The sequence below is a fragment of the Mauremys reevesii genome, unplaced genomic scaffold (assembly GCF_016161935.1).
Source record: "Mauremys reevesii isolate NIE-2019 unplaced genomic scaffold, ASM1616193v1 Contig3, whole genome shotgun sequence".
Taxonomy (NCBI): Eukaryota; Metazoa; Chordata; order Testudines; family Geoemydidae; genus Mauremys; species Mauremys reevesii.
This window is the reverse complement of record NW_024100840.1, coordinates 98,451-214,687: the sequence shown is the minus strand read 5'-3', so window position 1 is coordinate 214,687 and position 116,237 is coordinate 98,451. Positions and strand designations below refer to the sequence as shown.

Sequence of the window (116,237 nt, the reverse complement as noted above, 5' to 3'; positions counted from 1 at the left end):
TGGATCAAGGTATTGAGCTAACTGGAGCTAGGACCTTCAGCCTGAATGCCCCGCTGTTCAGTGTGCAAAAAGGAAGGGTGCCTGTGCCCTCCTTTGAAGGGAGTGGGGGCGTGTTGGGAGATGTTAGGGTTAAGTAAAGGCCTGGGAGGCTGCTGGTATGCTGACATAGCATTAGGGAAGAAAGGCACGGACAGGCAGTATTTCTTTGTTTGATAAATAAGTTGCCGTATTTTTCCCTTCCCTGTTGCTGGTCGAGGAATTGATAAGCCTTGCAGCTGCATGAAAAATGTAGTTGTGTAAAAGAAGTGTTATTTTCCCCTCCCTTCCTTTCCCAACTACACAAGGAAGCCCTGAGTCATGGCCCCTCCCTCCCTCCCCCAAGAACTGCTCACAGCCCTTTCCTCCCATCTCCCTCCCCTGAGAACTGCTGATTAAGGAAACTTGTAACAATAAATTATTGCAAAGAAATGTATTTTCAAGATTAAAATGCCTGTATAACATGCGTAATGTTGTGAACAATAGAGAGGAGTGGGTATACTAATTGTACGGTTGTTTTTATTACTTAATAAGGGTTTTGAGGTGTTGTAATGGACGTAGGCATTCCCTAGGGAAGTGGTGGAATCTCCTTCCTTAGAGATTTTTAAGGTCAGGCTTGACAAAGCCCTGGCTGGGATGATTTAGTTGGGGCTTAGGTCCTGCTTTGAGCAGGGGGTTAGACTAGATGACCTCCTGAGGTCCCTTCCATCCCTGATAATTCTATGATTCTATGAAGATTGAAAGAACTGTGTTTGTTTTGTCTGGAAAGGAGAAGACTGAGAAAGGGAAAACATAATAGTTTTCAAGTATGTAAAAGGTTTTAGAAGGAGGAGGAATACAAATTGTTCTTCTGAACCTCTGATGATAGGAGAAGCAGCAATGGGCTTAAATTGCAGCAAGGGAGGTTTAGGTTGGACATTAGGAAAAACTTCCTAACTGTCAGGGTGGTTAAGCAGTGGAATAAATTCGCTAGGGAGGTTGTGGAATCTCCATCATTGGAGATTTTTAAGAGCAGGTTGGACAAACACCTCTCAGAGATGGTCTAGATAATATTTAGTCCTGCCATGAGGGCAGAGGACTGGACTAGATGACCTCTCGAGGTCCCTTCCAGTTCTATGATTCTATCTCTGCCCTTTAGCATCCCGATTTTCACTTGTTAACACGCAAATCAGTGAATTGTTTTCTGTCCACACTTGAAACCTAGCACCATACAAGTAGTCACAAAACTTCTCATTGATGGCCTACTTCAAGGCCAAGAACTCCAGCTTGTGGGTAGAGTAGCGAGTTTCACTGTCAGGCAGCCCTCAGCTGGCAAAAGCCACAGGTTTACATTTACCTTCAACTTCCTGGTATAGGACTGTTCCTAAATCCTACAAACCGGCATCTATATGTAGGATAAATGGCTTGTTTGGGTCAGCAAAGACTAGGACCGGAGCATGAGATAAGCAGCTAATGATTTCTCAAAAAGCCCTTTCACTTCTCTTGTCTCATCGTGGTCCAAAGGGCTCTAATAGGCCACAGTTTTTCTGCTCAGGAGGCCTTGGAGGACCTCCCCCTACTCTTAGTCTTAGACTTGTTCTTGCTGGATGGGTATCCCCTGGTATGATCATTCAGAGGCTTTACGATGGGAGCGTAATTCTTCACAAACCTGCGATAGTAGCCACTAAATCCGAGAAAGGTCTTAAGCTCTCTGTAATTGTTTGGGCATGGCCATGTAGTGAGTGCTTCTATCTTATCTTGATCAGTACTCGCACCTTCTTGGGACACAATGTGGCCCACATACTTCACTGAGGTTCTGCAGAACATCAATGGAAAGTTTCAGTCCATAGGCCTCCAACCTGTCAGGCATTTTAAGAAGTCTTTCTTCATCCTCCTCTAAGGTTCTTCCAAATACAGTCAGGTCATCCAAATAAACCAAGACCTGCAGTAAGTTCATGTCTCCCACAATTTTCTCCATAATACATTGAAATGTGGCAGGTGTTCCCGAAATCCATTGGGGCATGCGTTCAAACTGATAAAACCCTAATGGGCAGATGAAGGCTGTCTTCTCCTTATCTTCTTCTCCCAGAGGGATCCGGTAGTAGCCACTCCGAAGATCCAACACAGAGAGCCAGTGGCTTCCCAGCAAACAGTCTAAGGCATCTTGTACTCCAGGCATAGTGTACTGGTCAACTACAGCGTGGCTGTTTAGGATGTGGTAATCGATAGACATCCAGTTTTTCCCATTATTTTTACGGACCCCCCACAATGAGTGAGGCATACAGGCTGCAGGACTCTGTAATGATGCCATTCACAATCAGCTCCTGAAGATGATGTCACACGTCTTCCATCTCTGAGAGCGCAATTTTCCTAGATCGCTCCCTGAAGGGTTGAGATTCATGTAGTCTGATGTTGTGCTCTACTCCATACTGCCTTTCAGCCAGGTACTCATGACAAGCACTTCTTGCTCCGTCCTTGCAGGCACTACAAAGGGGGTCATACCCATGTGCCTCAGTGCTCCCATTGGTAGCTCAGACATGTCCTTTATAGTCCTCTCAATTTTTCTATAGGCTGCAGCACAAAGTGTATGGATCATCTGGGTGTTTGGGTATTGATCCCCTGCTGTCTGTCTGCAGTAATCAGCGAATACCTTGAAGAGACTGGAGGTGGTCCCAGACACATCAGAGATTCTTTAGCGTCGGGGCATATTAAGGCAGCTGTGTTTACCTCTTCTCTTACCCTGACAACCTCCTCTGGGAATTCCAGGTGCACTATGACATGCCCTTGGTAGGGGGGTTCATCCATGCTGAGGCCACACAGACCAATGCCAGTCAGTGGCTGTATAGGCAGGTGCCTAAGCATCTGTTGGTAGAATGACTGAAATATAATAGTCACTTGAGATCCAGTGTCAAGCACGGCTTTACACTCCGCTCCTTCAATCCTCACCATGACCTCTGCTCGCGGCCCTATCAGTCCTGCAGGGATCCCAGCTGGACGATCTCTTCTGGGGGAATCTTCAAATCCTGTGAGCCTGTGTGGCCCTCTTCCCAAGCCCCTTTAGCCACCTTTGACCCCTCCCAACTGGTCCTCAGCTTTCCATATACAAAGGAGGGATTTTCTTCACTACAACCCTTGGCAGCACTGTGTCCATCTTGACCACACCGGTAGAAGAATTGTCCTTTCCCCCTTCACCTGGGTGGGACGGTGGCTCTAAATGCTGATTTCTCCATCACTGCAGCCAGGGGCTCCTTATACCCAGAAGTCTTAGCTCGGTCAATGGTACAGCTATCTGTTCTATGAGGACCGGCACTTGTTGGGCAAGTTCCTCTTGGGTGCTCACCATCAGTGCACTGGCTGTTCACAGGAGTGCTGTGCTGGCTCAGACAGTTGGGTTTCCCAGCACTCGCTGGCAGTCTGCCTTTCTTCCTCCTCACTGACCTCTTTTATCAGCTGGGAGTAACTTGGGGGGATGTTCCTGTCATTCTCTTAGCTGGAGATGAAGTAGAATCGGGTCCTGATACTGAGTCCCTCTTACAAATTGAGCCAGTCTGGTCTGATCCATCTGCTCAGCAGTCACTGCTCCCCTCATAACAGCTCGTTGAAGCAGTCTCTCCAGCCTCTGTATATAGGCTGAAATCTTCTCGCCCCTTTGCTGTTAGGAATTAAGGAACTTACAATAACTGTCCTCAGAGCCCTCTACGCTCGAGAGCCTCTAGGCAGTCCTTCACACTGACCCTAGGATTAGTGAGCTTCAGGGTGCGAATCACGTCTAATGCTGAGCCCCTGAGGCTCTCTACTAGACATCTTCACTTCCCTGTATCTAGTACAGCCCACTCCTGCAGCATTTTAGTGGTATGTTCCAACCAGGGTTCAAACTCCTCTTCCTCAGGTATTGGGATGGGACCCCCAGCAAATAACCTTAATGTATGATAGGAGCTTGATGTAGCATGGGACAACACAACCTTTTCCAGTGTTTCCCCAGTGCCTTTGCCAACTCATCGGCCAAGGCTGCAGCCCCCAGGCTTCGGGTTGCTGAGTCAGGGTCCAACAAATCTGACATATTCGCCTTTATAGAGTTATTTACCCAAAATATAAACAAAATTGTTTTCCCAACTTAGTGGATCACTCAAGATGTGCTTGCGAGGGGTACTGACTCAGAATACCAGACGAGCCCCCCAAAATGTAAACTTTCTGCCAGGTGGAGTTGGCAGCAACCAGGGCAAGGTTCAATATCTAGGGGTTCCTTTCCATCGATACAACACAGAACTGGCTTGAGCCCCCATGCAGTAACTTGGGAAAATTACACACCACCCCGGGCGCCTCTGAAATGCAATACGTCCCCACTCACACACAAAGAGTCTGAGTGTAGAAAAACTTTCAATGAATGGAGGGAAATCACCCTACATTATTTAGGGGAAATTCCACAAGCAGGATTCATAATCATAAAACTGTGATCAGGATGCCCACCCAGCCCAGAATGCACGGGGCAGAGTCTTCTGCCTTGTGTTCTACAACCAAAAGTTCCTTTTCTGTACCCCCCACCATCATATCCCACTGGAAGAGCTTGTCCTTGGTCAGTGAGGACCAAGGGTTAAGAGGTGTATCTGTGTGAGTTCACCTCCCACCTGGGGAAGAAGGCACCTTGCTTGCTCTGCCATCTGAACACTTGCTTTGGCTGGTTGCCCTGCCAGTCACTAGTTACTCTCCCACCGGCTTTCCGCTCTGGCTGCCTGCTTGCCACTTCTGCCAGCCACCTGCCTCTCTGCTGTGACCACTTCAGGTCAGTCTCTTAGTGATTTATAGCTTTTTGCAGGCTGGGCAGAAACACTGTCCCACCAGAAGTGACCGTTAGCTCTCATTTGAGTACTTTAGAATAACAAAAGGATCCTAACAAAACCTATTTAGCTCTATCTTTCAACAGTGGAGAAGAACAGGTTAAACCAGACCAGTATTCTGACATTCAAGCCCCTAGCTTAACAAGATTCTTTCAGCTGAGGGTGACCCCTCAGTTGTTATGCTTATAAGAAGCACATGGGATCTTTTTCAGGGGATAAGGCAATATGCCGCATTTATTAAGAATACAATAGCAAAGCAGCTAGCATATGCTCACATAAATACACACACAGTCCCACCAATCGATGTTATAGTTACCAGTTCAGGGTCCGGATCAATCTAGTGGCCAGCTCGGTTGATCACAGGTAGGGAGGAGCCGGGTTCTGCCGGCTGTGACACGATACTCCAGGGGAAGTCTTGGCAGGACAAACCCAAAGCCCCTTGGCTCTCGCCTATCTTTTATAGCAACAAATCCTCATGTAAGCCTATGAACTCTGCTGTGCCATGCTTGAATCATTAATTACAAGCTAATTGTTTTCCCAGTTTCTCTTTTATCATCAGCATGTTGTTTTCACAGCTATTCTCCATTTCCTTAGCTCATATCTTGCTCTTGTTTAGGGAGGATGTTTTTGCACTTTAGGGTCATCACTCTGCACTCTCATCCAGCCATCGGGGTCTCAGGGTGATGACGCTGGCATCTTGTTTTTTTACTTCTCCCTTTTGTAATTTACTGGCATTTTTTCTCTTATTTATATTTCACACATACTCATTTACACATAGAACAGTACAATCATTTCAAAAGCAAACTTCTAACAGGACAGAACAATTCTATCAAGGCAGAACAGAACAGAGCAATCTCCAATATTACTAAATCAGTATGGAACATTAATTGTATAAACTTACATTAAAACAATTTTATCAAGTAACCTTACAATAAAGGACAAAACAATTTCATCCCCAAATCAATGTTACCATACATTGTCCCCCTTTTGATCCTTCAAGAACAATTCTTGAATGGATCACATTCAATATAGCTGTTTTAAAGGTATGTTCTGTGTAACAATATGGGCTTGAGGCTTCAATTTCAAATACATTCTTTTTATTTAACAGCACATACAACACATAATAATAATAATAATATTATTACACATTATAATAAACTATATTAATACAAAAAATGATTATGGGATAAATTATAGTATTCAGGACTGATGTTCACGGGGGGACCAACCTTTAAAAATATTGTTTGTTTGCCATTATTTTTGTGTTAGTAGGATCTAGTACTCCCAGCTTCTAATTTAATTTTAATTAAAGGCTACCCACCCCTCCTGGCTGCCAAGCATATCCAATAACTTTTAATAGTTTTCACGGAAATAATGTTGGGGAAACTATACTTTCATTGGGCCTTTACTGTACATTAACACACTGACCATAATTTAACTTACTCTTTACCTTCATTTCTACATGCTTATTCACATCAGTTTGAAACACAAATGCTTCAATCAAATCAATTACAGGTGGTTCCAAAATTCACACTTCTATACCTTTTGACCATTTTACCAAAACACCATATAACCCTCCTGTTATTAAATCGTCCTTTTATTCCTGTTACAAATTTCTTGAGGACCCAGGGGGTCCCAAGTGCAAGGCAAAAGGGCCTCCCATGCCCCTCCTGGTATCCTTATTTGTAGTCTTGCCTTCCCTAGGCTTTTTTGCCCAATGTTTGGGAGTGTTTCAGCCTAAAATGAATTGTCTCTTTAATATATGGAGATATCCTATCTCCTAGAATGGGAAGGGACCCTGAAGGGTCATCAAGTCCAGTCCCTGCCTTCACTAGCAGGACCAAATACTGAATTTTTTCCCCAGACCGCTAAGTGGCCCCCTCAAAGATTGAACTCACAACCCTGGGTTTAGCAGACAATGTGCAAACCACTGAGCTATCTTGCAAATCTTGGTGCAGTCTTCTGTTTTTATTTTTGCATTTAGCCAATTTGAGGGCCACCTCATTACAGGTTTTCCATAAGAGCCAAACTGCGGCTGTCTTTCTTTTCATTGGTATCGATGGCTTATATATCAATAAATATTGGGCTAATATATCTTCCAGATCTAAAATTGTGTGGCTATCAGCCAGGGTGGTATCAGACCAAGGGCTGTGCCTAAACTTTTGCAAAATATGCTCAAAAGGAGTAACTTCTTTCACAAATACTAATTTCTCAGTCTCTTCTCTGGGAGCCTTCTTAAGAGCTTACTTACACTTGAACATTTTCTAGGGTACCCAATTTTCTGTTGAGACTCAATAGCAATCCTTCCTCTTATCTGTCTTGTACCCCTAGGAGCCTATGTGAGGGTAGAATGGAGGTGCTAAGCTTTGTTCTTTTGGGCTTGACCCTACTACGACCGACGGTATACCACCTTTAGATTATTCCCCAGTGACTGGGTCAGAAAGTGGAATACGAAACCCCTCTCCTTATTCAACCTTGCTACGACCGATGGTGTGTATACCTTTAAGACAATTCCTCTTTCCCCTGCCAAGTGAGGGTGGGAGGAGTCTAATTCTCCTTCTCTCTTTACCCAGGTTTCTACAACCAGGGATGTGCACACCTTAATAATTGATCACTTCAATATCCAATAACACTTCTGCAGTATAAAGCACTTATCACTGCAGTATATTCTTCTTTTACCACTTTTCCATTGGTTCTTAAAAACAACAGTGCATGCTATCCCCTTCGCAATTCTCCACTAAAAATGTTATGTTTATAAGAAGCACACAGGATCTTTTTCAGGAGATAAGGCAATATACCATGTTTATTAAGAATACAATAGCAAAGCAGCTAGCATATGCTCAAATAATCAATCAAATCAAATCAATCAGCTAGATTGATCATGGGTAGGGAGGAGCTGGGTTTCGTCACGACACGATACTCCAGGGGAAGTCTTGGCAGGATGAAACCAAAGCCCCTTGGCACTAGTCTAACTTTTATAGCAACAAATCCTCATGTAAGCCTATGGACTCTGCTGTGTCATGCTTGTATCATTAATTACAAACTAATTGTTTTCACAGTTTCTCTTTCATCATCAGCATGTTGTTTTCACAGCTGTTCACCATTTCCTTATCTCGTATCTTGTTCTCGATTTAGGGTGGATGCCTTTGCACTTTAGAGTCGTCACAGTGCTCTCTCGTCCAACCATCAGGATCTCAGGGTCTCAGGATGACGACGCTGCCATCTTGTTTTTTTACTTCCCCTTTTTGTAATTTACTGGTTTTTTTTCTTTTATTTATTTATATTCCACATATACTCATTTACACACAGAACACTACAATAATTTTTAAAAGCAAACTTCTAACAGGACAGAACAATTCGATCAAGGCACAATAAAACAGAGCAATCTCCAATCTTACTAAATCAGTATCTCATCCTGCCTGTATAATCCTGAGCACATTCTCCAGCTTCAGAAGACTTAAACATTATCTCCAGTCATCAATGGGACAGACCCAACTGAATAGTGTAGCTGTCCTTAATGTACATTAAAACAATCCCAGGGAACTAGATGCAAATAAGATTTCTAACAGTTTCATCCGGAAGCTACAGTGAGACATAGGCCTTGTCTACACTACAGGACTATTTCGAATCTACTTAATTTGAATTTGTGGATTCGACCTTATGAAGTCGAATTTGTGTATCCATACTAAATACACTAATTCGAACTTCTGAGTCCACATTAACGGGGCCGGCGTCGACTTTCGAAGCGGTGCACTGTGGGAAGCTATCCCACAGTTCCCGCAGTCCCCGCTGCCCATTGGAATGCTGGGTAGAGCCCCCAATGCCTGCTGGGGGAAAAAATGTGTCGAGGGTGGTTTTGGGTAACTGTCGTCATTGAACCGTCAATCACGCCCTCACTCCCTCCCTCCCTGAAAGCGCCTGCGGGCAATCTGTTCGTGCACTTTTCTGGTCAGTGACAGCGTGGACGCCACAGCACTGCAAGCATGGAGCCTGCTGCGATCCTCGCCGTTTTCTCCTCCTCACACTTTATCGTCCACCTCTTCCACATTCAGCTGCTGAGAAATTGGGCTACTTTTCAATGGTTCTGCAAGCACTGGGGGACCATAGGGGCCTTTTTACCAACATGAATGTCGTATGGCCGGGCAAGGATCCTGATGCGTGTGTTCTCAGGAACTGTGGGCTGCTCAGACGCCTGCTGGAAGGTAGTTTCTTCCCGTACCATGAAATAACTGTTGTGGATGTGCATTTGCCTATAGTGATCCTCGGTGACCCAACCTGCCCGCTAATGCACTTGCTCATGAAGCCCTATACAGGCGCCTGGGACAGCGACAAGGAACTCTTTAAATACCAGCGAGCAGCGAGCAGCGTGACCTGTGACTGTTCAGTTTCTTTACAGAGAAGCTGAACCTGCCCCTGTTTCTTTACCCAGTTACTGTTGACTCTCCTCTTCGGTTAAATACCCCGTTCTCCCCGTTTCCTCCACTTCCAAGACACGTGTAAAAATAAAATACATGTCACACTGTTACTGAGGAGAGGTTTCTTTATTCATGACTTTTCGTTAAAGGGTCGAAACTGGAACGCAGACTGCGGTGGGTAGGGTGTGCGCTGATGTAAAGACCGCCTCTAAACTCAAGGAATGACAGGCTCCTGCTCCTACAGCGGTCCGCATTGCCGGACTGCTTGTTTCAACGGAGCCTGCCATCCCTCCTTTTTGGGATTCTGTGTGCGGGGGGCTATGTGGCCTTGTGGCGGAGGAGGACGGATACAGATTCCTCTGCTGCGTGACTCAGCGGTCCACGACAAGGACCGCTGTATAAGATCTGTACCCGCCCTCCCCCGCTAAAAAGTCACATCCCCACCGCCCACACAGAACCTGGAAACCACCTCCCATACCGACCACGGTGCCTGCTGACTGCACTGTGTGTGTTACCCGCTGCTGATCCGGCCCCCGTGTCTGTACCCTGCGAAAGGTGCCTGTCCTATGCAATTAGCAACGCACTTCCCCACGCACCCCATTCAAACACAGTCTTCAGTGAGGAAACATGACGGAAACAGTACTTAACAGCAAAGTATTTTTATTACTTAAGTACACAGTTATGGGATGGGACTGGGATTGGGACTTGTTTGAGTCCGGAAGGGAAGGACTTATGCAAACGTAGGGTATGAGAGCTTTTGGTTACTTGAGCACTCTGCTGGGGTGCAGTGACAGTATTCACGGCCCAGGGCGGGCATCCTCCTGGTTATTTAGGGTGAGGGGGGTATGTGACTTTGTGGCGGGGGAGGGCGGTTGCAGAGATACTGCCGGGGGCTCTGTCCTGCAGCGGTCCTGCAGAACATACACAAGTCGCCGGAGCGTGTCCGTTTGCTCCCTCAGTAGTACAAGCATTGCTTGACTCGCCTGCTTGTGTTCCTCACGCCACCTCTCCTCCCATTCGCTGTGTGAGCGCTGGTACAGAGAGACTTTCTCCCTCCACTGCCTCTGCTGGTCCGCCTCGGCTAGGTAGCAGCCCACACATTCATCGAAAATCGTGTCCCTTGTCTTTTTCTTTCACCGCCTAATCTTCGCCAGCCTCTGCGAGGTGGATGCTGTGGAAGGTCTGGAGACAGTGGAAGCTGTGAGATGGGAAACAGTTAATTCCTTGCAATGATACTTTTTTGCGAACAATTAACTGAGTCTAGGCTGTCTCTGTGAATTTTTTGTTGAGACCCCTGTGCCTGCTGTTGCACAAATCATTTGCGCGGTGGATTCTGGGTAAATGTCGCCAGTCATTCCTTCCTCCGGGAAAGCAACGGCAGACAATCATTTCGAGCACGTTTTCCATGAAATGCCCTGGCACACGCCATAGCGTGGCAACAATGGACCCTATTTTGCCTTTTGTGTATGTCATCGTATGTGTACTGGATGCCGCTGACAGAGGCGGACCAGCAGCGCTACACAGCAGCATGCTTATGCTTTTGCATGACAGCAGCGATGGTTACCAGGCATACTGCACCGTCTACCATACCATGAACTGGTAAGAAGACGGTAATAAGATGGTCATGGTTACCTGTCCTTTTGCACTGTGCCATTTGGTGCTGTCATAAGTGCCCCTGGTCGATCAGCCAGGGGCGCAAAAGCAAAATTTGGGAATGACTCCCCGAGTCAATCCCTCCTTTTTGGGTATCTAAAAATAGAATCAGTCCTGCCTAGATTATGGGCAAGTGTACTAGAGAACCACTGTATCATACAACCAGAGACCACAGCTGCTCTCTGTCCAATCCTGCATAAATTTTGAGCTGAACGCTATTCACAGGGTGTGCTCCTGAAACAACCCCAGCTGTTCATTCCGTTCTTCCCCCAGCCTTCCTGGGTTCCAATACCATTGTCCCCCCACTTGTGTGATGAAGTAATATAGAATGCATGAATAAGACACAGGTAGTCGTTTGTGAGAAATGAGTGGAAGGAAGCCTCCAGCTGCAATGACAGTCCAGAGATGACATTAAGGGGTGTGGAGGAGGGAGCCACTCATCCCTCTGCTAGTCCAGGGGCAATTGAATCTTTTCTTTACAATGAAGGGTGGGGGCTGATGGAGCTCAGCCCCCTGTTGCAATGATGAGGACGGTTACCAGCCATACTGCACCATCTACCATGAAAAATTAGCAACAGGCGGCCTTGACCGACCTGTCCCAAGCAAGTTGGTATGGTCGTTATGGTTACCAGTCCTTTTGCACTGCCCCATGTGCCAATAGGCTGATGATGAGGATGGATTTCCATCTTATTGTACCATCAGCCATCCATAGCGTGGGGGGGAGCAAGGATGTTGGTGTTGAGTGCTGCACCATCGCGTCTATCTGCAGCATTCAGTACAGATACGGTGACATGTAAAAGAGTCAACAGAGGATTGTTTTCCCTTTAACTTCTGGGGTCGGGGTGCGTAAATTGCCGAGCTATGCCCCGACCCACCGCGGACACTGTGTTTGACCCTAGAAGCATTTGGAGATCAGCCAAGAATGCAAATGCTTTTCGGAGACAGCAGGAACTGTAGGATACCTTGCGTCCTCGTTCCCCCCTCCCTCCATGAGCGTCCATTTGATTCTTTGGCTTTCCGTTACGCTCGTCACGCAGCTGCGTGCTGAGTCTGTGCTATGCCGTCTGTCCGTTTATTTATTAAAAATACTTTGGACCAGGCGTAACGTAACATTTCTTCCCCTACTTAGATGCAGGAGTCTCCGAGCGAGATCACCGTGAGGACGGGCACTGAAGAAGATAGAGAGCGCATGCTGCGTGAAATCTAGCACGAACCACGGACCTATGCAGCCGTGCTCTGGGAGGCAGTGCTCCCTGAATACCGCATGAAAGCCTCGCGTGGAAAAGTGTGCTATCACGGAGCACCCAATAAGGCAGCTCTCCCCAGGAACCTCCTGCTGATGCTTATCGATTAACGGCAGGAGAGCTTCGTGGTGTTCTCCCAGGAGGATTTCTGTTCTATCACCATATATACAGAGACCTCCTTTTCACACACTTCAGATTCCTGTTATATTAAGAATAAAAGTTAACATGGTTAAAGCGCTTACCGACTGCTCGTACCCCTGATTCAGGATCCGGGTTCCTGGCCGGGGAGGGTTGGTAGGGGATCTCCGTGACGGTGATGAATAGATCCTGGCTGTCGGGGAAACCAGCGTTGTAAGCGCTATCGCCTGCCTCGTCCTCCACAAACCCTTCCTCATCTTCCCCGTCCGTGAACATCGTCGAGGAACTGTCCGTCGACACTGTCCCATCATCAGAGTCCATGGTCACTGGTGGGGCAGTGGTGGCAGGCTCCGTAGCGTCCGTTGGCCGCTTTGATTTTTTGGTAGGCTTGTCTGGGGTCCTTGATTTTCACGCTGCACTGCGTTGCATGACGGCTGTATCCTCTGTCTGGATCATGGCTTTGGAGACCTTCTCGTAGGTCTTTGCATTCCGTTTGTTGGAGCGCAGCTCCGAAAGCACAGACTCCTCGCCCCACACACCGATCAGATCGAAGAGTTCCCGGTCAGTCTATGCCGGGTCCCTCTTTCTATTCAGAGATTACATGAACTCCTCTGCTGGAGAGCTCTGCATTGCTGCCGGTGCTGCTGAGCTCGCCCCGATGTCCAACCACAAAATGAGATTCTAACTGTCCAGAAAGGAAAAGGAATTCAAATTTTCCCGGGTCGTTTCCTGTGTGGCTGGTCAGAGCATCGAAGCTCGGACTGCTGTCCAGAGCGTCAACAGAGTGGTGCACTGTGGGATAGCTCCCGGAGCTACTAAGTTCGATTTGCATCCACACCTAGCCTAATTCGAGCTAGCCATGTCGAATTTAGCGTTACTCCACCTGCCGGGGCGGAGTACCAAATTCGAACTAAAGAGCCCTCTAGTTCGAATTAAATGGCTTCCTGGTGTGGACGGTTGAGCGGTTAGTTCGAATTAACGCTGCTAAATTCGAATTAAAGTCCTAGTGTAGACCAGGCCATAATGTCTTTCAACTGGGATGTTAGTGAAAACAGTTTGTAGGCGATTGCAATGATTTCAATATGCTGTAATTTATTATATGGTAATTATATAGTTCATAACAATTTAATCATTATTAAAATAGTGAAGGGACCAACGATCGACACATTCAATAACTAGCGTATGGACGAAGTGCAGAAATATGCTGAAAATAGCTTCCCTATTGGCAGAGCGCCCCCCCCACCACCACTTTCACAAGCACCCACTGGTAAAAACAAAACTCAGCGCCTTTGGATCTGATCATTGTTCTATTTCCACTGCTTCAGACCCTCGCCTCTTGTTCCTGGGTTTGTTGAAATTCAGCAGGGAAGCTGGCTGTCTGGGAAGCAGGGGGCCCCCACTGAGGGATCTGTACATGCTAGCACTTATGTCAACGTAACTGATGTCGCTCAGTGGTGTGAAAAATCCCTCCCATCGAGTGACGTGAGTTACACCAACCTGAGCGCCGGTGTGGAGAGCACTATGTTGGCAGGAGAGCGTCTCTTGTCGGCACAGAGTGTCTGCAATAGCCCAGCCACAACTGCACAGCTGCAGCGGCACAGCCGTGCCATGAGAGTGATTCTGGGGTGACTAGCCCTGCGTGTATTCAGTGCAGCCATTGGGCCTGGGGCCTAGGTTTAAAAGTTCTGATTTTTTTTCTTAGAAGGCACACTAAATACCCCCACTTATCACCCCTACTAAATACCCCCACTAATCACCGCCACTAAATACCCCCACTAAACACCCCCACAATGTGGAGCCCGCAGCAATTTTACATTTTTGAAAATCTAGTTCAAGCTGGAGGAGTCACAAACTCATGTTTCCATGAGTGTAACTGTTAATTCACTGAAAAATGGGGGCAGAGGGATTTCATTCCACAGTACAGCTGGAAATCCAGTCAGACCCCATTGTAGTCGTGAATGAGAACAACATGAGCAAACAAGGGGAAGTTGACTGGTCTGGTTTCACTGCTGAATCAGAGAGAAATATAAAAAGTAAAACAATAAAATGATGAAAATTAAATTTGATTTAAAATTCTTCCAGGTTTTATTATCCAAGGTGCAATTAGTGATACATTTGAGGGAAATGTTGTAAATACATGATTTTAATCTCCGTTCTAAGATTTTTATACCAATAAAAGCCTTAACATTAAACAAGTGTTCCAAAATACATTTTAAAATGGTAAAAACTACATCTCAGATTATTGTAATCAGTTAGAGTATAGAACAGTATTTTTCGAAAAATGACAGGTCCTTGTGAAACATTTTTTCTGTATAACAGGGCTTTTCATAATTTCCATGCACCATGGCATCAATCATTTTAAGCAATTCAGAAACCTGAGCAGATTTTTCTGTTCCTTCGGCTCTGTTGTTGAAAGCGAGGCGTCGGTTTTTACAAGTCTGAATCAGACTCCAAAGATCTTCATCGCCCTTTGATAAGAACTCATCCAGTGTTTTCTTCCCTAAATCTTCTTTTCGGGTGAACAGGATGATCATGTAGTCCTTTGCTTCAAACTTGAAAACCTTTTGTATCTCCTTGACCACGTCCTTTTCTTCTTGAGTGAAACGACCCAGCTGCACGACTTGAATAATGGCATGGATGCCTGGAGATAGGCGGTTAACAGACTCACCTATTTTTTGGCAAGTTTCTTCATTACTTTTCTTAGTGTCAAAAAGGCCAGGAGTATCGACCACTGTAATTTTCCTCCCATTAACAAACGCTTCCTGTTTTTCACAGTCCTTTGTAACTGAAGAGGGTGAGATATCCGAAAGAAATTTTTCAGCACCAAGAATCGTATTTCCTGTTGCACTTTTCCCACATCCAGTTTTACCAACAAGGACGATTCTCAGATCAGATTGTGCTGGGAATGAGAGAGAGAGAGAGAATGCCAGCCAGTCAGTACAGCTTACTTCAATCATGGAAAAAATTGTTCATGAATAGTTTGTTGAACAAGAAATCTTGGCTCAGTTTCCCTTGTTTGTGATGGTTTATTTCAAAAGTTTACTAACCATAAAGAAACTTCACTCCACACCTGCTCCTCTTACGCTCGTCTCCTCTGCCCCCTTCCCTTCAGATTGATTTTCAGTTACCTTTTTGTCATGGGATCTCACCCCCACTTTGAGCTTTTGGGTTCAAAGATGGGGACCCGCATGTATTCTTCCCCCACCCTAACCCTTAGGGTAGGTCTCCTTTGCGCTGCCACCAGTCAGGTTAAAGTGTCTGACACACTGCCTGTCCCCCAAGCTTCCCCTGGGGAACCCAGATTCAAACCACAGAGGAGGAACCTTCCCCCTCCCCTCTCTTCCCTCTCTGGGATCTCACCCCCACTTTGAGCTTTTGGGTTCAAAGATGGGGACCCGCATGTATTCTTCCCCCACCCTAACCCTTAGGGTAGGTCTCCTCTCTTCCCTCTCTCCAGCCTGCTCTGAAGAGAGATACCTGGATTCAAACGCCTTGAATCTCTACACACAGGGAAGCAGCCCACTTCCCCCCTCCCTCTCCTCCTTCCAGAGATTTTCCCGGGGAAGCACAGATCAAATCACAGAGGGGGAAAGATTTCTTTCCTTCCCTCTCCCTTCCCTGCTTTCTCTGTTTGGAGACAACCCTTGTCTCCACAGAATGGCGCCTAGCTTCCTTCCCCTGAATCCACAGGTAAGGAACTTAACCAAGTCCTGAACTTAAAAGAGTTTATTAAAAGAATAAAAAAAAAAGAAGAGAAAAAAAATACACAATCTCTATGAATCCAAGATAGACATTCATAGGGTCTAATCTTATTAATCCCTGGAGAAATTTCTCCCTTTTCCTCAGTACAAACAATACAGGCAAAATTACGAATAATCAATACAAACACACAGAATTGCAGACACAGGATTCTTATATGCAATTACCCAGTTCTTCTAATACTCACTAGCTTGAATAGAAGAAATTAGTTCAGGGAAATGAGCAGACTTGATTAAGCGTCTGGTCTGGTGTAGGTCCAGACGGCTAAGAACTCAGAACAAAGAACACAGAGACCCAAGTTCCCGCTCTCTGGGATTTTCAAATTCTCTTCCCTGATTGGTCCTTTGGTCAGGTGTTTCACCAGGTTTGTGTTAACCCTTTACAGGTAGACCTTAACCCTTAACTAACTACTTATGACACTTTTATTTTCAAATAACACCCCACCCAAAAAATGGCACTAACATGCTGTTTGCTGCCATCACATTGTTCACCCTGCTGGTGTGTTCTACCCCGTCCCCCACACACTGTCTGTCCTGTCTGTCTGCAGTGTCAGCTCCTCGGGACAAGGGCCACCTGCTACTCAGCATTGCCAGCGCTCGTGATTCTCCATGAGTGACGGGATCGCAGAGGGGCTGCAGCCTGTCTGACGATGCTGTGAAAGCGCCAGCCCCTTGGGAAGTGCAGCCCTGCCAGAAGCTGGCGAGTCTCCCCTCCGCTGGTCACTCTCACATGGGGGAACAAAGATCTCAGCGCTCAGGGCAGTGCCCCTCCCTCCTGCCTCTCCCCTGCTGGGAGCAACAGTGATAGAGCGGGGATAGAGTGACTTATGAGGAGAGGCTGAGGGAACTGAGATTGTTTAGTCTGCAGAAGAGAAGAATGAGGGGGGATTTGAAGCTGCTTTCAACTACCTGGAAGGGGGTTCCAAAGAGGATGGATCTAGACCAGTGGTTCCCAAACTTTAACAACCCGTGAACCCCTTTCACTAAAATGTCAAGTCTCACGAACTCCCTTGTAAAAATGAATATTTCCAGGGATTTTTTCCTTTACCTGAGTATAAATGATAAAAGCAATGATCTTGGGAATATAAAATTTGTTTTATGACACACTATTTATTACACGCTATTTATTATTAATTATTATTTATCATTACAATATTTTTATTACATTATGAAAACAGCAACACTCTTCCAATATCTCACTTTTGTAGCTTGAATCACTTTGAACAAGCCTGTTACAAGACAAGGCTCCTAGGTTTCATCAAGGACTATCAGATGTGAAACAGCAGGAAGGTATTTAAGAAGCCAACTCAAAGAGTTCCTCCTACACAAGCATTCAGGGCTTGAGCAGTCCAGGCAAACAGCGCACGTTACAACAAAGTTTAAACTTGTTCTTCATAATAATTTTAAAAACAAGACTAGCTGCCTATTTCATTTGAAAACCAGCAAAAACTATCCACCTCCCTTTCCATTGCTTATAAGGAGTCTTGAAGTTTAAATCTCCTCAGCGTGATAGATCTGCTTGCTTTGATCTGTTCAGCTCTTGGAAGTCCAGGGGCTCTGGGCTGCTGGCCCTGTGCTGCCAGGGTCCTTAGGGACAGCTCTGTCCACCATTAGGGATTTTTTTCCTGAGACCCCCCTGTAACATTTCACGAACCCTCAGGGGTTCACAAACACCAGTTTGGGAACCACTGATCTAGACTGTTCTCAGTGGTAGCAGATGACAGAACAAGGACTAATGGTCTCAAGTTGCAGTGGGGGAGGTTTAGGTTGGACATTAGGAAAAACGTTTTCACTAGTAGGGTGGTGAAGCACTGGAATGGGTTCCCTAGGGAGGGGGTGGAATCTCCTTCCTTAGAGGTGTTTAAGGCCCGGCTTGACAAAGCCCTGGCTGGGATGATTTAGTTGGGTTTGGTCCTGCTTTGAGCAGGGGGTTGGACTAGACACCTCCTGAGGTCCCTTCCAACCCTGAGATTCTATGATTCATGATTCTGCTCCTCTGCCCTCCCTGGGCAGCATCCAGCCTGGACAGGGGCAAAGGAGGTGACAAGCCCCTGGAGCTGCCCTCCCTGCCTGGAACGGAAAAGGGAACCTGCTGCGGCCACCCCAGGCCAGGGAGAGGGTGAAGAAGCCCAGGAGGAGCAGAGGTGAGGCTGGCGGTGGCTGAACAGACGGGTACTGGAGCTGAAATAATTGCTGGGCAGGGGCTGGGCAGCTGTGGGGTGAGAGCTCCCGCAGCAGGGGCCGCACTCACCTCACCCGATACGTGGGTGGGGGGGGCAGCACTCAGTGTCACCCCCCATGTGCCTGGGCTGGGCAAGGGGAGTTCACCAGTGAAACACCCCAATGCCTGACAACAGGCTGCTGACACAAGCGTTTCTGTGGTGCCCCAGGGTGAGAGACAGAGAGGCCGACCCCCACTGCATAGCACAGTAATGGCTGACATGGAATTACTACAGCTGAGTGTGAGACCTGGGGAAATGGGCCCAGCACAGGGAAATCTGGCACCGTTTGACTTCTGCTTTATACATCTGAAGTTGCTGGGCCTGATCTGCACCAAATGGAGCTTGTCTAAGTGGATTTTACTTCAGTTACTGTTTGACCCCCTGTTTAAAGTCATGGAAACAGTCCTGTGTGGTGTCTGACAGGGATTGAATTGGAGCATCCCTCAAAGGGAGCCGAGCAAGGGCTCTGTGGGGTCAGAGCCGTCCCATCCACAGGACAGGTTGGGGCAGTCGCCCTGGGCCCTGTGCTTTGGGGGGCCCCACGCCAGGCCTGCTGCCAGCCCAGCTTGGCCCCACTCCTCAGCCCCACCCCTGCTTCAGGGGGATATGTTGGGGCCAGCACGGGACTGGGGGCCAGCAGCAGTGCTACCGACCTGTCCCTGCACTGACCTGCTGGCTCCCAGTGTCGCTCGGGGGAGGATGGACTGGGGACTTAGGGGGAGGGGTGGAATGGGGGGGTGGAATGGGGGCAGAGCAGAAGCAGGAAGTGGCAGTGGCTTGGGGGACAGGGTGGAATGGGGGCAGGGCTTGAGGTGGAGTGGGAGGGTTGTCCCAGGCCCCGCACCCCACTAGGGATGGCCCTGTGTGGGGTGCAATGTGGGGGACATGCCCTTAGCATTGTGTTAACACGTTTGTTGGCAATGAATTGCCCTTGTATTGTGATAAGTGGTGGTGCTGGGGGCCATGACTGAGGGGTTCCTGTGGGGAGCACGAGACAGCTCCCTGGGCACACTTCACTGCCATTCCGCACCCAGCCCTGCCCTCCTCCTGGTCCCCCAGTGCCCTCAGTATGGCTGGAGGGGCCACCAGAAGAAGGGAAGGTGGGAGCTGATGGGACAAAGGGTGCATGTCTAGCATCCAGAAGGGTGCTCCAGAGCCCCATTGCATTTTGGGGGTTAGCACAGCAGTGGAAGGGACCTGCTCATCCATCTGCAGCAGGAGAGAATCACAGAGGTGTGAACTGGCCCATCCATCTCAGCAGCTGTTCTCCTCCTTCCTCTCCCAATCCAGGTACTGTGTGGGAGGGGTGAGCCCCAAGCGTATCCCACTGTCTTCAGTGTCCCACATCGGTCTCAGAACAACGTGTGTGAGACAAGCACTGAGTGTACCTGTTCCCAGGCCAGACCCGACCCAGTGCACCTGGTGCTGCCTGTCAGGAGGTCAGCCTGCCTCTCCAGGCACATGAGGGATTTATCCAGGATGGGACTCTCACACTGGCCTCATTTTATACCCCAGCCCTGTTGGGCCAGACCAGTTTTCAGCACAATCTGCCTGTGCATGTGGATTTTAGAGCACTTTGAAACATCAGCTGGTGATGCTGGCATAGCTGGTGCCAGCCCAGCTGGTGCCAGCCCATGCCAAGGTTCCCGTGTCTCAACTGAATGCTGCCAACACAGAGCTGGAATCAGTCTGGCTCCCCTGTGTGTGAGTATTGCTCAAACAGGCATTAGAATGATAAGAATGGGTCTAGTGTTCAGACTTCATTGAACGCTCATGAGTTGCTGCCAGCACTAATCTCTCTCAGAACATCTGTATCCCATTGAAAGTTTGTGCTGTGAGCCTCTCTGACTGTGTAAATACCAGACAGAAGAGAGACATTAACTAGTGTGAAACGTGGGTCTCCAACAGAAGGTGTCAAACACTGCACCAGAGGGAAGGTCCATCGACACCTGAGAACATAATATAAGAACGGCCGTACCAGGTCAGACCAAAGGTCCATCTAGCCCAGTATCTGTCTACCGACAGTGGCCAATGCCAGGTGCCCCAGAGGGAGTGAACCTAACAGGTAATGATCAAGTGATCTCTCTCCTGCCATCCATCTCCATCCTCTGACAAACAGAGGCTAGGGACACCATTTCTTACTCATCTTGGCTAATAGCCATTTATGGACTTAACCACCATGAATTTATCCAGTTCTCTTTTAAACCCTGTTATAGTCCTAGCCTTCACAACCTCCTCAAGGAGTTCCACAAGTTGACTGTGCGCTGCATGAAGAAGAACTTCCTTTTATTTGTTTTAAACCTGCTGCCTATTAATTTCATTTAGTGACCCCTAGTTCTTGTATTATGGGAATAAGTAACTTTTCCTTATCCACTTTCTCTACATCACTCATGATTTTATAGACCTCTATCATATCCCCCCTTAGTCTCCTCTTTTCCAAGCTGAAGAGTCCTAGCCTCTTTAATCTTTCCTCATATGGGACCCTCTCCAAACCCCTAATCATTTTAGTTGCCCTTTTCTGAACCTTTTCTAGTGCCACTATATCTTTTTTGCCAGATGGACATTGGCGGAATATTAAAGAGGACAAAAGACTTGGTTGTTTCTCTACCCCCACCCATGAAGATGGATCGTGCAATTTTGTTCTTTATGATAGTTTCAACCAATTTGCCTGGTACTGAAGTAAGGCTTACTGGCCTGTAATTGCCAAGGTCAGCTCTGGAGCCCTTTTTAAAAATTGTTGTCACATTAGCCAACCTCTAGTAATCTGGTTCAGAAACTGATTTAAATGATAGTTTACAGACTACAGTTAGTTCTGCAATTTCACATTTGAGTTCCTTCAGAACTCTTGGGTGAATACCATCGGGTCCTGGTGACTTATTGCTGTTTAATTTATCAATTTGTTTCAAAACTTCTTCTAATGATACCTCAATCTGGGACAGTTCCTCAGAACTGTCACCTAAAAAGAATGGCTCAGGTTTGGGAATCTCTCTCACATCCTCAACAGTGAAGACCATTTAGTTTCTCCTCAATGACTTTATCATCTTTGAGTGCTTCCTTTAGCACCTCGATCGTCTAGTGGCCCCACTGGTTGTTTACCAGGCTTTCTGCTTCTGGTGTATTTAAAAAAACACTTTTGCTATTACTTTTGGAGTCTTTGGTTACCTGTTCTTCACATTCTTTTTTGGTCTTTCTAATTATATGTTTACACTTCATTTGTCAGAGTTTATGCTCTTTTCTATTTTCCTCACTAGGCTTTATCTTCCACTTTTTAAAGGATGCCTTTTTGCCTCTCACTGTTCTTTTACTTTGTTGTTTAACCATGGTGGCTCTTTTTTGGTTCTCTTATTATGTTTTTTAAATTGAGGTATATATTTAAGGTGAGCCTCTACTATGGTATATCTTTAAAAAGTTTCAACACAGCTTGCAGGCATTTTATTTTAGTGCTGTACCTTTTAATTTCTGTTTCACTAACCTCCTCATTTTTGTGTAGTTCCCCTTTCTGAAATTAAATGCCACAGTGCTGGGCCACTGTGGAGTTTTCCTCACCACAGGGATGTTAAATTTAATTATATTATGGTCACTATTACCAACACGGGTGGCTCTAGACACCAGCAAAGCAAGCACCTGCTTGGGGCAACCCATTTGCAGGGGCGGCAGGGATCTAGCATGGGAGCTGAGAACCAACAGGGGGCCCTGGGAGCTGTAGTTCCTTGGTTAGTTCCCTGCCTATAGAGCTGGCCTTGGAGCAGGGAAAGAACTACATTTCCCAGCATTCCTTTGGCCACTACCAACTGGAAAGGAATGCGGGGGAACCTCATGCGGCAGCGGTGAGTGGAGAGTTTCACTGTGGATGGTAGGGAGACCAGATTTTAACACTCAAAAAAACAGGACACTCCATAGGGAGGGAGGGTAGCCCCAACCCGCCACAATCCACTCCCGCTGACTGCCCCCCACAGAAACCCCAACCCATCCACCCCTCTCCCTGTCCCCTGATTGCCCGGGACCCCTGCCCCTAACTGCCCCATAGAAAGAAAGAGTGGAACAAAAGAATAATAAAGGCACCTCAACTTTTCCTCATTTATGGAGGACAGTCTTATAATATGCATCCAGATCTCCTCCAATCACACCAGCTGAAAATTGTTCCACTTTACAGTAGCTCTGTAACCATATGGGAACCAATCCTGTCTGTGCTCTGTGCACATCTAAAATCCCTGCTGAATGACCCGCCCTGGGAGCAAGTCACCAGTGACCCAGGGCTAAGGCAGAAGGAGGGTGCAGGTGTGTGTGGGGGAGAGCCCAGGGCTGGGGCAGCAGGAGGTGTTTGTGGGGGGCACTGGTGGAGGGTAGGGGGGAGCCCAGGGCTGGGGTGGCAGGGTGTGTGTGTGTGGGGGGAGAGCCCAGGGCTGGGGCAGCAGGGGGGTGCGGCGAGGAGCCCTGGGCAGGGACGGGGGCAGCCAAAAATTTTTTTGCTTGGGATGGCAAAAAACCTAGAGCCGGCCATGATTACCAAGCAGTCCAGCTATATTCACCTCTTGGACCTGATCCTGTGCTCCACTTAAGACTGAATCAAGAATTGCCTCTCCTCTTGTGGGTTCCAGGACCAACTGCTCCAAGAAGCTGTCATTCAGCATCACAAATGATCAGGCCTTATGATTCTATGGACTAGCCAGTTTTCCAAGTCTCCTTACACACGGTTAGCATGTCTCCTTATACAAACCTCATGGGTTTCTGTCTTGGTTCTTCAAAGACGTTCATGGAATAGGTCCTAGCTACCCATGAGAGAGTCTCTTTGACCCAGGCCCACAAAGGGACTTAGACATCTAGGGAAAAAAAATCACCAGAATCCACAAAGCCTCAGTTAGCCCCCTAGGCTCCCTATGCAATGAATGGGGAAAGAGCTAGGCAGGGAGCTGCCTAAGCCAGCCCAGGGGCTATACCAATCACAGGGGTATGTCCTAAGTCCTGCTGTTGTCTGGGATTCAGGCTCCTACCTCTGCTTGGGGCCCCCAGCTGTGAAACCTGGAGTCCATTTATTCTTTTGTGTAGAGACTGTCCGGTTTGGCCAATGTACATGGCAGAGGGGCATGCCGGACAGTCTCTACGCAAAAGAATAAATGGACACAAATCGGACATCAGGAATCATAACATTCAAAAACCAGTGGGAGAACACTTCAACCTCTCTAACCACTCAGTGACAGACTTGAAGGTGGCAATTTTGCAACAAAAAAACTTCAAAAACAGACTCCAAAGAGAAACTGCTGAACTCGAATTAATATGCAAACTAGGTACAATTAACTGTGGCCTAAACAGAGACTGGGAATGGTTGGGTCATTACACTAATTGAATCTATTTCCCTATGTTAAGTTCTCCTCACACCTTCTATGGGCCATCTTAATTATCACTTCAAAAAGTTTTTTTTCCTCCTGCTGATGATAGCTCATCTCAATTGATTAGACTCTTCCTGTTGGTATGCATACTTCCACCTTTTCATGTTCTCTGTATGTATAAATACCTCCTATCTGTGTGTTCCATTCTATGCATCCGAAGAAGTGAGCTGTAGCTCACGAAAGCTCATGCTAAAATAAATTTGTTAGTCTTTAAGGTGCCACAAGTACTCCTGTTCTTTTTGCGGACACAGACTAACACAGCTGCTACTCTGAAATCTGCTATTGAAGCTGTTGCACTTTGGATAAATAATGGACTAGTCACTGGAGCAAGGGGGAGGGCTAGCTCAGTGGTTTGAGCATTGGCCTGCTAAACCCAGGGTTGTGAGGTCAGCCCTTAAGGGGGCCGTTTAGGGATCTGGGGCAAAAATCTGTGAGGATTAGCCCTGCTTTGAGCAGGGGGTTGGACTAGATACTGCCTGAGGTCTCTTCCAACCCTGATATTCTATGACTGAACACAGGGTCTCCTACCTCCCAGATAAGCATCCTGACCATTAGACTACAAGTTGCAAGGGAGGCAGCAGCACCACCTCTGGGATTTTGTATGGGGCCAGTCCAGTAGGCTGCTCAGAGGATCCCAAGGGGGGTTAGGTGTGAGCTAGGCCTTCTGCACATGCCCAGAGGCAGAAACCTAGGCACCTAGGGAACTTTTATGGCAAAAATTTAAATGCCTACAGGCTTAGACAGCAGCTGAACTGGGATTTTAAGGATCTCAGTAGTGCCTACATTTTGGCCTCAGGTACCTAAAGTGGGAATTAGGTGCCTCAGTCCTTTGGTGGCTCGGGGTCCCTCTTTATCTCTCTCTCTCTGACTGCAGCCTCCCCAGATGGCTACATTAGGCCAGAACAATGAATCTGTTCACCAGCAGGGGAGACTCATAACTACAGACCTGGGCCGTGGAACTACTCCCAGCTCGGACGAAATAACCATGACTGTGGGAGGACATGCAAAGAGGGGAGATAAAGGGGGACACCATGTGGGGGACAAATGGGAAGACAAAATAATGTCAGGAAAGGCAGGTTGAGAAAAGAGGGGAAATGCTGTGTGAAGAGGTTCAGTTGAAACACTGACCCCATACTGAGACATGAAAGGGCTTCTGCCAGGGATGGTCAGCTGTTCTCATGTCAGAGGGAAAAGGGGGACAGGCAAGCAGCTCCAGTGGGGGAAAAGGGTGGTCTGAAGTGACTGACTTTGGGAGGGCAGCAGTTGCTGCCTGGTGGTGATGAGGGCCTGGCTGATGTTTGTGCATTTAATTAATGAACAGCACAAGGTAGAGATGCTGCTTACAGTGGACAAGCATAACCCTTGTGCTTTACACTGCAGCATCTTATTAATTTTTCGCCAAAGAAAACAAGTGGCAGTGAGGAGGAGGAATAGATTTTGTTTGGCTCGTCAGAGAGCAGAGCAGGGAAACTCAGCTAGACAGGGCCAAAATCATACAGAAGAGTGCTGTTATGCGGTGGGCGCACTCAGTAGTTTTGAAGCTGGACAGAAATCATAGAATCTCAGGGTTGGAAAAGACCTCAGGAGGTCATCTAGTCCAACCCCTTGCTCAAAGCAGGACCAAACTCAACTAAATCATCCCAGCCAGGGCTTTGTCAAGCTGGGCCTTAAAAATCTCTAAGGAAGGAGATTCCACCACCTCCCTAGGTAACCCATTCCAGTGCTTCACCACCCTCTTAGTGAAAAAGTTTTTCCTAATGTCCAACCTAACCCTCCCCCTGTGCAACTTGAGACCATTACTCCTTGTTCTGTCATCTGGTACCACTGAGAACAGTCTAGATCCAGCTTCTTTGGAACCCCCTTCAGGTAGTTAAGAACATAAGAGAGGCCGTACCGGGTCAGACCAAAAGGTCCATCTAGCCCAGTATCTGTCTACCGACAGTGGCCAATGCCAGGTGCCCCAGAGGAAGTGAACCTAACAGGCAATGATCAAGTGATCTCTCTCCTGCCATCCATCTCCATCCTGTGACGAACAGAGGCCAGGGACACCATTCTTACCCATCCTGGCTAATAGCCATTTATGGACTTAGCCACCATGAATTTATCCAGTCCCCTTTTAAACATTGTTATAGTCCTAGCCTTCACAACCTCCTCAGGTAAGGAGTTCCACAAGTTGACTGTGCGCTGCGTGAAGAAGAACTTCCTTTTATTTGTTTTAAACCTGCTGCCTATTGATTTCATTTGGTGACCCCTAGTTCTTGTATTATGGGAATAAGTAAATAACTTTTCCTTATCCACTTTCTCAACATCACTCATGATTTTATATACCTCTATCATGTCCCCCCTTAGTCTCCTCTTTTCCAAACTGAAGAGTCCTAGCCTCTTTAATCTTTCCTCGTATGGGACCCTCTCTAAACCCCCTAATCATTTTAGTTGCCCTTTTCTGAACCTTTTCTAGTGCTAGAATATCTTTTTTGAGGTGAGACCACCACATCTGTACACAGTATTCGAGATGTGGGCGTACCATGGATTTATATAAGGGCAATAATATATTCTCAGTCTTATTCTCAATCCCCTTTTTAATGATTCCTAACATCCTGTTTGCTTTTTTGACTGCCTCTGCACACTGCCTGGACAGTTGAAAGGAGCTATCAAATCCCCCCTCATTCTTCTCTTCTGCAGACTAAACAATCCCAATTCCCTCAGCCTCTCCTCGTAAGCCATGTGCTCCAGCCCCCTAATCATTTTTGTTGCCCTCCGCTGGACTCTTTCCAATTTATCCACATCCTTCTTGTAGTGTGGGGCCCAAAACTGGACACAGTTCTCCAAATGAGGCCTCACCAGTGCTGAATAGAGGGGAAGGATCACATCCCTCGATCTGCTGGAAATGCCCCTACTTATACAACCCAAAATGCCATTAGCTTTCTTGGCAACAAGGGCACACTGTTGACTCATATTCAGCTTTTCATCCACCGTAACCCCTAGGTGCTTTTCTGCAGAACTGCTGCCCAGCCATTCGGTGCCTAGTCTGTAGCAGTGCATGGGATTCTTCTGTCCTAAGTGCAGGACTCTGCACTTGTCCTTGTTGAACCTCATCATATTTCTTTTGGCCCAATCCTCTAATTTGTCTAGGTCCCTCTGTATCCTATCCCTACCCTCCAGCGTATCAACCACTCCTCCCAGTTTAGTGTCATCTGCAAACTTGCTGAGGGTGCAGTCCACACCATCCTCCAGATCGTTAATGAAGATATTGAACAAAACCGGCCCCAGCACCGACCCTTGGGGCACTTTGCTTGATACCGGCTGCCAACTAGACATGGAACCATTGATCACTACCCGTTGAGCCCGACCATCTAGCCAGTTTTCTATCCACCTTACAGTCCATTCATCCAGCCCATACTTCTTTAACTTGCTGGCAAGAATACTGTCGGAGACTATATCAAAGTCCAGAAATAGCACATCCACTGCTTTCCCCTCATCCACAGAGCCGGTTATCTCATCATAGAAGGCAATTAGGTTAGTCAGGCATAACTTGCCCTTGGTGAATCCATGCTGACTGTTCCTGATCACTTTCCCCTCCTTTAAGTGGTTCAGAATTGATTCTTTGAGGACCTGTTCCATGATTTTTCCAGGGACTGAGGTGAGACTGACTGGCCTGTAGTTCCCTGGATCTTCCTTCTTCCCTTTTTTAAAGATGGGCAATACATTAGCCTTTTTCCAGTCATCCGGGACCTCCCCCGATCGCCATGATTTTTCAAAGATAATGGCCAATGGCTCTGCAATCTCATCGGCCAACTCCTTTAGCACCCTCCGATGCAGCGCATCCGGCCCCATGGACTTGTGCTCATCCAGTTTTCCTAAATAGTCCCGAACTACTACTTTCTCCACAGAGAGCTGGTCACCTCCTCCCCATACCGTGCTGCAGAGTGCAGCTGTCTGGGAGCTGACCTTGTCTGTGAAGACAGAGGCAAAAAAAGCATTGAGTACACTAGCTTTCTCCACATCCTCTGTCACTAGGTTCCCTCCCTCATTCGGCAAGGGGCCCACACTTTCCTTGACTTTCTTCTTGTTGCTAACATACCTGAAGAACCCTTCTTGTTACTCCTAACATCTCCGGCTAGCTGCAACTCCAAGTGTGATTTGGCCTTCCTAATTTCACTCCTGCATGCCTGAGCAATACTTTTATACTCCTCCCTGGTTATTTGTCCAATCTTCCACTTCTTGTAAGCTGTTTTTTTGTGTTTAAGACGAGCAAGGATTTCACTGTTAAGCCAAGCTGGTCACCTACCATATTTACTTTTCTTCCTACACATCGGGATGGTTTGTTCCTGCAACCTCAATAAGGTTTCTTTAAAATACAGCCAGCTTTCCTCTATTATGGGCAAGTCTGACACCCTCAGCCAGGGAGCTGAGCACATCTGAGCTGCAGGGGAAAAGACTGAAATATAGTTGTTAAAGAGACTGCACTGTGGACTCTGCAGATTAATGATGGATCAAGGGATCTAGGGGTCATAGTGGACCACAAGCTAAATATGAGTCAACAGTGTAACACTGATGCAAAAAAAGCAAACATCCTTCTGGGATGTATTAGCAAGAGTGTTGTAAGCAAGACACAAGAAGTGATTCTTCCGCTCTACTCTGCGCTGATTAGGCCACAACTGAAGTATTGTGTCCAGTTCTGGGAGCCACATTTCAGGAAAGATGTGGACAAATTGTAGAAAGTCCAAGAAGAGCAACAAAAAATGATTAAAGGTCTAGAAAATTTGATCTATGACGAAAGATTGAAAAAATTGGGTGTGTTTAGTCTGGAAAAGAGAAGACTGAGAAAGGGACATGATAATAGTTTTCAAGTATGTAAAAGGTTTTACGAGGAGGAGGAAGAAAAATTGTTCTTCTGAACCGCTGAGGATAGGAGAAGAAGCAATGGGCTTAAATTGCAGCAAGGGAGGTTTAGGTTGGACATTAGAAAAAACCTCCTAACTATCAGGATGGTTAAGCACTGGAATAAATTTGCTAGGGAGGTTGTGGAATCTTCATCATCATCGGAGATTTTTAAGTGTAGTTTAGACAAACACCTGTCAGGGATGTGATAGATGGTGCTTGGTCCTGCTATGAGAGCAGGGGACTGGACTTGATGGCCTCTCGAGGTCCCTTCCAGTTCTGTGATTCTATGATTGACCAAGAAACATGTCTGTTCTGGGGGCTGGGTCAGAATTTGGATTGTGTGCAGTTCTGATCTCCCATGTTTAAGAAGGATGAATTCAAACTGGAACAGGTACAGAGAAGGGCTACTAGGATGATCCGAGGAATGGAAAATCTGTCTTATGAAAGGAGACTCAAAGAGCTTGGCTTGTTTAGCCTAACCAAAAGAAGGTTGAGGGGGGAATATGATTGCTCACTATAAACACATCAGAAGGATAAACACCAAGGAGGGAGAGGAGCTATTTAAGTTATGACCCAAGAACAAATGGATATAAATTGGTCATCAACAAGTTTAGGGTTGAAATTAGGTGACTGTTTCTAATCGTTGGAGGAGTGAAGTTCTGGAACAGCTTTCCAAGGGGAGCAGTGGTGGCAAAAAAACAAACTGGCTTCAAGACTGAGCTTGGTAAGTTTATGAAGGGGATGATGGAACTGCCAACAATGGCATGTAGCTGATCTGTGACTGCTAGTAGCAAATATCTCCAACAAACGGTGATCAGACACTAAATGGGGAAGGTTCTGAGTTACTACAGAGAATTCTTTGCCAGGTCCCTGGCTGCTGGGTCTTGTCAAAATGCTCAGGGTCCAACTGACTGCTCTATTTGGGATCAGGAAGGAATTTTCTCCTGGTCAAATTGGCGGGGGTGGGAGGTTGCTTCCTTTGCAGCAGTGGGCACAAGTCACTGGCAGGTTTAAAGTCGTGGAAATGGTGGCTTCTCTATAACTTCAAGTCTCATGATTTGAGGACTTCAGTAGCTCAGCCAGAGGTTATGGGTCTATTACAGGAGTGGGTAGGGAAGGTTCTGGGGCCTGCACTGTGCAGGAGGTCAGACTAGATGATCACAATGGTCCTTCTGGCTTTAAAGTCTGTGTGTCTATAGTGGGGAACACAGGGTTAGCTTAGTGTTCTACACGTCTTTTCATGGCAAGGAAGCCACTGGGGAATTCTATTCCCCCTTCCCCTCATCAGTCTGCCTGGGATGGAATTACTGAGTCAAAACTCTTCTCCTCTCTCCTCAGAAATGATGGGCTGGGAAGGTTTATCATGCAGAGATTTAACTGCCACTGGCTCTCCAGGGAGAGTGGGAATTCTGAGCATGCTCCATCTGCCCCCTGCTCTAAGGCCCACCCAGAGGATTCAGAGGGCCTGGGGCAAAGCAATTTTGGGGGCCTCTTCCATAAAAAAAGTTGCAATACTATATTCTTTTGGGGCAAATTGCCCCACTTGCCCCCCCCAGGGCAACCCTGCCATCTGGTAGTAATTGTAATAGATCTGATTATTATGTTCTGCATTTATAAAGGGCCCTTTCATAGAAGATTAGGGTTAGAAGGGACCTCAGGAGGTATCTAGCCCAACCCCCTGCTCAAAGCAGGACCAATCCCCAGACAGATTTTTACCCCAGTTCCCCAAATTGCCCTCTCAATGATTGAACTCACAACAATGGGTTTAGGAGGCCAATGCTCAAACCACTGAGCTATCCCTCCACTTCGCCACAGCAGTTAAAAGGAGGCCCACCTGGGTAGACACAGCAGTCAAGTTACTGCAATGTTTGCCAGGAAGAAAGCAAATGAAAAACTAAACAAAATCTCAAACTCTAATCAGTCTATCTTGCCCCACAGCTCTTGAAACCAGCCAGCTAGTTCATGTTATTCATGCTCTTCATGTGTATTAGAGCTGGTTGTGAACTTGAAAATCACTGTGGGGACGTGAGGGACTGTCTTTTTGTTCTGTGTTTGCACAGCACCTAAGGCAATGGGCCTTTGTCCATGACCGGGGCTCCTAATTTGAACTCAGAACTTGCAGGGTGAAGCTAAGTGGACTGTCACTGCCTGATGTGAACTATTGATCCTGTGTCAATTGGGGGAACATGGTATTTACCACTGTAAATCAGCTGAGTACATATAACCTGAGTGCAGAGACACGCCAAAGGGTGTATTATTGACTGGAGTTAAGGTTTACAGCAGAAAATGATTGCCCTGCAAGTTAACAGCACAACTGGGTTTTCACCGTACAGCTACATACACAGACACAGCCCTAGGTTACCACACAATGTGCTGCGTGACCATTAGCATGGTGCGGAGGCCAGTGAAGTCTCCTGTCTGTCAGGCTGCAGACTGTCCTTGATTCCATTAAAATCAGCCCGGTTTGCCAGTCATTACATCGCTGGTATACACAAGCTGAAGGTTGTCGTAGGGAAGCTCTCACCCCCACAGCACATTTTTAAGGGCTATTTGAAGAAACAAATGGACTGAGTTTTGGACTGTAGAAATGCAAAGGGATTGTTTCCTCTTGAGGGGGAGAATTTCTGCTTCCAAAAGTCAACGCTGTGCTTACAAGCCAAGTTTTCCAGACAAGTATTGATCAGGACACAGCATTGTCCAGACACAGCGGGAACTATTTCCAAATGACTGGCTTGCCCTTCCTTGCTGAGGCCTGACAAACTCATTGCAGAGAATACTCCTAAATGCTCCCCCCACACTGATCCAACTTCCACTCCCAGCTCTGTGCACTCCCTGCAGCCAGTCACTCACCCATAACCACTGGATGCGCTCTGCGCGCTCTCTCCAGCCACCCCAGCTCCATGCACCCCCTGCAGCCCGAGTCACCCATACCCACCAGTCGCGCTCTGTGCGCTCTCTGCAGCCACCCCCACCTCTGTGCACCCCCTGCAGCCAGAGTCACCCACAGCCACCAGATGTGCTCTCCAGCCACCCCCAGCTCTGCGCACCCCCTGCAGCCAGTCATCCACAGTCACCAGACGCGCTCTGTGCGCTCTCTCCAGCCACCTGCAGCGCTCCTTCCAGCCGGATCTGCTGCTGCCTGGGAGACGCGCTGCGAGCACAGCCAGAGCGCCTTCCCCCTTCTACTCCATCCCCAGCAGCTGCCAGTTAGCGGTGCTGCAAGAGTGCGGGGAGCCCCCTAGCTTCCCTGTGGGCACAGAGCTGCCCCGTCCCAGCCCCTGTGCCATGCCCGGCGTGCCCAGCAGGAGCACTCGCGTGGGGCGCAGCCAGGTGGTGCCACTTGCCGGCGGGGAGTCCATGGCAGGGCTGGCATAGAGCCCAGGCGTCCCTGCGCCCATCCTCACCTCCCTGTAGGGCCTGGGGCATGGCTGAGCACCGTGTGGGACAGAACCTGCCAGCACCTCCCTCCCGCTTACCTCTGCCCTGGGTCCTGCTCTGTGGGCAGCTCAGCCAATCGAGCCCCTGGAAAAGGGCTGTGCAGCAGGCGGCAGTATATTCCGCAGCTCCGTGTGGCAGCCACCAGCGTTTCCAAGAAGCCTCTAGCCCCGCCTGTGCCAGGGAAGGGATTCTCGGCCAGGGCTCGCGAGGCCTCTCCGGGGCCCGGGTCTTGGGGCAAATTGCCCCACTTTCTCCCCCCTCTGGGTGGCCCTGCCTGTTCTATTCAACACTAGACCAGGTGGAGTGGGCTGGACTCTGAACATCTGGTCATTGATGGTTCTCTGGTGGGAGAGCTGCAGTGGCCATGTGGCCCGTTCCAGATATGAATATAACGCCTGACCCAAAGTCCATTGAAATCACTGGAAAGACTCCTTGATTGATGTCAGTGGGTATTGGGTCAGGCCTAAATTGAGCCAATGAACAACTGCCTGGCAGCACAACTTGGGCCCATGATGCAATGACTTGATCACACGATTGTCACAACTTTCTCCAAATACAACTGGTAAAAATCTTACCTTGATGTGATCCAGATGCAGCAGGGGGAGTTGCCTGGTCAGACATTTTCTCTGTTAAGGTGTCTATCCCACGTCAGTGCTCAGTAGCTCACGGAATTTCTGAAAGAGAGTGGAAAGTGGTCGTCACTTGGGCCTGGCTCCACAAAGGGACTGAGGTGCTGTGATGCTGAGCACTGCAGCACCTAACTCACAGGCACCTAGAAAATCACTGGGATCCACAGGGCCCGAGTTGGCTGCCCAGGCTCCCTACACACTGAATGGGGAGAGACGGGCACCTCAGAATGGGATCCACAAAAGCCAACATGCTAGATGGGGAGCCCCCTAAGGCAGCCAATGGGAAATGCAAAATGGGCGGGTGGGGGTGTCCTAAGCCATACGCCACTCTGGGATTTAGGCACCTAAGTCTGGGCTGCAGGGAGGTGGCTGTCTCTGTTTGGGATGCAGAGCCGGGAACTCTGTCCTGGAGTCAGGTGCCTCAGCTCCTTCCCACCCAATACAGCTGGAGGGGCGTGGAGGCAGTGAGTGCCCTAACCCTGGACTGTTGGGTCTGCTGATGTGGGTCTCTCTTAGTCTTGCTTGTTGAAGCTTTTGTATCAATAATTAAATATGAATTGGGCCAGGCAGCAACTGAGAATGACTCATTAGTCCAGTGGTTTGGAGACTTGTGGGAGACCCCAGTTCAAATCTCTTTTCATCCAGCAAAGGGGGTGACTTGAGCCTGGATCTCCCACATCCTAGGTGAGCTCCCTAACCACTAGGTTAAATATTATAACAGAGTCCTTCTCTTTCCTGTCCTCCCATCCCTCCACCCATTCTGTCTGGAGGAAGGTGTTCTCTAAGTAGATGATTTATGATGTCACATAGACTCGATAACCTTTTCAAACAGAAGCATGAATTAATGAGTTATGGATCATAAATTAACACATACTTATTAACACAGGGTGAAGGCAACATATGAGTTTATTGTGAATGAAGAAGAGAGTCACAGAATACTTGTGTTATACCCACTGGTCAATTTCCAGATAAATTGGAAGTAGCATTGAATCACTACGTATGTGCTCAGGTCAACGTGAGATATCCAGGTGTGTGTTTTGAGAAAGGAAAGGTTGGCTACTGTGCAGGGCTGGCTCCAGACCCCAGCGTGCCAAGCGCACGCTTGAGGCGGCGTCCCGTGGGAGGGCAGCAGATGGCTCCGGTGAACCTCCTGCAGGCATGCCTGCGGAGGGTCCGTCCCCGTGGCTTCGGTGGAGCATCCACAGGCATGCCTGCGGGAGGTCCACCGGAGCTGCAGGACCGGCAACTGCCAGAGCGCCCCCCGCGGTGTGCCGCCCTGCTTGGGGCAGCGGAAATCCTAGAGCCACCCCTGCTACTGTGACAGAATATACCCCTGTGTTCACACCCTACACATTACTGTAATTATTTTTGTCTAGAGTATGTCTTGTAAGATATTTCAAAACTCATAATTTGCTGGTCAGTATCATCCTAATAAAATAAGTGTGGTGTCATTTTATGTAAAGTTATAAGATTTCCCTGTATGATGTCCACAGCTCTCCCAAACAGAGGTGGGCAAACAGGTCTGTCCTAGGGCAGCATAGCATGGGGAGGAGGTGAGCATCCCGGAGCGGTGAAAGAACAGGTTAAGGACTATTTAGAAAAGTTGGACATGCACAAGTCCATGGGTCCAGATCTAAAGCATCCAAGAGTGCTGAGGGAGTAGGCTGATGTGATTGCAGAGCCATTGGCCATTATCTTTGAAAATTCATGGCGATTGGGGTATAGTGCCCATCTGTAAAAAAGGGAAGGAGAACCCAGAGAACTACAGACCAGTCAGTCTCACTTCAGTCCATGGAAAAATCATGGAGCAGGTCCTCAAGGAATCCATTTTGAAGCACTTGGAGGAGAGGAATGTGATCAGGAACAGTCAACATGGATTCACCAAGGGCAAGTCATGCCTGACCAAACTGATTGCCTTCTATTATGAGATAACTGGCTCTTTGGATATGGAGAAAGCAGTGGATGTGATATATCTTGACTTTAGCAAAGTTTTTGTTATGGTCACAGTATTCTTGCCAGCAAGTTAAAGAAGTATGGATTGGATGAATGCAAACTTGGATGTATGGATGTAGGCATCAACCTCTGGGGCTTAGCTGCCTAAGTACCTTTGTGGATCCCACCCTAAGGGTGTGTCTGTGCTGGAATAACAGATCCGCAGCACAGCCTCGGAGGGCCCAGGTCAGGTGGCTTGGGCTCAGGCTTGGGCTGTGGGGTAAAAATTGCACTGTAGATATTCGGACTCTGGGACCATCCCCACTTGTAGGGTCCCAGAGCTCAGGCTCCAGCTCCAGCCTGAATTTCTACGCAGCAGGTTTGCAACCCGAGAGCCCAAGCCTGAGCCCAAACCAGCTGACCAACTGTACATGTTTAATTGCTGTGTAGACGTACCCTCAGTGACAGGCCCAAGTGCAAACAGCAATCTCCAGCAGTGCTAGAACCAGACCCTGAGTCTTCCACAGCTCAGCTCAATTGTAGTTGCTTTCAGCTCTTGATTCTCCAGCTACGGTCTGGGGAAAGAAAAAGTAGAAGTTTAACTGTGCTGACAACTATGGATGGGATTCATAAAGAGCTGCCATTGATCTCAATGGGGGTAAGGGGCCTACATAGTCAGGGAGTCACAAAGCTGTTTATTCAGCTTTTTAAATGTAACAGCTGATTTCACTAGCTCCAGTACAGACTAATTTCTCATTCTGAGGTCTCTCTCCAAGGAAGCGGGCTAGCGACTTGCTTTTATAGAAGAGAACCATTATATTTCCACAAAAACAACGAGGAGTCCGGTGGCACCTTAAAGACTAACATTTATTTGGGCATAAGCTTTTGTGGGTAAAAAACCACTTCAGATGCATGGAGTAGAGATTACAGATACAGGCATAAATATGCTGACTCATGAAGAGAAGGGAGATAGCTTACAAGTGAAGAACCAGTGTAGGCAAGGCCAATTCAGTCAAGGTGGATGTGGCCCACTCCCAATAGCTGATGGAGGACGTGCCAATACCAAGAGAGGGAAAATTGCTTTTGTAGTGAGCCAGACAACAACTCTCCAACACCACATTCTACAGGCCACTATCCTCCAATCCCATTGAGGGTTACCAAAAGAAACTACACCATCTTCTCAAGAAACTCCCTGCTATAGCACAGGAACAAATCTACACAGACACACTCCTAGAGCCCTGACCAGGGATATTCTATCTGGTACCCAAGATCCATAAACCTGGAAATCCTGGACACCCCATCATCTCAGGCATTGGCACTCTTACAGCAGGATTGTCTGGCTATGTGGACTCTCTCCTCAGGCCCTACACTACCAGCACTCCCAGCTATCTTCGCGACACCACTGACTTCCTGAGGAAACTACAATGCATTGGTGATCTTCCAGAAAACACCATCCTGGCCACCAGGGATGTAGAAGCTCTTTACACCAACATACACAAAGATGGGCTACAAGCTGTCAAGAACAGTATCCCTGATGAGGCCATGGCACATGTGATGGCTGAGCTTTGCGACTTTGTCCTCACCCACAAATGTTTCAGATTTGCAGACAGACAATTTATAGCTTCAAGTCAATGGCACTGCTATGGTAGCCATATGGCCCCCACAGTATGCCAAAATTGTTATGGCTGACTTAGAACAAAGCTTCCTCAGCTCTCATCCCCTAGCACCCTTCCTCTACTTGCACTACATCGATGACATCTTCATCATATGGACTGATGGGAAGGAGGCCTTTAGAATCAAAGAATATCAGGGTTGCAAAGGACCTTAAGAGGTATCTAGTCCAACCCCCTGCTCAAAGCAGGACCAATTCCCAACTAAATCATCCCAGCCAGGGCTTTGTCAAGCCTGACCTTAAAAACCTCTAAGGAAGGAGATTCCACCACCTCCCTAGGTAACCCATTCCAGTGCTTCACCATCCTCCTAGTGAAATAGTGTTTCCTAATATCCAACCTAAACCTCCCCCACTGCAACTTGAGACCATTACTCCTTGTTCTTTGAGTCCTTGCTCATATCGATTCCAATTAGGTGTGCACGCACCGCGTGCACGTTCATTGGAAGATTTTTACCCTAGCAACACTCGGTGGGCCGGCTGGGTCGCCCCCTGGAGTGGCACTGCTATGGCACTGGATATATACCCCAGCCGACCCTCAGTTCCTTCTTACCGCCCGTGTTGGTCGTTGGAACAGTGGAGCGCGGCTTAGCTGACCTCCACTTCCCTAGCTACTCGTCGTTCTCTCATTAATTCTTGTGTATATAGTTCAAATTTCTATAGTTGTAGTTAACTTTATTCATTTACAGTATAGTTAGTGTATATAGTTCAGAGGGGTTTGGGGATTATCCCTTCCCCGCACCCGGTGCTGGGGCCCATGCCCGATTCACCGGGTTTCAAACCGTGCTCGGCCTGCCACAAGCCGATGCTAACAGGAGATCCCCACAACTCCTGTCTTAAGTGCCTCGGGGAATCTCACCTAACAGATAAGTGCCGCATTTGTAAGGCTTTTAAGCCAAGAACAAAAAAGGAGCGGGACTTCCGTCTCAAGCAGCTCCTGATGGAGGCAGCTCTTACTCCTCCACCCTTGGCACCGAGCACTGGACAGTCTTCAAGAAGCGCTTGGCACTGGATCGCGCCGGTACCGCCAAGGCCTCTAGGCACCGACCATCACCAGCACTAACGTCCGCTTGGCACCGATCCCTTTCCCTGAGGGCGAAGAGGCACAAGACTCCTGCTGCGTCCGAGCCACCTGCTCCGCAGCCAGAGTGCTCGAGTAAGTTGGACCGCCCGGCACCGACACCTGCCGTGGCACCGACAACATTGGCACCATCGATTCCAGCCCCGCAAGAGCCGTCGAGTCCGGTGCCTGAAAGCTCCCCATGGTTGAGCTCACTATTCCCTCCACGCCAGAGACATTTTCCACAGCAAGGGAGTGGATTGCTCTGACGGAGTCTGCGCTGCCTCAACCCCTGGCACCACCGGTGCGGGTTATACAATCAATCGGCAAGCCTGCCTTGATCAGACCACCCTCCGTCGGCACCACAGAGCAGCACCGTTCACGATCGCGGTCCCGCAGACGTTCTCGGTCTCGTCGCCGATCCAGGTCCCGATGCTGCTCCCAGTCCCGGCACTGTTCTCCATCTCGGTACCAGTCACACTCGCGGTACCGGTCAGCATCCCATTCACCGGCCCGGTACACTTGGCACCGCTCCAGCTCCCGGCACCGCTCCAGGCACCATGACTCTCGTAGCCACTCCCGACGTCGAGCCTCGAGATCTCGGTCGACCTCCCGGCATCGCTCCGGTCGCAGGTCCCGATCTTGCTCCTGGTACCGGTATGCCTCCCGGTACCGATCCCCTGTGCTGCGTCAAGCGACGTCAGTTAGAGAGGGAGACTCTGCCCCGGGCTTTTCAGCTCCTCCATGGCCATCCAGACATGCATCAGTGTAGTCCCATGCGGGCAGTTCATACGCGCAGGACCGTGATTCAGATGTGCCCACCAGAGTCTTCCAGGAGACCCAGGCCCAGGATCAAGGCCCTCAGTGGTCATTCTGGACACCTTGGGCGTACCACCAGGCCCCAGGCGTACCTGTGATCCCATCTTGCTCTGTCCCATCAGAGCACCAGGTGCCAGAGGTGACAGTTAGTCGTCCCCCTCCGACCGGTACGGAGGAAGCCCCCGTTCAGCCACCGGACTCCCAGATCCCACTGGAACAGGAGGTCGTCCAGGAGCACGAGCCCACGCAGGACCCGCTTGTCCCCGGTCTTTCTTCTTCCTCCTCCCCAGATGAGGCGGTGGTGGGAACATCCTCCTCGGGCCCTCCTCCAATCGACTTGGGGGCCCATCAGGACCTCCTGAGACGGGTGGCACTCAATATGAACCTCCAAGTGGAGGAAGTCTCGGAGATAGAGGATCCGGTCGTAGACATTCTGCCAGCTGACGCCCCCACTAGAGTGGCCCTACCGTTATTTCAGACGATCCAAGCCAATGCTGATACCATCTGGCAGTCTCCAGCCTCTATCCCGCCCGCTGCCAGGGGAGTCGAACGCAAGTACATGGTGTCCTCTAGGGGGTACGAGTACCTATATGTATATCCTCCCCCTTGCTCCCTTGTCATCCAGTCCGTCAATGAGAGGGAATGCCACGGCCAGCAGGCGACAGCTCCTAAATCGAAGGAGGCTCAGCGAATGGACTTACTGGGCCGTAAGGTGTACTCGGCAGGGGCCCTGCAACTCCGCGTAGCAAACCAACAAGCCCTGCTTAGCCGCTACAATTACAACACCTGGGCGGCTGTGGGCAAATTTACGGAGTTGGTCCCTCAGGACTCCCGTCAAGAGTTTACTGCCCTCCTGGAAGAAGGGAAGAAAGTGGCGAGAACTTCTCTCCAGGCTTCGTTGGATGCAGCTGACTCCACTGCCAGGACTCTGGCCTCGGGTGTTGCCATGAGGCGCATTTCATGGCTTCAGGTGTTGGGCCTTCCGCTGGAGCTGCAGCATACTATACAGGACTTGCCCTTCGATGGCAAGGGCCTGTTCTCTGGAAAAAAAAAAAAAAAAAAACTGACCCTAGGCTGCAAAGCCTAAAGGACAACAGGGTCATTATGCGCTCGCTCGGCATGCACACGCCGGTGACTCATCGCCAGCCTTTCCATCCCCAGCCTCACCGCCCTTACCCTGCGCCTAGACAAAGACAGGACCTTGGCAGAATGCGTGGCGGAGGCGGTCATAGGTGACAGTCAGGGCCCCAAGGGGGCCAAAATCAGGGTCCCTCTAAACCACCAGCAGGGCCAAAGTCAAACTTTTGAAGGCACGCCTGAGGACGGCGCACCAGTTATTACCCAGGGTCTGTTCCCTCCCTTTTACAACCGCGTCTCCTTTTTCCTCCCTGCGTGGTCCTATCTAACCTTGGATCATTGGGTCCTACGCACGGTGGAACTTGGGTACCGCCTCCAGTTTACTTCGCCCCCCCCATCCCACCCTCCATCCTCGTCCCTCTTCAGGGACCCCTCTCACGAGCAATTCCTCTTGCAAGAGATGCAGACGCTCCTCGCCATCGGAGCTATAGAGGAGGTACTAAAGGACGAAAGGGGCAAGGGGGTTCTACTCCCGCTATTTCCTAATCCCCAAGGCGAAGGGAGGTCTCAGACCTATCCTAGACCTGCGGAAACTCAACAAGTTCATGATAAAGCTGAAGTTCCGCATGGTATCCCTGGGGACCATCATCCCATCCTTGGATCCTGGAATCCCGCCCTCGATATGAAGGATGCGTATTTTCACGTCGCCATTTATCCTCCACACAGACAGTATCTCCGGTTTGTGGCCAACCGTCAGCATTGGCAGTTTACAGTCCTTCTGTTCGGCCTATCTACAACCCCAAGAGGATTTACAAAGTGCATGGCTGTAGTCGCCGCTTCCCTCCGCCGCCGTTGGGTACACGTTTTTCCATATCTAGACAATTGGCTCATTCGGGGGACCTCTGAGACACAAGTCACCCGTCATGTGAGCATCGTCAAGGACCTATTCCTGCGTCTAGGCCTGATGATCAATATAGAGAAATCCACTCTGATTCCCACACAGAGAATAGAATTCATTGGGGCCACCCTGGACTCCAATCTCGCCAGAGCCTGCTTACCTCAGCCTCGGTTTCAGGCGATGGTAACAATTATACAAGGTCTACGGAACTTCAACAACTTCGGCTCGCACTTGCCTAGGTCTCCTGGGTCACGTGGCTGCCTGCACATTTGTCACCAAACATGCCAGGCTATGCCTTTGTCCCTTCCAATCGTGGCTCACCTCGGTATACCACCTGGGCAGAGACAGCATAGACATGATCGTCACGATCCCCCTGAGCATCCTAGGCTCACTCGACTCAGGGGCGGCTCTAGGCACCAGCAAAACAAGCTGGTGCCTAGGGCGGCCAAATCTAGGGGGCGGCAGGCTGCGCCGGCGGACCTGCCGCAGTCATGCCTGCGGGAGGTCCACTGGAGCCCCGGGACGACCAGACCTGCCGCAGGCACGACTGCGGAGGGAGCGCTCGTCCCGCGGCTCGGCTGGACCTCCTGCAGGCATGACTGCGGCAGCTCAAGCGGAGCGGTGGGATCCGCGAACCGTCCACAGCCGCGGGGGGTCCAGCCGGGCCATGCGGGACCAGCGGACCCTCTGCAGTCATGCCCGCGGGAGGTCCGCTGCTCCCGCGGCTCCGGGGCGCCTCCCGCGCATGACTGCTTGGGGCGGCCAAAACTGTAGAGCCGCCCCTGACTCGACTGGTGGTCTACGCCCTCCCTGGTGTGTATAGGGATGCCATTCCATCTGCCTCAGCCCTCGGTGTCTCTGACAACGGACGTGTCATCTCTCGGCTGGGGTGCTCACCTCGGTCAGCTTCGCACCCAAGGCCTTTGGTCAGCTCAAGAGCTGGCCTTGCACATCAATGTCCGAGAGCTGAGAGCAGTCCGCCTTGCGTGCCAGGCGTTTCAGCAGCATCTACAAGGCTGTAGTGTCTCAGTGTTCACAGAGAACACAACGGCCATGTTTTACATAAACAAGCAGGGAGGAGCACGGTCATCTCCTCTTTGTCAGGAAGCCATCCACCTCTGGGACTTCTGCATAGCCCAATCGATAGACCTGGTAGCGTCCTTTCTCCCAGGGGTTCAGAACACCCTGGCAGATCGCCTCAGCAGATCCTTCCTGTCTCAGGAGTAGTGGTTTCGTCCAGACGTTATCCATTCCGTTTTCCGGAAGTGGGGATTTCCTCGCATAGACCTCTTCGCTTCTCGCAAGAACAGGAAATACCAGATGTTCTGCTCATTCCAAGGCCTCTCCCCGGGCTCGATCTCGGACGCATTTCTGATGCTGTGGATGAGCCATCTGCTGTATGTTTTTCCACCATTCCCGCTGGTTCACAGGGTCCTGCTAAAACTCCGCAGGGACAGAGCACACCTGATCATGATCGCTCCAGCGTGGCCCAGGCAGCACTGGTACACCATGTTGCTTGACCTGTTGATAGCCAACCCGATTCCCCTACCTTTTTGCCCAGACCTCATAACGCAGGATCACGGCAGACTTCACCACCCAGACCTGCAATCCCTGCACCTCACAGCATGGCTGCTGTGTGGTTAAACCCATCAGAGTTACGTTGCTCTGCCTCGGTACAACAGGTACTCCTGGGTAGTAGGAAACCTTCCACTTGATTAACATATCTGGCCAAGTGGAAGTGTTTTGCCTGCTGGTGCGAGATGCACAATGTTACCCCCACCGAGGTCCCGATCCATTCCATCTTGGACTACCTCTGGTCTCTCAAACAGCAGGGCCTGGTGGTGTCATCATTGAGGGTGCACTTGGCAGCCATCTCTACCTTCCACCAAGGGGAGAGTGGCCGCTTCGTATTCTCGCACCCTATGGTCTCTATGTTCCTCAAGGGCTTAGACCGCTTATACCCCCAAGTTTGCCGGCCCACCCCAACCTGGGACCTCAACCTGGTTCTAACCAGGCTTATGACTGCCCCATTCGAGCCACTGGCTACCTGCTCACTGCTATACCTGTCCTGCAAGACAGCTTTCCTCGTAGCCATTACATCGGCCAGACGAGTCTCCGAGCTTCGGGCTCTCACGGTGGACCCACCGTATACTGTGTTTCACAAGGACAAGGTGCAGTTGTGACCACATCCAGCCTTCCTCCCTAAGATGGTATCGGCCTTTCACATCAACCAGGATATCTTCCTTCCAAAGCCACACTCATTGCGACGGGAGCAACAATTGCACCCCCTAGACGTCCGTAGGGCGCTCGCATTTTATATCGAGCGGACAAAGCCCTTTCATAAAACGCCCCAACTCTTCGTCGCAGTGGCAGACCGAATGAAGGGCCTACCTGTTTCCTCCCAGAGGATTTCATCTTGGGTGTCATCGTGCATCCGTACCTGCTGTGACTTGGCCCATATTCCATCGAGCCACCTCACTGCACATTCCACCAGGGCTCAGGCTTCTTCTGCTGCCTTCCTGACTCACGTACCCATCCAGGAGATATGTCGCGCAGCTACCTGGTCCTCGGTCCACACCTTTGCCTCACATTATGCACTGGTCCAACAGTCCAGAGATGATGCAGCCTTTGGCTCAGCAGTTTTGCATTCTGCAACATCTCACTCTGACCCCACCGCCTAGGTAAGGCTTGGGAGTCACCTAACCGGAATGGATATGAGCAAGCACTCGAAGAAGAAAAGACGGTTACTCACCTTTGTAACTGTTGTTCTTCGAGATGTGTTGCTCGTATCCATTCCAAACCCGCCCTCCTTCCCCACTGTCAGAGTAGCCGCCAAGAAGGAACTGAAGGGCCGTTGGGTTGGCAAGGGTATATATTCGGTGCTCTAGTGGCGCCACTCCAGGGGGCGACCCAGCCAGCCTGCCAAGTGTTGCTAGGGTAAAAATCTTCCGACGAATATGCACGCGGCGCGCACACACCTAATTGGAATGGATATGAGCAACACATTTTGAAGAACAACAGTTACAAAGGTGAGTAACCATCTTTTCTGTCATCTGGTACCACAGAGAACAGTCTAGATCCATCCTCTTTGGAACCCCCTTTCAGGTAGTTGAAAGCAGCCATCAAATCCCCCCTCATCTCTTCTGCAGACTAAATAATCCCAGTTCTCTCAGCCTCTCCTCATAAGTCATGTGCTCCAGCTCCCTAATCATTTTTGTTGCCCTCCGCTGGACTCTTTCCAATTTGTCCACATCCCTTCTGTAGTGGGGGAACCAAAACTTGATGCAATACTCCAGATGAGGCCTCACCAATGCAGAATAGAGGGCAATGATCACATCCCTTGATCTCCTGGCAATGCCCCTACTTATGCAGCCCAAAATGCCGTTAGCCTTCTTGGCAACAAGGGCACACTGCTGACTCATATCCAGCTTCTTGTCCACTGTAACCCCTAGGTCCTTTTTTGCAGAACTGCTTCCTAGACATTCGGTCCCTAGTCTGTAGCAGTGCAAAGGATTTTTCTGTTCTAAGTGCAGGACTCTGCACTTGTCCTTGTTGAACCTCATCACATTTCTTCTGGCCCAATCCTTCAATTTGTCTAGGTAACGCTGGACCCCTACCCTCCAGCGTATCTACCACTCCTCCCAGTTTAGTGGCATCTGCAAACTTGCTGACAGTGCAGTCCACGCCAGCCTCCAGATCATTAATGAAGATATTGAACAAAACCGGCGCCATGACTGACCCTTGGGGCCCTTTGCTTGATGCCAACTAGACATAGAGTCATTGATCACTTCCTGTTGAGCCCGACGATCTAGCCAGCTTTCTATCCACCTTACAGTCCATTCATCCAGCCCATACTTCTTTAACTTGCCAGCCAGAATACTGTGGGAGACTGTATCAAAAGCTTTGCTAAAATCAAGGAATAGCACATCCACTGCTTTCCCCTCATCCACAGAGCCAGTTATCTCCTCATAGAAGGCAATTAGGTTGGTCAGGCATGACTTGCCCTTGGTGAATCCATACTGACTGGTCCTGATCACTTTCCTCTCCTCTAAGTGCTTCAAAATTGATTCCTTGAGGACCTGCTCCATGATTTTTCCAGGGACTGAGGTGAGGCTGACTGGCCTGTAGTTCCCCGGATCCTCCTCCTTCCCTTTTTTAAAGATGGGCACTGCATTAGCCTTTTTCCAGTCATACAGGACCTCCCCCGATCGCCATGAGTTTTCAAAGAATGGCCAATGGCTCCGCAATCACATCCGCCAGCTCCTTTAGCACCCTTGGATGCAGCACATCCGGCCCCATGGACTTGTGCTTGTCCAGCTTTTCTAAATAGTCCCGAACCACTTCTTTCTCCACAGAGGGCTGGTCACCTCCTCCCCATGCTGTGCTGCCCAGTGCAGCTGTCTGGGAGCTGACCTTGTTCATGAAGTCAGAGGCAAAAAAAAGCATTGAGTACAGGGCCGCCCAGAGTGGGGGGCAAGTGGGGCAATTTGCCCCAGGCCCGCCCAAGAGAATGGCTGAGGCTCCCGCCCCGCCTCCGCCCCTCTCCCGGAGCCTCAGCGCACACAGGACTGTCCCTGAACAGCGGTGCAGCGTGGCTCCAGCGGGGCCCCTGAGCTCCGCCCCGCTCAGAGCCCCGGGGTAAGGGGGCGGGGCTGGGAGCTCAGGCTGAGCTCAGCTCCCTCCGCTCAGCCCGGAGCTCGCAGCCCCGCCCCCTCACCACGCGGCTCTGAGCGGGGCGGAGCTCAGCGGCCCTGCCGGAGCCACGCTGCAACGCTGTTCAGGGATGGTCTTGGGTACGATGCACTGAGGCTCCAGGCGAGGGGGGAGCTGGGGGTAAGAGGCTGGGGCCAGGGGGGTGGGCTATGGGGCAGGGAGTCCCGGGGACAGGGAGGGGGCAGAGAATGGGGGGCTTGGATTGTGGGCGTTCTGAGGGTCTGTCAAGACTCAGCAGGGGGGTGGATAGGGGTTGGAGCAGTCAGGGGACAGGGAGCAGGGGTGGGGTACCGGGGTGGTAGTGGAGGGTCTCTGGGGGACGGTGAGCAGGATGGGTCAGGGCTTCCGAAGTGGGTGGGGGTCAGATAAGGGGCAGGGCCAGGCCGTTTGGGAGGCACAGCCTTCCCTACCCTCAGGGGTGGCTCCAGGCACCAGAACGCCAAGCGTGTGCCTGGGGTGGCAAGCCATGGGAGGCGCTCTGCCGGTCACCGCGAGGGCGTCAGGCAGGTTGCCTTCAGCGGACCTCCCGCAGGCTGCCGCTGAATCCACGGGACCGGGGACCTCCTGCAGGTAGGCCGCCAAAGGCAGCCTGACTGCCGTGCTTGGGGCGGCAAGATATCTAGAGCTGCCCCTGCCTACCCTAAAGCTCATTCAGCAGTTTCAAGCTTGAAGAGCCAAGCCGTTAGCTTTTCCATTAGGGCTGCCATCCCTTTCACTACCTCGGGACCTCCCATCAGTTCCCTGAGGGAGTCAAAGTCTGTTTTCTGAAGTCCAGGGTCTCTGTTCTACTGCTCTCCTTTCTTCCTTGTGTCAGGATCCTGAACTTGACCATCTCATGGTCACTGCCTCCCAGGTTCCCATCCACTTTTGCTTCCCCTACTAAATTCTTCCCGGTTTGTGAGCAGCAGGTCAAGAAGAGCTCTGCCCCAGTTGGTTCCTCCAGCACTTGGACCAGGAAATTGTCCCCTACACTTTCCAAAAACATCCTGGATTATCTGTGTACTGCTGTATTGCTCTCATAGCAGATATCTGGGTGATTGAAGTTCCCCATGAGAACCAGGGCCTTGAAGAATTCCACCAGGATTTCAACAATTTCCACCCCACCATCAACCTCAGCCTGGACCAGTCCACACAAGAGATCCACTTCCTGGACACTACAGTGCAAATAAGCAATGGTCGCATAAATACCAATGTATACTGGAAAGCTACTGACCGCTATACTTATCTACATGCCTCCAGCTTCCATCCAAGACACATTACATGATCCATTGTCTACAACCAAGCCCTAAGATACAACCACATTTGCTCCAATCCCTCAGACAGAGACAAACACCTACACAATCTCTATCAAGCTTTCTGAAAACTACAATACCTACCTGGGGAAGTGAGGAAACAGATTGACAGAGCCAGATGGGTACCCAGAAGTCACCTACTACAGGACAGGCCCAACAAGGAAAGGCCCAACACTAGCCATCATCTACATCCCCCAACTAAAACCTCTCCAGCGCATCATCAAGGATCTACAACCTATCCTCAAAAATGATCCCTCACTCTCACAGACCTTGGGAGACAAGCCAGTCCTTGCTTACAGACAGCTCCCCAACCTGAAGCAAATACACACCAGCAACCACACACCACACAACAAAAAACACTAACCCAGGAAGCAATCCCTGCAACAAACCCCCTTGCCAACTTGGTCCCCATATCTATTCAAGTGACACCATCATAGGACCCAACCACATCAGCCACACCATCAGAGGCTCATTCACCTGCACATCAACCAATGTGATATATGCCAGCAATGCCCTTCTGCCATGTACATTGGCCAAACTGGACAGTCTCCACGTAAAAGAATAAATGGACACAAATCAGGAGTGGTAACATACAAAAGCCAGTAGGAGAACACTTGAATCTCCCTGGACATTCTATAACAGATTTAAAAGTAGCCATCCTTCAACAACAACAAAAAAAACTTCCAAAACAGACTTTGAAGAGAAACTGCAGAGCTGCAATTCATTTGCAAACTTAACACATTAATTTGGGCTTGAATAAGGACTGGGAGTGGCTGGCTCACTACAAAAGCAATTTCCTCTCTCCTGGTATTGACATCTCCTCATGAATTATTGGGAGTGGACCACATCCACCCTGACTGAACTGGCCTTGTCAACAGTGGTTCTCCACTTGTAAGGTAACTCTCTTCTTTTCATTTGACAATTATATTTATGCCTGTATCTGTAATCTCCACTCTATGCATCTGAAGAAGTGGGGGGTTTATCCATGAAAGCTTATGCCCAAATAAATCTGTTAGTCTTTAAGGTGCCACCAGACTCCTGGTTGTTTTTGTAGATACAGACTAACACAGCTACATAGGCGGCAGGTTATAAGGGTTCCAGGTGCCCCAGGACCAGGAATATTCAGGGCTGGGGGCTGTGCTCCGCCAATATCTGGAGCTGGATTTCTCCTCTGGCCCTGCCTGGAGAGGGCACCGGCCCCTGCCACCAACACTACTCCTCGCCCCGGAGCATCCCTCCTCCCACCCAGTAGCGTAGTGAGGGGGAGGAGGGGAAGCAGCCGCTCCCCTCTGAGCACATTTCCAAAATCGACGTCTTTCCAGGGAGCCAGCATTGGGCTCCGGACTCAGAGTCTGGAGCCGGGTTTTGCATGTGGCCGCCAGCTGGCTCTCCGCTCCGCACCACCTTCCTGCATCCCCAGCCCTGCTCGCTGGCTCCGGGGCCAGCGTCAGCTGGTTGCCGGGCTCCCCGGGGATGAGGATGAGGAGGCGCCCGCCCGCAGCTGCCTGGCCCCCAGAGCCGGGGTGGGCTCTGCCGGGAGGGGGAGGGGGGCAGCGCAGCCCCGTCAGTGCGGCGGGGGACTGAGGAGCAGCAGCCCCATTGGTCCCAGGCAGCCCCGTGCAGAGCAAGGCGGCCGCGCGGCAGGGAAGGGGGCTCTGAAGCCCAGCTGGTGCTGGTGGAGAGGGAAGGGAGGGGGGATATTTTTTTCTCGTGGTCTCTCTTCAGCGGAGGGGGCTGAGGGAGCAGCAGGACCAGAAGGCAAAGGAGCGACTTTGGGTAATTGCCCCCCCCCGGTACTTACCCCCCTCAGTGCTGCGCCCGCGGCTGTGAAACGGTGCTTAGTGCAGCTTGTGAAGGAAGGGGGAGGTAAAGGTGCTTTAAGGTGCCAGTTATGTCTCCTAATTTCACTGCTGACTAGCTGCAGCCCTAGCGCTCAGAACTCAGCAATGGTCTCAGGGGCTGCACAGTGCTCTATAGGAGTTCTCAATTACCTGCTAAATCAGGGGTCTCAAACATGCGGCCCGCGGAGCTCTTCCCTGCGGCCCGCGGAGCTCCCCAGGGCCGCCCAGAGGGGGGGCAAAGGGGGCAATTTGCCCCGGGCTCCGCAGGGGCCCCCCCAAGAGAAAAGCGGAGGCTCCCGCTTCCGCCCCTCTCCTGGAGCCTCGGCGCATAGAGCGCCGAGTCTCCGTCCGAGCGCCTGAGCCCCGCCCCGATCCGAGCCGCGTGGGGAGGGGGCGGGGCTGGGAGCTCTGGGCTGAGCGCTGCGCTCGGTGTGGAGCTCACCGCCCTGCCCCCTCCACACGCGGCTCTGAGCGGGACGAAGCTCAGGCCTCGCCGGAGACGCGCTCGGGTAAGGGGGGGGGGGAAGCGGGAGCCGCCGGGGCCGGGCCGGGCCGGGGAAGAGCGAGACCCGCCAGGGCCGGGCCGGGGGTGGGGAGGAAGTGAGGAGGGGGAGGAGCGGGAGCCACGCGCTTAGGGGAGGAGGTGGAGAAGAGACAGGGCAGGGCGGGGCCTCATGGAAGGGGTGGATTGGGGTGGGGCCAGGGGCAGCAAGGGGGCGTGTCAGTGATGCGGCCCTCGGGCCAATGCACTAGTCCTCATGCAGCCCTCGGGGTCATTTCAGTTTGAGACCCCTGTGCTAAATGCTTCAGCAACGCCACCTTTTCACTCAGCTACATCCTGAACAGTGGTGACTGGGGGCAGGGGTGGGGGGAGTGCAGCAGATGCCAATTAGAGGTGAATAGTCTCTTGGCTATTGTGTTTATGGTGCTTTGTGCATATGTAATATATTCTCAGTCTTATTCTCAATCCCCTTTTTAATGATTCCTAACATCCTGTTTGCTTTTTTGACTGCCTCTGCACACTGCGTGGACAGTTGAAAGCAGCTATCAAATCCCCCCTCATTCTTCTCTTCTGCAGACTAAACAATCCCAGTTCCCTCAGCCTCTCCTCATAAGTCATGTGCTCCAGCCCCCTAATCATTTTTGTTGCCTTCCACTGGACTCTTTCCAATTTTTCCACATCCTTCTTGTAATGTGGGGCCCAAAACTGGACACAGTACTCCAGATGAGGCCTCACCAGTGTTGAATAGAGGAGAATGATCATGTCCCTCGATCTGCTGGCAATGCCCCTACTTATACAGCCTAAAATGCCGTTAGCCTTCTTGGCAACAAGGGCACACTGTTGACTCATATCCAGCTTCTCGTCCACTGTAACCCCTAGGTCCTTTTCTGCAGAACTGCTGCCCAGCCATTCGGTCCCTAGTCTGCAACAGTGCATAGGACAGAAGAATCCCAAGTGCAGGACTCTGCACTTGTCCTTGTTGAACCTCATCATATTTCTTTTGGCCCAATAATCTAATTTGTCTAGGTCCCTCTGTATCCTAACACTACCCTCCAGTGTATCTACCACTCCTCCCAGTTTAGTGTCATCTGCAAACTTGCTGAGGGTGCAGTCCACGCTATCCTCCAGATTGTTAATGAAGATATTGAACAAAACCGGCCCCAGGACCAACCCTTGGGGCACTCCGCTTGAAACCGGCTGCCAACTAGACATGGAGCCGTTGATCACTGCCCGTTGAGCCTGACGATCTAGCCAGCTTTCTATCCACCTTACAGTCCATTCATCCAGCCCATACTTCTTTAACTTGCCATCAAGAATACTGTGGGAGACCGTATCAAAAGCTTTGCTAAAGTCAAGGAATAACACATCCACTGCTTTCCCCTCATCCACAGAGCCAGTTATCTCCTCATAGAAGGCAATTAGGTTAGTCAGGCATGATTTGCCCTTGGTGAATCCATGCTGACTGTTTCTGATCACTTTCCTCTCCTCTAAGTGCTTCAGAATTGATTCCTTGGGGACCTGTTCCATGATTTTTCCAGGGACTGAGGTGAGACTGACTGTCCTGTAGTTCCCTGGATCCTCCTCCTTCCCTTTTTTAAAGATGGGCACTACATTAGCCTTTCTCCAATCATCTGGGACCGCCCCCCTTCGCCATGAGTTTTCAAAGGTAATGGCCAATGGCTCTGCAGTCACATCCGCCAACTCCTTTAGCACCCTCGGATGCAGCGCATCCAGCCCCATGGACTTGTGCTCGTCCAGTTTTTCTAAATAGTCCTGAACCACCTCTTTCTCCACAGAGGGCTGGTCACCTCCTCCCCATACTGTGCTGCCCAGTGCAGCAGTCTGGGAGCTGTCCTTGTTTGTGAAGACAAAGGCAAAAAAATCATTAGCTTTTTCCACATCCTCTGTCACTAGGTTGCCTCCCTCATTCAGTAAGGGGCCCACACTTTCCTTGACTTTCTTCTTGTTGCTAACATACCTGAAGAAACCCCTCATGTTACTCTTAACATCCCTTGCTAGCTGCAACTCCAAGTGTTATTTGGCCTTCCTGATTTCACTCCTGCATGCCTGAGCAATATTTTTATACTCCTCCCTGGTCATTTGTCCAATCTTCCACTTTTTGTAAGCTTCTTTTTTGCATTTAAGATCAGCAAGGATTTCACTGTTAAGCCAAGCTGGTCGCCTGCCATATTTACTGTTCTTTCTACACATCGGAATGTTTTTTTCCTGCAACCTCAATAGGGATTCTTTAAAATACAGCCAGCTCTCCTGGACTCCTTTCCCCCTCATGTTATTCTCCCAGGGGATCCTGCCCATCAGTTCCCTGAGAGAGTCAAAGCCTGCTTTTCTGAAGTCCAGGATCTGTGTTCTGCTGCTCTCCTTTCTTCCTTGTGTCAGGATCCTGAACTCGACCATCTCATGGTCACTGCCTCCCAGGTTCCCATCCACTTTTGCTTCCCCTACTAACTAGTATCATTGTGTTTAGCACAATACTTGATTATTTTACACCCTTTAAAGTATATAACTAGTCATATACAGGTGTTACAAAGTGGGACTGTTCTTAATGTTTTCTCTGAATACTGTGTTGGTGCCTCAGTTTCCCCTCTGCATTTCTTAACAATCTAGATGGTGGGATAAGTGGGTGTGATTGTTGTAGAGCCCTAAAAGGCCAATGTGATTCTGTCTGCACAGAGAATGGCCGAAACCCTGTCTCTGAGCAACTGATGGCCTGGGCCACTCTCCTGCAAGCTGCCAACTGAAGATGTTGGAGAACAAAGATCATGTGGCCTCCTAATTCCTGGAAAAGAGATAAAGGCCAGAGGAGGGAGTATTAGTGCCTGTGCAGACTTCCTGGAAGCACATGGTATGGAAGGGGATGCTGGGATGCTCTGGAACCACTCCTTCAAAGCCAGTCAGGACTCTGGGGGAGCCTCCTCTCTCTGAGCGTACTGTCTCCAGGGCAAGAAGCTTACACCTTCCTGGGTCTGACCTCAGAGCATTCAGCATGCCCTTCCACACCATGAGCTTTCCACAGTGAGTCCACCCAGGCGGGATCCTGGGGCAACCAGAGGTCCCTGCACCCCAACTCTGCAGTCAGACGTCACTCTCAGCCAGCCGGTAAAACAGAAGGTTTATTAGACGACAGAAACACAGTCTAAAATAGAGCTTGTAGGTACAGAAAACAGGATCCCTCAGTCAGGTCCATCTTGGGGGGTGGGGAGCCTAGACCCAAGTTCTGGGCCTCTCCCCATTTCTCCAGCCAGCTCCAAACTGACACTCTCTCCTCTGGCCTTTGTCTCTCTTCCGGACAAGGAGGCCACCTGATCTCTTTGCCCCCAGCACCTTCAGTTGGCACCTTGCAGGGGAAACTGAGGCACCCACACAGTATTCAGAGAAAACATTAAGAACATTCCCACAAAATATAATACTGTATATTGAAGCAGGCAACTGCTGCTTCTGACTTTCTACTTTTAATTGACGCTTGTAATCTTGTGGCGCCGACGTGTTGTAGATTCATTTTATCCCAGCAACAAATTCTTGATTTGTAGGACCACTAATAATCAACAATGGATTTTTCTGATAGTGACATTGTGCAATAAAGAGAAACTTAAATGCTTACAGCTTCCAGACCACGTTTCCACTATTTAATAAAATATATATATCGGCTTACAGGGCGGGAGTGGAGGGGAGGCATCACCATTTTGGGCACCACCAAAAATTATACAAACCTGCCGCCTATGCGACAGCTACCCTTCTGATTAGAGCTCCAGGAGTTATTAGACATCTATTTGGCATAGAGCACAGTTTCCAATGAAATTAGTAATAGCTAGGGTGACCAGATGTCCCTTTTTTAAAGGGACAGTCCCGTTTTTGGGGACTTTTTCTTATATAGGCGCCTATTACCTCCCACCCCCATCCCATTTTTTCCCACAGTTGCTAAAAGGTAACCCTAGTAATAGCTTCCTATGTTTTTACTGTAATCACCTAACAACTGATTTCATGCACTTGTGACTGAGTAAACAGAGTTTAAGGTCTTCTGTTTTTTTTCTGCTACAAAATTAGAAAAAAAAGTTACACTTAGAACATTTCTATTCTTAGCATGCTGTAATTCAGGAACCCATTCTCAGGTTAGGACTCCCACTATCTCTGGGGATCTGGGCCCTAGGCTGCCTGTCCAATGGTGGGAAGTGATCAGCCCTTCAGAATGGGATCCCCAATAACCAGCACAATATGTGGTGAGCTGCCTAAACTAGTCAATGAGACATACCAAGCCCCACCCCCTCAGATTCAGCACCCAAGTCCAGGCAGCAGGGAGGTGCCAGCTCAGCTTGGGATCCACAGCCAGGAGCCCGTCTCTGGGGTCAGCTTAGCTTAGATGCCTATGTCCTTTCTTGCAAGAACGAGTTAGGGGTCTGCCTGACTCCTCACCAAACTGGGGGTGGGGGGAAGAGGAGGAGGAAGGTCCCATGTTACAGCCTTTAGCTTAGTGATTAGAGAACTGATCTGGGATGTGGGAGACCCAGGTTCCGTTCCCTGCTCAGACAGATGGGGAAAGAGACCCCTGTTCAAATCCTACCTCTCACAAGGGTGCTCTAGCCTCTGGGCATTCAGATGTGGAGCTGTTCTAATAACAAGAGACTCATTGAAGCAGAAGGACTAAACCAGGAGTCTCTCGCCTCCTGGGGATGCCCGGACCACTGGGCTACAGAGTCATTGTCAGGCCAATGACTCTTTAAGTGAAAATTCAGGCACTGGGTGAGTTTAGGTGCCTACGGGGATGGGAGGCAGCTGAGTGGGGATTTTGTGTAGGGATCACGGTGGCACCTAAGTACCTTTGTGGATCTAGGCCTGAGTGCCTCACAATGTTCTTTTGTTTGTTTTTACCCTTACTACTCCCATGCACTAGGGCAGTTCCATTATCCCCATTTAACAGCTGGAGAACTGAGGCCACAGGACACTAGCCCCTCCCCACCCTAAAAAAACAAAACAAAAAATAAAAAACCTCTAGGAGCACTTCTATTCTTAGCATGTTGTAATTCAGGAACCTATTGACGACTCACTTCAAAATCAATAGAGACGTTTTGCCCTGGTCCCAGACATAGCTGACTCATTGTGGATTCTGGGGCTGACCCAAGAGATTACAATGCAATTGGGTTTACAATCAAAACTCCATTGCAATCGTCTCTATGAAATGATCCTGCTCCCCGCATTGTCTTCTTAGCCACCAATCAGCCTTCCCAGCAGATTGTACCTGATCACTAGCCACAGCAGTTAAGATGCTGGTATCTGGGATCACCGGATCCCTGGTAATTCTGGGCTTTGAATAAAAACACCGAGTCCGACCTGCTACTGCTCATGGGGGCCTAGTTCACAAGGACACAAGCGACTGAGCTATTCAGTAAACACCGTGTGAATCTCAAAAGCTAAATGAGTTTTTACACCCTGAAAACCTGTGACATGACTGACAAATATTCAAAAGACAAAGAGAGTTTGTGACTAGACAAAACGTAGAAACTATTCAGAGCCTCCTTGCAAATAACAGCTGCATTTGCAGCAGGCAGAATTGGTTTGCCAGGGATCCATTAACCAGAAAAGGAGCTGGGTTCCCAACTCATTTGATCATTCATGAGGAGTTTCACCAGCTGCAGGTTAAACCAGGGAGAGAACTGTAACCCCGAACACCCTGATCAGATTTCTAGGACATCCCCCACTGGGATGCCAAAGACACTAAATTAATGGACTAGCCTGAAAATTAGCAGACGCTACTGAAATCTCCCTAACGACTAAAGCTCTCAATAATCAGCTCCTCTTGCTTTCATCTCTCAGAAACTGGTATCCCTGGCTCCTATATGTAGGTGGGCACGCACACACACCAGCCTGTTGCTTCCACCTACAAACCGGAGCGTTGTCAGTGACTAAAAATTTCCACGGACAAAATTCTCTGTCTAAACACTGGGGTAAAGTTTCAATCACATTAGCCAGCAATACCTCTGTGCTGCCGCCTCGGTTTGCAGAAGAAGCGGGTGATTTTCCCGTAGCCTCCGAGCTCCCTCCAGCCTCTGCAGCGTCCTCCCAGACTACTGCGGTTTGAGCAGGACGAGTACACACATATATAGTGCCGTCTCGGTTACGTAATGCGCTTCAGTTGTACTCCGATTCAGACGCAGCGCTCGCAGGTAGACGGCAGATGCTGCTGGTCCGGGCACATCACTCACTTTTCAGAGAGAACTGGCTGGCTCGCCAGACCCCCCTGCTGGCCCCTCACCCGGACCAGCAGCAGAACCATAGAATGAACTGAACTCGCGCTGTCTTCCTGCGAGCGCTGCGTCTGATTCGGAGTAAAACTGAAGCGCATTACGTAACCGAGACGGCGCTATATATGGGTGTACTCGTCCTGGTCAAACCCCAGTGGTCTGGGAGGACGCTGCAGAGGCTGGAGGGAGCTCGGGAAAATCACCCGCTTCTTCTGCAAACCGAGGCGGCAGCACAGAGGTATTGCTGGCTAATGTGATTGAAACTTTGCTCCAGGGTTCAGACAGAGAGTTTTGTCCGTGGAAATTTTTAGTCACTGACAACGCTCCGGTTTGTAGGTGGAAGAAACAGGCTGGTGTGTGCGCGCGCCTACCTACATATAGGAGCCAGGGATACCAGTTTGTGAGAGATGAAAGCAAGAGGAGCTGATTATTGAGCGCTTTAGTCGTTAGGGAGATTTCAGTAGCGTCTGCTAATTTCCAGGTTAGTCCATTAATTTAGTGTCTTCGGCATCCCAGTGGGGGATGTCCTAGAAATCTGACCAGGGTGTTCGGGCTTACAGTTCTCTCCCTGGTTTAACCTGCAGCTGGTGAAACTCCTCAAGGATCAAACGAGTTGGGAACCCAGCTCCTTTTCTGGTTAATGGATCCCTGGCAAACCAATTCTGCCTGCTGCAAATGCAGCTGTTATTTGCAAGGAGGCTCTGAATAGTTTCTACGTTTTGTCTAGTCACAAACTCTCTTTGTCTTTTGAATATTTGTCAGCAGGGCCGGCTCCAGACCCCAGCGCGCCAAGCGTGCGCTTGGGGCGGCATTTTGCCAGCAGGGCGGCAGGAGGCTCGGCGGACCTTCCGCAGGCACGTCTGCGGGAGGTCCCCGGAGCAGCGGGACTGGCGACCGGCAGCACGCCCCCTGCGGCGTGCGGCTGTGTTTGGGGCGGCTGGATTCCTAGAGCCGCCTTTCAGGGTGTAAAAACTCATTTAGCTTTAGGGACATGGGTGGCAGGTTTGTAGAAATTTTGGTGGTGCTCAGAACTTGCCCCTGCCCAAACTCTGCCCCCCAAAAACTCCACCCCCAACCTGCCCAAGGCTCTGGGAAGGAGTTTGGATGTGGGAGGAGGTCTGGGGTGGAGGAGGGGTGCTGGGAGGGAGGTTGGGGGAGGGAAGGGGTGCAGGGGTGGGACTGGGGATGAGTGGTTCATGATGCAGGAGGTGGCTCAGGGCTATGGCAGAGGGTGGGGATGTGGGGTGTGGAGGCCAAGAATTAATTAATAAAGGTTTGAAGGGATCTTAATGTATGTTAGCTAATTAGCAGAGGTTAAGATGTTACCCTGTATCTGGTGCAGAGTGAATTGTGTGAAAAGTCGTTACGACCTTGTGAATTGCAGTCTTGTTTTCTGTTCTAGTATTGCAGACAAATAAGATAGCGAATAGGCTTATGTATAAACAAATGCAAATGTTTATCTTCAACGTCTCCAAGTATGCTAATCATTGTCTGCTAGAAAGGTATAAAGATTGTTATGAATTGTTTACTAATTGAGAGAGATCCATCCAGGACAAGGGGCAACCCAGTTCCTGACACACTCTCCCTCTTGTGTTCACTAGAGTATTATAATAAAGTATTTGTTTTTGCTGCACCTAAACATAAAAGTGAGAACTGAGTTTTTCTTCGACAGGGGTGAGGGCTGTGGGGTGGGACTGGGGATGAGGGGTTCATGATGCAGAAGGGGGCTCAGGGTTGGGGCAGATGGTTAGGGTGCAGGGAGTTGCGGGCTGGGGATGAGGGGTTTCGGGTGTGGGAGGGGCTCAGGACTAGGGTAGAGGGTTGAGGGTGCGGTGGGGGGGCTCTGGGGGGCAGGGGATGAGTTTGGGGTGCAGGCAGGCTGCTCTGGGACAGAGGCCAAAGAGGAGGACTCCCCCCAGCCCTTTCCCTGCCAGCAGCAGTGAGCTCTGGGGGAGGGCCCCCCTTCCTTGCCCCCCCATCAGCACATTCACCCCCACCACTGTCACTGAATGTGCTCTTAGGGGCCCCTCTCAGGTCCAGGAAGCTCCCTCCCCTTCCCCGTGGTGGGTGCCGGAGGGGCTGCAAGCGCCTCCTCCCCGGCTGTTGCCCCTGACTGTAGCCTCACTGGGGGTGGGGGATGGGGCTGCCTCCTTGCCCAGCATGGGGCAGGAGCAGTGACTGTGGGCAGGGGGACCCCCTGTGCTGCTGGAAGGTCCCTGCCGGAAAAGGGAAGGGTCTGAGGGGGAAGGGCAGGCTCAGAGTCAGTCTGCCCTGGCAGTGAGATGGGGTCACTAGGACAGGCTTGACAATGCCCTGGCTGGGATGATTTAGTTGGGGTTGGTCCTGCTTTGAGCAGGGGGTTGGACTAGATGCCTCCTGAGGTCCCTTCCAACCCTGAGATTCTAGGATTCTATGACTCATGCGGCAGCAGTTGCTGTACGGAGTCAAGCTGCATGGAAGAGGGAGAGACACCCTGCTCCCTCTGGGGCCCAGGGACATGCATGGGACCAGCAAGGGGGAGCCGGGGGACACTTGGGGGAGGCACGGGGGGCAGAAGGAGGGGCCACCCGGCCCCAAACATTGGTGGAGCTGGGCCCCTGAGCTCTGAATATTGCTGGTGCCTGGGCACCATGTGGGTCTATAACTTGCCGCTCATGTTTAAACTAGGAGATGGGGGAAAGCCGACTGCTGCAGAGGAGCGTGTGGATCGGACACAGACTTCTCTTAGGGGAGAGTCTGATGATAGAGAATCTCCAGGTTATAGTCAGGAGCAGAGGAATGAGAAGGATAATGTAAGGGCCGGATCAGATGATAAACAGTCACATAAAAAAGAATCTGGCACATCAGAAAAAGGCAGGCTAATAAACAGGGACAAGTTTTTAAAGTGCTTGTACACAAATGCCAGAAGTCTAAATAATAAGATGGGTGAACTAGAGTGCCTTGTGATAAAGGAGGATATAGATATAATAGGCATCACAGAAACCTGGTGGACTGAGACCAATCAATGGGACACAATCATTCCGGGGTACAAAATATATCGGAAGGACAGAACAGGCCGTGCAGGGGGAGGAGTGGCACTATATGTGAAAGAAACTGTAGATTCAAATGAAGTAAAAATCTTAAGCGAATCCACAGGTTCCATAGAGTCTCTCTGGATAGAAATTTCATGCTCTAGTAAAAATATAACAGTAGGGATCTATTATCGACCACCTGACCAGGACAGTAATAGTGATGATGAAATGCTAAGGGAAATTAGAGAGGCTATCAAAATTAAGAACCCAATAAGAGTGGGGGATTTCAATTATCCCCATATTGACTGGGAACATTTCACTTCAGGATGAAATGCAGAGATAAAATTTCTCGATACTTTAAATGACTGCTTCATGGAGCAGCTGGTACGGGAACCCACAAGGGGAGAGGCGACTCTAGATTTAATCCTGAGTGGAGCGCAGGAGCTGGTCCAAGAGGTAACTATAGCAGGACCGCTTGGAAATAGTGACCATAATACAATAGCATTCAACATCCCTGTGGTGGGAAGAACATCTCAACTGCCCAACACTGTGGCCTTTAATTTCAAAAGGGGGAACTATACAAAAATGAGGGGGTTAGTTAGACAAAAGTTAAAAGGTACAGTGACTAAAGTGAAATCCCTGCAAGTTGCGTGGGCCCTTTTTAAAGACACCATAATAGAGACCCAACTTCAATGTATACCCCAAATTAAGAAAAACAGTAAAAGAACTAAAAAAGAGCCACCGTGGCTTAACACCATGTAAAAGAAGCAGTGAGAGATAAAAAGACTTCCTTTAAAAATGGAAGTCAGATCCCAGTGAGGCAAATAGAAAGGAGCACAAACACTGTCAACTTAAGTGCAAGAGTGTAATAAGAAAAGCCAAAGAGCAGTTTGAAGAACGGCTAGCCATAAACTCCAAAGGTAATAACAAAATGTTTTTTAAGTACATCAGAAGCAGGAAGCCTGCTAAACAACCAGTGGGGCCCCTTGACGATGAAAATACAAAAGGAGCGCTTAAAGATGATAAAGTCATTGCAGAGAAACTAAATGGATTCTTTGCTTCAGTCTTCACGGCTGAGGATGTTAGGGAGATTCCCAGACCTGAGCTGGCTTTTGTAGGTGACAAATCTGAGGAACTGTCACAGATTGAAGTGTCACTAAAGGAGGTTTTGGAATTAATTGATAAACTCAACATTAACAAGTCACCGGGACCAGATGGCATTCACCCAAGAGTTCTGAAAGAACTCAAATGTGAAGTTGCGGAACTATTAACCAAGGTTTGTAACCTGTCCTTTAAATCGGCTTCGGTACCCAATGACTGGAAGTTAGCTAATGTAACGCCAATATTTAAAAAGGGCTCTAGGGGTGATCCTGGCAATTGCAGACCGGTAAGTCTAACGTCGGTACCGGGCAAATTAGTTGAAACAATAGTAAAGAATAAAATTGTCAGACACATAGAAAAACATAAACTCTTGAGCAATAGTCAACATGGTTTCTGTAAAGGGAAATCGTGTCTTACTAATCTATTAGAGTTCTTTGAAGGGGTCAACAAACATGTGGACAAGGGGGATCCGGTGGACATAGTGTACTTAGATTTCCAGAAAGCCTTTGACAAGTTCCCTCACCAAAGGCTCTTACGTAAATTAAGCTGTCATGGGATAAAAGGAAAGGTCCTTTCATGGATTGAGAACTGGTTAAAGGACAGGGAACAAAGGGTAGGAATTAATGGTAAATTCTCAGATTGGAGAGGGGTAACTAGTGGTGTTCCCCAAGGGTCAGTCCTAGGACCAATCCTATTCAATTTATTCATAAATGATCTGGAGAAAGGGGTAAACAGTGAGGTGGCAAATTTTGCAGATGACACCAAACTACTCAAGATAGTTAAGACCAAAGCAGATTGTGAAGAACTTCAAAAAGATCTCACAAAACTAAGTGATTGGGCAACAAAATGGCAAATGAAATTTAATGTGGATAAATGTAAAGTAATGCACATTGGAAAAAATAACCCCAACTATACATACAACATGATGGGGGCTAATTTAGCTACAACGAGTCAGGAAAAAGATCTTGGCGTTATCGTGGATAGTTCTCTGAAGATGTCCACGCAGTGTGCAGAGGCGGTCAAAAAAGCAAACAGGATGTTGGGAATCATTAAAAAGGGGATAGAGAATAAGACTGAGAATATATTATTGCCCTTATATAAATCCATGGTACGCCCACATCTCGAATACTGTGTACAGATGTGGTCTCTCACCTCAAAAAGATATTCTAGCACTAGAAAAGGTTCAGAAAAGAGCAACTAAAATGATTAGGGGTTTAGAGAGGGTCCCATATGAGGAAAGATTAAAGAGGCTAGGACTCTTCAGTTTGGAAAAGAGGAGACTAAGGGGGGACATGATAGAGGTATATAAAATCATGAGTGATTGTTGAGAAAGTGGATAAGGAGAAGTTATTTACTTATTCCCATAATACAAGAACTAGGGGTCACCAAATGAAATTAATAGGCAGCAGGTTTAAAACAAATAAAAGGAAGTTCTTCTTCACGCAGCGCACAGTCAACTTGTGGAACTCCTTACCTGAGGAGGTTGTAAAGGCTAGGACTATAACAATGTTTAAAAGGGGACTGGATAAATTCATGGTGGCTAAGTCCGTAAATGGCTATTAGCCAGGATGGGTAAGAATGGTGTCCCCATCCTCTGTTCGTCAGAGGATGGAGATGGATGGCAGGAGAGAGATCACTTGATCATTGCCTGTTAGGTTCACTCCCTCAGGGGCACCTGGCATTGGCCACTGTCGGTAGACAGATACTGGGCTAGATGGACCTTTGGTCTGACCCGGTACGGTCTTTCTTATGTTCTTATGTTTAGGGATTCACACGGTGTTTACTGAATAGCTCAGTCCCTTGTGTCCTTGTGAACTAGGCCCCCATGAACACTAGCAGGTCGGACTCGGTGTTTTTATTCAAAGCCCAGAATTACCAGGGATCTGGTCATCCCAGATACCAGCATCTTAATTGCTGTGCCTAGCAGTTGGGTACAGTCTGCTGGGAAGCCTGACTGGTGGCTAAGAAGACAATGCGGGGAGCAGGATCATTTCATAGAGACGATTGCAATGGAGTTTTGTTTGTAAACCCGATTGCATTGTAATCTCTTGGGTCAGCCCCAGAATCCACAATGAGACAGCTATGTCTGGGACCAGGGCAAAATGTCTCTATTGATTTTGAAGTGAGTCGTCAATAGGTTCCTGAATTACAACATGCTAAGAATAGAAGTGCTCCTAGAGGTTTTTTATTTTTTTGTTTTGTTTTTTTAGGGTGGGGAGGGGCTAGTGTCCTGTGGCCTCAGTTCTCCAGCTGTTAAATGGGGATAATGGAACTGCCCTAGTGCATGGGAGTAGTAAGGGTAAAAACAAACAAAAGAACATTGTGAGGCACTCAGGCCTAGATCCACAAAGGTACTTAGGTGCCATCGGGATCCCCACCCAAAACCCCCACTCAGCTGCCACCCATCCCTGTAGGCACCTAAACTCACCTGGTGCCTGAATTTTCACTTAGAGTCATTGGCCAGACAGTGACTCTGTAGCCCAGTGGTCCGGGCATCCCCAGGAGGCGAGAGACTCCTGGTTTAGTCCCTCTGCTTCAATGAGTCTCTTGTTATTAGAACAGCTCCACATCTGAATGCCCAGAGCACCCTCCTGAGAGGTAGGGTTTGAACAGGGGTCTCTTTCCCCCTGTCTGTCTGAGCAGGGAACGGAACCTGGGTCTCCCACATCCCAGATCAGTTCTCTAATCACTGAGCTAAAGGCTGTAATATGGAATCCTCCTCCTCTTCTCTCCCCACCCCCAAGTTGGTGAGGAGTCAGGCAGACCCCCTAACTCGTTCTTGCAAGAAAGGACATAGGCATCTAAGCTAAGCTGACCCCAGAGACAGGCTCCTGGCTGTGGATCCCAAGCAGGGCCGGCTCCAGACGCCAGCGCACCAAGCAGGCGCGTGGGGCGGCATTTTGCCGGCAGGGCGGCAGGCGGCTCCGGCGGAGCTTCCGCAGTCATGCCTGCGGGAGGTCCACCGGAGCCCCGAGATGAGCGGACCTGCCGCAGGCATGACTGTGGAGGGTCCCCTCTTCCCGCGGCTCCGCTTGAGCTCCCGCAGGCATGACTGCGTCGGGTGCGCTGGTTCCGCGGCTCGGACGGAGCTCCCGCAGGCATGCTCCACCGGAGCCGCGGGACCAGCGCACCCGCGGCAGACACTTCTGCCCCGGCCGCGGGACCGGGGAAGGGCAGCGAGCGCGCCGCCCTGCTTGGGGCGGCGTAATTTCTAGAGCCGCCCCTGATCCCAAGCAGAGCTGGCACCTCCCTGCTGCCCGGACTTGGGTGCTGAATCTGTGCGGGGGTGGGGCTTGGCATGTCTCATTGACTAATTTAGGCAGCTCACCACCTACTATGCTGGTTTTTGGGGATCCCATTCTAAAGGGCTGATCTCTCCCCACCATTGGACAGGCAGCCTAGGCCCCAGATCCCCAGAGATAGTGAGGGTCCTAGTGTCCATTTGAATAATAGAAGTTAGGAGCCTAAAATAACTTTGGGATCTGAGCCAAGGGGCATAGCTCAGGCTGTGCGGTTCCCATGGTTGTTCCAGTGACTGTCTAGCTGCCTGAAAGTTCAGAGTTGTGATGTTCAGTATCTTGATTCATAAATCCCTTTGTGGATCCAGGCCTCAAATACTACAGTAATAGGTGCCCGAAAAATGTCACATCTGTCTGGGGTATTTAATGCAATTTATTTAATACACTAATGTGGTGATTTAATGAACTAAACTTTATCTTACAACAAAGTCAGACAGTTTAAGTGCTGGCTCACTGGCCCTGGCGAGTGAGGCCCTCTGTTTATCTACACAGACCGGGCCCTGGCGGCTGCCTCAGCCCTGAGCCGGGCCGGGCCATCCTGTGAGAGCAGTGGTCACCAGGGCCGGCTTCAGGCCCAGTGAAGGAAGCAGGTGCTTGGAGCAGCCAATGGAACGGGGCGGCACGTCTGGGTCTTCGGCAGCGGGTTCCTCTCCTCCTCTTTGAGGTGCCGCCAAAGTGCCGCCAATCAGCTTTATTTATTTATTTATTTATTTATGTATTCAGCTTAACTGCTTGGGGCGGCAAAAAAGCTGGAGCCAGCCCTGGTGGTCACTCTCCATGGCAATTCTTGGCCTAGCTGAGTTTGCCAACCAGTGCAAAGCCTGCTGGTGAGTTGTGGTGTGGGAACTGGGACTGAGACTCGCCAGACACCCGTTATCTGGGAACAGCTGCTAGTCATCTCTGAGCTGGGCTGGATTCAATAATGGTTCATTTCAATGGGGGAAGGGGGTGGACACTGATCACTCTGGCAGCGCTGGGGCAGTTCCAGGTGACTGGCAGAAAGCTCATGTTGTGCCAGGGCTTTTGAAAAGGTAAATGGGACAACGTGGGTAATTCTAGGCCTGTCAGTCTGACATCGATCCTGGGAAAGATCATGGAGCAGTTGATTTCCATAAATTATATTGTCCTCCTCCTTTAATTCTTTATTAATCCATCAGCACTTGATTAATAAAGAATCAATATAGTTTTATGGAAAACAGATCTTGTAATCTCATCCTAAAATATATTCAGTTAGTGTGACAAGTTTGGATGATGGAGACAATAGTGTTGGTATAATAGATTTCTGTACGGTGTTGGTACCAGGAGGCGGGAGGGGAGCTTGCAGGGACTGTAGCCACCACAAAATGCACTTTAGGCCCCCTGTCACCCCTCCCCAATGCACAGTTCAGAGCTGGGCACCTGGAGGGTGGAGAGTGCAACCCAGAGCTCCTGCCTCAGCTCCCTGTCTGTGCCCCCCCCTCCCAGCTCTACTTAGCACAAGCTCTGGGTGCTGCTGCTCTGCTTGCTGGGGTGCAGGAGGCCATCCTGGGACTTGCAACTAGGAGTGCCGGTGGTGGTGGTGGCACGCCGATGCTTTTGCCTTGTGAGGGCACCTTAGTGCTAGCAGCTCTGGCCCCACAAGGTGCCGCTGATGTGGCAGGAGGCTGCGTGGGAGTTGGGGGGATGGGACTGAGGGGAGGAAGCACCCAGCTCTCTTCTCCCCACCATTCTGAGAGCAGGTGCCCTCTGGGTAACGCATCTCCCGGTGCTGCAAGCATGGCCTCTCTGGCTTGGAGTGGTGCTGCTGGGGAGGGGGCACTGAGGTCAGCAGAAGCCTCTCAGTGGGGGCAGGGTGGTATGGGGGGGTGGAGCAGCCTTGGAGCAATCCCTGGAACAGAAAGTCCAAAGGCCTGAACAGACTAGGCCCATCTAAATAAAAGGAAGGGGGCACCACCATTCTGAAGTCCCCGGCCATGTGCCACTCAGGTGGGAAATCCCCACCCCTGCTGCTTCCCCTGTTTTCTCAAGTCCCTTCTTGTACCATTAGCTGTTCCCCCTCCCTTTACTCAATACTTTGTCTAGAAGTTTTAACCCCCCCCACCCCGATTTCTGCCAGTTCTCTCTGGAAGCCAGGCTTTGCCAGGAGCAACCAGCTTCTGTTTTGTTCAGCAGGCTCAGGGGTGGCAAGTTCTTGCTCCTGTTCTTTGTTGGAGAGGAGGTGTTACGTCCCCAATGCTGGGGTATGAACAGCTCTGCTAGAGCCAAGTGAGCTTGTGTCTAATGGGAGAGGACGCGTCACCTTCTCCACTGCAGTGGCTTCAGATATTGGGGTCAGACCTGGGCTTTGGTGACATTGACGTGGTATGTTTAGCGTGATGTAGCTTTGTCTTCACCTTCATGTGATTCAATCCAGCCAGAAGCACCAAAGTTAGTTCACCCAAATTATTTTAATTCTGTGCATTGTCCTAAACAGACTATTTATAGCCAAGTGTTCCTTTTACTTAAAGGGTATTGTTAAATTAGCCTTCTTTCATCATGGCTTCATAACTGGCTGTTACAATAAAGCTGACAAGACTAGTGGGGAAAATACTGTTACCTCAAGTATATTTTTCAGGTGACCATAGTGCCTAACTCGCCCATTAGCCATAGTCTGGTCAAGCACTGATGTACATGAAGGGCCTGATCCAAAGCCAGTTGTCGTCACTATGAAGCCTCCAATTAATTTCAGTGGGCTTTGAATCAGACCCTTGGTAAAAACACAGTTTTACCAGTCTCCAGCGGGAGCCATGCGCTCCAAATCAGAGTCCAGTCAGCAAAGTCCCCCCCCTTCTCCTTTGTTTCCATTTAAATTTATATTTGCTTTCAAGTCTGATAATTACTGTATATAACGTTACTGGAAGAGGGTATTTCAATGAAATAGAGAGATGTTTTAGTCTTTTTCAATATTACATTGTGAATTTCCTTTCTAGATGTTGAGGGTAATAGCAATTTAAAATCAACATTCACCATTCTTAACATCTCCCTACTCTCTTCTTAAATTTGTCCTATTATCGTTAACTACATGTGGCATGTATTGTCATACCCTGGCCTGAGACCTCTGCAAAAACAAGAGTTAAGCATTGTTGTGAGTGTCACAATGTCTAGAGGGAAATCAACATAAAGAGTTGATAGAATAGTATGTTATCTGCTGAACCATTACATTGTATTATGTAAACACCTGTTGACACATTTTAAAAAGCGTCTTTTAGAACCATAGAATCATAGAACTGGAAGGGACCTTGAAAAATCTTCTAGTCCAGTCCTCTGCACTTAAGGCAGGACTAAGTATTATCTAGACCATCTCTGACAGGTGTTTGTCCAACCTGCTCTTAAAACTCCAATGATGGAGATTCCACAACCTCCTTAGGAAATTTATTCCAGTGCTTAACCACCTTGACAGTTAGGGAGTTTTTCCTAATGTCCAACCTAAACCTCCTTTGCTGCAATTTAAGCTCATTGCTTCTTCTCCCATCCTCAGAGGTTCAGAAGAACAATTTTTCTTCCTCCTTCTTGTAAAACCTTTTACATACTTGAAAACTATTATGATGTCCTTTTCTCAGTTTTCTCTTTTCCAGACTAAACACACCCAAATTTTTGACTCTTTTGTCATAGATCAAATTTTCTAGACCTTTAATCATTTTTGTTGCTCTTCTTTGGACTTTCTACAATTTGTCCACTTCTTTCCTGAAATGTGGCACCCAGAAATGGACACAATACTCCAATCGAGGCCTAATCAGCGTGGAGTAGAGCGGAAGAATCTCTTCTCGTGTCGTGCTTACAATACTCTTGCTAATACATCCCAGAATGATGTTTTGCCCCTTTTTTTTGCAATAGCGTTACACTGACTCATGTTTAGCTTGTGATCCACTATGACCCTCAGATCCCTTTCCGCAGTGCTCCTTCTTAGGCAGTCATTTCCTATTTTGTATATGTGCAACTGATTGTTTCTTCCTAAGTGGAGCACTTTGCATTTGTCTTTATTGAATTTCATCTTCTTTACTTCAGACCTTTTCTCCAGTTTGTCCAGATCATTTTTGAATTTTTATCCTAACCTCCAAAGCACTTGCAACCCCTCCCAGCTTGATATCATCCACAGACCTTATAAGTATACTCTCTGTGCCATGAATGAAATCATTTGATGAAGATATTGAACAGAACCAGATCCAGAACTGATCCCAGCGGGATTCCACTTGATATGCCCTTGTGGTTTGACTGTGAACCACTGATAACTCCACTCTGGGAATGGTTATCCAACCAGTTATGGACCCAACTTATAGTAGCTCCATCTATGTTGTATTTCCCTAGTTTATGAGGAGGTCATGTCAGACAGTATCAAGTTTTACTAAAGTCAAGCTATACCACATCTACTGCTTCCCCCCCACCCCCATCCACAAGGCTTGTTACCCTGTCAAAGAAAACTATCAGGTTGGTTTGACACGATTTGTTCTTGACAAATCCATGCTGACTATTACTGTTCACCTTATTATCCTCTAGGTGTTTGCCAATTGATTGCTTGATTATTTGTTCCATTATCTTTCCCGGTGCTGAAGTTAAGATGACTGGTCTGTAATTCCCCAGGTTGTCCTTATTTTCCCTTTTTATAGATGGGCATTAGATTTGCTCTTTTCCAGTCTTCTGGAATGTCTCCCGTCTGCCATGACTTTTTGAAGATAATCACTAGTGGCTCAGATATCTCCTCAGTCATCTCCTTGAGTATTCTAGGATGTATTTCATCAGACCTTGGTGACTTGAACTTTAAATGTAAATGTTTAAGAACTTTAAATTCTCAGGTTGTTACCTTGATGGGTTGCAAGAATTTGAACATCTGTAACAATTTAATTCATAATTAAAACAAGCGCAATAACTAGTTTAGTTTTATATATCTCACTTTTCTTATTTTGAAAGAGTAAGTTTAAGGAACTAGGTATTTCAGCTCCATTGCATAACAGTGGTGCTACGATTAAAGGCTCTGTAACTGTTCTATTTTGTATATCTTAGCCATTAGGAGCTTCTCTTTTAGGTATAGATATTTGCTCAGGCTGCATTTTTGGATTACAGAATCTTAGCCCAAATGATATTTTTAGTACAACTTTCAAAAAGAAAGTTTTGATCTGTTTTCAGGGTTTTGTAAATGCAAAACGAAAAGATAAATTAATTCATTTCTGTATTCTTATATATAAAAAGCAAGTTTTTTAAAAAAAATATGCAGCCTGATTCTCATTTACATGAAATCCTTTTTACACAACTCAATCAGCATAAAGGGGCCTTGATTTAGGAGTGAATGATGTTTATTCCGTCTGTAAAGGCCCACTTCACACAGCCAGAGCATAGTAAAAGGGCCCTTAATGTGAGACTCAATCCTTTAAGGTTTTTTTGTCATTTGACCATTATGCAGAGGCTCCAGCCTGTTCCCCCCCCAACTCCCCAACCTAGGACCCCAGAGCTGCACCATCTTGACCTGGTCAAAAGCCTGACCAGTGTATGTTTAATACCCAGTGTGCCCCTCCCTCAATGGGGAGAGGACAATGTACTAGTCCCTGTTCCTGAGCAGATTTCCCTTTGCACTTCAAACACCACACAGTTTTAGGTTTAAAAAAAAATAAAGCAAGAATTTAAGTGATTGTAAGTAATAGCATACAGATCAAAGTTGTTAACCTAAGAAATAAAATAAAATTGAAATCTAAGTTCTAGTCACTAGACAGGATTTGAATCAAGCAGTGTCACACCCTGATGGTACCAACAGTCCTCCAAGCTTCCATACACCAGCTAGAAATCCCTTCAGCCTGAAACCACATCCCCAGTTCAGTCTTAGTTCCTAAGGTGTTTCCAGGTGTTGAGCTGTGGTAGGAGTGAGGCCAAGTGATGATTTCACTTCCCCCTTTTATAGCTTCTTCCATGTGGGGGGAACTTCACTGTTTCAGGCAAAGTTCCCAGCAGAGTTTGTGGAAAAGTACAGACACAAGATGGAGTCCAGTATCACATGATCTAGTCACATGCCCTTCCATGCTTCAATGAGTTATAGCTGCCATTATTCATATACTGAAGCATCTACAGGAAAATCCATCATGTGAGGATAAAATTCTTCCATGGATGGATCATTACCTTGAATAGTCCAGTCACAATGTGCTGGCTAGGCTGGATGTAAACTACTGTGTGGGTGTTACCCAGGAGCAAACACATTTGAAATATTAGTACATAGTCAGTATTCCTAACTTCAGATACAAAAATGAAACATACATACAAATAGGATAATCACATTCAGCAAACCATAACTTTTCCATTGACACCTTACATGACATAGTTTGGACAAGATTTGTTGCAATTATAGAACACTGGTGAACATGGGAGTGCCAGGGTGTTACTCTGGGGTACAAAATGCCACACGTTGGATGAACAATTTTTAGCTTTGAGTTCCCTGCAAATTGTTCTGTTTGCTATTAACTATTATTGCTGGTGTGGGATTTGTCACCTGTCACATTATAGTGTTTCTGTTCCTTGACAGGATGACTTCTTTTTCTGAAAGAAGAATATACAGCAAATGAGGAATGCTCTTGTTCATCCACAAATACCTTGGTTTACATGTGAATTTGTCTGTTTGTATGAACAACAGCCATTCGCCAAACACTTAGGCAACCAAAATCTGTTCACATTTATGTTCACAAATATCAAAATGGCTTGAACATGTTTTGAATCAAGCAGCATTTCAGAATTTGAAGAGTGTTTTCCAAAGTGTCCTGCAGTATTCAATTAACTCTAGTTTACAGATTTTCATATATTTGGATCTCTCTCTCTCAGTGCTTGAACTAGTGTTAGGATTTTACTTCCTCATCAGTAGAACTGGCTGACAAAGGATTACTACTAGTCTTCTAAAGTTGGGTCTGAATTAAGCATTTTAGATCTGTCTGCTTCCCCAGCAACTGTGTAGACAGCTGGCACGGCAGACCTTGAGCAAACCACCCAATGACCACAAGATCCATTAAGGGACAAAGGCACCAGACCAGGTTTATTGTTGAAGAAGCATGACAATAGCACCTGGCAGACTTTACGAGGATACTGTCTGACCTTGACAATGGATGCAGCTCAGGCAGTGGTGGGACTTTCCACTGCCTCCTAGGCTGGCCAAAGACACTGCCTCTGAGACACATCTTTATATCCTGATACAAACAAGTTAGTATTGCTCCCTGATGTCATCTTGTATATGTTGGTTTGATCAAAACATTTGTATTGCATCCTGTCATCCTGACCTTATCTTTTAGGAGGGGTCAGTGTGTTCCTGTTATCCTTGGGGAATGTTTTTGTACCATCCTTGATATCAGAATGTTTTGTACCACTTAATATCAGGATGTGTTTACATGAGTTCTCTGTGACTGGCACTTCTTAGTCAGAGTCTGTGAACAGGTTCTGCCTCATACCAGGCTTCTGATACAAGGGCTTCTGTCTTTGGCTCTCTTCTTACTACATCTTCACCCTGAGCCATAGGCTAGGTCTACACTAGTTGGGGGGGAGGGGGAGGCGTAGATATGCCAGCTTCAGCTACGTGAATAGCGAATAGTGTAGCTGAAGTCGGCATATCTTAGGTTGATTTATCTGGCTGTGAAGACGGCAGCAAGTTGACCACTGCCACTCCCCCATTGACTCCACATTCACCTCTCGCTGCAGTGGAAGTTCCGGAGTCGACGGCAGAGTGATCGGGGATCAATTTTGTCACGTCTACGCTAGACGCAATAAATCAATCCCTGATAGATCGATCACTACCCGCCAATCTGGCAGGTAGTGTAGGCATGCCCATAGGTGCCAACTGTGATGTTGCACTCTATATGATTTTATGAAAGTATGCTGATGAGTGTGAATATAATGTAACTGGAATATGCTTCATGCAAAAGCTCTCTTGTAAGGTATCATTACAAAGCTTATAATCTACTGAGTGTGTTCATCCTATTTGTATGCATGTACCACTCTTGTATCTGAAACTAGAAATATGAAATATAACTGAGGTCCTATTGTAATTATGCAAAATGTGGGCCATTAATGGTGGCTTGGAATTTTGATGGCTCCCATTAACCAGGACAATTGTCTGTAGATGGCTCTGTTTACTTGTATGTCTCCTTGTATACGTGTGTGCTGGCAAGTGGGCAATGAAGTCTTACAGTGACATGTGATCATGTCGCCAGAACTGGAATCCATCTTTAACCTGGTGCTTTTCCATTGAGAAGGAGAGGGTGGGAACCCAGAGAGATAAAGGATTCCCGCCTTATGCAAAAGATGATATATAAGGGGGTGGAACAGAACAAAGGGAGCAGCCATCATGAGAAATTCCCTAGCTACCACTTGAGTTGGAACAAGGGCTGTACCAGGGAAAGGGATTGTGCCCAGACTAGGAAGGCATCCAATCTGTGAAAGAAACTTATTGAAACATCTCTGAGGGTGAGATTTTATCTGTATTCAGTTTTATTACTGTATTAGACTTAGACTTGCGTATTCTATTTTATTTTGTTTGGTAATTCACTTTGTTCTGTCTGTTACTACTTGGAACCACTTAAATCCTACTTTCTATATTTAATAAAATCACTTTTTACTTATTAATTAACTCAGAGTTTGTGTCAATACCTGGGGGGTGGGGGGTAAACAGCCGTGCATCTCTCTCTATCAGTGTTATAGAGGGTGAACAATTTATGAGTTTACCCTGTATAAGCTTCATACAGGGTAAACCAGATTTATCTGGGTTTTAGACCCCATTGGGAGTTGGGCATCTGAGTGTTAAAAACAGGAACATTTCTGTGAGCTGCTTTCAGGTGAACCTGCAACTTTGGGGCACGTGGTTCAGGCCCTTGGTCTGTGTTGGAGCAGACGGGCATGTCTGGCTCAGCAAGACAGGGTGCTGGAGTCCCAAGCTGGCAGGGAAAGCAGGGGCAGAAGTTGTCTTGGCAAATCAGTTGGCAGTTCCCAAGGGGGTTTCTGTGATCCAGCCCATCACACCTACTCTGTGGGTGCTCCAAGACTGGAGCACCCATGGGGAAAAACTTAGCCAGTGCTCCGCACCCACCGGCAGCCAAGCTTCCCCCGTCCTCTCCTCCGCCCCCCGAGGGTGCTGCATCTCCACCTCCCTCTCAGACCTTCCCAGTCCCTGCCGCCTAACAGCTGTTTGGCAGCACTTAGGTCTTTCCAGGAGGGAGAGGGAAGAGTGGGGATACGGTGTGCTCAGGAAAGGAGGCAGGGACTTGGGGGAAGGGATGGAATGGGAGCAGGATGAGGGCAGTGCAGGGGTGGGAAGAAGCGGAACAGGGGCAGGGCCAGGGGCAGGTGAGGGTCAAGCACCCACCAGGCAGAGGGGAAGTCGGCGATTATGACTCTGAGGGCTCCTCACTGTGTTCCACTGCCCAGGTCCCCTGCCTGGGCCTCCTACCCCTGCTCAGCTCACATCCCTGCTGCGTCCATCCTCTCTTGCTCTCAGGCTCGGCTTCCCCTGATCAAACTGGATTTTCCCCTTTTCACAAAGGGCCACTGCCTGAGCTTCCCACTTGCCCAGGGTTCCTGGCTCTGCTCAGTTCACAACAGCAGCTTTGTTCCAGCTCTCCTCAGAATCTGTCTCTCTCTACTGGCTCTCCTGCAGCTTTCTCCAGCTGCTTCTTGTCTGACTCTCCTGGTCTCCGCAGCTGTCACCTGCCAATCTCCTACCACTACAGCCCAGGTGCCTCCTTAAGTCCCATTGGAGATCAACTGAGGAATCACAGGTGCATGGGCCTCTTTCCTCTTAAAGGACCAGCATCATCCTGTGACACATCATCTAACTGTGTATTAGCAAAGTAGGAGTGTGGAAAATAGAGAAATGCTTTTATTGCATGAAAGATGCATTCTGCAGACATATGTATTTTTGGGTGGTGCTAAACTCAAACTGTTATGACTAAACCATTTAACATGGGCTACTAAATAATAATGTTCTCCTCATTCTTTCCAGTGAGATACTGAGTACTACACTGGGATTGAACATCTTGCCTGTTAAAATGTCTTTCAAGCAATCTTCTCCCACCACACCTGGGCAGTCTGGAGGTAAGGTTTTAACTGTTGTATTCAGAGAAAGTTATTACAATAAGAACGGCTGTACCAGGTCAGACCAAATGTCCATCAAGCCCAGTATCTGTCTACCAACAGTGGCCAATGCCAGGTGCCCCAGAGGGATTGAACCTAAGAGGCAATGATCAAGTGATCTCTCTCCTGCCATCCATCTCCATCCTCTGATGAACAGAGGCTAGGGACACCATTCTTACCCATCCTAGCTAATAGCCATTTATGGACTTAGCCACCATGAATTTATCCAGTCCCCTTTTAAACATTGTTATAGTCCTAGCCTTCACAACCTTCTCAGGTAAGGAGATCCACAAGTTGACGGTGCGCTGCGTGAAGAAGAACTTACTTTTATTTATTTTAAACCTGCTGCCTATAAATTTCATTTGGTGACCCCTAGTTCTTGTATTATGGGAATAAGTAAATAACTTTTCCTTATCCACTTTCTCAATATCACTCATGATTTTACATACCTCTATCATGTCCCCCCTTAGTCTTCTCTTTTCCAAGCTGAAGAGTCCTAGCCTCTTTAATCTTTCCTCATATGGGAGCCTCTCCAAACCCCTAATCATTTTAGTTGTCCTTTTTTGAACCTTTTCTAGTGCTAGAATATCTTTTTTGAGGTGAGGAGACCACATCTGTACACAGTATTCGAGATGTGGGCGTACCATGGATTTATATAAGGGCAATAATATATTCTCAGTCTTATTCTCTATCCCCTTTTTAATGATTCCTAACATCCTGTTTGCTTTTTTGACCACCTCTGCACACTGCGTGGACATCTTCAGAGAACTATCCACGATGACTCCAAGATCTTTTTCCTGACTCGTTGTAGCTAAATTAGCCCCCATCATATTGTATGTATAGTTGGGGTTATTTTTTCCAATGTGCATTACTTTACATTTATCCACATTAAATTTCATTTGCCATTTTGTTGCCCAATCACTTAGTTTTGTGAGATCTTTTTGAAGTTCTTCACAATCTGCTTTGGTCTTAACTATCTTGAGCAGTTTAGTATCATCTGCAAACTTTGCCACCTCACTGTTTACCCCTTTTTACTTTTACTTTTTCCTATGAATAAATTGAATAGGATTGTTCCTAGGACTGACCCTTGGGGAACACCACTAGTTACCCCTCTCCATTCTGAGAATTTACCATTAATTCCTACCCTTTGTTCCCTGTCCTTTAACCAGTTCTCAATCCATGAAAGGACCTTCCTTTTATCCCATGACAGCTTAATTTACGTAAGAGCCTTTGGTGAGTGACCTTGTCAAAGGCTTTCTGGAAATCTAAGTACACTATGTCCACCGGATCCCCCTTGTCCACATGTTTGTTGACCCCTTCAAAGAACGCTAATAGATTAGTAAGACACGATTTCCCTTTACAGAAACCATGTTGACTATTGCTCAAGAGTTTATGTTTTTCTATGTGTCTGACAATTTTATTCTTAAACATTGTTTTGATTAATTTGCCTGGTACCGATGTTAGACTTACCAGTCTGTAATTGCCGGGATCACCTCTAGAGCCCTTTTAAAATATTGGCATTACATTAGCTAACTTCTAGTCATTGGTTACCGAAGCCGATTTAAAGGACAGGTTACAAACCTTAGTTAATAGTCCTGCAACTTCACATTTGAGTTCTTTCAGAACTCTGGGTGAATGCCATCTGGTCCCGGTGACTTGTTAATGTTGAGTTTATCAATTAATTCCAAAACCTCCTCTAGTGACACTTCAGTCTGTGACAGTTCCTCAGATTTGTCACCTACAAAAGCCAGCTCAGGTTTGGGACTCTCCCTAACATCCTCAGCCGTGAAGACTGAAGCAAAGAATCCATTTAGTTTCTCCGCAATGACTTTATCATCTTTAAGCGCTCCTTTTGTATTTCGATCGTCAAGGGGCCCCACTGGTTGTTTAGCAGGCTTGCTGCTTCTGATATACTTAAAAAAACATTTTGTTATTACCTTTGGAGTTTTGGGCTAGCCGTTCTTCAAACTCCTCTTTGGCTTTTCTTATTACACTCTTGCACTTAAGTTGGCAGTGTTTGTGCTCCTTTCTATTTGCCTCACTAGGATTTGACTTCCACTTTTTAAAGGAAGTCTTTTGATCTCTCACTGCTTCTTTTACATGGTTGTTAAGCCACGGTGGCTCTTTTTTAGTTTTTACTGTTTTTCTTAATTTGGGGTATACATTGAAGTTGGGCCTCTATTATGGTGACTTTAAAAAGGACCCATGCAGCTTGCACGGATTTCACTTTAGTCACTGTACCTTTTAACTTTTGTTTAACTAACCCCCTCATTTTTGTATAGTTCCCCCTTTTGAAATTAAATGCCACAGCGTTGGGCTGTTGAGATGTTCTTCCCTCTGATGGCCCCCTCAAGGATTAAACTCACAACCCTAGGTTTAGCAGGCCAATGCTCAAACCACTGAGCTATCCCTCCCCCCAACCTTTTAACTTTTGTTTAACTAACCCCTTCATTTTTGCATAGGTCCCCCTTTGGAAATTAAATGCCACAGTGTTGAGGTGTTCTTCCCACCACAGGGATGTTGAATGCTATTGTATTATGGTCACTATTTCCAAGTGGTCCTGCTATAGTTACCTCTTGGACCAGCTCCCGCGCTCCACTCAGGATTAAATCTAGAGTTGCCTCTCCCCTTGTGGGTTCCCGTACCAGCTGATCCATGAAGCAGTCATTTAAAGTATCAGAAATTTTCTCTGCATTTTGTCCTGAAGTGAAATGTTCCCAGTCAATATGGGGATAATTGAAATCCCCCCACTATTATTGGGTTCTTAATTTTGATAGCCTCTCTAATTTCCCTTAGCATTTCATCATCACTATTACTGTCCTGGTCAGGTGGTCGATAATAGATCCCTAATGTTATATTTTTACTAGAGCATGAAAATTCTATCCATAGAGATTCTATGGAACATGTGGATTCACTTAAGATTTTTATTTCGTTTGAATCTACACTTTCTTTCACATATAGTGCCACTCCCCCACCTGCACGACCTGTTCTGTCCTTCCGATATATTTTGTACCCGGAATGATTGTGTCCCATTGATTGCTCTCAGTCCACCAGGTTTCTGTGATGCCTATTATATCTATATTCTCCTTTATCACATGGCACTGTAGTTCACCCATCTTATTAGTTAGACTTCTAGCATTTGTGTTCAAGCACTTTAAAAACTTGTCCCTGTTTATTAGTCTGCCTTTTTTTTATGTGACTGTTTATCATCTGATCCGGCCCTTACATTATCCTCTTCCGTCCTCTGCTCCTGACTATAACCTGGAGATTCTCTATCATCAGACTCTCCCCTAAGAGAAGTCTGTGTCCGATCCACATGCTCCTCTGCAGCAGTCGGCTTTCCCCCACCTCCTAGTTTAAAAACTGCTCTACAACCTTTTTAATGTTTAGTGCCAGCAGTCTGGTTCCACTTTGGTTTAGGTGGAGCCCATCTCTCCTGTATAGGCTCCTCCCATCCCAGAAGTTTGCCCCGTTCCTAATGAACGTGACCCCCTCCTCTCTACACCATCGTCTCATATTCAGTTGCCAGACAACTGGGCACTTGCTCAATATGCACCTGATCCATTGGCCATTGAAATCAATCAAGGGGAGTCTTTCCATTTGGCCCAGGTATTGTGTTTATATATAAAATGGAAGACATGGCCACTGCCGCTCTCACAGCAGAGATTCAGTGATGATTAGAACTTCAGAGACCGGCTCACTCTTCCTGGACTAGACTTAGCTTGAGCAGAGAGAGATGAAAACTGATCAGGATTATCACTCAACCTGGAGAACCAGCACATAACAACTCTCCCCACCCCCCATTCCTCCAGTCTGTTCTCTCTGGACAGAGGAGGAGGATCACTCTTTGTCATCAATTCCTTCTCAGGCAGACTCAGGAGGGGAAGGGGGAAAAGAATTCCCAGTGGCCTCCCCCCATAAAAAGAAATAAAGAAAACTGAGCTAGCCATGTGCCTCTCCTAGTAGCTAACAGCCCGAGGAGGAGGGCTGGTGGTCTGGTGCCCACTCTGATGGCTGCAAAGGTAATCTCGTCACTCTGTCTCCTCTCCCAGGATTTCTCCCCTTTCTGTCCTCTTCCACTGTTCTTTTTTCTGCAAGTCACCTCTGAGTCCTTTTGGGAAAATCTGCAGATGCTGCGTTAATACCTTCTGTGAAGCCTCCAGCTCCTGTTTCAGGTCAGGGTTTAAAACCCACTGGCAATTTCTGATTACTGCAATCACCTCCATCTTGTTCCATCTTGATTCAATGGGAATATCACTCACAATCCTTCTCCTTGGAAACTGGGTCCCACTGCTAACTCCAGTGTTGCCCCTTTTTGACCCCGGTAGCTCATCAAATTTCAGGGCCCTGGGGATGTTCCAGCTGGAAGTAGAAATTGGTGGAGTGGAGTGTTCTCTTTCATACAGTCTTGTTTATTTAGAAGGAGTGTACAAAGTCCTGCTTCCTGGTGTGCTTGGTTCCTCCTGCATTCAGGGAACAGTTTCTTAGCTTAAAAACATGAGCCTCTTTAGCAACATACCCAAAACGTATCTCTCTATCTGTTCCCAGAGTCACACTGTGCTCACACATTACTGCTTGGCTTTCATACCTCACTCTCTCACACGTGTGCACACACACACCCCCATCTGGTCACAAAACCCAGTGGAACCCCCTCCACATTCAAAAAGACTGTGAATGGCTTGCCAACTACAGAACCAGTTTCTCCTCCCTTGGTTTTCACACCTCAACTGCTAGAACAGGGCCTCATCCTCCCTGATTGATCTAACCTCGTTATTTCTAGCTTGCTTCTTGCTTGCTTATATATACCTGCCCCTGGAAATTTCCACTACTTGCATCCGACAAAGCGGGTATTCACCCACGAAAGCTCATGCTCCAAAACGTCTGTTAGTCTATAAGGTGCCACAGGATTCTTTGCTGCTTTTACAGAACCAGACTAACACGGCTACCCCTCTGATAACCTCCACATGGTGCTAGTTATAGGTGTGGACCCTTAAATATTTCTTACAACAATCTGAAGAGCAAGGTTTTAACTCAAACCGCAGCAAAGTTTAATCCAGCTCACAACAATAAACTCTGTTATGTGTTAACTGTTGTTGATGCATAAATTGTATGTGCAGCTGTGCATGACAGAGGAAGATAACAAATCTGAGGAACTATCCTAGATTGAGGTGTCATCAGAGGAGGTTTTGGAACAAAGCGATAAATTAAACAGTAATAAGTCACCAGAGCTAGATGGGATTCACCCAAGAGTTCTGAAGGAACTCAAATGTGAAATTGCAGGACTACTAACTGTAGTCCATAACCTAACATTTAAATCAGCTTCTGTACCAGAAGATTGGAGGACAGCTAATGTGATGCCAATTTTTTTAAAGGCTCCAGAGGCGATCCTGGCAATTACAGGCTGGTAAGCCTTACTTCAGTACCAGGCAAATTGGTAGAAACTATAGTAAAGAACAGAATTATTAGACACATAGATGAACACGATTTGTTGGGGAAGAGTCAACATGGCTTTTGTAAAAGGAAATCATGCCTCACCAATCTACTAAAATTTTTTGAGGGGGTGTAACTATGCTGGTTCTGGTGGAACCCAACTGAGAGTGCCCATTCAGTGCTTAAAACAGGGCAGTTACAGCCCAAGGCTGGGGGTTTTCCACCTCTAAAGCAAACCAAACCAGCCATACAGAGAGGATTTTGGTTTTACCCCACTGGCTAACCACAAGTCACACAAGCAATTTCCTTAGACGCTCCAGTTCCCCAGTATCACCACCAGTGCCACTCGTTATGGGGATGAATGATTATGAAAACCAATACCCCAGTAAAAGAAAAAAAGATTCTCTCAATCCCAAAGGACCAAGCCCCAGACCCAGGTCAATATACAAATCAGATTTTACCCACAAATCACACTGTTGCCAATCCTTTAGAATTTAACATCTAAAGGTTTATTCATAAAAGGAAAAAAGGTAGAGATGAGAGTTAGAATTGGTTAAATGGAATCAATTACATGCAGTAATGGCAGAGTTCTTAGTTCAGGCTTGTAGCAGTGATAGAATAAACTGCAGATTCAAATCAAGTCTCTGGAACATCCCCAGCTGGGATGGGTCATTCAGTCCTTTGTGTAGAGCTTCCATTTGTAGCAAAGTCCCTCCAGAGGTAAGAAGCAGGATTGAAGACAAGATGGAGATGAGTCATTAGCCTTTTATAGTTTTTTCCAGGTGTAAGAACCTCTTTGTTCTTAAGGTGGAAAATTACAGCAAAATGGAGTTTGGAGTCACATGGGCAAGTCCCTGCATACTTTGCTGAGTCACAAGGTGTATCTGCCTTCTCTGAATGGGTTAATTGTGTAGCTGATGGTCCTTAATGGGCCATCAAGCAGGCTAAGCAGAGCTGACACCAACTTGTCTGGGGTGTCACCCAGAAGCACAGCATAAGTGTGAAATACAGACAGTATAGAGCCAATATTCATAACTTCAACTACAAAAATGATACACACATACAGACAGCATAACTATAACCAGCCAACCATAACCTTGTCTTAGACACCTTATTTGACCCCCTTTATACAAGATTTGGTGCCACGACAGGACTTTGGTTGCAACCATGTTCTATATGGTCCCAGTTCAACTCAACAAAGTGACAGGGGGTCAACAACCATGTGGACAAAGAGGATCCAGTGGATATAGTATACTTAGATTTTCAGAAAGCCTTGGACAAAGTCCCTCACCAAAGGCTCTTAAGCAAAGCAAGCAGTCATTGGATAAGAGGAAAGGTCCTCTCCTGGATCAGTAACTGGTTAAAAGGTAGGAAACAAAGGGTAGGAATAAAAGATCAGTGTTCAGAATGGAGAGAGGTAAATAGTGGTGTCCCCCAGGGGTCTCTACTGGGACCAGTGCTGTTCAATATATTCATAAATGTTCTGGAAAAAGGGGTAAACAATGATGTGGCAAAATTTGCAGATGATACCACAGTGTCTTCACTGCAATAAGTCATCAGCTGATGCTCTCCTGTCTACTCCACTTGCACTCCTCATTCTGGTGGAGTACCGGAGTTGACAGGAGAGTGCTTGGCAGTTGATTATCACGATCCAGCGGGTAGTGTAGACAAGCCCACTCTTCCAGGTGCTCAGCACTGTCCCAGTGATGATCAGGATTGAGTTACATCCATTTTGTAGTTCTCCTATGTGGTTTTTACCAGATTTCATAGCGTCAGTGAAATTAGAGGTGGATGGAAGAGACCTACTAATTCACGTTGAATGTATATATTGGGAAGTGTTGGAGGATTGTTCCCTACTCTGCATTCTCCACTTTTTTAAAAATTAGTTTTAATCAAGTTTTTGATGGGGATTTTATCACTTAAGAGATGGCTCCATCTGTTAGGAAGGTTTCCTGTTACCTTACATTTAATTTTGGCTCAGTATTATGCCATTATTTTTAGTGTTAAATCCTTGAGCCACCCAACAAGTCCATCCTTCCAAAATGCCAATCAGTTTTATTGCTGTTCTCTAGAACCCCTATAACTTACCCTGCCTGGTGGTGAAATGTTGAGATCTGAATGCAATATTCCAAATGTGATCATGCTCCAAGCCCTCCTGGCTTGTCCACTCCTTCCCCCATTTCACCTTCTAGCCTAATTATAAAAAGAAAAAACTAGGGCTGTCAAGCGATTAAAAAAATTAATCACAATTAAGCACATTGTAAATATTTTTGGATGTTTTCCACATTTTTCAAATATATCAATTTCAATTACAACACAGAATGAAGTGTACAGTGCTCACTTTATACTTATTTTTATTACAAATATTTGCACTGTAAAAAAGAAACAAAAGAAACAATATTTCAATTCAACTCATACAAGCACTGTAGTGCAATCTCTTTATCATGAAAGTTGAACTTACACATGTGGAATTATGCACTCAGCTAAAACAATGTAAAACTTTAAAGTTTACAAGTCCACTTAGTTCTTTTTCTTGTTCAGCCAATCGCTCAGACAAATAAGTTTTTTTTTACATTTGCAGAAGATAATACTGCCTGCTTCTTGTTTACAGTGTCATCTGAAAGTGAGAACAGGTGTTTGCATGGCACTGTTGTAACCGGCATCACAAGATATTTATGTGCTAAAGATTAATATGTCCCTTCATGCTTCAACCACCATTATAGAGGACATGCATCCATGCTGATGATGGGTTCTGCTCGATAACAATCCAAAGCACTTTGGTCTTGCACACATTCATTTTCATCATCTGAGTCAGATGCCACCAGCAGAAGGTTGATTTTCTTTTTTGGCGCTTTGGGTTCTGTAGTTTCCGCATCAGAGTGTTGCGCTTTTAAGACTTCTGAAAGCCTGCTCCACACCTCGACCCTCTTGGATTTCGGAAGGCACTTCAGATTCTTAAACCTTGGGTCAAGTGCTGTAGTTATGTATAGAAATCTCACATTGGTACCAAGGTTGTTGACACCGTCCATAGACTTTGTTAGTGAGAACTGGCTGGATTAGGTGAGCTGCAGGGTGAGCACTGGGGTTACCTCCTCTTGGGAATGCTGCCAATCTCTCCGAAAGGGCTCGGCCTGCTCCTGGGGATCTTTCACTCCCCACATTGGGCACAGAATCAAGTGACATGCACACGTATCCCAAAGATCTGCCCATGAACCTCAATCTGATTTCACAGCACCTCTCCTCTTCCAATCTTGGGGCTGCCGCCTTCCCTCCCTATCCACCTCTATAGCCCCAGTTTACCCTGTTCCAGCCTCATTACAAACCAGCCACAACTTGCTGCATCCTTCACTTCTCCAGCCTTGGCCCCACAGCTGTGCCAATAAACTCCAGTCGTCATCTGCTGCTTCTGTCTGGGACTGAACACAGCTCCATTAACAGGCCTCAGTCCTGAATGCAGCACTCCCCAGTCCTCCAGTCCTCGGTCTGTCCTAACCAGATGGTGCAAAGTGCTGGGCTGTGCGAGGTTTTCCCAGTGTATAAAGGTTCACTAGGATGAGACATGAGCTCACTTCACTTTCAGCAGGAGCCATTTGGATCCAAGACCTCTAGGATTTACTGACTTGATCAGTGGCCCCCTGGCTGCCCATTTATCCTTCCATAGAGAGTTAAAGCGTTAAGCCAAGTGTGAGCACAGGGCCACAAATCTTAGTTCTCTGCCATCTCTCTGGTACCTGCACAGTGATGTTCTGAATCTGTCACACTTGTTCCCGACAGGGCCAGGGAGCGGCAGCCAATTCACTGGGGAATCAGACCTGAGGATCATCCTCGTCGGTAAGAGTGGAGGTGGGAAAAGTGCCACAGGAAACACCATCCTTGGGCGGGAGGAGTTTCAGTCCATACTGGCGGCAACACCCGTTACTCAGACATGTATTGAAGGTAGCATGACCTGGAATGGAAGGAAGGTTGTGGTTATCGACACGCCTGCTATTTTTGACACCAAGCACGCTAATAAACAAACCACCCATGAGATCAGTCGCTGTATGGAGCTCTCCTCCCCAGGCCCCCACGCTCTGGTGCTGGTGACCCAGCTGGGCCGTTTCACTGAGGAAGACCAGCGCGCCGTGCGGAGAGTACAAGAGATTTTTGGCCATGAGGCCTTGAAGTACACAATCGTCTTATTCACCCGCAGAGAAGACTTACGGAGCGGAACCCTGGAGCAGTATATCTCCCACTCGGATAACAAACAGCTTCAGGAGCTGATCGAAAAGTGTGGCAGCCGCTACTGCGCTTTCAACAATAAAGCTATAGGGAAGGTGAGAGGTGCCCAGGCTGAAGACCTCATGACTAAGATTGCTGATATGGTGGAGAAGGAGAACAAAGACCAACCGTTCTACACTAATAAGGTGTATGAAAAGACTAAGAGTCTTCCAAAGATAAAAGATGAAGGACCACATAAGTATACAAAAGAGGAGGCTGAATTGACAGAAACAAAGAAATCCTATGAGAAAAATGAAAAAGGCAGGGTTGAGCAAAATAATTCCTTAGGGTGCCAAATCTCGTAAAAGCCTGCAGAAGATGCATGCCCTTTCAAGTGAGAGAACCTAATGAGCGTTCTCTCTGTATTAGTGCAGAATGTTTGTACAGAGATCAGTAAGTCAAACCATTAATTAGTATTTGTTCTTTACTAATATTACGTACTGAGAAATCTGTACTAAAGACATCGTATTGTGATGGTTTTGTTCAAACAATATTGTTTAGAGATTGTTGTGTATTTTGTTGTCATGATTTTTGTTGCTATGGCAACTGAGTTAGATTATTATGGGTTAGCTCAGCCAGCTTCAGCCGGCTGAGTGAGCTCTCTGTCTCTGTAAATAAAATGGTGGTTTTGTTAGCTGTCAGCTCTCTGGCCTCAAGTGATTTCTTCCTAACCCGGCTCCCCCCCAAGGATATAACAGAGATAAATTGGAATTATTTTATATTTATGTTTTGATTATGTTGAAAATGAAATTGAGCAGGTAATCTGTTATGATGTACGAAGTATTAGACAGTTGTAGTGAAAAATATATGAAATAACCAGATTAATGGTAGAGTGAGACTTTTTAAAAAAAAAAAAATAAATTATTGATACATTGGTTGCCAAAGCTTGTAAAAGCCTGCAGAAGATACATGCCCTTTAACATGAGAGAACCTAACGAGTGTTCGCTTTAGAAGAACAAAGTAATAGAAAAGTAATAGTTTTGGGGTAACAAATATTAGAATTGTACATGCAAGATCAGGTCTGGATTCTGCTTTCTCCAACTCTAATTTGGTTTGTCTTTAAAAACTATGCTTACAGCTTGCACTTGTATTTCAATGAGTTACAATAAAATATGTTTGTCTCTATTTTGTGTGGTTACAAATATGGGAAATTTTGTTCTCTTAGGGTGAAAATCACCCTGTTGGAGAGAGTCAGCACCATGCCAAGGCATCACTTTAAACCCACTTAATTCCTTAAAATACGTCTTGAAGTGGATATAAATGATGGCGCTGTGTGTGCTGCCTCTGTACAGGGGTGAAATTCACCCATAACATTTCAGTTACAGGCCCCATCTCTGACATGTTTATATTGACACTTAGATAAAGAATTTAGACTTTTTAAAAATCAGAGAACACATTAAAATATTTCAATATGTTGGTAAAAATCATAAGCTGAAATTGAACACCAGCCAGAAGACCATAAGAACGGCCACACTGTGTCAGACCAATGGTCCATCTTGCCCAGGATCCTGTCTTCCAACAGTGGCCAGTGTCAGGTACTTAATAGGGAATGAACATCGAGTGATCCTCCCCTCTTCTCCATTCCCAGCTTCTGGTGGTCAGAGATTTAGGACACCCAGAGCATAGGGTTTGAGTCACTGATCATCTTGGCTAATAGCCATTGATGGACTTATCCTCCAACTTATCTAATTCTTTTTTGAACCCTGGTATATTTTTGGCCTTCACAACATCCCCTGGCAATGAATTCCCCAGGTTGACTGTGTGTTGTGTTTAAGAAATACTTCCTTTTGTTTGTTTTAAGCCTGTTAATTTCATCAGATCACCTCTAGTTCTTGTGTTATGTAAAGAGGTCAGCAACATGGCCCTATTCCCTTTCTCAATACCATTCATAATTGTACAGATTCTATCATATTCCCCTTAGTCACCCTTTTTTTTTTTTTTAAATTGAACAATCCTAGTCTTTTCAATCTCCCTTGCATGGAAGCTGTTCCCTACATTTTTGTTAACATCTCTGTACATTTTCCATTTCTAATATATCTTTTTACTGATGTGGTGCCCAGAACTACATGGCATGAATTTCTATAGTGGCAGATATTTTGTTATCAATCCCTTTCCTACTAGTTCCTGTCATTCTGTTAGGTTTTTTTGACTGCCTCTGCACATTGAACAGATGTTTTCAGAGAATGTGACTCCAACATCTCCTTCTTGGGTAGTAACAGCCAATTTAGACCCCCTCATTTTGTATGTATAGTTGGGATTATGTTTTCCAACATGCATTGCTTTGCACTTATCAATAGTGAATTTCATCTGGAATATTGTTGCCTGGTCACCCAGTTTTGTTAGATTCCTTTGTAATTCTTTGCAGTCAATTTTGGACTTAACCACCTTGAGTAATTTTGCATTATCTGCAAACTTTGCCTTCTCACGCTTGACCCATTTTTCTAGGTCATTTTATGAGTATGTTAAAGAGCACAGGTCCCAGTACAGATTGTTGGGGGACTCCACTATTTACCGCTTTCCATTGTGAAAACTGACCATTTATTCCTACCCTTTGTTACCAGTTAATGATCTATGAAAGAAAGGACCTGCCCTCTTATCCCATGACTGATTACTTTGCTTAGGAGCCTTGGATGTGAGACCTTGTCAAAGGCTTTTTGAAAGTCCAAGTTCTCTATATCCACTAGATCACACTTGTCCACATGCTTGTTGACACCCTCAAATAAATCTAAAAATGGGTGAGACATGATTTCTCTTTACAAAAACCATTTTGGTTCTTCCCCAACAAATCATGTTCATCTGTGTCTGATAATTCTACTCTTTACTATTGTTTCAACCAATTTCCCTGATACTGAAGTCAGGATTACTGGCATGTCATTGCCAGGATCTCCGCTGGAGCATTTTTTAAAAATTGGTGTCACCTTAGCTACCCTCCAGTTATCTGGTACAGAGGCTGCTTTAAGCAATAATTTACATACCACAATTAGTAGTTCTGCAATTTCATATTTGAGTTCCTCCAAAATGCTTGGGTGATACTGTCTGGTCCTGGTGACTTATTACTGTTTAATTTATCAATTTGTTCCCAAACCACCTCTACTGACACCTCAGTCTGGGACAATTCCTCAGATTTGTCACCTAAAAAGAATGGCTCGGATGCAGGGATCACCTTCACACCCTCTGCAGTGAAGATTGATGCAGATAATTAATTAAGCTTCTCTGTAACATCCTTGAGTGCTTCTTTAGCACCTTGATTCTTCAGCGGATTGTTTGCCAGGCTTCCTGCTTCTGATGTACTTTAAAGGGTTTTCTCCAGTCTGTCTTCTCCCGGAGTGGGTGTGGGTGTGGGGGCGAGGTGGAGGGTTGGCTGTTGTGCCTGATGGAGGGGGTGCTGGGGGACAAACAGCCCAGACACTCTCCTTCTTGTAGGCTGCACCCTGGGCTGCATCTCCTGCTGCTACACTGATACCATGTGCTCTCCAGGCCTGGCATGTGGGGCGGAAAGCTCCTGGGCACTGGGGTTGGTTTCCTCATTTTGGTCCTTGTACGTACCCCTTGGCTTGGTGAGCCCCGACTGTCTCTAGACTGTCACCTGCCCCAGGAGGCCCTGGCATATCATCAGTTCATGCTGTGCCCCCCCCCCCCCCGGGGTGTTTTCATTCAATCTGGTCTGCATGTTTGGCACAGGTACCCGAGGTGTCCAGCTCAGCACAGAGTAGCTGCCGGGGCGCTGATCTCCTGTCATTACATTTCTCCTGGGTGGGGCTGGCTGGGGGGTGCTGCCCAGGGGCCCCACGTCCCCCTTGGAGGGTTTGTCTGACACAAGGAGAAGCAGGAGGTTCGAGTCTGTTTCAAGAGGTGACACTAAAGTGCTGCTGATTGTGACTGGCGGGAGCGGGGGGAGGTAGCCAGAGAGCCCCTCCTAAGGGCCTTAAATAGCCAGAAACAGAGAGTTCACCAGTTGCTGTAGGATGAACAGGGGGCAAGGAGCCAATGGTCGAAGGGGCTTTGTGTACAGGGGATCCACCGAAGGAGGAGATTACCCAGGCTGAGATGCTCCACACATACATTACGTAATCTGTTGGTGAGCCCAGCACCAAAGCACAGTCTCCTGCTGACATTGCTGGCTCGTAGCGTTTCCTTGCACTGCAGGCAGGTGGCTGCATTTCCCGCCTCTTTTCCCTGGTTGGTTTGGGCCATGGGTTGTGTTAGCACCACAGCAGCCAAGGCTGCGGGTCTCTGGGGAACTTGGCTTCTCTCTCCATATCAGTGACATTCCCTTCTGTCCCCACCATCACTATAGTAACCACATCCCTGGGGGTCTCCTCTGGGAGGGGAGAGACGGCAGCCAGAGCTCCAGTCACAGCAGCCTGCGCTCTGCTCTGCCCCCGAGCCGTTCTGGTGGGTGGGAGGGAGAGAGCTGCTCCGGCTGGATTTATTCCCCTCGTACCAGCTGGGCTGGAGGTCCATGGGATCACACAGGCTAGAGCTGGAAAAGCCGCATTAGCTCCCAGATAGTCCAGCCCCAGGGCTCATGGCAGGGTTGCCCCTGGCTTTGTCCTCAGCCCCGTCCTCCAGTGGCTCAGTGGTGGGATTAGAAACATTCAGCTGGGGAAAGCTGCCCCCTCCCGTCCCAGGGAGCAGGCGCCAGAGGAGGGAGCACAGGAGAAGTTCTTGTCTGGTCTCCCCTCCAGGGAGAATGAACCCACCCAAACGACACACAGCACGAGGGGTCAGAGTGTAAAGGGGGAACAAACACCCCAGACCAGGCTTGTAAAGGGCTGACTCTGACCCAGCCCCAGGCACAGGGAGCGGAGTGACAAACAGCCCAGACGTTCACCCATCCACGGCCGCTGGGCTGGGTTGTTCTTGTAACCCTTCTGCTGCCCCTCTGAGTTGGCAGCAACAAGGGCCGGGTTCAGTATCCAGGGGTTCCGTTTCAATAACACAATGCAAAACCGGCTCGAGCCCCCACCCAGTGACCTGGGACAATTACATACCACCACCCCCCGGGCGCCTCTAGGAGGCAATACTTCCCCTCTCGCAAGCACGGAGTCCGAGTGTAGCAAAATCCTTTTAATAAAGGAGGGAAACAATGTGGCATCACGTTGGGGAAACACCACAAACAGGATTCATAACACAAACCATGAGCAAAAGACCCACTTCCAAGTAAGTTTTGGCAGTGTCCTTTTCCCCTCCGGGTCTTAAGTCCAAATCACCCCAAAGTCCAACAACCCAAAAGTCTCTGTCCCTGGTCAGTGCTGCCCCAGAGTTCAAAAGTTTATCTGCAGAGTTTCCCCCCCCCCAGTGGAAATGGGGGGGCACAGGGTGTTAAGGGGCACCTTAGGTGGGCCAAGGCCAACTGCCCCACCTCTCTGTGGAATTCTGCTGCAGCCTTCACCATGAATGGCTCTGCTCCACCAGCCACTCCACTCTGCTCCTTCAGCTGTCCCTACAAACTGCTCTGCTCGTTGTTCCATGGGCTACTCCAACCATCCAGCAAAACTGCTCTGCCAGCCACTTAGTGATCTCAGCTCAGTAATTTTAGCTTGCAGTAGGGGAGCCCCAGTGCTGGTGCACCATTGGCCCAAAGCCAATCCAGTTCAACAATCTTTAGCTAGTTTCTTCATGAAATGAGTAGCTCTGCCATTCAACCCTGAAGAGAATAGAAAATGTAATTGAGAATTCAGGCTCTCCAAGGGCATTGATACCACCAGAAACACATACATAGATCCAACATTTCTCAAGTCACTGGGTTTTGGAACCCATGTCCCTTGTCTACCGAGTGTTACTTAGTTGATGGTGAGACCTTCTGTCCTAAAACAGTTTCATAGTCCCTCATTCACATAATCAGGGTAACAACACGTTATTCATCCTGCCCCAATAACAGAGAAATTTGGGATCCCACAGCTGTCAAGGTGACCATTTTGGGCTGCCGTGGGCTCATGCTAGGAGGGGTGGGTGTGCCTATGCAAACAAGATCAGCCTCTGAAATTCTTTTCCACACTTACTATAATTTGCCACCAGATGTCAGGGTAGAGCTCATCCTGACTGCTTACATCCTCATTCATTCCCAGCCATGCCACATCCCTTCCATACCTAGGGCTAAATTCTCCCCTGGGGTAACTCCCTGGAGACAATGGGGTTGTATCAGTGGGGAATTTGCCCCTGACTGTTTGGCTTTGGTTTGGTTTGGTTCCAGTGTGTCACCGTCGGGGGCAGGAATGGGTGTCCCCTGGGTTGGGTGGTGCTGGCCCAGCTTTGGGTGCGGTGAAAGAATGAGCAAGTGATGGGGGCGTTTTCAGTGAACTGCCTGGGCCCGAGGGCAGGGAAATCCTGCCAGATGCCAGTGACAGCTCCGGGTCATATGGCAGGTTGGCCCAAATGAATCCTTTGATGGAGATACACTAGCCATGACTCCGGGCCCTGCTGTGCGCGGTATGACCACAGCTCCTCTGTTTTATCGCAACTTTCACAATTTTATCATGACTCTAGCAGGTGAGGGGTTGCTTTATTATCTGTCTCAGGAAAACATGATGGCAGGGGCCACACCTCAATTTTCCCTTGGTCAAAATGGCTGCCATCTCCTATTACTGTCAGTGGGGCTAAAGGAGCAATATGGTCACCATGACCCTATGGCAAGCAGCAGAAAGGGGTGGGACTGTGTGTGGGGCTGCAGGTGGAAGAGGTCTCTCCACTTGCTCTGACCCAGGGCCCTGGGAAACCTGAATCCAGCTCTGTGTCTAACTGAGCACCCTGTGTCTTCTGGCAGCCCCAGCCCCCCAGCTGAGAAGGAGGAGGAGGAGAGGATCTTTCTAGGGGTTGACAAGCTCCAGCAGCCCTAGGGGGCTATTGAAAGCCCCCTACACCACAGTAAATATTCAGCTCCTGGCACCCCCAGATACAGGCTGCACCAGCACTCACACCTCAGCCTCTGTAGGCTCTGCTCCCTCTGCAGTTTAGCAACAGACATGGGTCCCCAGGCATCTGAGCATCCTCAGCGGTGTCCAGCCCTGGAGCCACTGGGCACTCACAGAATTGCAGACCCGAGGTTCCCAAAGGCGCAGTACAGCACCGCTCACTAGTTACCCTGGGAACACAGCTCCGTGTAGCACTCGGCACTGAGATTCGTACATAGAGAAGGCGAGTGTACATGTATTAAACAAAGATCAGAGTCTGATGGCAGCTGGCAGCAGCACTGGAAACAATGGGTTACAGATCAAATAAAGCGATAGCCGACAGTCTAAAGCCTCAGCTTAACTCATGGGACAATATGATGTCAGAAGAGCAGAAGCTCCCCCAAAATCCTCCCCATGTGTTCCAGCCTGGCGTGGCTGTGAGCTTCTGTTCTTGGAGCAAGGCCACTGTCAGCTCACTTCCTATGTGAAATATGTCGTGTGTCTCCCTGCGTTCTCCTAATAGACCTGACTAATTCGCTGATCTTAGACCTAAACCAGACCCCCTCCTGCTGCACATTCCTTCCTTTGTGTGATCTCTGATCGACTTTGCAATCTTGATTAGCTGGTGATTCCGTGTGCAATTTGACTTCCACTGTCAGACACATAATACACAGGGGTCAGCCAGGCATTGTCTCCTGTCCCTCATCTGAACAGAACCTGTCACTCTCTAGTGACCTGTCTTACAGACCTTGTACGTTCTCAGTGTGTGTATACACACACACACACACACACACACACACACACACACACACACACACACACACACACACACACACACACACACACACACACACACACACACACACACACACACACACACACACACACACACAATCTCCTTACATATTGTCTGCACATACACCTTGCAATGATTATGAGGACCAGCATGACACAGGCTTGCAGTAGACACCTTGCATGGCACTCTTTGCCAAACGAGTATGTAGCTACCAGACCCAGGGGGTCCCTGTAACCCCTATGCACCCCTCTGCCCCCTGCCAGTTGGCACCAAGAGGTCCCTCACAGCCCCCATCCTACGTGTTGTTAATTGTCTGTATTCCGGGAGCACCAAGGGACCCCAATCTGGTCTGGGATCAGGGCCCCATTGTGCCAGGCGCTGTACAAACAGAGCAGGAAGAGGGGTCCTGCTCAGAAGGCCTCGCGCTCTAAGAGGAGACAGCAGGTGGGTATGGACAGGCAGGGATCCAAGGAGCTACTGCAACTGTTATAAGCAGCATAAGCAGCAGTCGCACCCACCAGCTGCCCAATCAGGCACCTCAGCCAGCCTTTGGAAATGACTAATGGCTGAACCACCCCCAGAGGGGAGTTGGCTGCTGGGCGATTTATCCATTCAGCGCTTTCTGCTCCATACGAAGGTCTCTCTGGCTTCCTTTCCCCCCTCCTTCCACTGTAACCCTGCTCCACATGGTACAAACCCCGTTCTCCCCAACAGCCTCATCACTGTCCACTGAGTCCTCCCAGCCAGTACCAGACAGTGACTAGAACAAGGGAGCCAGTCTCCGAATGATGGTGGGACAAACCCGTGCACAGCACACTGGGGGATACTTTGGGGTTGTACACACGTGTTTGACCCACCAGGGTTCCAAAATGTTAGTTTTGCTTTTGCAGGAAATGTGCTTTCAGGGCTCTTGCTAATGCTCCGATCCTGCCGGTCTCCTGCAATCCCAGAACGTAAGAACCAGTCACCTAACAGCTGATCTCAGTTCCCAGGGTCGGTTCCCAACATCTGCTGGGAACTGTGGGGCAGGGGGCTGTTCTTAGCTGTGGGTCAGTAGCTCGAGGCAGCTAACACACCTGTAACACTACTCCAGACTCTCCATGGAAAGTCAATAGGAGTTAGGTACCTAACAGCAATGGAGCCTGGAATTCTGCCCCAGATTGCCCAGCCAGCCTGCTCACAGCTCTGCCCCCAACCTCCAGAGCCTTCCTGCTCTGCCGGGGCTCCAGGATTTCCCCAGAGTTCCCCTCTGCAGTGTATTGAAGGGAGGCTGCTGGAGCTTTGGGGCCTCAGACTGGGGTTATTTATAACGGGGTTTTGCTCGTGCTGCCCCACCCCCGTCTCACCCCCCGGCACTCGCTCATTCACTCCCCTGCCCACGCCGGCAACACCTGCTCCCGGTGCTGCAGGACCAGCCTGGTTCGGAGGATCTGAACAGTGAGCTGATGAGGGCAGAACCTGTGTGCGCTGCACCCCCTGCCTGTGACGTCACCGTGGGGGTATTGCTGGCGCAGCCCCTCCTGGTGCAGGGTCTGTCCTGTGGGGCTAATACTCACACAGCAGCGCTGAGTCTCCGTGTCCCGTCACTGCCCCAGGGTGGAGGCTGCAGCAGGCGCCGGGCTCACACTGTGCCCTCACGCAGGGATGTGACTCACCAGCATGGTGCCCTAGCGCTGGCTGCCGGGTGCTGATGTATGGAGCCACATGGTCCTGTCACAACATGGACTCAAACCTCCTGGGATCCTGCTTGTGTAACCCTTCTGCTAGGTGGAACCAGCAGCAACCTGGGCCAGGTTCCTTTCCATCAATACAACACAGAACCGGCTCAAGCCCCCACCCAGTAACCTGGGAAAATTACATCCCATCCCTGGGTGCCTCTGAGAGGCAACACTGCCCCACTCACAGGCAGAGTCTGAGTGTAGAAAGAAACTTTTAATAAAAGGGGAAAGTAACAGTGTTAATTTGGGAAAACACCTCAAACAGGGTTCACAAACCATGAGTATAGACCCACCCCCAAGTGGGTTGGGCAGCGTCCTTTCCCCTCAGGTTCTTAAGTCCAGCAACACAAAAGTCCCTTTCACGTGCCCGACCCTTCTCTGCACCCACTCACAGTTGTTGCCCTTGGTCAGTGCAGACCCAGAGTTCAGAGCAGTATCCGCAGAGTTCACCTCCCCCCTGGATCGGGTAAAGAGGCACCTAACTCACTCCGCTGCTTGGGCACTTGCTCACCGCCCCTCTCTGCTGGCCGCCTGCTCGCTGCTCCCACCACCCCTCTCCACCACAGCCCTGCTGGCAGCTCACCGCACCTCCCCACCACCACCCTGATGGTCTCCGACTGTGCCCCCACCTCACCAGCTGACTGTTACTGGCCCTCTGCTGCTACCTGCCTCAACCTCTGCACATCAGTCTCTTAGTAATGTTCAACTCTCTACAGGCTGGGAAAAAACACAGCCCCCCACCTCAAGTGAATGCAGCTCTCAGTGATTTCTAGCTCTGGGTAAGCAGTGCAGAACCACAGTCCTACCACATCCAGCTTCAGTGCTGAACAAGCAATTAAAACACCAAATAGTTTCCCTATGAAACCTACTTAGCTCCCTTTTTCAACCTGTGGGTGAAAACCAATTGAACCAGTCACAGAAGGCCCCTCAGGGTGGGTAGCAGAAGCAGAGAAAGAGAAAAGGGGGGAAAAGCACACAGCCCAAGTTTTAGTCTTGTGTTCTCTCTCCACGTTCTTCCCTGCGAGGGCCACAGCGCTGGACTCGGTTTGTTTTGCTTGATAATTAATTCATTAGCCGGGATCTGGTGTTTCCAGGTCACTCAGTGCTGCAGGGAGCAGCCTGCTCTGGAGATGGGCAGGGGGCTGGACAGGCCTTTCCCACCTCTAAGGGCTGGGACTAGAGGAAAATCTCTCTCCAGAACCATCTCTCCCCAGGGAGGGGAAGGCAGAGAAACCAGGTCTCTCTGTGCTGTGGGCGGCTGCTCACTCACTGCTGAGGTTTGGCGCCACCGTGTGGCCGTTTGCTTCCCCAATTGATGATGTGCGTTAATTGCCATTGTTTATCCAGGCTGCTGTTAGGATACGAACAGCGGGAAAGACCGAGGAGTTATTCACAGATTGTATCTTCCCCCCGGTTGATCTTGGGCTGTTTCACGTAACAGCAATACAGGGAGGAGACAAGGACCAAACAAGAAGCTCGGTAACTTTAGGGTCAGATTCTGCCGGCACAAGTGGCCGGGTGACTCCGAGAGCAGCCGCACACACGAGAGCAGAACTTGGCTTCCCGGTGTCTCTTGCCTTGTGCGGCATCCGCCTGGGGGATTATCAGCAGGGACTGAACCCAGGGGGCTGACATCTAAACCCAGGAGCTGCAGCACTTCGCCAAGCACGTAGAGACACAGCCAGTGCTCTAGGCAGGGCTGGATTTATACCTTATGCGCCCCTAGGCCCAGCATCTTCAGCGCTCCCCACCCCCAGCCGACCTTTGTGTTTTCTGTACGAAATTAAACTTTTAACCCACTTTTAACCCACAGGTGCCTCTAGAACACCGGTGCCCCAGGCAGGTGCCTACTGTGCGTAACTGGAAATCCGGCCCTGGTCCTAGGCATGTACTGGACACACTGATACAGTCTGGCAGGCAGTGGTTAGCAGTGGTTGGAGATGTGGGACTCAGCAGTTATACTGAGGAACACGTAAATCACCAAATTTCTTATTACAGCCACTTCTGATCATCGAACGTCAGTTTTTTAGCACCTAACCCAGTTTCGGGGATTTTTCTTATCCCGGATGGCTCAGGTTTCATTGTCCGACCGCAAAGAGACACGCAACGACCAGCAAAGATCCAACTATCAAGTTCTTTATTGTAGCATGCCATACAACCGAGAACTGCCCATCTCACTCCATACAGAACCAGCCCCCCCTCTGCAGATTTAGACTGCCTTTATTAGCTATTCCGTCGTGTCACAGCCACTTTGTCGCATCATCACTGTATTTTTCCTGCTATATTTTCCCAGCATAGAAAGGAGGAACAAAGAACAGCTGTTATGTCTTGATAAGCTTCATGGTTAGTACAAAAAAGTACAAGTTGCTTCAAAAAACGTCTGCAAGCGTTTTCCCAGCCTTTGGAAGTATTTTCTTATCTAGCAAGGCCATGCAGTCAGTAACCATGCGTCAAGTGCCTGACTATTTCAGCCAGTATATTTTTTCATTAGGCCTAGCTGGTTGCTAAGCAGAACAGACCACCAAAGCCAGACTCATCACCAGTCATCACATTTCCAGGATTTCCTCCTGGAGGAAGGATGCACTTGTCTGTAAGGCACCTCTAGGAGCGTGGTCCCTGCTGTCTGAATGGTTTAGCATGAAATGGACAAGCTTAAAATATCACAAGCAATTGCTTAACGTTTTCGTTCCAATCTCTCTGGGTCTGTCCACACAGCAATGTGAGGCTCAACCCTAACCCACCTTGCGTCCACACATCAATTGTGTTAACCGAGGGCTCAGGGTCCCAGGGCCCTGCAGGGCTGGAGGGTCTGAGCCTGTGTTAAGCTGGCACCTAGGCTGAGCCCTATTACTGTCCTGTGTGCACATGGCCCCAGCTTGACACAGGTCCCAGAAGTCTTCTGGATGTATCCCAGAGTTCCTTGGGGCAACTTCCTTAGTCCTCTCTGTGCCGGCAAGCTGGGGTGCCGTCTACTGCACTCTAGCAAAGGGAAACCACATCTCCCTGAAGGGCAGCAGCTCAATCAGCATTAACCCATTGTCTGCTGAACACGGGTCTGCAAGCACGACACCAGAGAGCCTGCAGGGTTTGCAATGGAGACCGATCAGAAGAAGCTATTTGCAAAGAGCTGCTCCCTGGTCACAAGAGCACAGCCAGATTTTGGTGCACACAGCCGGGGTGCTCCTGCATGCACAGCCCCAGCATTGGGGGTGCAGGGGGGGAGGGGTGGAGAATGGATCAGGGACTAAAGGATCCCCTGCAAAGAGGCGGAGTGGCAGAGCTCCCAACTCAACACGGCTGGGGAAGGATGACCCCCAATACTTCATCGGCCCCCGTGCAGTTTGATGGTGCATGCGAGGTCACACCAGTGGGTGGGATCACATCCGAGGGGGCAGGGTCACACCAGTCACAGAAGCACCAGAACGTCTGGTATTCCAGGAATGTGAGTGGCCCCCCTACTTGGAGCTTACATTTGAGTCACCCAACCCCAGGCACCTGACCACTCCTTGACCCTTCCCAGCTGTGTCTAGTTATCCCAAACACCTGTCTGGGGCAGCTGGGAGAGGGGGAGCATTGCCCCAGCCATGCTATGGGGCTCCTGGCCCCAGGCCTTTGCAGGAGCTGTGGTCTGGGTTTTTTGTACTTCGATCTCTCAGAACAGCCCCTTCCCCGGGACCAATGTCCTCTCTCCCAGTGGCTGCTTCCAGGCCTCCATCCCCTCTTCCCTGGACACATGGAATGAGTAACTACCTCCTCTGGCTTAAAGGGCCAGACCCCCATTACAGGCTGCATTGCTGGAGAGTCTTTGTGGGGCAGGAGAAAGCTGATCCAGTGTCAGTGCGAATTCCCTTCTCTGGCTTCAGCATCATCGATATTGGCTGTTTGTCAAAACCTGAACAGACCTCTAGTACCACAATCCCCCACTATTAGCTATGGTATGTTTTACAGCCGCTAGTAACCTGTGCAGAGCAAAGCCTTGAGTTGAGACCCTTTTGCCTTTTCTTTCTCTAGCTTTGTGAGGTGTCAGACAAACCAGCTGCCATGCTGTGGGATACATCACAAACCTGAAACCCCAGGGGCATGTCTCTGCACTGAGCATTGTACGTGCAAAGGAGGAGATGTGGTGCTGCTAATGGACAACAGCCTGGCCTCATCTCATCTATAGATCTTACTTGTTTGAAAACTCCTGACCTCAGTCACAGGACCCTGTGTCCTGCGCAAGGCCAGCTGTTTGCATTTCTCTGCTATGGAAAGAACAGAGAAAACATGTGCATTGTTTGGGTTGGGTTTCTGGGTCAGGTCTGGAGCCAGGCATTTTGGTTTCTTGATCAGGGATCAGGGAAAATGATCTTTGCTCTTTTTTGCAGAGGGTGATGCTGTACGAGTGTCTGGCAGAAGGTCTGTCTGGGTCTGTCTGGGTGATGCTGTTCCCCTGTTTACACCACAGAATGTGTCGTGTAATCAGCAGAGCTGGAGTGAGCAGATGCAATTTTTTATTTGATAGTATCTCTCTGTAGAGCAGTTTGCCCTCTGCAGAAGGAGCTGCTGCCCCCTTGCCATGGGGCTGGTGGAGGAGGCGTTCCCGAAGCTCCTTGTGTCAAAGCACTGGAGGGGTGATAGACAGAGGAGAGCTGCGCTGTGGGTTCACCTTGCTGTTATATTGCTAATCAGAGCTGAGGTGCTGAGGCGAGAAGGAGCCGGGAGCCAGTTCAGATCTGGAGTGGGGAGCTGGGAGGACCAGGAAAGGTTTCTGTTCCCAGCAACAGACGAAGCCCTTAGTTTTGGGGTTTGTTTCACAACCTTCTTCTGTGAACAGTCTCTTTAGGCTATCAGGTTATATAAGCTCAATGGATGTGCATGTGCACAGAAAAAGCTTTACCGGCATAGGGTGAGTTCTGTCTACAACACTGTATCCAGTTGTACTTACCTAGTTGTACTTTTTACAGTTATTCAGTAACTACTACTACCCTAGGAAGATTTCAGGGGTTGCTTGCAATGGAGTCTGGTCACACAAAGATCAAAAAGCAGCATCAACAGGGTTTCCATCAGTGGTTCTTAACCCGGTGTGAGATCCCCTTTCTGGGGGTGTGAGATTCCCTTTCTGGGGGTGTGAGATTTTTTTAGATGGTAAATCATCAAAAACACAAATTAAGCATCTGCACGTAAGTACAACTACTTTGTTTAATCAAACCAATGTATTTATTAACATTATACATTTTTTAACGATTACTGTCATATACAAACAAAAATGTAACATATTAACTAAGGAGTACGAGAACGTATTTTGAGACCCAAAGGGGTGCAGGCTGCAGTAAAGGTTAAGAACCATTGGTTTACGTGAATGGGCTTTAGGTAGCTCAATTGAAAGCAACTTGTATAATCAAATGAACTGGGAATGTTATAATAAAAACTTGCTGGATAGCTTCTAGTGTTGAAGGACTCAGCAATACCAATAATTATACAACTTCTTCATTTCCTGGAGGGGGTGATGTTGCACTTCCCAATGGGACCATCACTGAACTCCAACAGCTGCTAATCTGCCTGAGGTATTACCGCACAGCCTTGCAGTGACGTGATTCCAGAATCCAGATTTCAAACAGGCGTTTTGCTTTCATTTAGGCTAAGTTTTCAATTCTGTGTCAGAGGAGGAAAAGACAGCATCAGGTAATCTGCACAGGTAGGATATTTATTCCCTACCAATGGGCATTGTCTGACTTGTTCTGAAGCCAGCTGGTACCATCCTCACTCCTACAAACCGAGACAAAACAGTGTCATTACTAGAGCACCATCTCATGAAACTTGAACATTTACTTAAACACACTTGATCTGTGCTCCATGTTAAAATGTGTGTAAAATCCCCATCTCCGATGGAGCAACTGGGGAAAATCTCCCCTAATTCTGCCCCAGCTTCTTCCCTCGCCCCAACCCCTGCAGAACATTGATCCCCACTCTCCTGCCCCACCAAAACATCCCTGTTTTCCCTTAAATCTTATGTGGCTTCAGGGGACATTGTGGGAGGTTCTGTACCAGCTCTGAGGGCCTTTCCCTGTTTGCCAGAAGCTGGGATTGAGCGACAGGGGATGGATCACTTGATGATTCCCTGTTCTGTTCATTCCCTCTGGGTCACCTGGCACTGGCCAGTGGCCACTGTTGGCAGACAGGACACTGGGCTAGATGGACCTTGGTCTGACCCAGTGTGGCCGTTCTTATGTTCTTATGAACATGGACAAGGGGACTGGGCCAGATAAAGGGGTTTCTCCAGCCTAGGGGATGCCGGGTTCGGGAACGGTACCGTTTGAGCAGTGGGCAGATAGTGGATAGAGCTTGTGGGGGATCCTGCTACCTGCAGCAGCAGCAGCCATGCACCAGCAAAGATGATACATTAATATTGTAACCAGCTTTCATTTGAATGCCTCATTTTAGCCCCCCTATAACTTTACCCTGGAAAATGTGTTAGGCCTAAAAAATCCCTTTGTTTCTGAGGAGTCTGACGATAACTCGTGAAATGGTGTTTGAGTTACTGAACATGAAAACATTCCCCCAATTTGACATTTTCACATTTGAATGTTTTTGTGTCCCTCTAGCTCAAAGAGCAGCTTGTTTGTTTTTCAAACTTCCTGTATTGTTAAATCACCCTGAGAGCTCATGCACTGGCGATATTTGGTTAAAAATAGACTGTAATTAGGCCATTATTTAATATTATTTTTGTTGGGGCCCAGCCTGGTTCCTGTTGGTAATGATAAGAGTGGTTTCTCCTGGGCTTCGATGTGTGTGTGCTCCGTAAGGGAGTCCCTCCTTGGTCCCCTCCACGTCTCCCTAACACTGTTTTTGGGTGATCTCAGGCCTGCCGACTGGGAGAGGGGGAAGGGGGCAATTGCCCTGGGGCCTGGGCAATTTCAAAGGGCCCGGGGCCCCAACCATGCAGGAATGATTCAAGTAGAGTGACCAGATGTCCCGATTTTATAGGGGCAGTGCTGATATTCGGGGGTTTTTCTTATATAGGCTCCTATTACCCCCCACACACATCCCGATTTTTCACACTTGCTGTCTGGTCACCCTAGATTCAAGTGCCGCCTGGCTGATTACCAGAGCAAACCCCGAAGCACATGTTCAGTCGTGCCCCTCCCCCACATTGCCCCATCCTGCTGCTGCTCTTGGGACCCTCACCCGAGCTGTGCAGAGTCGGGGTACGGGGTGCTGATGTCAGGGTGTCCCCTGCCTCTGTAGCCCATCTCCACAGAGCAGGGGAGAGGTGACATGACACACAGGGGCAGCTCCAGGCACCAGCACGCCAAGCGCATGCCTGGGGCGGCAAGCCACGGGGGGCGCTCTGCTGGTCGCTGCGAGGGCGGCAAGCAGGGTGCCTTCGGCAGCTTGCCTGCGGAGGGTCCGCTTGTTGCTGGCACATAGTGCCCCAAGGGGGGGGGCAACAGTGGAGGGTCCGCTGGTCCCGTGGCTTCAGTGGACCTCCTGCAGGCGTGCCGCCAAATCCGCGGGACCGGGGACCTCCCACAGGCAAGCCGTGCTTGGGGCGGCAAAATACCTAGAGCCGCCCCTGACGACACAGCCTGGTTCAGGAGGACTCAGAACTACTGCAGTCTGCTCTGTGGTAAGTGCCTGCCTTTCGTAAAGAGACAGTGCATAGATTCTGGGATTTCCCCAGCAGCCAGCTCCCAGTCTCTCTCTCTCTCTCTCTCTCACACACACACACACACACTGTCCTGTCTTTGTCCCTCTCTCTGTCTCTCTCTCACACACAGAGTCTTTTTCACACTCACCTCCCAACACATACTTGTATTCTTGTTGTTGTTATTTCTTGGTACTTCCTGCAATGCACATATATTCTCTGTAATTTTATTCTTTTAAAGTGTGTTTTTTTTGTATTTTAACTGGTCTGTACATTTTATAATTTTTATTTCTCTTACACTTTAAATTTACTTCTTTGAGTAGTGAGTTCTAAAATGTCTAATGTGCTGGCTGAAGTAATTATCCTTATGGTAACTTTTAAATCTATCTATCTATAATAGCTAGGGGGGTTGTTTTTTGTTGTTGTGTCTACTGGTGGTGCACATCTGCACATACCTCGGTGCACACAACAAAATTTATTGCTCACTGAATGGAAAAAAAATAGAGGGGACATGCCAGCTGCACAGGCACAGCACCACCCAAATGTCAGGCAGACCGTGTCATACGGGGCCCATTGACTGTTCTGCCCTGGGGCCCAGAATTGCTGTCAGCGGGCCTGGGTGATCTCATTCAGTGATCACTTCGATGCTGGTGACCCACAGACTGGCCAGAGTAGATGGCAGCTTCTCTGCCTAGGGCCCAGGAAGGAGTCCAGGGTGGAGGGAGGCCTTGGGCTCCCGTACACACCTCCGCTCTACCACCTGGAGGCAGTGAACAGAAACCCCAGTGTAGTGGTGCAGTAGCCCACTCCAAAAGGGGAGGGGGAAAGCAGCCTTACGGAGGCTGCACAAACCCCCACCCAATTAGAAAGGGCCTGTGGGGAGCCAATCAGGGCAAGAATAGAAGGCAGCCAATCAGGGCCCGTCTGGGCCATATGAAAAGGCTGCAGAGTGAGAGGAGATGAGTCTAGCCCCGACCAGCAAGGGTGAAGGACTTGCTCCCGGTGGAAGGAGCAGCACCTCAGACAGAGCAGTGCTAGGCAGGCTCAGGGGAGCAGAGGGAGAGCTCCAGCCCAGCCTATTACCTGCCAGGCTGAGGCCCCTGACAAAAAGGGCTGAGAAGGTGCAAGGGCCAAGGGGAAGTGGCCTAACACGAGCCGTAGAGGGGAGAGAAGGAGGGCAGGACATGGCTACTGCCAGACAGTCCCTGGGTTGGGACCCAGCATAGTGGGTGGGCCTGGGTCCCCTGCCTTCCCCCATTGCCTTGCACTTGCTATGGAGGAGTGTGGCCAAGACAGACTGTGGTTGGCCCCTGAGGCGAGGGGCTAGATCTTGAGGCTGCAGTTGGCCATGGAGGTCAGTGCAGAGACTGCGGACGGACTGCTGATACCCCCAGATGGGGGCAGAATGGAGTTGGGGACACAGCCCGAAGCAGACGCTGTGGTCCAGGGAGCGACATGGGTCCAACTACAGGCTGTGGGGACAGAGTAGAGCAGACACCAGGCGAGACACCAGCTGAAGGCAGCGAACTCAAACCTGACTGAGATAATTCCCAGACTGACCAGCAGGAGGTGCTGCGGTGGTGAGTCTGTGCCTTGTCACACCCAGCAATCAAGGGGGCAAAGGGACTGGTTGGAGACCCTGAGCCAAGCGGTGAAGGGGCTTGTGTGATTTGTTTACACTCTTGTTTTGTCCTGGCAGGGCAGGTGGAGGATCAAGAATTCTTGCACTGGCCAGAGAGCTCAAAGCACCAAATTGCCACCTCATTAAAGCAGCCAATTACCAGACGTGGAGAGAAGCTGAACCAGCAGTCACTCCGGGCTGAGAGTCGGGTGAGCAGCCCTGTTACGCTCAGATTCAGGAATCAGGCTTTTCTCATTTAAAAATGTCCAGATGCCTGGTGTCTTGGAGTCACCAGATCTAAAGTCAGCAACTGGCAGAAACAGGCTTCCAGAATTTCAGAGTAAATGCGGGATGTCCCTTGGGCTCAGGTGTGTTTAGAGACTGAGGTCTGGAAATTTTGTTAGCTCTTAAGGTATGTTTAAGTGTTTGTACAAAGTGTTCCACTAGTCCCTTTGTAGCAGGGTGGTGTGGAGCTGAACGTCTGTGCTGAATTCCATTTAAAGATGTGATGCCTGTCCTTCATCCGCACAATGCCAAAATGACCTTCATGAAGATTTTCCAAACCCTGAGACTGAAGTGATTTCAGAATGATCACTTGTATTCCCCCCTAAAACACAACCATGATTCACAGATAATTCACACAGATGAGACACAAATGGTGTAAACTGGGGATTCTTTTGATCCAGTGCTATGCCTTGTAGTGCCATCCCATTCACCAGAGAAAGCACATCATCCTTAGTGGGTTTTTTTGTTGATGTCTGTGCTAGTGACAGGTAACCTAGCCATCAAATTGAGAGAAAGAACTTTGTCTGAAGTTTCTTTGGGTTGACAAGAGCTTGGGCATGGCAGCTGTGACTGCCCATCAGCATTGATGTGCTGAGCCCCTTTACTGAACTGAATAGTAATATAATGTAATAATTGGAGATATACCAATCTCCTGGAACTGCAAGAGAGCTTGAAAGATCATTAAGTCCAGCCCCCTGCCTTCAGTAGGACCAATTTTTGCCCCAGATCTCTAAGTGGCCCCTTCCAGGATTAAACTCACAACCCTGGATTTAGCAGGCCAATGCTCAAACCACTGAGCTATCCTTCCCCCAGTATAGGAATGAGTTAAAGTAGCAAGGCCCATCGTTATATATGAGCAGCACTTAATGACCTAGTTCCATGTTTTGGTCCAAACATTGAAAGTAACAAGCAGTGATCCTTCAGCAAAGTAAAATGTCTACGACCCAGATAGGTATGGAACTTCCAAATTCTAAAGATAATGCTGAGAGCTTCTCAATCTATTTGTGCATACTGTAATTCTTCTCAGGCATAGTGAGTGTTCATGAAGGGAAGGCAATTAGTTTCTCCATGCCATTAGGAAAAATGTGGGGAAAAACTGCACCAACTCCAAATGGTGAAGCATCACAAGCCAACTGCAATGGTAACAAAGCACCAAAGTGTGTAAGAGCATTGGCTGATATCAACAGTTACTTTGCTTCCTTAATTGAACACTCACAATTTTTAGTCCATTTCAAGTTTTTATTTGCTCATCACAGTTCATGCAAAGGTGCCAATACAGTTGCCAGATTAGGCAGAAATTTACTGCAGTAGTTAAGCAGTTCTAAAAAATGAATGTAACTGACATGTTCTCTCACAATTTCCTCAAGCTCGTTGCATCGGTTACATGTCCAAGGTATTCAAATGAAGGTTTGAAAATCTCACGTTTGTCTCGGCACACTCTCAGTCCATGGTCTTCCAAATGTTATAAAACAGCATCCAAATGTCAAAGATGATCCTCTTAATCCTTTCCTGTACTAAGAATGTCGTCCAAATAGCACTGAACTCTACAGTCCCTTCAGAATCTGATCCGTGGCATTCTGGAACAGGGCAGGTGCCCAGTGTGATACTGAAAGGTAATCTGTGGTAGCAAAATGTAACACACACAACACCTCCTGGGTGTGGTGTTCTGTCCCATTGAGTGGCACTGAGACCACTTAGAGAGAGATCAAATGAGTCTGCTCTACAGCCTTACCTCAGAGCCACCTGGCTTTTAGCTCCTGCAGTAGAAGCTCATGCACTAAGCACTTGTAGGCCCCAGGTTCAATCCCACCCATCAACAACTGGGTTTTTTCAGCATTACAAAAACAAGACTTTTTGTGCGATATTTGCAAGATGCCAGGTCAGTCTCCATTTCTAGATATGCACTGAGCAAATCCAATTTACTGAAACACTGTCCTCCACTAAGAATAGCAAACAAATCCACAATATGAGGCAGTAGGCACTGCACATACAACTGGATTCAGTGTCACTTTGAAATGTCAGATGGAGCTTTCCTTCTTGATCACTGGTATCAAGGATGTAGCCCACTCACTGCTGCGATGGATGTAGCCAGGGTTGAAAGTAACTTACATTTCTTACAGAGCTGGGGGTTGGGGTGCAGGAGAGGATATGGGCTCTGGGCTGGGGGTGTGGGCTTTGGGGTGGGGCTGAGGATCAGGGGTTTGGGGTGAAGGATGGGGCTCTGGGCTTGGGAGGGCTCAGTGCTGGGGTTGGGACTTGGGCTTACTTTGGGCGGCTCCCGGTCGGTGGCGCTAAGGCAGGCTGCTTGTCTGTCTTGGGTCCGTGCTGCACTCTGGAAGCAGCCAGCACGTCTGGTTCCTTGGCAGGAGGGGCAGGGGAGCCAGCAGGCTCCACAGCGCGCACTCTGCTCTTGTCCACAAGCACCAGCTCCTCAGCCAGTGCTCAAGGCAGGGGCACTGTGCAGAGCCCCATGCTCTCCTGTCTAGGAGCCAGACCTGCTGGCTACTTCTGGGGTGCAGCGCGGTGCCAGGACAGGTAGGGACTAGCCTGCCTTGGAGCCACAGGACTGCTGACTGGACTTTTAATGGCCTGGTCAGCGGTGCTGACTGGAGCTGCCAGGGTACCTTTTTGACTGGGGATTGGGGGAGGTGGGGGGCTCAGGGCAGGTGGCTGGGGGGCGTGTGTAGGGGGGAGTGTGTGTGAGGGGATCAGGGCTGGGTCAGTCCTGGTTGCAGTCAGCTACCCTGCCCTGTGCTGCTCCTGTTCCCAGCCAAATGGGAGCTGTGGGGGCAGTGCCGACAGGCAAAGCAGTGCGCAAAGACCCACCGCTACTCCATTCCCCCGAAGTGCAGCACGGGGCCAGAAGGACAGGCTGGGACCCCCACACTACCAGCAAGAGGGAGTCTGGCTGGGAGCGTATGCACCTTCACCTGCAGTGTTAGGGCCAGTCAAGCACTGGGGCTGCCAGCCTGGCTCCCAGCCCCTGCCCAGGGAGTGCGGCTGCCAGCCCCCTGCCCCGGTGTCGCTGGACTACAGAAGAAGCAGCCCCGTCTGCTTCCAAATCCCCTGCAGCAGTGGGACTCTGCTTCTAGCTCCCTGGCCCCAGCATCGTCACCGGCTTTGTGACCAGGGGCTGCTAACAGGGAGTTTCGCAAGGGAGTTCTCCAGGTGAAGGAGGAGCTAATACAGCATCTGTGGGGTAAGTGACTGTCTGTAGTGTGTGTTTGTTTGTGTTTGGGGGTTACTCGCTGTGTGCTGAGCTTGTGTTTGTCAGTCTGTTTGGTTGCTTGGTTGTTTGAAGGACCATGTGCTGTGGCTGGCAGTTGGAGGCCGTGAGCTTCAAAGGAAGGTTTGAAAGCTCGAAGCCTCTGGTAATTGGCTGAGCCTTAATCAGTGGGTGGGGCATTCACTCAGGCCAGGGCTTTATAAAGCCACGCACAAGTGACCAGGGGCTGCTAACAGGGAGTTTCGCAAGGGAGTTTGGAAGGGGCGGGGGTCCCTTGCTGGTTCTATCTGTGCCTCTTTAGTCCCCTTAAAACCTGTAAACCAAACTACATTCAAAACTTCTCGCTTTAAACAACCCTTCAATTAACTAGGAGGCAATGCAGGCAGAAGCCCAGCTGCAGAGTGGGGGCTATCCAGTCTATTGCACTGAGTGTTGCATGTATGATTACCTGCCCTGTGGGCGGGTGGCGTATGTGTGCAGTCGGTGCAAGGAGCTCCTGGCCCTCAGAGACCACGTACGGACTTTGGAGGCCAGGGTAGCAGAACTGGAGGAGCTGAGAGAGGCAGAGAGGTATGTCAATGAGGCTTTCCGGGACACTGTAGAATTGTCCCACCTCTGCTCAGACAGCTCCTGTGCTGTTGAGGAGGATGAAAGGCCCAGGGAAGCAGAGCAGTCAATGGGAGCAGAGGGAAACCTTTCCATAGTTGGGACCCTCCTTCCAGATGGTGCTGGGGTTGCCTCTCGCACTGAGGTTACCTTTCCAGGGGAAGGAACTCCAGTTTCTAGGAAAAGACAGGTGTTAGTAATGGGAGATTCGATCATTAGAAACATAGATAGCTGGTTTGTGATGACTGGGAGAACCGTATGGTGACTTGCCTGCCTGGTGCGAAGGTTGCGGATCTCTCGAGGCATCTAGACAGACTTATGTGTAGTGCTGGGGAGGAGCCGGTGGTCGTGGTATGTCTAGGTACCAATGACATAGGGAAAGATAGGAGAGATGTCCTGGAAGCCAAATTTAGGCTGCTAGGTAAAAGACTGAAATCCAGGACCTCTACGGTGGCATTCTCAGAAATGCTCCCAGTTCCACGTGCAGGGCCGGGTAGGCAGGCAGAGCTTCAGAGTCTCAATGCATGGATGAGACGATGGTGTAGAGAGGAGGGGTTCACGTTCATTAGGAACTGGGGAAACTTTTGGGATGGGGGGAGCCTATACAGGAGAGATGGGCTCCACCTAAATCAAAGTGGAACCAGACTGCTGGCACTAAACATTAAAAAGGTTGTAGAGCAGTTTTTAAACTAGGAGATGGGGGAAAGCCGACTGCTGCAGAGGAGCGTGTGGATCGGACCCAGACTTCTCTTAGGGGAGAGTCTAATGATAGAGAATCTCCAAGTTATAGTCAGGAGCAGAGGATGGAAGAGGATAATGTAAGAGCCAGATCAGATGATAAACAGTCACATAAAAAAGAATCTGGCACATCAGAAAAGGGCAGACAAATAAACAGGGACAAGTTTTTAAAGTGCTTGTACACAAATGCTAGAAGTCTAAATAATAAGATGGGTGAACTAGAGTGCCTTGTGATAAAGGAGGATACTGATATAATAGGCATCACAGAAACCTGGTGGATTGAGAGCAATCAATGGGACACAATCATTCCAGGGTACAAAATATATCGGAAGGACAGAACAGGTCATGCAGGGGTGGGGGGTTGGGGGGGGGAGTGGCACTATATGTGAAAGAAAATGTAGATTCAAATGAAGTAAAAATCTTAAGTGAATCCACATGTTCCATAGAATCTCTATGAATAGAAATTTCATGCTCTAATAAGAATATAACATTAGGGATCTATTATCGACCATGTCATAAACAGTTAGTTAAGGGTTAAGGTCTCTTTTACCTGTAAAGGGTTAACAAGCAGTAACCTGATGAACACCTGACCAGAGGACCAATCAAGGGACAAGATAGTTTCAAATCTCTGTGGAGGGAAGGCTTTGTCTGTGTTCTTTGTTTAAGTGTTCATGCTCTCTTTGGATCTAAGAGAGGCCAGACATGTCTCCAAGTTCTCCTGGAGTATTTCCTACTATCCAGTATAGTGAGTATTAGTTAAAAAGGCGGATTAGTCTTTTGAGTTGCTTTCTATATTTGCAATTGGGTGTTTGCTGAAGGAAATTCTTTATTTCTGTTTGCTGTTACTTTGATTATGCTGAGGAGGAGGGAGGGGAAGTCTCTCCAGTTTTTATAAGTTAGACCCTGTATTTTTGCATCCTGGTAATACAGAGAGAGTGTACTTTTTTTTCTTTCTTTAATAAAATCTTTTCTTTTTAGAACTTGATTGATTTCTTCCCTTGTTTGGATTTTCAGGGGAAGGGGAGGGGGAAAAGTGAATCCCTCTTTGGTTGATTCAAGGAGTTTGAATCAGGTCTCTCTCCTAAGCACTAGGAGAGGGGAGGAGGGAAATGGTTTGTTTCCCTTTGTGTTGAGATTCAAGTTTGAATCTGTGTTCCCCAGGGGAAGTTTGGGGGACAGGCAGTGTGTTACCCACTTTAAACTTAACTGGTGGCAGCGAGAACCAGATCTAAACTAGGATTTTAGTTTAGAGGAGTCCATGCAGGTCCCCATCTTGGAACCCAAAAGCTCCAAGTGGGGGAGAAGACCTATGACACCTGACCAGGACAGTGATAGTAATGATGAAATGCTAAGGGAGATTAGAGAGGCTATCAAAATTAAGAACTCAATAATAGTGGGAGATTTAAATTATCCCCATATTGACTGGGAACATTTCACTTCAGGATGAAATGCAGAGATAAAATTTCTCGATACTTTAAATGACTGCTTCATGGAGCAGCTGGTACAGGAACCCACAAGGGGAGAGGCAACTCTAGATTTAATCCTGAGTGGAGCGCAGGAGCTGGTCCAAGAGGTAACTATAGCAGGACCACTTGGAAATAGTGACCATAATACAATAGCATTCAACATCCCTGTGGTGGGAAGAATACCTCAACACTGTGGCATTTAATTTCCAAAGGGGGACCTATGCAAAAATGAAGGGGTTAGTTAAACAAAAGTTAAAAGGTTGGGGGGAGGGATATCTCAGTGGTTTGAGCATTGGCCTGCTAAACCCAGGGTTGTGAGTTCAATCCTTGAGGAGGCCACTTAGGGATCTGGGGCAAAAATTGGTCCTGCTAGTGAAGGCAGGGGGCTGGACTCGATGACCTTTCGAGGTCCCTTCCAGTTCTAGGAGATTGGTATACTCCAATTATTATTTATTTTATATTTATAGGTACAGTGACTAAAGTGAAATCCCTGTAAGCTGCATGGGCACTTTTTAAAGACACAATAATAGAGGCTCAATTTCAATGTATACCCCAAATTAAAAAACACAGTAAAAGAACTAAAAAAGAGCCACCCTGGTTTAACAACCATGTAAAAGAAGCAGTGCAAGATTGTCAAGGTTTCCTCCCCCACTCTGAACTTTAGGGTACAGATGTGGGGACCTGCATGGACCCTTCTAAGCTTAATTCCTAGTTTAGATCTGGTAACACTGCCACCAGCCAGAAATTCCAGTGCCTGGCACACTCCCTGTCCCCCACAAAACCTTCCCCTCCCTGGGTTGCCTTGAGGCTTTTCCACCAAGTCCCTGGTGATACCGATCCAACCCCTTGGATCTTAACACAAGGAGAAATTAACCATTCCCCTCTCCTTTCCCCCACCAATTCCCTGGGATCTTAAATCAATAGGTTCTTAAAAAAGAAAGCTTTTAATTAAAGAAAGAAAGGTAAAAATTATCTCTGTAAAATCAGGATGGAAAATACTTTACAGGGTACTCAGATTCTTATGACCCAGAGGAACTCCCCCTCTAGCCTTAGGTTCAAAGTTACAGCAAACAGAGGTAAAATCCTCTCAGCAAAAAGGAACATTTACAGGTTGAGAAAATAAACATAAGACTAACACGCCTTGCCTGTGCTACTTAGAAGTTTGAAACATGAGAGACTGGTTCAGAAAGATTTGGAGAGCCTGGATTGATGTCTGGTCCCTCTTAGTCCCAAGAGCGAACAACCCCCAAAACAAAGAGCACAAAACAAAGAATTCCCACCACCAAGATTTGAAAGTATCTTGTCCCCTTATTGGTCCTTTGGGTCAGATGTCAGCCAGGTTACCTGAGCTCCTTAACCCTTTACAGGTAAAAGAGACATTAACCCTTAACTATCTGTTTATGACAGATATAAAAAGACTTCCTTTAAAAAGTGGAAGTCAAATCCTAGTGAGGCAAATAGAAAGGAGCATAAACACTGCCAACTTAAGTGCAAGAGTGTAATAAGAAAAGCCAAAGAGGAGTTTGAAGAACGGCTAGCCAAAAACTCCAAAGGTAATAACAAAATGTTTAAGTACATCAGAAGCAGGAAGCCTGCTAAACAACCAGTGGGGCCCCTTGACGATTGAGATACAAAAGGAGCGCTTAAAGACGATATAGTCATTGTGGAGAAACTAAATGGATTTTTTGCTTCAGTCTTCACGGTTGAGGATGTTAGGGAGATTCCCAAACCTGAGCTGGCTTTTGTAGGTGACAAATCTGAGGAACTGTCACAGATTGAAGTGTCACTAGAGGAGGTTTTGGAATTAATTGATAAACTCAACATAAAAAAGTAACCAGGACCAGATAGCATTCACCCAAGAATTCTGAAAGAACTCAAATGTGAAGTTGCGGAGCTATTAACTAAGGTTTGTAACCTGTCCTTTATATCGGCTTCTATACCCAATGACTGGAAGTTAGCTAATGTAACACCAATATTTAAAAAGGGCTCTAGAGGTGATCCCAGCAATTACAGACCGGTAAGTCTAACGTCGGTACCGGGCAAATTAGTTGAAACAATAGTAAAGAATAAAATTGTCAGACACATAGAAAAACAAACTGTTGAGCAATAGTCAACATGTTTTCTGTAAAGGGAAATTGTGTCTTACTAATCTATTAGAGTTCTTTGAAGGGGTCAACAAACATGTGGACAGGGGGGATACAGTGGACATAGTGTACTTAGATTTCCAGAAAGCCTTTGACAAGGTCCCTCACCAAAGGCTCTTACGTAAATTAAGCTGTCATGAGATAAAAGCGAAGGTCTTTTCATGGACTGAGAACTGGTTAAAAGACAGGGAACAAAGGGTAGGAATTAATGCTAAATTCTCAGAATGGAGAGGGGTAACTAGTGGTGTTCCTCAAGGGTCAGTCCTAGGACCAATTCTATTCAACTTATTCATAAATGATCTGGAGAAAGGGGTAAACAGTGAGGTGGCCAAGTTTGCAGATGATACTAAACTGCTCAAGATAGTTAAGACCAAAGCAGACTGTGAAGAACTTCAAAAAGATCTCACAAAGCTAAGTGATTGGGCAACAAAATGGCAAATGAAATTTAATGTGGATAAATGTAAAGTAATGCACATTGGAAAAAATAACCGCAACTATACATACAATATAAAGGGGGCTAATTTAGCTACAACAAGTCAGGGAAAAGATCTTGGAGTCATCGTGGATAGTTCTCTGAAGATGTCCACGCAGAGGCGGTCAAAAAAGCAAACAGGACGTTAGGAATCATTAAAAAGGGGATAGAGAATAAGACTGAGAATATATTATTGCCCTTATATAAATCCATGGTACACCCACATCTCAAATACTGTGTACAGATGTGGTCTCCTCATCTCAAAAAAGATATACTGGCACTAGAAAAGGTTCAGAAAAGGGCAACTAAAATGATTAGGGGTTTGGAGAGGGTCCCATATGAGGAAGATTAAAGAGGCTAGGACTCTTCAGCTTGGAAAAGAGAAGACTAAGGGGGGATATGATAGAGGTATATAAAATCATGAGTGATGTGGAGAAAGTGGATAAGGAAAAGTTATTTACTTATTCCCATAATACAAGAACTAGGGGTCACCAAATGAAATTAATAGGCAGTAGGTTTAAAACAAATAAAAGGAAGTTCTTCTTCACACAGCGCACAATCAACTTGTGGAACTCCTTACCTGAGGAGGTTGTGAAGGCTAGAACTATAACAGCGTTTAAAAGGGAACTGGATAAATTCATGGTGGTTAAGTCCATTAATGGCTATTAGCCAGGATGGGTAAGGAATGGTGTCCCTAGCCTCTGTTTGTCAGAGGATGGAGATGGATGGCAGGAGAGAGATCACTTGATCATTGCCTATTAGGTTCACTCCCTCTGGGGCACCTGGCATTGGCCACTGGTCAGTAGACAGGCTACTGGGCTAGATGTACTTTTGGTCTGACCCGGTACGGCCGTTCTTATGTTATGTTCATCCTGCACTGGCTCAGGAATTTTGCAGCTGCCTATAAAGTGTATTCAATTGAGCCCTCACTGAATGCCTCAGTTATCCCTGTTACTAGAAAGCCATTCTTAGGGTCAATATTCATCTCCTTGCATCAACCCCATAACACATGTACAGCCATTATACTAATCGTAATTTCCCAAAAATATAACAATTGTTTTCCCAAATTAGTGGTTTACTCAGGGACCCAGGGACTCCGGATGAGCCCCCCAAAATGGAACCCTTCTGCCAGATGGAGTCGGCAGCAACAAGGGCCAGGTTCAATATCTAGGGGTTCTTTTTTTAATAATACAACACAGAACCGGCTTGCCCTCCCACCCAGTTGTGACTGTCATGGACTCACAGATCGTGCCCACTCGTGGCCCCGTGTGGTCCGTGGGGGTGCCCCTTCCAGTGCGACAGCCCTTCTCGGGGGTCCACTCTCTCTCGGGGTCAGGCCCCTCCACCTCCTGCAGCCGCACCTCTCTGAGCCTTAGCACGTCTGTCTCTCGCCGTGGGCCCCCTCAGGGAGTCCACATGCTCTGGGCCCCCCGGGCCTCCTCACCCCCGAAGGGGTTGATGCCCCCTGTTCTCTAGACCGGAGTGACTCTCAGCCAGCATAAAACAGGAGATATATTGAGAGTTGAACACAGCACAGGAAACTCTCAGGGCCTCAGGCCTGGCCTCCCTCAGCCCAGCATATCCCAGTCCCCCTGCACCCAGGTGGGCTCTGCCTGCTCCCCTTCTCCAGCCCAGAGCCCCCCTGCTTCCCAGCTGGGCCTCCGATATCCCCGGCCCCAAGCCCCCTCTGTCCATTGTCTTCTCTCCAGGTAAACAGGGTCGTAAACAGGAAGGCCTGGGTCTCCTCTCCTCTCAGCCTTCCTCTGGCTGGAACCGGCTGGTCAGGACACCGGGGTCCTCTCCCCGCAGCCCATTGTCCTCCCACTGGCCAGAACCAGCTCTCCAGGTCACCAGTCGCTGGGGTCTCCATCCCCCAGGCCATCAGCCAGGGTCCCAAGTTCCCTTTCCAGTCCTCTGTAACAACAAACTCCCTCTCCCCTCACCTCATTAAACCAGTAACACCCGAGGACACTGAGTCCCACCCCCTGTGCATGCAAACTACTGGAAAACACAGACAACCCCAAGAAAAACCCCTACTTTGTCACAGTGACGTTGCAGTCTACATGATTTTATAAAAATATGCTAATGGGTGAATATAATGTAACTGGAATATGCTTCATGCAAAAGGTCTCATGTAAGGTATCATTACAAAGCTTATTGTCTACTGAGTGTGGTCATCCTATTTGTATAAATGTTCCACTCTTGTATCTGAAACTAGAAATATGAAATATAACTCTGAGGGCCTATTGTAATTATGCAAAGTGTGGGCCATTAATGGTGGTTTGGAATCTTAATGACTCCCATTAACCAGGACAATTGACTGTGGATGGCTCTGTTTGCAGGCCTTCCTGTGAGTCCGGCTGGGAGGAATGAAGGCTTGGGGTCTTACAGTGACATGTGATTATGTCACGTTGTTTCCGGCTCAAAGAGCCCGAGGCGGAGCAACAGCAGGTTCGTTGCCCGGTGTGCATAGCACTAATTATCACACCAGGGTGGAGAAGCAAAACCAGGTTTATTTGAGCCCAAATAAGGTGCCAGGGAGACATAGCAATCTCAAATCCTGCACACCCGCTCGCAGGCGGGGTCCCAGCATTTATACCCCCCTTGTTTGTGTAAGCCTTTTGTTCGGTTTTCCCCCTCACCCCTCCCTTCCCAACAGCAGTCACTTAAAACATTACATTTCAGCGTGTTAGAAACGTTCTCATCCGCATGCTTATCTCTGGCCTTCACAGAACAGCACAGACGCATGTAGACTTTTCTCCCCCTCTCTCCCCCTCCTCCTGCATCTGCAAGCTGAGATTGCTGAAAGTTACACATTTTGCTTGCTGTCTCTCAGCAGCTTAGGCTGGTTAAAGTTCACAGCATGTAAGAACTCTGGTTCACTTCAGGCCCAAAGTCACAACTTTGGTTTACTCAGGCCTAGTGACACCAACAACGTGAACTGGAATCCATCTTTAACCTGGTGCTTTTCCAGTGAGAGGAGATATGGGAACCCAGAGGGACAAAGGATTCCCGCAAAAGATATCATAGAATCTCAGGGTTGGAAGTGGATGGAACAGGAAAAAGAGGGAACCATCATGAGGAATCCCCTACCACCTGAGCTGAAACAAGGGCTCTACCAGGGGAAAGAATTGTGCCCAGGCCTGGAAGGTGTCCAGTCTGAGAACAAAAATTACTGAAGCATCTCTGAGGGTGAGATTATCTGTATTCAGTTTGACTAGACATAGATTTGCATGTTTTATTTTATTTTGCTTAGTGACTGAAGGGTTAAAATCCATGTGCATTTTATATAACAACCTGGTATATGGATTGTGCCAGCTCTTTCTCAGACCCAAAGTCCAGAGTTTGGTCAAGAGACCAGAGGCCTAGCAAATAGTGATTAGCTAAGAGAAAGCTGGGGTCAATAGATAATCTTGTTTTGCTAAAATAGGCCTGGTCAGCAAATAGCCAGGTGTTGGAGCTAAGAACTAAATAATTGTGTCTTATTCAGAGTTTCAAATGGAACAAAGGATCCCTGTTCCTATTGTGTCAGTCTCTTCTGTAGGGAACGTTCTTCCCACAGATCCAACCTTGAGTTTATGAAAAGTTGGCACATGTCAGTATAAGATATGGCATCCTCCCACCTCCCTTCCCAGGGACCAATGCCTGCCTTAAGACATAAAGGGGACAATCTTTATTGCCATATACTTTCACTGTTTCTTTTCTTTAACCTCTAGGAATGTACCTGTTGGACAATCAAAGGAGTTGCTCCATTCCTATGGACCTCAAATCAGAATTCAACATATATATTTTATACTAATAACATTTTATTAAAGTATTAATTAAATGTTAATTTGCTAACTTGAGACCATGGGCAGAGACATTATGTAACCTTTTAACCATTGGCTAATGTGCTATCTTGTCTTGCTGCAAAACCTATCCCGGGGTGTGGAACTGCCTACCCCGTCACTTTCCCCCACCCATGGAAAATCTATATATTCTATAGTAATCAATTGATTGACAGTGTCTCTGAGCCTAATAAGCCAGTTGACACTCCGCCAGCGCTGTGTGTAATAAACTCCTATGCTTGGCCTCTACACGGTGTGGATTTATGTCCTTCAGTGACTTACTTTGTTCTGTCTGTTACTACTTGGAATCACTTAAATCCTACTTTCTGTATTTAATAAAATCACTTTTACTTATTAATTAACTCAGAGTATGTGTTAATGCCTGGGTGGGCAAACAGCTGTGGATCTCTCTCTATCAGTGTTATAGAGAGCAAACAATTTATGAGTTTACTCTGTATAAGCTTTATACAGGGTAAAATGGATTTATTTGGGTTTAGACCCAGTGGTGAGCTGGAGACGCTTCGCACCGGTTTGCATGAACCGGTTGCTAAATTTAGAAGCCGGTTTAGAATGGATTGTTAGGGTTACCATACAGCCAGCAGCCCCCGCTGCTGCTGGGAGACAAGACACCTCGCTCTGTGCAGCTAGAGCATCCTTTGCCCGAGCGCTACCTTCCCCCGTTTGCCCCGCAGCCCCCCGAACCTCGTCACTCCCAATTCCTCTCCCCACCCCCAGCCTCGTCACCCCCGGATTCCTCCCCTCCCCCGACTCCTCCCCTCTGAGTCTCGTCTTACCTTGGGCTCCGGCAGGCTGATTGAATCAAACTGCAGCTCTCAGCCTGCCAGAGCTGATTCAATCACTCTGCGGGAGCCCAAGGTAAGAGGAGACTTGGAGGGGAGGAATCTGGGGGTGACGAGGCTCGAGGGGGGGAGAGGAATTGGGGGTGATGAGGCTGGGGGGGGAAGAAGAGGGATGGGATGCCAGGGTGACAGTGAGTTCCCTGTCTGTATGTTCTAAATAATACCAGCTGTTCCCCTAGCCAGGGGCGGCTCTAGCCATTTCACTGCCCCAAGCACAGCGGCATGCCGTGGGAGGCGCTCTGCCGGTCACTGGTCCCGCAGCTCCGGTGGACTTCCCGCAGGCGTGCGTGCGGATGCTCCACTGAAGCCGCGGGATCAGCGGACCCTCCACAGGGACGCCTGCGGGAAGTCCACTGGAGCCGCCTGCCGCCCTCCCGGCGACCGGCAGAGCGCACCCCGTGGCATGCCGCCCCAAGCACACGCTTGGCGTACTGGGGCCTGGAGCCGCCCTGCCCCTAGCAAAATCCTCTCCTCTACATTTCCTTTCTATTTTTGCCTCATTTTCTCCAGTTTATAGTTCTGTTTTTAAAGCCTATATTATCTATTCATGTTAATCTGTCTTTGTTTCAGACAGGGTTAAATATGTAACTTGTTTTACATAGAAAAATAGCTAGAGAGATAATGGTAAGACTATATCACCCAGCATTCTAAAGAGGATCTGTCCTTTACACTTTGTGACTAGGAAAAACAAAACTTGTCTTTGAATTTTATTAACCAATGTAATTGCTTTTAACACATCAGGAAGAAAGGCAATGACTTTAAGACCTGTTTGTATAATAATGGAAATACTCTAGTTTCTCACTGGCTAACTGTTAAAACATCATTTATTTTGTTTACAGCCACTGGCAGTAGCTATATAATCCCTTACCCCACGATGGTGTTCTGTAACTTTTGCCATGGCTACGGTCTAAATTCTTGCCAAGCTTTTCATCATATCCACAGAACAGAGATTAAATTAATGTAACTGCTAGCTTCAATTCATACTAGTGCTTGTAAAAACTGCTTCATCAAAGCACTTCGTTCAATTTTGCAATAAATATCAGAATCCAATAAAGACTATTAAATCTGACTTATTGGCTACATACGTATTATATTTGGAGATGCAGTCACCTATTATTCAACAGTGAGTTTCGGGGGGCAGCTGTCAGGGGGCAGGGGTGTGGAGGGTCGGGGCAGTCAGGGGACAGGGATCAGGGTGAGTTTTGTAGGGGTGGGGACCTGGGGGTAGTTAGGGTGGGGGGATCTTGGGAGTCGGTGGTCAGGGGACAAGGAGCAGGGATGGGGTTGATGGATTGTAGGTTCTGAGCAGGGGTGGCTCCAGGCCCCAGCACGCCAAGCGCGTGCTTGGGGCGGCATGCCACGGGGGATGCTGCCGGTCACCGGGAGGGCAGCAGGCGGCTCCGGTGGACATCCCGCAGGCGTGCCTGTGGAGGGTCCGCTGGTCCCGCGGCTCCGGTGGAGCATCCGCAGGCACGCCTGTGGGAGGTCCACTGGAGCCGCGGGACCGGCGACTGGCAAAGCGCTCCCCGCGTCATGCCGCTGTGCTTGGGGCGGCGAAATGGCTAGAGCCGCTCCTGGTTCTGAGGGGGGCAGTCGGGGGCAGGACGTGGAGGGGTGTTGGATGGGGAGGACAGCTGTTTTGGGAGGCACAGCCTTCCCTACCTGGCCCCTGATACAATTTTGCAACCCCAATGTGTGGGGCCAGATTTAGGAAGTGTGGGGCCTGATTTGAACAGTTTTGACAGGGCCCCGGCAGGGATGAACTTAAAAAAAAAACACGTAAAAAAACACATGGGGCTTACTCACCGGGCGGCGCTCCAAGTCTTCGGCGGCACTTTGGCGGCGGGTCATTCACTCGCTCTGAGTCTTCGGTGGCACTGAAGGACCCGCCGCCGAAGTGCTGCTGAAGACCCAGAGTGAATGAAGGACCGGCCGCCAAAGACCCGGTAGGGAACCGGTTGTTAAGATTTTGTCAGCTCATCACTGTTTAGACCCCATTGGGAGCTGGGCATCTGAGTGCTAAAGACAAGAACACTTCTGTTAGCTGGTTTCAGTCAAGCCTGCAGCTGTTAGGGGACGTG

General features: G+C 48.4%; 2 protein-coding genes across 2 annotated transcripts; one reads left to right on the top strand and one right to left on the bottom strand.

Moving 5' to 3' along the window:
• Window positions 1–14,552: 14,552 nt before the first annotated feature.
• Window positions 14,553–54,494, bottom strand: LOC120393785 (GTPase IMAP family member 4-like). Its single transcript, XM_039518277.1, has 4 exons — window positions 54,410–54,494; window positions 35,007–35,125; window positions 32,565–32,663; window positions 14,553–15,199 (listed from the first exon to the last, which is right to left on the bottom strand). Exons 3-4 carry the CDS (start codon window positions 32,608–32,610, stop codon window positions 14,553–14,555), a joined length of 693 nt encoding a protein of 230 aa, XP_039374211.1. The 5' UTR covers window positions 32,611–32,663; window positions 35,007–35,125; window positions 54,410–54,494.
• A 378-nt stretch (window positions 54,495–54,872) lies between these two features.
• Window positions 54,873–82,463, top strand: LOC120393784 (GTPase IMAP family member 2-like). Its single transcript, XM_039518276.1, has 3 exons — window positions 54,873–54,913; window positions 72,060–72,151; window positions 81,395–82,463. The coding sequence occupies exons 2-3, from the start codon at window positions 72,106–72,108 to the stop codon at window positions 82,180–82,182; spliced, it is 834 nt and encodes a 277-aa protein (XP_039374210.1). The 5' UTR covers window positions 54,873–54,913; window positions 72,060–72,105; the 3' UTR covers window positions 82,183–82,463.
• Window positions 82,464–116,237: the final 33,774 nt, after the last annotated feature.

Bases quoted from the DNA above. Each gene is read 5' to 3' on its own strand.
- LOC120393785 (XM_039518277.1), bottom strand. From the start codon at position 32,610: ATGTCTGACCAGGCAACTCCCCCTGCTGCATCTGGATCACATCAAG. The intron at 15,200-32,564 runs GTAAGATTTTTA...TCTCATTCCCAG, and splicing joins TGCATCTGGATCACATCAAG to CACAATCTGATCTGAGAATC.
- LOC120393784 (XM_039518276.1), top strand. From the start codon at position 72,106: ATGTCTTTCAAGCAATCTTCTCCCACCACACCTGGGCAGTCTGGAG. The intron at 72,152-81,394 runs GTAAGGTTTTAA...TGTTCCCGACAG, and splicing joins CACACCTGGGCAGTCTGGAG to GGCCAGGGAGCGGCAGCCAA.